The 137,519-nt window shown below is 47.6% G+C and overlaps 3 protein-coding genes and 1 pseudogene across 5 annotated transcripts; 2 read left to right on the top strand and 2 right to left on the bottom strand.

Annotated features, from left to right (window-relative positions):
• Window positions 1-15,829: 15,829 nt before the first annotated feature.
• LOC147081828 (uncharacterized) lies at window positions 15,830-35,732 on the bottom strand. The gene is given in 6 exon segments (XM_085980650.1): window positions 15,830-16,597; window positions 16,600-17,019; window positions 17,878-17,980; window positions 18,930-20,069; window positions 34,540-34,637; window positions 35,628-35,732. Coding segments are annotated over 4 exon segments (1,770 nt in total). The 5' UTR covers window positions 19,968-20,069; window positions 34,540-34,637; window positions 35,628-35,732; the 3' UTR covers window positions 15,830-16,388.
• A 15,292-nt stretch (window positions 35,733-51,024) lies between these two features.
• Window positions 51,025-62,707, top strand: LOC147081827 (uncharacterized; annotated as a pseudogene). Its single transcript, XR_015076439.1, has 3 exons — window positions 51,025-51,299; window positions 58,441-58,820; window positions 58,890-62,707. The product of XR_015076439.1 is annotated as an uncharacterized LOC147081827 (transcript).
• Window positions 62,708-70,874: 8,167 nt separating this feature from the next.
• LOC147081826 (uncharacterized) lies at window positions 70,875-81,794 on the bottom strand. Of its 2 annotated transcripts, XM_085980651.1 has the most exons (3): window positions 81,715-81,794; window positions 80,698-80,860; window positions 70,875-72,232 (listed from the first exon to the last, which is right to left on the bottom strand). In XM_085980651.1, coding segments are annotated over exons 2-3 (1,119 nt in total). In that variant the 5' UTR covers window positions 80,700-80,860; window positions 81,715-81,794; the 3' UTR covers window positions 70,875-71,115. The 2 variants fall into 2 exon arrangements, with proteins under 2 accessions (XP_085836777.1, XP_085836778.1); XM_085980652.1 differs by lacking the exon at window positions 81,715-81,794 and having other exon boundaries at window positions 80,698-80,976.
• A 20,390-nt stretch (window positions 81,795-102,184) lies between these two features.
• LOC147081825 (uncharacterized) lies at window positions 102,185-103,072 on the top strand. Its single transcript, XM_085980653.1, has one exon. It carries the CDS (start codon window positions 102,185-102,187, stop codon window positions 103,070-103,072), a length of 888 nt encoding a protein of 295 aa, XP_085836779.1.
• Window positions 103,073-137,519: the final 34,447 nt, after the last annotated feature.

Genomic DNA, 137,519 nt, shown 5'->3' with positions numbered 1-137,519 from the left:
AGGGCAAATTATTATTTAAATGGCAATAGATTGGGAGAGGGGGAAGTACAGAGAGACCTGGGTGTTCTTGTACACCAGTCACTGAAGGCGAGCATGCAGGTGCAACAGGCGGTCAAGAAGGCAAACGGTATGCTGGCCTTCATAGCAAAAGGGTTAGAATACAGGAACAGGGATACCTTGCTGCAGCTGTACAGGGCACTGGTGAGACCACACCTCGAGTACTGTGTACAGTTTTGGTCGCCTCATCTGAGGAAGGATGTTCTTGCCATGGAGGGGGTGCAGCGGCGATTCACCAGGCTGATACCAGGAATGGCGGGAATGACCTATGAGGAGAGACTATGTAGTTTAGGGATGTACACACTGGAGTTTAGAAGATTGAGAGGGGACCTCATAGAAGTGTATAAAATTCTGACAGGTCTAGACAGACTGGATGCAGAAGGAATGTTTCCCTTGGCGGGTGAGAACAGAACTAGAGGACATAATTTAAGGATAAGGGCTAAACCATTTAGGACAGAGATGAGGGGGAATTTCTTCACTCAGAGAGTGGTGAACCTGTGGAACTCATTGCCACAGAGGGCAGTGTACGCCAGCTCATTAAATATATTTAAGAGGGAATTAGATATATTTCTACGGGCAAAAGGGGTTAAGGGTTACGGAGAGAAGGCGGGGACGGGATACTGAATTAAAGGATCAGCCATGATCTCATCGAATGGCGGAGCAGGCACGAAGGGCCGAATGGCCTACTCCTGCTCCTATCTTCTATGTATGTATCTATGTACAAGGATGTCGTCTAGGTAGCATTGAGTCCCCGGAATCCCTTGGAGGACTTGCTCCATAGCTCTTTGCCAGATAGCTGGAGCTGATGCTACTCCGAAAACCAGTCGATTGTACTGGTACAGGCCTTTGTGTGTATTTATCGTGAGATACTTTTTAGAGGCCTCTTCAACCTCCATCTGTAGATATGCCTGTGCCAAGTCAATTTTGGTGAAACGTTTCCCTCCGGATAGTGAGGCGAAAATATCTTCTATCCTCGGAAGAGGATACTGTACCGTGTGAAGGACCGGGTTTACAGTCACCTTGAAGTCCCCACAGATGCGAATTTTTCTCTGTTCTTCAGATTTATCATTATTCAATGTTTTCTTCATGACCGGGACGATGGGTGTTGCCCACTCGCTCCAATCTATCTTGGATAATATGCCTGCCTTTTCCAAATTCTCCAGCTCTGCCTCGACTGCTGGACGAATTGCGTATGGCACCGGCCTTGCCTTAAAAAACTTGGGAATTGCCGCATCTTCCACTTTTATTGAGGCGGTGACGCCTTTCAAGGTTCCTAGTTCCTGTTGAAACACTTCCTTGGCGTTGGCCAAGATGTCTTTTAATCGTTCAGGTATGACGTCATCATTTTTTTTCTTACTGGTCACCATCAGTGCCTGAATGGAGTGCCAGTCTAAACATATCTTCCTGATCCATTCACGTCCCAACAGCGGTGGACCACCATCTTGCAGAACGTATAAATACAATTCCTGTATTTCCTTGCCGTTATATACAACAGGCACCCTTATTTTCCCTTTGGGGTATACTTTCTGCCCCGTATATGTTTTCAAGATAATGGATGTGTCTTTCAAAGGTATTTGCGGAAATAGCCGCTCGTAATCCCGTCGACTTATGACGGTCAGAGCTGATCCTGTATCTAGCTCCATTTTAACTGGGGACCCCGCTATCATAAGGGTAACCCAAATGGTCTGGTAATCTTCTTTGGCAATTACATTATGTAATTTGAGACAGCTTAGTCTCTTGTTTCCGGAGTCGCTATCGCTCTTCTGGTCTTCGGAGCTACTGTCCGTCATCATTTGTACCTTTCTGTACTTTTCCTTATTGATTTTTGTCCTGTCCGTGGATTTTTTGTTTCCAGATCGGCATACACGTGCAATGTGTCCAATCTTTCCGCATTGCCTGCATGCTTTGTCCTTGAACCAGCAGTCCCTCTGGTCATGGGTGGATCTGTCGCAGCGATAACGTCTCTCAAAACCCTGTGTCATTTCATGGGTGCCGAAGTCCTGTGGCTTTTGCTGTATCTCTGCAGCTCCTCTTGCAGCTGCTTCGTATGATACAGCCACACTGAAAGCCTTGTCCAGTGTCAAATCTTTCTCAGAAAGTAGCCTTTTCTGTGTTCCTTCACTTAGGAGACCGCAGACGAATTTGTCTCGAAGAGAATCTGCCAGTCCTGCCCCGAATTGGCAGTGCTTTGACAGCTTCCTTAATTTGGTGAGGTAATCAGCATTACTTTCATTCTTGCGCTGATTCCTCCTGAAGAATTTGAATCATTCCGCTATCAGCAGCGGTGTTGGGTTTAAGTGCTCCTGTAGGGTATCAACAATTTCCTTAAAATTCTTGTCCTTCGGTTTGGCTGGAGTGATTAAGTTTCGTAACAGCCCGTACGTCCTTGCGCCCATTAGATTTAGAAGTACTGATGCCTTTTTATCATCCTCTATTTCATTTGCTGTGCAATATACCTCCACTCTTTCCACATATGTGGTCCAATCCTCTATATCGCTATCGAAAGCAGTAATATTGCCAGTCTTAGGCATCCTGGAAAAAAAATGGCGCCTCCTGCGCTTTCCTTTCTTCCCCGCAGAAAAAATGGCGCCTCCCGCGCTTTCCCGCCGCTGCCGCTGCTGACAACGCTGTTCTCTGCTGTTTTTATTTACATAGGTATTTCTAATAGGTGGAGACTCGTTCCCGCCGGACTCTCTGGGACTTTTCCCTCCCTCTGCTTGGTCCGAACACCGACCTGCTTTGCAGCGCCAGCCGTCTCCCGAGTGCTCCACCCTCTGTCTTTGTTTGCCTCCGCCTTCGCTGCTCGGCCCCGCTGCAGAGCCAGCTGATGGAGCCCCAGCCCGCTGCTCAGGAAGGATTATTGCAGTACCTGCCACCAGCTCGGCTAGCTGGTGAAACCACAGTTTTTTTTTTTTTCTTTCTTGTTTTTCTTCGACTTTCGTCTGAGGAATCGATCTCCTTGAGGTGCTGCCGAATTGCAGGTAAGTCCGTTTCCAATTCGTCGCCACTGTTGTATCCGTGTGTTAATGGAGACACGGAATGCAGGAGTTGGTTTCACAGGTGTTTACTGAACAAAGTCTGGAGGTGAACTAACAGATACAAGACACTATACAGGCTTATATAGCCTGAGTGGCCATTACCGGCATTACAGTACACAGGGGGCTCTTAAAGGCACATACACCACAGACCCAATTTCTCCTCATACGACAGTCCTGCCATCCCAGGAATCAGTCTGGTGAACCTTCGCTGCACTCCCTCTATGGCAAGTATATCCTTTCTTAGGTAAGGAGACCAAAATTGCACACAGTACTCCAGGTGTGGTCTCACCAAGGTCCTGTATAACTGTAGTAAGACATCCTTGCTCCTGTATTCAAATCCTCTTGCAATGAAGGCCAACATACCATTTGCCATCCTAACTGCTTGCTGCACCTGCATATTTGCTTTCAGTGACTGGTGTACAAGGACACCCAGGTCCCTTTGTACATCAATATTTCCCAATCTATCACCATTTAAATAATACACTGCCTTTCGGTTTTCCTACTGAAGTGGATAACTTCACATTTATCCACTTTATACTGTATCTGCCATGTATTTGCCCACTCACTCAACTTGTCTAAATCGCCTTGAAGCCTCTTTGCATCCTCCTCACAACTCACAAACCCACCTAGTTTCTTGTCATCAGCAAACTTGGAAATATTACATTTGATTCCCTCATTCAAATCATTGCTATATATTGTGAATAGCTGGGGCCCAAGCACTGATCCCTGCGGTGCCCCACTAGTCACCGCCTGCCACCCTGAAAAAGACCCATTTATTCCCACTCTCTGTTTCTGTCTGTCAACCAATTTTCAATCCATGCCAGTATATTACACCCAATCCCATTGCCTTAATTTTGCACACTAACCTCTTATGTGGGACTTTATCAAAGGCCTTTCTGAAAATCCAAATACACCACATCCACTGGTTCTCCCTTATCTATTCTGCCAGTTACATCCTCAAAAAACTCCAGTAGGTTTGTCAAACACGATTTCCCTTTCATAAATCCGTGTTGACTTTGTCTAATCCCGTTGATATTTTTCAAGTGTCCTGTTATCACATCCTTTATAATAGACTCTAGCATTTTCCCTACTACCGATGGTAGGCTAACCAACTTGTGCAGCAGCTGGGGCCTGAAAATCAGCTTCACTGCCCCTGGGCTGGGAAAGGGGGACATGAGGCAACATTCTCCCTCTTACCCCTTTCTACACTCCTTTTACAGGGTTTTAGAAGTGGAGCATTTAAAGACAGGAAGCTGAAACCAAACATCACGTCACGAACAGACAGAGTCGCTCGATTCATCAGGACCTGATTCAATCGCTCCTCCAATCTGCTGGCACACCAGAGAGTTCACACTGATGAGAGACATTTTAAATGTTCTGAGTGTGGGAAGAGCTTCAAGATCTACAAGTAAATAAAGAGATACCAGTGCCTACACACTGAGGAGAGACCCCGGCCCTGTGTGTGGGAAGGGATTCACTCAGTCATCTGCTCCGATGGCACACCAGCGAGTTCACACTAGGGAGAGACCTTTAACCCGCTCCGTGTGTGGGCAGGGATTAATTGCACCCTCCCTGCTGCTGAGACACCAGCTTGTCCACACCGATGAGAGACCATTGACCTGCTCCGTGTTTTTGAAGCGATTCGCTCATTCTGCCACCCTCCTGAGACACCAGCTTGTTCACATTAAATGTTCTGACTGTGGGAAGAGATTTAAAAGATCCCAGGATCTGAAGAGACACCAGCTGGAGAGAGCAGGAGAGATTCTGTTCACCTGCTCCGTGTGTGGGAAGGGATTCACTCGGTCCTCGAATCTGCTGGCACACCAACGAGTTCACACTGGGGAGAGGCCGGTGAAACATTCCGACTGTGGGAAAAGCTTTAGAAGGTCCCAGGAGCTGAAGGGTCACCAGCTGGAGACAGCAGGAAAGAGACCGTTCACCTGTTCTGTGTTTGGAAAGGGATTCACTCAGCCATCAAGCCTGGTGAGACACCAGCGATATCACACTGGGGAGAGACCATTTAAGTGTTCTGACTGTGGGAAGAGCTTTAAAAGGTTCAAGGATCTGAAGGAACACCAGCGAGTTCACACCGGCGAGAGACCATTCAACTGCTCTGTGTGTGGGAAGGGATTCACTCAGCTATCAAGCCTGGTGAGACACCAGCGATATCACACTGATGAGAGACCATTTAAATGTTCTGACTGTGGGAAGAGCTTTAAAACCTCTGGGGATCTGAAGGAACATCAGTTGGTTCACACCGATGAGAGACCATTTAAATGCTCTGACTGTGGGAAGAGCTTTAAAAGCTCCGGGCATCTGAATGGACACCAGCGAGTTCACACCGGGGAGAGACCGTTCACCTGCTCCGTGTGTGGGAAGGGATTCACTCAGTCATCCCACCTGCTGGCACACCAGCGAGTTCACACTGATGAGAGACCATTTAAATGCTCTGACTGTGGTAAGAGCTTTAAAAGCTCCGGGGAGCTGATGAGACACCAGCGAGTTCACATTGTTCTGTAGCACAGGGCCCTGAAGACAGCTGGGGTGACGTGAACGTGGAATGGTTGAATGTTTTATAAATTCTTGTACTGCTGTTTAATCTTTCAAACTGTTGTGCTGATGATTCCCTTTGATTGACTGTTGATGGTGTTACATAGAATGTACAGCACAGAAACAGGCCATTCGGCCCAACTGGTCCATGCCAGTGTTTATGACCCACACCCACCCTACTTTAATTAACCCGATCAACACATCCTCCCATTCTTTTCTCCCTCATGTGGTTTCCCCATAAATGCATCTGTGCTGTTCACCGCAACTACTCCCTGTGGTAGCGAGTTCCCCTTTCTACCACTCTCTAGGTAAAGACATTTCTCCTGAATTCCCTCCTGGATTTATTAGTGACTATTTTAAGTTTGTGGCCTCATAAATATGATGAGCTTCTGTTAAGCTGACCAGTATGTTGTTGTACTTTGTCTTTTTCTGATGAATTAAACATTACTGAGCCCTTGTACGTGTGTTATGGGATGATGTTTTGATGTGGACGTCGCTGGCAAGGCCAGCATTTATTGCCCATCCCTAATTGCCCTTGAGAAGGTGGTGGTGAGCTGCCTTCTTGAACCGCTGCAGTCCATGTGGTGAAGGTACTCCCAATGCTGTTAGGGAGGGAGTTCCATGATTTTGACCCAGTGACGATGAAGGAATGGCGATATAGTTCCAAGTCAGAATGGTGTTTGACTTGGAGGTGGTGGTGTTCTCATGTGCCTGCTGTCCTTGTCCTTCTAGGTGGAAGAGGTCGCGGGTTTGGGAAGTGCTGCTGAAGAAGCCTTGGCAAGTTGCTGCAGTGCATCTTGTTAATGGTACACACTGCAGCCACGGTACGCCGGTGGTGGAGGGAGTGAATGTTTAAGATGGTGGATAGGATGCCAATCAAGCGGGCTGCTTTGTCTTGGGTGGTGTCGAGCTACTTGAGTGTTGTTGAAGCTGCACTCATCCAGGCAAGTGGAGAGTCTTCCATCTGACTTGTGCCTTATAGATGGTGGAAAGGGTTTGGGGAGTGAAATAAAGAGTAGATTGCCTTTCAAAAGCTAGGCTTTATTAACCTTAAAAAAACCAGCAAGTACATGTTGAGCACCCAGTCTCAACCACTGTAGAAAACTGAATTTAAGATGGCCACCACAGGTCACATGGAATCAACTAACCAATAAGTTTACAGCATATATCTCAAGGCAGGAAAACAGGCAACCAATTACAATGCTTCTTATAAAACAAGAATAATCACCACATTCACCCCTCCTTTTAAAATATACTTCAACCTAGGTAGCCTTTACAGTTTACAATTAGTTATTTATGACTAGAGCAATACATGTATAATGCCTTCAACAATTTTAAAATTTTACTATTAATTTATTAATTATTTTAAAAGTCCATTTTTAATCAGTCGACCAGATATCTTGTTCGTGTCGACCTTCTTAGCCTTGATGGAGTTCCTTGCCCTCCCACACCAGGAGACACAGAAATATCTTCTGCAGGGAGGCTATCAATATCCCGATTATCAACGGTTTCTGGATTGGAAGTCCCATTAGAAGGTAGACTGGGAGGGTCATGAACATCCATCGGGGGCAGACTAAGAGAATTGTAAGTGTCTGCAATAGGATTGGAAATGTTCGTAGTATCTGTAACGACATCAACATTATCTGAATTATGGCTATTGTTAATGTCCTCAGGAGAGGGCTGGCCACCACAAGGAGCTAAGTCTTTAACTGAAACCGTACTTTCTTTCCCATCTTGGAATCGAATGTGAGCATATTGGGAATTTGCCTCCAATAGCTCCACCTCCTCCACTAAAGGATCATACTTTGACAGTCTAACATGGCGTCGGAGCAGCACAGGTCCTTGCATAGTAAGCCATGAAGGTACCGAATATCCCGTAGTGGATCTCCGCGGATAGTTGAAGAGCCTTTCATGGGGGGTCACATTAGTAGCCGTTGAAAGCAATGATCTAATGGAATGCAGGGCATCAGGCAGTACCATTTCCCACTGTGTATTCTTAAGGTTCCGGGATGTCAAAGCCAACATAACTGCCTTCCAGATCACCCCATTGTATCGTTCGCACTGTCCATTACCCTGGGGATTATACGGGGTAGTTCTGCTAGTAGAAATTCCCTGACTCTGGAGGTATTCCTTCAACTGGGAAGACATAAAAGAACTTCCCTGATCCGAATGGATATACGCAGGCATCCCAAAGATGACAAAAAGTTGAGTCAGACATTTAATAACTGTAGCAGCTGATACATCTGCACAAGGAAAAGCAAAAGGGAACCTTGAAAACTCATCCACAACAGTAAATATATATCGATTCTGAGTCGTTGAAGGAAGAGGCCCCTTAAAATCAACGCTCAGGTGTTCAAAGGGAGAAGTAGCCTTTAAAAGATGAGCTCGTTGAGGCTTAAAGAAATTCGGTTTACACCGGGCACAGACAGAGCATGACGAAGTCATCCGCTTGACGTCTTCAACTGAAAAGGGCAAATTCTTACTGCGTACGAAGTGTATCATCCTCGTAACACCAGGATGGCACAAAGCATTATGAAGATTAATAAGCGTATCTCCGTGAAGCACAGAACAATAAGCCCTCGACAGCGCATCAGCAGCAACATTATCCTTCCCCGGACGATAGACTATATCGAAATGATAGCATGCCAACTCAATCCTCCACCTCATTATTTTATCATTCTTAATCTTTCCGAAATGTTTGACATCAAACATGAAGGACACAGATTTTTGGTCAGTTACTAACATAAAATGTCGCCCAGATAAATAATGTCTCCATTTATGCAGTGCTTCTACTATTGCGTATGCCTCTTTCTCTATTGATGAATGTCTCTGCTCACTATTGCTCAGAGTATGTGAGAAAAAGGCCACAGGTCTTCCATTTTGGTTCAGGGTAGCCCTAATTGCAAAATCGGAAGCGTCCGTCTCAATCACAAAGGGAACCTGCTCATCAATAGAATGCACAACTGCTCCAAGGATATCCTTTTTAAGATTATCAAAACACATCCTGGCCTCCCATGATAGAGGATATGTCGTAACCCGAATAAGGGGCCGAATCTTCTGCGAGAAGTTTGCAATCCAATTAGAATAACAAGAAAACAGTCCAACAACTCGTTGCAAGGCCTTAGAATTAGTAGGGCAAGGTAACTCAATCAGTGGTCGCAGCCGTTCTGGATCTGGTTTAATCTTGTTTCCCGAGATAATATACCCCAGTAAATTTACCTCGGTGGTCGAAAAAATACACTTCTCTTTATTGAAAGTTAAGCCAACTTTTTCCGCAACTTGAAGGAATCTTTCTAGATTAAAATCGTGCTCCACCCTTGATTTGCCACACACCGTGATGTCATCTAAATATGAGAAGGTGTCAGAGAGAGAGTTATCACTTATAAAAGCATCCATTGCCCGTTGAAAACAGGCGACACCGTTAGTAACACCGAATGGTACTCGGCAAAACTGGTACAGCTTTCCGCCAGCTTCAAAGGCCGTATATGGCTTGTCCCTCTTAGCGATAGGAATCTGATGATAAGCACTCTTTAGGTCAATAGTGCTAAAAACCTTATATTGAGATACTTTATTGATAAGCTCATCAATCTTAGGCAGGGGGTACGCATCTAATTGAATATACCTGTTAATAGTTTGAGAGTAGTCTATCACCATTCGCTTCTTATGTCTCTCATTAGTGGTGACAACTACCTGCGCCCGCCAGGGCGAAAAACTAGGTTCAATGATTCCTTCCGATAAAAGACGTTGAACTTCAGAATTAATAAATTCTTTATCCTGACTGCTATACCTTCTTGACTTGATAGCAATTGGTTTACAGTCTGGCATCAAATTGGAAAAAAGTGATAATGGAGAAATGAATAAAGAAGTTAATCCACAAATAGACAAAGGTGGCTTGGTTCCTCCGAAAGAAAGACTGAGGGACTCATGTAATTGAAGCACATCATGACCAATCAAAATGTCCGCACAGAGATTAGGCAGAATGGATAGGCGTATATCAGTATACGTATTACCTAGGAGAATTAATTTCACAAGGCAACAACCAGCTACTTGTGAGGTGAGAGTCGTCTGAGCCATACACACCTGATAGGAAACAGGCGAAATTTTCAAACGCTTCTCCCTCACAAACTGAAGACTTATAAAGCTCTCAGTACTGCCCGTATCTATAAGGGCCTTCACTTCTAACCCATTAACTTGGGCCATAACTATAGCTTTGTTTAGGCCATGGGAAAAGGCGGCAGAAACTGATGCAATAAACGCCCTATCTAAAGGCTGAATGGTCGCAGAGGAGGCAACCGATTTGCAAACACGTGCATAATGACCTCCCTTGCCGCATTTACTACACACAGCCTCCCGGGCAGGGCACTTCAGACGGGGGTGCCGGGCGTTCCCGCAAAAATAACACTTCTGAATCCTAGAGGCAACAGCTGCCGAAGTAGAAACTGTTTTGGAATCTGGTAAACCACTCCTATTAAATCCACATAACTCCCTTTCATCCGGAACTGCCGAAACCACGGTCGCAGGCCGATCAAAAAGAGCATAAGAATCCGAACTTCTCTGAGCCAAATCCAATGTAGAGGCTTGCTCAAAAGCACTCTTAAGATCCAAAGTCTTATTTTCTAATAACCGCTGACGAATTGATCTCGACAGTAATCCATTAATAAATGCATCCCGTACCGACTCTTCCTTATGTTCTTCTGCAGACACGGCCTTATAATTACAGTTAGCACCTTGTAAATAAGCATCCAAGGATTCTCCCGCCTGCTGCCTACGGGCAGATAAAAGGTGACGTGCAAATACCTCATTTTTGGGTTTAACAAAAAAAAATTCCAACGTGGCAATAGCCAATTCATAAGTTTCACAGTCCAAAATATACTTATACACATCCGGAGCAATGTAGTTGATTAGTATATCCAACTTATTCAGAGATTGCTGATCCAACACACCCAAAAGGTTTTTAAATGTACGATACCAATGTTTCCATTGATCATCCACTCCTGCAGAATTAGGGTCAGCATTAAATCGTTCCGGTCGAAGATATCGTTCCATTATAGCAAAAGGTTAATAAATTGAAATAAAGAGTAGATTGCCTTTCAAAAGCTAGGCTTTATTAACCTTAAAAAACCAGCAAGTACATGTTGAGCACCCAGTCTCAACCACTGTAGAAAACTGAATTTAAGATGGCCACCACAGGTCACATGGAATCAACTAACCAATAAGTTTACAGCATATATCTCAAGGCAGGAAAACAGGCAACCAATTACAATGCTTCTTATAAAACAAGAATAATCACCACAGGGAGTCAGGAGGTGAGACACTTGCCACAGAATTCCCAGCCTCTGACCTGCTCTTGTTGCCACAGTATTTATGTGTCTGGTGCAGTTAAGTTTCTGGTCAATGGTGACCCCCAGGATGTTGATGGTGGGGGATTCGGTAATGGTAATGCCATTGAATGTCAAGGGACGGTGGTTAGACGCTCGCTTGTTGGAGATAGTCATTGCCTGGCACTTGTGTGGTGCGAATGTTACCTGCCACTTATCAGCCCAAGCCTGAATGTCGTCCAGGTCTTGTTGCATGCGGGCATGGACGGCTTCATTATCTGAGGAGTTGCAAATGGAACTGAATACTGTGCAGTCATCAGCGAACATTCCTACTTCTGACCTTATGATGGAGGGAAGGTCACTGATGAAGCAGTTGAAGATGGTTGGTCCGAGGACACTGCCCTGAGGAACTCCTGCAGCGATGTCCTGGGGCTGTGATGATTGACCTCCAACCACCACAACCATCTTCCTTTGTGCTCGGTCTGACTCCAGCCAGTGGAGAGTTTCCCCCCGATTCATTAGCATTGAAGTAATAGTGAGAGTAATAAGGGAAGTAAAACAGGACATGAGAAATAAATGAGACACAAGCAAAGACAAACTAAATATCAAAGTAAGAAAGAGACAAAGGCGATGAGAAGAAAAGAATTTGAGGAGAAAGTGAGTGATAATAAGAAACATTGAAATTTCAAAAATGAGACAGGAGAGGAGAAGATAAGTAAGAAGAAAGAAAGATCTTGACTATGTATAGCACCTTTCACAATTTCAGGACATCTCCAAGCGCTGTGCAGCAATTGCAAGACTTCTGACGTGTGGTCATGTAGGAATGTAATGTAGCAGCCAATTAGAGAGAGATGTGGAGAGGAAAGGCAAGTAGAGAAAGAGCAGGAAAGGAAAATATACGGACAAAATGAGGGAGGTAGCTTTTTTTTATTCGTTCATGGGATCTGGGTGTCGCTGGTAATGCCAGCATTTATTGCCCATCCCTAATTGCCCTGGAGAAAGTGGTGGGGAGCCGCCTTCTTGAACCGCTGCAGTCCATGTGGTGAAGGTACTCCCACAGTGCTGTTCGGCAGGGAATTCCAGGATTTTGACCCAGCGACGATGAAGGATCGGCCGATATACTTCCAAGTCAGGACGGTGTGTCACATGGAGGGGAACTTGGAGGTGGTGGTGTTCCCATGCACCTGCTGCCCTTGTCCTTCCTTCTAGGTTGGTAGAGAGTCATAGAGTCATAATGGCACAAAAAGGAGGCCATTCGGCCCATCGAGTCCGTGCCAGCTCTCTGTAGAGCAATCTGTGCTGTATGTGCCTTTAAGAGCAATTATGGTGTATGTGCCTTTAAGAGCCCCAGGTGTGCAAGCCCAAGTGGCAATTACCGGCATTACGCACACCTGGGGCTCTTAAAGGCACATACACCATAATTGCTCTAAAAGGCACATACACCACACAATCCAGTCAGTCCCAGTCGCCCGCTCTATCCCCGTAGCCCTGCAAATTTATTTCCCTCAAGTGCCTATCTAGTCTCCCCTTGAAAATATTGAGTGTCTCCGCTTCCACCACTTCCGTCGGCAGTGAGTTCCAGGTCCTCACCACTCGCTGCGTAAAAAAGTTTTTCCTCACATCCCTCCTGTATCTCTTGCCCAAAACCTTAAATCTGTGTCCCCTAGTCCTTGTACCATCAACTAGTGGGAATAGCCTTTCCCCGCCTAGCCTATCCAAACCCGTCATAATCTTGTACACCTCTATCAAATCACCCCTCAACCTCCTTTGCTTTAATGAAAACAAATCCAGCTTCTCCAACCTGTCCTTGTAGCTAAGATCCCCCATCCCCGGAACCATTCTGGTAAATCTACTCTGCACCCACTCAAGGGCCTTCACATCCTTCCTAAAGTGTGGTGACCAGAACTGGACGCAATACTCCAGTTGTGGCCTAACCAGCGCTTTATAAAGGTTCAGCATAACTTCTCTACTTTTGTACTCAATACCTCTATTTATGAAGCCCAAGATCCCAAATGCTTTGCTAACCACTCTCAATATGTCCTGCCACCTTCAGGGACCTACGCACAGTAACTCCCAGGTCCCTCTGTCCCGGCACACTCTTTAAAACTGTGCCATTAAGTGTATATTGCCTGTCCCTGTTCCTTCTGCCAAAATGCATCACCCACACGCTTCTCTGTATTAAATTCCATCTGCCAATTGTCTGCCCATTCTGCTAGCCTTTCTATGTCCTGTTGCAGTGGATTGGTATCATCCTCACTGTTTGCCACACCCCCAAGTTTGGTGTCATCGGCAAATTTAGAAATTCTACTCTGTATTCCAATATCCAGGTCATTTATATTTAAAAGCACTGACCCTTGGGGAACACCACTGTCTACAATCCTCCAGTTTGAAAAACAGCCATTTACCACAACTCACTGTTTTCTGTCCTTAAGCCAATTCCTTATCCAAGCTGCCGCTGACCCTCCTATTCCATGAGCCTCAATTTTGATAACCGGCCATCTATGTGGTACCATAGGAACTTTCAAAGGCAATTGGACATGTACTTGAAGAGGACGAGTTTGGAGGTTATGGGGATAAAGCCGGGGAGTGGGACTAAATTCAACAGCTCTTTCAAAGAGCCGACACATCACAATGGGCCCAAGAACCTTCTGTGCTGTAAGATTCTAGGAACAGTGTGAACTCGCTGGTGTCTCTTCAGGCTCTTAGAGCTTTCAAAGCTCTTCCCACAGTCAGAACATTTAAAGGGTTTCTCTCCAGTGTGAACTCGCTGGTGTCCCTTCATCTCCCCGGTGCTTTCAAAGCTCTTCCCACAGTCAGAACATTTAAACGGTCTCTCATCAGAGTGAGCTTGCTGGTGCCTCAGCAGGTGGGATGAATAAACAAATCCCTTCCCACACACGGAGCAGGTGAACGGACTGTCCACGGTGTGACTGCACTGATGAACATCCGACGGACGGGGAACTGAATCCCTTCCTGCTGTCCCCACCTTTACCCGGTTTCTCCCCGGTGTGATGGTGCACGTGTCTCGCCAGGTCAGGCGATCAGCTGAATCCGAGTCCACACGCGGAACACATGTGCGGTTTGTCCGCGCTGTGATCACTGCTCTCTCCTTCCATGTACAAAGGCCGATGATATTCAGGTCCCGATAAATCGAGCGACTCAGATCCTAACGTCAGTACTGCACCAGCCCTGGGAGTGTTTGATGGGACAGTGCAGAGGGAGCTTTACTCTGTATCTAACCCGTGCTGTACCTGCCCTGGGAATGATTGATGGGACAGTGTAGAGGGAGCTTTACTCTGTATCTAACCCGTGCTGTACCTGCGCTGGGAGTGTTTGATGGGACAGTGTAGAGGGAGCTTTACTCTGTATCTAACCCCTGCTGTCCTAGCCCTGGGAGCGTTTGATGGGACAGTGTTGAGGGAGCTTTACTCTGTAACTAACCCGTGCTGTACCTGCCCTGGGAGTGTTGGATGGGACAGTGTAGAGGGAGCTTTACTCTGTATCTAACCCGTGCTGTACCTGCCCTGGGAGTGTTTGATGGGACAGTGTAGAGGGAGCTTTACTCTGTATCTAACCCGTGCTGTACCTGCCCTGGGAGTGTTTGATGGGACAGTGTAGAGGGAGGTTTACTCTGTATCTAACCTGTGCTGTACCTGCCCTGGGAGTGTTTGATGGGACAGTGTAGAGGGAGGTTTACTCTGTATCTAACCTGTGCTGTACCTGCCCTGGGAGTGTTTGATGGGACAGTGCAGAGAGAGCTTTACTCTGTATCTAACGCGTGCTGTACCTGCCCTGGGAGTGTTTGATGGGACAGTGTAGAGGGAGCTTTACTCTGTATCTAACCCATTCTGTACCTGCCCTGGGAGTGTTTGATGGGACAGTGTAGAGGGAGCTTTACTCTGTATCTCACCCGTGCTGTACCTGCCCTGGGAGTGTTTGATGGGACAGTGTAGAGGGAGCTTTACTCTGTATCTAACCTGTGCTGTACCTGCCCTGGGAGTGTTTGACGGGACAGTGTAGAGGGAGGTTTACTCTGTATCTAACCCGTGCTGTACCTGCCCTGGGAGTGTTTGATGGGACAGTGCAGAGAGCGCTTTACTCTGTATCTAACCCGTGCTGTACCTGCCCTGGGAGTGTCTGATGGGACAGTGTAGAGGGCGCTTTACTCTGTATCTAACCCGTGCTGTACCTGTCCTGGGAATGTTTGATGGGACAGTGTAGAGGGAGGTTTACTCTGTATCTAACCCGTGCTGTACCTGCCCTGGGAGTGTTTGATGGGACAGTGTAGAGGGAGCTTTACTCTGTATCTAACCCGTGCTGTACCTGCCCTGGGAGTTTCTGATGGGACAGTGTAGAGGGCGCTTCACTCTGTATCTAACCCGTGCTGTACCTGCTCTGGGAGTGTTTGATGGGACAGTGCAGAGGGAGCTTTGCTCTGTTTCTACCCGTGCTGTACCTGCCCTGGGAGTGTTTCATGGGACAGTGTAGAGGGAGCTTTACTCTGTATCTAACCCGTGCTGTACCTGCCCTGGGAGTGTTTGATGGAACAGTGTAGAGGGAGCTTTACTTTGTATCTAACCCGTGCTGTACCTGCCCTGGGAGTGTTTGTTGGGACAGTGTAGAGTGAGCTTTACTCTGTATCTAACCCTGTTCTGTACCTGCCCTGGGAGTGTTTGATGGGACAGTGTAGAGGGAGCTTTTCTCTGTATCTAACCCGTGCTGTACCTGCCCTGGGAGTGTTTGATGGGACAGTGCAGAGAGAGCTTTACTCTGTATCTAACCTATGCTGTACCTGCCATGGAAGAATCACGCAATACTCTAGAATTGTTTTGAATAATTTTTATTGACATTCAGACCTGACAGTTTTACCAGATAACAAAGTCATACAACCTTATTCTGGGGAGCACCACTCGGAGCTGAGGGTGATCAGGACCGTGTTCTGGGAGAGTTGAGGATGTTCTTGTCCTTCTTGCTTCATTGTGACTCGTGGTTCTCCTGACAGTTGCTGTAATTCTGGATGTTTTGTAGCCTTAGCTTCCTGAGTCTGTTGCTGCGCAGAATACATTATGTAGACTTGTTTTTCCAATAGTTCAACATCCGCCTTATCTCTTCCTTTGTTACGTCGCACACTTTCGTAACTGTCACCAGATTGGATAAGCTTTGACAATGAACAGTCGAGCAGGCCGCAGTCAGTCTGTAATACTGTTCCATTCTGGGCACCGCACCTCAGGAAGGATATATTGGCACAGATTCACCAGAATGATACCAGGGCTAAAGGGGTTAAATGATGAGGACAGGTTGCACAGACTAGGCTTGTGTTCCCCATGAACCATCAGCTCCAGAGGCTGAAAGATTAAACAGCAGTACAAAATTTATAAAACAGTTTCCATGTTCACATTGCCCCAGCTGCCGGCAGGGCCCTGCCCTACAGAGCAGGGTGAACTTGTTGGTGTGTCCGCAGGTGGGATGACTGAGTGAATCCCTTCCCACACACACAGCAGGTGAACGGTCTCTCCCCGGTGTGAACTCGCTGGTGTGTCACCAGGTGGGATGAATCAATGAATCCCTTCCCACACACGGAGCAGGTGAATGGTCTCTCCCCGGTGTGAACTCGCTGGTGTGTCACCAGATGGGATGATCAATGAATCTCTTCCCACACACGGAGCAGGTGAACGGTGTCTCTCCGGTGCAGACCCACTGGTGTGTCAGCAGGTGGGATGACTGAGTGAATCCCTTCCCACACACGGAGCAGGTGAATGGTCTCTCCCCGGTGTGAACTCGCTGGTGTATCAGCAGGTGGGATGACTGAGTGAATCCCTTCCCACACACGGAGCAGGTGAACTGTCTCTCCCTGGTGTGAACTCGCTGGTGTCTCAGTAGGTGGGATGACTGAGTGAATCCCTTCCCACACACAGAGCAGGTGAACACCCTCTCCCCAGTGTGAACTCGCTGGTGTGTCAGCAGGTGGGATGACTGAGTGACTCCCTTCCCATACACGGAGCAGGTTGTTGTGGAGTATTTTAAACCTACACTCGACACAAGGTTTTCAGATCGTTATTCAAATGGTCTTTAATACACCAGTAGGGAGACAATCTCTAACTGGCGCACCAGTAAGGACTTCTCCAAAATTATACAGTAAGCGTTACATATTTATACGTTCAAATGTCGTGTTAACCTCGTGCATATTCCATTACACTGTTTTAATTGGCTTAAGGCCCACGTGCACAGTTGCTGTTTGGCTAATTCCCTATCTCGCGTCACACAATCTTTCGCCTATATGTTATTGTCACATGATCTTTATGATCTCACCTGTTATTGTATTTTGTGACCGTTAGTAAAACCACATGTCTGCATTTCTGTCTTGCTGTGCCCCGTGTGGTTTCACTTCCATAGTTTGTGGTTGGTGTTTCTGAGCTAATTTCATCTAACGTTCAAAAGCATCGAAACTTTGTGGTCAACATGTCTGATCTCTGCCGGTCACTGTCTCAACCGTTTCTAGTGTGTAAGCTGCATTGTTAACCCCTTAATTCCTGAAGGGCGCCGATGCCCCACTTCAGACCCCCCTTTTGGTCCTTGGCTAACTTACCCAAGATGACCAATTACTACTACTACTGCCTTAGGCATCCCGCCCCGCTTGCAGTGGCCAGCTGCTAGGTTGGGGACACCTAGTGTGTTTTAGAGCTCAGTAATTCCTTCATCTTGCACATGTTTGAGCAGCTTACTCTGTTCCTTAACTATCGTCTTTGCCCTGGTTTTGTTTCTACGCTTCGAGCAAGCAGCACAAGTCATTGTAAGCCAACCTAATGCTAATATTAATTGTAGCGCTACCAGTACATGAGAGATGATGTGGATCCAAGGATGGATATCTACATTTAAGCCCCAGTTTCAGGCTGTTTCACATCACGGTATCTTACGGAGTTCGGTTTCGATCTCCTTGTCTAGTTCCTGTAACTCTTGTTTTAGGAGATGGTACCGTTTCATGTTGAAAGGGTTAAAAGGGAGAAAGGGGCTCATTAGCTAAAAATAAGAGAATTAAGGAACCGAGTATACATCCAACCATATAAAGAGTTGTTTTGTATATGTCCCAGAGGGAAGTATGGTGTAATGTGGTCAAATGGTCAAACTGTCAGTTACAAATTGAGTAAGGTACACAAACCGTTAGTTACTAATTAAGGAATGAGGTGAAGATAACGTATGGGGTCACAAGACTAATGTAAACGGTCAGAATGTACACACGGGTCACAAGAATTTGCATCCGAAGCCAATTGTCTGATGTAAGCCACAACTTAGAGCAAAAACTGTATAAAAGGCAATGGATTGTAACAATCAGGGAACATCTGTCCATGGATAGGTGTTCCCCTGTTAACGTGTAATAAAATTGTGTTGAAGGTACTTTCCAGACTCTGAGTGAATTTTATGTTGCATGACACACGGGCACCCACGGCTCCCCGTAACAACCTGTTGCAGAGGTGAGTAAAGGGGATTTAGTCCATCTGTGACCAGACCATAATCACAAGCCCGTCTGGGTATCACAGCTATGCGGTCCGTGAGGTTATTATTAGATTCACAGCCAGACGTTGTGCCTTCACTTGTCGACCTATTCTATGTGATAACATGAACAGTCCACCGGCATGCTTGAGGCCTTCCATGACCGGTGGGTACCGGAGGGACTGACGTGCATCATCACCCCCGAAAATAGAATTTTAATTTTAATTTAAGTTTCCTTTAAACTTTTTTTTGTTATGTTACATGTTTCATTGGTTGTGCCCCTTTAATAAGGGGGCACATGGTTGACTTTTAACAGGCAATTGCCTATGATAAGGGAAAAAAATAACATGAACAGTCAAATCAAGGGAATCATCAGCACAACAGATTGAAAGATTAAACAATAGTACAGGAATTTATAAAACATTCATCCATTCCATGTTCATGTCACCCCAGTTCTCTACAGGGCCCTGTGCTACAGAACAGTGTGAACAAGCTGGTGTCTCAGCAGGGCATTGGAGCTTTTAAAGTTCTTCCCACAGTCAGAACATGTAAACGGTCTCTCATCGGTGTGAACAAGCTGGTGTCTCAGCAGGCTGGAGGACAGCAAGAATCCCTTTCCACACACGGAGCAGGTGAATGGCCTCTCCCCGGTGTGAACTCGCTGGTGTGTAGTCAGAGCCCAGGATCTTTTAAAGCTCTTCCCACAGTCAGAACATTTAAAGGGTCTCTCATCAGTGTGAACAAGCTGGTGCATCAGCAAGGTAGATGAATCGGTGAATTGCTTCCCACACACAGAGCAGGGAAATGGCCTCTCCCCAGTGTGAACTCGCTGGTGTCTGATCAGAACCTCGGAGCCTTTAAAGCTCTTCCCACAGTCGGAACATTTAAATGGCCTCTCATCAGTGTGAACTTGGTGGTGTGCCTGCAGGTTGGATAACTGTGTGAATCGCTTCCCACACACGGAGCAGGTGAATGGCCTCTCCCCAGTGTGAATTCGCTGGTGTATCTGCAAGCTGGATGACCCAGTGAAATCCTTCCCACACACAGAGCAGGTGAACGGCCTCTCCCCAGTGTGAACTCGCTGGTGTATCTGCAAGTGGGATGGCTGAGTGAAACCCTTCCCACACACAGAGCAGGTGAACGGTCTCTCTCCAGTGTGAGACCGCTGGTGTGTCATCAGATTCGTGGAGCTTTTAAACTTCTTCCCACAGTCGGAACATTTAAACGGTTTCTCACCAGTGTGGACAAGCTGGTGTCTCAGCAGGTGGGATGTGCAAGTGAATCCTTTCCCACACACGGAGCAGGTGAACGGACTGTCCCCAGGGTGACTGTGCGGATTAAATTTCAACACAGACGGGGAACTGAATCCATTCCCACCATCCCCACCTTTACCCGGTCTCTCCCCGGTGTGACGGTGCATGTGTCTCGCCAAGGCAGGCAGTCGGCTGAAGGTGAGTCCACACATGGAGCACATGTGCAGTTTGTCCGTGCTGTGATCACTGCTCTCTCCTTCCATGTGCAAAGGCCAATGATATAAATCGAGTGACTCTGTCAGATCTTGATGTGATGTTGGTTTGAGCTTCCTCTCTGTAAATGCTCCGCTTCTAAAAAAAAAACCCTGCGAAAGGAGTGTAGAAAGCGGTAAGAGGGAGAATGTTGTCTCATGTTGCTCTTTCGCAGCCCAGGGGCAGTGAAGCTGATTTTCAGGCCCCAGCTGTTGCACAACTTGGTTGAAAGAATCAATAGTAATGGTGGCTGCAATTCCCACAAGCCCCCGCGCTCCAGAAAGCACTCCGGCCACTGCGCTGAGTTGTGGCTGACACCGCGCATGCGCCCCATGGCCCCGCCCTCTCCTGCTCCACAGGCGCCCAGCCCGCACCGCGCATGCTCAGCACACACCCTGCTCCCCTGTCAATCATCCTCCTGCGCGCTGGGCCCCTGAGCTCCAGGCTGCCGCGCGGGGCTTTCTTTGTAAAGTCGGTGTTGGTTATGAGCCACAATCAGTGAGGGAAAGTGAGTTTTCCCCCAGATCCAATTGAGATCAGCAGAGGGGAGAGAATAAAGGGGAATCCAAACCTGAGAGTCCGCGGACCCAGGCCCCGAGCGGAGCTTCTTCAGTTTGCCGGTGCGCGCTCCAGGGACACGTGACCCAGGCCTGATTGACGGGAGCTTCCGACCAATAGGGAGCGAGCGGGGCGGGGCTAGAGGAGCAAGCCGGCGGCGGGTCCTCCAACCAATCGGGGAGCCTGAGGGGCTGGACTTGCGCCGGCTGATTGTCTGATCCACAGGGCAGCGAGTTTCTCCAGTCCCTTGTTCAGGGCCTGGGGCCAGGGGACGCTGTGGGCCTTTATTCCCCTCACTGGACACAAGGCTCTTTGGCTCACAACCCACGGGCTCAGATTGTAATAGAGTCTTTTTAAATTCAGGAATCAAAGGGACAGGATCTCTAATTGTGTTTTGCGACAGTTCCTGGGACAGACTTAGATTTTCGGAAGGCATTTGACAAAGTACCACATAGAAGGCTGGTTAACAAAATTGAGGCTCATGGAATAGGTGGGTCAGTGGCAGCTTGGATAAGGAATTGGCTTAAGGACAGAAAACAGCGAGTTGTGGTAAATGGGTGTTTTTCAGACTGGAGGATGGTAGCGGTGTTCCCCCAGGGTCAGTGCTGGGTCCACTGCTTTTTTTGGATAGAGACACACAGAACAGAAAGAGGCCCTTCGGCCCATCGTGTCTGCGCCAGCCATCAAGCCCTGTCTATGCTAATCCCATTTTCCAGCACTTGGTCCGTAGCCTTGTATGCTATGGCGTTTCAAGTGCTCGTCTAAATGCTTCTTGAATGTTGTGAGGGTTCCTGCCTCTACCACCCTTTCAGGTAGTGAGTTCCAGATTCCAACCACCCTCTGGGTGAAAAAGTTTTTCCTCAAATCCCCTCTAAACCTCCTGCCCCTTACCTTGAAACTATGCCCCCTGGTTATTGACCCCTTTACTAAGGGGAAAAGTTCCTTTCTATCTACCCTATTTATGCCCCTCATAATTTTGTACACCTCAATCAGGTCCCCCCTCAGCCTTCTCTGCTCCAAGGAAAACAACCCCAGCCTGTCCAGTCTCTCCTCATAGCTGAAGCGCTCCAGCCCAGGTAACATCCTGGTGAATCTCCTCTGCACCCTCTCCAATGCAATCAAATCCATCCTATAGTGTGGCGACCAGAACTGCACACAGTATTCCAGCTGTGGCCTAACTAGCGTTTTGTACAGCTCCATCATAACATCCCTGCTCTTATATTCTATGCCTCAGCTAATGAAGGCAAGTATCCCATATGCCTTTTTAACCACCTTCTCTACCTGTCCTGCTGCCTTCAGGGATCTATGTACATGCACACCAAGGTCCCTCTGATCCTCTGTCCTTCCTAGGGTCCTACCATTCATTGTGTATTCCCTTGCCTTGGTAGTCCTCCCAAAATGCATCACCTCACACTTTTCAGGGTTAAATTCCATTTGCCACTGTTCTGCCCATCTAACTAACCCATCTATATCGTCCTGTAGCTTGAGGCTTCCCTCCTCGCTATTTACCACTCCACCAATTTTTGTGTCATCTGCGAACTTACTGATCATACCTCCTACATTCATATCTAAATCATGAATGTACACTACAAACAGCAAGGGGACCAGCACCGATCCCTGCGGTACACCACTGGACACAGGCTTCCAGTCACAAAAACAACCTTCGACCATCACCCTCTGCCTCCTGCCACTAAGCCAATTTTGGATCCAATGTGCCAATTTGCCCTGGATCCCATGGGTTCTTACCTTCTTGACCAGTCTCCCATGTGGGACTTTGTCAAAAGCCTTACTGAAGTCCATGTAGACTACATCAACTGCACTACCCTGATCCACACACCTAATCACCCCCTCGAAAAATTCAATAAAATTGGTTAGACTTGATCTCCCCTTGACAAAGCCATGCTGACTATCCTTGATTAATCCTTGCCTCTCCAAGTGGAGACTAATTCTGTCCCTCAGAAGTTTTTCCAATAATTTCCCTGCCACTGATGTTAGGCTCACTGGCCTGTAATTCCCTGGTTTATCTCTGCTACCCTTCTTGAATAATGGTACTACGTTAGCTGTTCTCCAGTCCTCTCACCAGAGGTTCTGAAAATTTGTGTCAGAGCCCCTGCAATCTCCTCCCTTGCCTCACAAAGCAGCCTGGGATACATCTCGTCTGGGCCTGGGGATTTATCCACTTTTAGAGAGTCATAGAGTAATACAGCACGGATAGAGGCCCTTCGGCCCATCGTGTCTGCGCCGGCCATCAAGCCCTGTCTAATCTAATCCCATATTCCAGCATTTGGCCCGTAGCCTTGTATGCTATGGCATTTCAAGTGCACATCCAAATGCTTCTTAAATGTTGTGAGGGTTTCTGCCTCCACAACCCTTTCAGGCAGTGAGTTCCAGACTCCAACCACCCTCTGGGTGAAAAAGTTCTTTCTCAAATCCCCTCTAAACCTCCCGCCCTTTACCTTGAATCTATGCCCCCTAGTTATTGACCCCTCTACTAAGGGAAAAAGCTCCTCAGCATCCATCCTATCTATGCCCCTCATAATTTTGTACACCTCAATCATGTCCCCCCTCAGCCTCCTCTGCTCCAAGGAAAACAAACCCAATCTGCCCAGTCTCTCTTCATAGCTGAAGCGCTCCAGCCCTGGTAACATCCTGGTGAACCTCCTCTGCACCCTCTCTAACGCGATCACATCCTTCCTGTAGTGTGGCGACCAGAACTGCACACAGTATTCCAGCTGTGGCCTAACCAGTGTTTTATACAGCTCCATCATAACCTCCTTGCTCTTATATTCAATGCCTCGGCTAATGAAGGCAAGTATCCCATATGCCTTTTTTACCACCTTATCCACCTGTTCCGCCGCCTTCAGGGATCTGTGTACTTGCACACCCAGATCCCTCTGACCCTCCGTCTTGCCTAGGGTCTTTCCATTCATTGTGTATTCCTTTGCCTTGTTAGTCCCCCCCAAAGTGCATCACCTCGCACTTTTCCGGGTTAAATTCCATTTGCCACTGTTCCGCCCATCTGACCAACCCATCTATATCGTCCTGCAGACTGAGGCTACCCTCCTCGCTATTTACCACCCTACCAATTTTTGTATCACCCGCGAACTTACTGATCATACCTTTTACATTCATATCCAAGTCATTAATGTAGACCACAAACAGCAAGGGACCCAGCACCGATCCCTGTGGTACCCCACTGGCCACAGGCTTCCAGTCACAAAAACAACCTTCGACCATCACCCTCTGCCTTCTGCCACTAAGCCAGTTTTGTATCCAATATGCCAAGGCACCCTGGATTCCATGGGCTCTTACCTTCTTGACCAGTCTCCTGTGCGGGACTTTATCGAAGGCCTTACTGAAATCCATGTATACCACATCCACTGCGTTACCCTCATCCACACACCTAGTCACCCCCTCAAAAAATTCAATCAAATTAGTCAGACATGATCTTCCCTTGACAAAGCCATGTTGACTATCCCTGATTAATCCTTGCCTCTCCAAGTGGAGACAAATTTTTTCCCTCAGGATTTTTTCCAATAATTTTCCTACCACTGATGTTAGGCTCACTGGCCTGTAGTTCCCCGGTTTTTCCCTACTACCCTTCTTGAATAATGGTACTACATTAGCGGTTCTCCAGTCCTCTAGCACATTCCCTGTGGCCAGAGAGGTCCTGAATATATGTGTTAGAGCCCCCGCAATCTCCTCCTTTGCCTCACACAGCAGCCTGGGATACATTTCATCCGGGCCTGGGGATTTATCCATTTTTAGGCCAGCTAAAACTGCCAATACCTCCTCCCTCTCGATGTTAATATGTTCGAGCATATCACAGTCCCCCCACCCTATTTCTATGTCTACATCGTCCTTCTCCATAGTGAAAACAGATGCAAAAAATTCATTTAGAACCCCTCCTACATCTTCCGGCTCCACACACAGATTGCCACTTTTGTCCCTAATGGGCCCTATTTTTTCCCTAGTTATCCTCTTACCCTTAATATACTTATAAAACATCTTCGGATTTTCCTTTATTTTGCTCGCCAGTGTTATTTCATGGCCTCTCCTTGATCTCCTAATTTCTTTTTTAAGTATCCCCCTGCACTTTTTGTACTCCTCTAGGGCTTCCTCCGTCTTTAGCCTTTTGTATCTACCAAAAGCCCTCCTTTTTTTCCTAATCCATTCTCGTATATCCCCTGACATCCACGGTTCCCTGTGGTTTTTGGAACCACTCTTGACCTTTACGGGAACATGTTGCCATTGTATGATCTCAATCTCCCTTCTGAAAGCCTCCCATTGCTCCGATGCGGATTTTCCTACAAGTAGCTGATCCCAGTCCATTTTGGCCAGATCCTGCCTTATCCTATTAAAATCGGCCTTCCCCCAATTTAGAACCTTTATTTCCGGCCCATCCCTGTCCTTTTCCATGACCACCTTAAATCTCACCATATTATGGTCACTGTCACCAAAGTGCTCACCTACTAGCACTTTTTCCACTTGGCCGGCCACATTCCCTAGAATTAGGTCCAGTACCGCCCCCTCTCTTGTAGGACTTTCTACATGCTGGCTCAAAAAGCTCTCCTGGATGCACTTTAAGAATTCTACACCCTCTGAGCCTTTCACACTCTGACTATCCCAGTTAATATTGGGGAAGTTGAAATCCCCCATTATTATTACCCTATTATTTGCACATTTCTCTGAGATTTGCCTACATATCTGTTCCTCTATCTCCCCCTGACTGTTTGGAGGCCTATAGTACACTCCCAGCAAAGTGCTTGCCCCCTTTTTGTTTTTAAGCTCCACCCATATGGCCTCATTAGAGGACCCTGCTAATATATCATCCCTCCTTACTGCAGTAATTGACTCCTTAATTAATATTGCGACACCCCCTCCTCTTATACCTCCCCCTCTGTCTCGCCTGAAGATTCTGTACCCCGGAATATTGAGCTGCCAGTCTTGCCCCTCCCTCAACCATGTCTCCGTGATAGCAACAATATCATACTCCCATGTGTTTATCAACACCTTCAGTTCATCCACCTTATTTGCAAGACTCCTTGCATTAAAATAGATGCCATCCAGCCTTGCCCTTATATATTTGCCCTGTCTACCAAGCTGACTTGTTTTTTTCTCTATAATTGGCAGCACATCCCCCCCTATTTCAGCTCCCCTCTGTATCCCATCCCCCTGCCAAGTTAGTTTAAACCCCCCCCAACAGTGCTAGCAAACCTCCCCGCAAGGATATTTGTCCCGCTCTGGTTCAGGTGCAACCCGTCCGACTTGTACAAGTCCCACCTTTCCCAGAAGCAGGCCCAGTGATCCAGGAAAGTAAAACCCTCCCCCCTACACCAACTCTTTAGCCACGCTAAAACCGCTAGTACCTCCTCCCTCTCAATACTAATATGTTCAAGTATGTCACAGTCCCCCTGCCTGATTTCTATGTCTACATCGTCCTTCTCCATAGTGAACACAGATGCAAAATATTCATTTAAAACCTCACCTACATCTTCCGGCTCTATGCACAGATTGCCACTTTGGTCCCTAATGGGCCTTACTCTTTCCCTGGTTATCCTCTTGCCCTTAATATACTTATAAAACACCTTGGGATTTTCCTTTATTTTGCCTGCCAGTGTTTTTTCATGCCCCCTCTTCGCTCTCCTAATTTATTTTTTTAAGTACCCCCCTGCACTTTCTATACTCCTCTAGGGTTTCCACTGTTTTTAGTCCTTCGTATCTTCCTTAAAGCCTCCCTTTTTTTCCTAATCCATTCTTGTATATCCCTTGACATCCAAGGTTCCCTGGGCTTGTTGGTCCCACCCTTGACTTCTATGGGAACATGATGGCGTTGTACTCTCTCTATTTCCTTTCTGAAAGACTCCCACTGCTCTGATGTGGATTTTCCTACAAGTAGCTGATCCCAGTCCACTTTGGCCAGATCCTGCCTTATCATATTAAAATCAGCCTTCCCCCAATTTAGAACCTTTATTTCCGGTCCAACTTTGTCCTTTTCCATGACTACCTTAAATCTCAGTGAATTATGGTCACTGTCACCAAAATGCTCTCCTACTGACACTTCTACCACTTGCCCGGCTACATTCCCTAGAATTAGGTCCAGTACCGCCCCCTCTCTTGTAGGACTTTCTACATGCTGGCTCAAAAAGCTCTCCTGGATGCACTTTAAGAATTCCGCACCCTCTAAGCCTTTCACACTCTGGCTAGCCCAGTTAATATTGGGGAAGTTGAAATCCCCTACTTTTATTACCCTATTATTTCTACACTTCTCTGAGATTTGCCGACATATCTGTTCCTCTATCTCCCCATGACTGTTTGGAGGCCTATAGTACACACCCAGCAAAGTGCATGCCCCCTTTTTGTTTTTAAGTTCTACCCATATGGACTCATTAGAGGAACCTACTAAGATATCATCCCTCCTTACTGCAGTAATTGACTCCTTGATTAATATTGCAACACCCCCTCCTCTTTTACACCCCCCTGTCTCGCCCAGAATATTGAGCTGCCAGTCCTGCCCCTCCCTCAACCATGTCTCTGTGATAGCAACAATATCATACTCCCATGTGTTCATCAACACCTTCAATTCATCTGCCTTACTCGCAAGACTCCTTGCATTAAAATAAATGCCATCCAGCCTTGCCATACTCCCTTGTGCCATTACATATTTATTCTGCCTTCCAGACTGACTTGTTTTTTCCTCTATATTTAGCGGTGCATCACCCTCTACTATAGCTCCACTCCGCATCCCATCTCACTACCAAGTTAGTTTAAACCCCCCCCAACAATACTAGCAAGAGCGGCAGACCTGCGGGAGACTCGGCGGTGATATAAAGTAGCGACGAGGACCAGGTAGGCTTACCAATCTCCAAGCTCAGAGGGAGGGAGAGAAGTAAAAAGTAATCAAAGTGTGACATCACCAGAAAGCAGGTAAGTGATTGGTTGGTGAGTATTTCTCACTTTTTAAACTTTAACTCTGTGGTTTATAGTATCTAAGCTCTCTGTGGTGTAGCGGGGACTGTTGGTAAACCAGGGCCCTTAAATATATCATTTAACTGTAGTGTAATTGGTGGGATTGATTTGATTTAATTTAATTTCAATTAATTAAAGGGTAAGTCATGGCAGGACAGCCCGGTCACGTGGTATGCTCCTCCTGCGCTATGTGGGAACTCAGGGACACTTCCTCCAAACAGTAATGCGGAGGTTGGGGATGGCATTAAAAAGGAAATTAGAGAAGCATGCAATAAGGGCACAGCAGCCATCATGTGTGACTTTAATCTACATATAGATTGGACTAACCAAATTAGTAACAATACTGTGGAGGAGGAATTCCTGGAGTGTTTACGGGATGGTTTCCTGGACCAATATGTCGAGGAACCAACCAGAGATCAGGCCATCTTAGACTGGGTATTATGTAATGAGAAAGGATTAATTAGCAATCTTGTTGTACGAGGCCCCTTGGGTCGGAGCGATCATAATATGATCGAATTCTTCATTAAGATGGAGAATGAAGTAGTTGACTCAGAGACTAGGGTCCTGAATTTAAATAAAGGAAACTACGATGGTCTGAAGTGCGAGTTGGGTAGGATTGATTGGGGAATGTCACTCAAAGGGTTGATGGTGGATAGGCAATGGCAAACATTCAAAGACCATATGGATGAACTACAGAATTTGTTCATCCCAGTTTAGCATAAAAATAAAACAAAAAAGTTGACTCAACCATGACTAACAAGGGAAATTAGGGATAGCATAAGATCCAAGGAGAGGACATATAAATTGGCCAGAAAAAGCAGTAAACCTGAGGATTGGGAGCAGTTTAGGATTCAACAAAAGAGGACAAAGGGATTAATTAAGAAGGGGAAAATAGAATATAAGAGTAAGCTTGCAGGGAACATAAAAACTGACTGTAAAAGCTTTTATAGATATGTGAAGAGAAAAAGGTTGGTGAAGTCAAGTGTAGGTCCATTGCAGTCAGAATTAGGGGAATTTATAATGGGGAACAAAGAAATGACAGACCAATTAAATACATATTTTGGTTCTGTCTTCACAAAGGAGGACACAAATAACCTCCCAGAGATGTCAGGGAACATAGGGTCTGATATAAGGGAGGAACTGAAAGAAATCAGTAATTGTAGGGAAATGGTGTTAGGGAAATTGATGGGATTGAAGGCCGATAAATCCCCAGGGCCTGATAATCTACATCCTAGGGTACTTAAGGAAGTGGCCCGAGAAATAGTAGATGCATCGCTGATCATCCTCCAACATTCGATGGAATCTGGAACAGTACCCATGGATTGGAGGGTAGCTAATGTTACCCCACTATTCAAAAAAGGCGGTAGAGAGAAAACGGGGAATTACAGACCGGTAAGCCTGACATCGGTAGTGGGGAAAATGCTAGAGTCCATTATAAAAGATGTAACAGCAGAGCACTTGGAAAACAGTGACAGGATCGGACAAAGTCAACATGGATTTATAAAAGGTAAATCGTGCTTGACTAATCTACTGGAATTTTTTGAGGATGTAACTGGTAAAATAGATAAGGGAGAACCAGTGGATGTGGTGTATTTGGACTTTCAGATGGCTTTCAATAAGGTCCCGCATAAGAGATTAGCGCATAAAGTTAAGGCACATGGGATTAGAAACATAGAAGATAGGAGCAGGAGTAGGCCATTCGGCCCCTCGAGCCTGTTCCACCATTTAATGAGATCATGGCTGATCATCCAAACTCAGTACCCTGTCCCTGCCTTCTCCCCATATCCCTTGATACTTTTAGCTCTAAGAAATATATCTAACTCCTTCTTGAATATATTTAAAGACTTGGCCTCAACCGCCTTCTGTGGTAGAGAATTCCACAGGTTCACCACTCTCTGGGTGAAGAAATTCTTCCTCATCTCTGTCCTAAATGGCTTACCCCTTATCCTTAGACTGTGACCCCTGGTTCTGGACTCTCCGACCATCGGGAACATTCTACCTGCATCTAGTTTGTCCAGACCTGTCAGAATTTTATAGGTTTCGATGAGATCCCCTCTCATTCTTCTAAACTCCAGCGAGTATAAGGCCAATCGACCCAATCTCTCCTCATACATCATTCCTGCCATCCCAGGCATCAGCCTGGTGAATCTTCGCTGCACTCCTTCCATGGCAAGAACATCCTTCCTCAGATAAGGCGACCAAAACTGCACACAATACTCAAGGTGTGGTCTCACCAAGGCCCTGTACAACTGCAGCAAGACATCCTTGCTCCTGTACTCAACCCTTTTGCTATGAAGGCCAACATACCATTTGCCTTCTTCACTGCCGGCTGCACCTGCATGCTTACCTTCAGCGACTGGTGCACAAGGACACCCAAGTCTCGTTGCACTTCCCCTTCTCCCAATTTATTGCCATTCAGATAATAGTCTGCCTTTCTGTTTTTGACACCAAAGTGGATAACCTTGAATTTATCCACGTTATATTGCATCTGCCACGCTTCTGCCCTATCACCCAACCTGTCCAAATCATCCTGGAGTTTCTCGGTATCCTCCTCGCAGCACACACGCCCACCCAGCTTTGTGTCGTCTGCAAACTTGGAGATATTACATCTAGTTCCCTTATCTAGATCATTAATGTATATTGTGAATAGCTGGGGTCCAAGGACCGATCCCTGCAGTACCCCACTAGTCACTGCCTGCCACTCGGAAAAAGACCCGTTAATTCCTACTCTCTGCTTTCTGTCCGCCAACCAGTTCTTTATCCAAGTCAATACCTTGCCCCCAATCCCATGTGCCTTAACTTTACACGCCAATCTCTTATGCGGGACCTTATCGAAAGCCTTTTGAAAGTCCAAATACACATCTACTGGATCTCCCTTATCTATTTTCCCAGTTACATCCTCAAAAAATTCCAGTAGATTAGTCAAGCATGATTTACCTTTTGTAAATCCATGTTGACTTTGTCTGATCCTGTCACTGTTTTCCAAGTGCTCAGCAATTACATCCTTTATAATGGACTTGAGCATTTTCCCCACTACCGATGTCAGGCTTACCGGTCTGTAATTCCCCGCTTTCTCTCTACCACCCTTTTTGAATAGTGGGGTAAAATTAGCTACCCTCCAATCCATGGGTACAGTTCCAGATTCCAGCGTATTTTGGAAGATGATCAGCAATGCATCTACTATTTCTAGGGCCACCTCCTTAAGTACCCTAGGATGTAGGTTATCAGGCCCTGGGGATATATCGGCCTTCAATGCCGTCAATTTCCCAAACACCATTTCCCTACAAGGTATTGACTTGGATAGAGAACTGGTTGGCTGACAGAAAGCAGAGAGTTGGAATAAACGGGTCTTTTTCCGAGTGGCAGGCAGTGACTAGTGGGGTACCGCAAGGATCGGTCCTTGGACCCCAGCTATTCACATAGAAACATAGAAGATAGGAGAAGTAGGTTATTCGGCCCTTCGAGCCTGCTCCGCCATTCAATGAGATCATGTCTGATCATCGAAATTCAGTACCCTGTCCCTGCCTTCTCCCCATATCCTTTGATCCCTTTAGCCTTAAGAAATATATCCAACTCTTTCTTGAATATATTTAATGAACTGGCCTCCACCGCCCTCTGTGGCAGAGAATTCCACAGGTTCACCACTCTCTGGGTGAAGAAATTCCTCCTCATTTCAGTCATAAATGGCTTACCCCTTATCCTTAGACTATGACCCCTGGTTCTGGACTCCCCGGCCATCAGAAACATCCTTCCTGCATCTAATCTGTCCAGGCCTGACAGAATTTTATAGGTTTCGATGAGGTTCCATCTCAATCTTCTAAACTCCAGTGAGTATAAGCCCAATCGACACAATCTCTCCTCATAAGTCATTCCTGCCATCCCAGGTATCAGCCTGGTGAATCTTCGCTACACTCCTTCCATGGCAAGAACGTCCTTCCTCAGGTAAGGCGACCAAAACTGCACACAATACTCAAGATGTGGTCTCACCAAGGCCCTGTACAACTGTAGCAAGACATCCTTGTTCCTGTACTCAAACCCTCTCGCTACGAAGGTCAACATACCATTTGCCTTCTTAACCGCCTGCTGCACCTGCATGCTTACCTTCAGCGACTGGTGCACAAGGACACCCAGGTCTCGTTGCACTTCCCCTTCTCCCAATCTATTGCCATTCAGATAATAATCTGCCTTCCTGTTTTTGACACCAAAGTGGATAACCCTGCATTTATCCACGTTATATTGCATCTGCCATGCTTCTGCCCAATCACCCAACCTGTCCAAATCATACTGGAGTTTCTCGGCATCCTCCTCACAGCACACATGCCCACCTAGCTTTGTGTCGTCTACAATCTTGGAGATATTACATCTAGTTCCCTCGTCCAGATCATTAATATACATTGTGAATAGCTGGGGTCCAAGGACTGATCCCTGCGGTAACCCACTAGTCCCTGCCTGCCACTCGGAAAAAGACCCGTTTATTCCAACTCTTTGCTTTCTGTCTGCCAACCAGTTCTCTATCCAAGTCAATACCTTGCCCCCAATCCCATGTGCCTTAACTTTACACGCTAATCTCTTATGCGGGACCTTATCGAAAGCCTTTTGAAAGTCCAAATACACCACATCCACTGGTTCTCCCTTATCTATTTTACCAGTTACATCTGCCGGCTCAGATGGGATTCCAGCAGAAATCCTTAAAAAAGGTGGCCCTGAGCTCCTGACACAAATACATGCCTTCCTCCTAAAAATATGGCAGCAGGAAGAAATTCCACAAGAGCTCAGAGACGCTTTGATTGTTACTATCTTTAAAAAGGGGGAAAAGTCGGTGTGTGGTAACTACCGAGGTATCTCCCTTCTTTCTTCCACAGGAAAAGTGCTTGCCCGTGTCCTTGCTAACAGACTTTTGCCGTTATCTGAGGAGGTGCTTCCGGAGTCGCAGTGTGGTTTCTGACCATCCAGAGGAACAGCTGATATGATCTTCACAGCACGTCAATTACAGGAGAAATGCCGTGAACAAAAGCAACCACTGTTCATAGCTTTCATAGACTTAACTAAAGCTTTTGACACCGTCCACCGCCAGACTTTATGGCATATCTTGGCTAAGCTTGGTTGCCCCGACAAATTCATCTTAGTCCTGAGGCTGCTACATGACAACATGTCCGCAGCAGTTCTCAGCAGCAGCGGTTCTATTTCAGAGCCCTTTACAGTTGACACTGGAGTAAAACAGGGCTGCATCATTGCTCCAACGCTTTTTGCAGTGTTAATCTCAGTTATCCTCCATCTCATCGGCAATGATCTGCCCACCGGAATTCAAATCCTTTACTGTACTGATGGCCGAATTTTCAATCTCAACAGGCTTAAGGCCAAGAGCAAAGTCTCCATCACTACCATTATGGAGTTACAGTATGCAGATGATAACACCATCGCAGCTCTTTCTGAGCATGATCTACAAAACACCTTGAATGCTTTTTCCAGAGCCTACAAACTTCTGGGCCTCACCAGGAACATAAAGAAAACCCAGGTGCTCCACCAGCCATCACCTAATCAGCCTGCAACTCCTCCCTCTATAAAGATTGATAATAACACCCTTGAAAATGTCAACACCTTTCCATATCTTGGTAGCCATTTATCCTCCAAAGCTGACATTGATTCTGAAATCCATCACCGCCTGAGTTGTGCAAGTGCAGCCTTTTCTAAACTGAGGAGAGTCTTTGAAAATCATGACCTCAAGTCCAAACTAAAATTCTTGTATACAAAGCCATCATCCTTCCCACCCTTTTATATGGAGCTGAAACCTGGACGATGTACAGTAGACATCTCAAAGCCTTAGAGCAATACCACCAACACTCTCTACGCAAAATCTTGAGGGTCAGCTGGGAAGGACAAGCGTACCAACTGGAGTATACTTGAAGAGGCCAATATCTACAGCATCACTACGCTCATCATGCAGCAGCAACTCCGTTGGATTGGACATGTCATTCGCATGTCAGACTCACGTCTCCCAGTTGAAGGAAGGGCAGAGGTCTCCTGGTGGTCAAAAGAAGCGTTACAAAGATAACATCAAAGTAATCCTTAAAAAGTTTCATATCGATATTAATAACTGGGAGGAAATCGCACTGGATAGAGACAATTGGAGAAAATGCATCCACAACGGTGCCGCACTACATGAAAAGAATCTCCAGCGTGCCGCTGAGGATAAACGCCAGCGCCGTAAGGAGAGACAACAACTTAAGAAGACCCATACTCCAGTCACTACCAATAGTCTTACATGCCCACACTGTAGTAGTCTGTGGATCTCGGATTGGCCTCCACAGCCACCTGAAGACCCACAAGTAGATGACTGATGAAGGACATACCATACTCGAATTCGAGTGGTCGCCGATGATGATGATGATTTTACCAGTTACATCCTCAAAAAATTCCAGTAGATTAGTCAAGCACGATTTACCTTTTGTAAATCCATGTTGACTTTTTCCGATCCTGGTCACTGTTTTCCAAGTGCTCTGCTATTACATCTTTTATAATGGACTCTAGCATTTTCCCCACTACCGATGTCTGTAATTCCCCGTTTTCTCTCTACCACCTTTTTTGAACAGTGGGGTAACATTAGCTACCCACCAATCCATGGGTTCTGTTCCAGAGTCTATCGAATTTTGGAAGATGACCAAAATGCATCTACTATTTCTAGGGCCACTTCCTTAAGTACCCTAGGATGTAGATTATCTTCTATGTTTCTATGTATTCAATCTTTCCTTGTAGCTGAAATTCTCTAGTCCTGGCAACATCCTCGTAAATCTCCTGTGTCGAGCAGTCACATCTTTCCTGGAATGGGGCGACCAGAACTGCACGCAGCACTCTAGCCGGTGGCTTAACTGGTGTTCTGTACAGTTCAAGCAGAACCTCCCTGCTCTTACAGGATACAGAGAGAGGCAATGCCCCTTTAAATACCTGGGGGGGCACCCATTCCCCTTTAAATGGCCATGCAATTTTTTTTTTGTTGAAAAGGGGCCGCAGTCTCCTTTGACTCACCCCCCAACCCTCTCACCCACCACAAATACTCACAACAGAGAGAGAGAGTGTGAGTGGAGGAAGAATGCTGGTCTTTGTCCCTTTAAAAGTGGCTGCCCACCAAAATGTTCACAGCACCAGGGCTCTTTGTTCTGGATAAAAGTCAAAAAGAGAAAAGGTTCACTTATTTTTAAATGAATGCAGTTGATGAATAGCCTTGCAATAAAGGTAATGCAAAGGAATAAACACTCACAAGCTGGGTTTTTTCCACCCCCTCCTCCCCTTCCCTTTAACAGCTCCTGCAGACAATGAAAGCAGGAAAGCGGCCTGCAGCCCACCGAGGTCCCGCCCCCGCCGCCATTGGTTGGAGGACCGTCAGCCCGTCCGGTCCGCCCAGCGTTTTCCGCGCTCCTGATTGACGCGAGGCGCCCACCAATCAACACCCCCTCCGCTTACGCGCTGACGCCAGCAGGCAACGCCCAGTGGTCGCCACCGCAAGGTTAAAAAAAAGACACCCTACACAAATGAGGAAAAACAAAAATAATCGCACTTCAGAGGGGAGCTTGTATTGTGAAGCTTGTGCCCCTTTGCCAGGCCCGCTGCCTGCGGCCCCTCTCCCAGATTCCAGCCCCAGCTCTGTGCTGACTGAGCTGCTCTCACCTGGGGACAGCGCGTCACAATCAGCCCCAACGCACCTGAGCTGGAGGAGGCCCCGCCCCTTTGCCGCGCCGCCATTGGTTGGCGGGCCCGGCCCGCCCTCGTCCTATTGGTTAGAGATCCCGTCAGTCACAGGCCAGGCTGGCCTCCATCCCTCAATGGCCTCTTCCTGTGATGACGTCACAAACGGGCACCAGCCTCAGAGCCGGGAGGAAGGTCCCGCCCCCTAGCCGCGCCGCCATTGGTTGGAGGACCAGGCCGCCCAGTTCAGTCCTCCGAGCTCAGCCCTCTTCCTATTGGTCAGCGCTCCCGTCAGTCAGAATGACATTGCTCCAGCTCACTCCGCCACCCCGCGCGGGTCAACCGCTCCGTTCGGTGTCCGCGGAGATCGATCCCGCCCGAATCTCAGGTTTGGTTTTTCTCGTATTTTACTTTATAATCTCGCTCTCTCCCCCTCGATTTAAATCGCTTCCCAAACACTTTACTTTGCCCCGGCCGCTGATTACGCCTCTTCCCCGGGCCTGGCCTTCCGCCTTCTTCCCGGAAGTCCCGCGCAGGCGCACTGGCAGCCTCGTTTTGTGGTGAGCGGGCCGAATGAGCATGCGCGGCCCCACCTCTCCACATTTAAAATGACACCCACCACCTCCACATTTAAAGGGCCAGACACCCCTCCACATTTAAAGGGACACCCACACCCTCCACATTTAAAGGGATACCCACCCGCTCCACATTTAAAAGGACACCCACCACCTCCACATTTAATGGGACATCCACCCCCTCCACATTTAAAGGGACTCACTCCCCCCCTCTCATGTCCTCTACTGTGGAGGAGGAATTCCTGGAGTGTTTACGGGATGGTTTCCTGGACCAATATGTCGAGGAACCAACCAGAGATCAGGCCATCTTAGACTGGGTATTATGTAACGAGAAAGGATTAATTAACAATCTTGTTGTACGAGGCCCCTTGGGTCAGTGATAATAATATGATCGAATTCTTCATTAAGATGGAGAATGAAGTTGTTGACTCAGAGACTAGGGTCCTAAATTTAATTAAAGGAAACTACGATGGTCTGAGGAGCGAGTTGGGTAGGATTGATTGAGGAATGTCACTCAAAGGGTTGATGGTGGATAGGCAATGGCAAACATTCAAAGACCGCATGGATGAACTACAGAATTTGTTCATCCCAGTTTGGCATAAAAATAAAACAAAAAGGTGACTCAACCGTGGCTAACAAGGGAAATTAGGGATAGCATAAGATCCAAGGAGAGGACATATAAATTGGCCAGAAAAAGCAGTAAAACTGAGGATTGGGAGCAATTTAGGATTCAACAAAGGAGGACAAAGGGATTAATTAAGAAGGGGAAAATAGAATATGAGAGTAAGTTTTCGGGGAACATAAAAACTGACTGTAAAAGCTTTTATAGATATGTGAAGAGAAAAAGGTTGGTGAAGTCAAGTGTAGGTCCATTGCAGTCAGAATTAGGGGAATTTATAATGAGAATAAGAACATAAGAAGTAGGAGCATAAGTAGGCCGTACGACCCCTCGGGCCTGCTCCGCCATTCAATAGGATCATGGCTGATCTGAACCTAGACTCACGTCCACTTCCCTGCCAGCTCCCCGTAACCCCTAATTCCCTTATCAGTTAGGAAACTGTCTATCTCCGTTTTAAATGTATTTAATGTCGCAGCTTCCACAGCTATCTGAGGTAGCAAATTCCATAGATTTACCACCCTCTGAGTGAAGAAGTTTCTCATCTCAGTTTTGAAACGGCAGCCCCTTATTCCAAGATTATGCCCCCTAGTTCTAGTCTCACCCATCAGTGGAAACATCCTCCCCACATCCACCCGATCAAGCCCCCTCACAATCTTATATGTTTCAATAAGATCTCCTCTCATTCTTCTGAATTCCAATGAGTAGAGGCCCAACCTACTCAACCTTTCCTCATAAGTCAACCCCCTCATCTCCGGAATCAACTGAGTGAACCTTCTCTGAACTGCCTCAAGAGCAAGTATATATTTTCTTAAATATGGAAACCAAAACTGTACGCAATATTCCAGGCGTGGCCTCACCAGTACCCTGTATAACTGAAGCAAGACTTCCCTGCTTTTATACTCCATCCCCCTTGCAATAAAAGCCAAGATTCCATTGGCCTTCCTGATCACCTGCTGTACCTGCATACTAACCTTCTGTGTTTCATGCACCAGGACCCCCAGATCCCTTTGTACTGTAGCACTTTGCAGTTTCTCTCCATTTAGATAATAACTTGCACTTTGATTTTTTCTGCCAAGGTGCATAACCTCACACTTGCCAACATTATATTCCATCTGCCAAATTTCTGCCCACTGACTTAGCCTGTCTATGTCCTTTTGCAGGTTTTTTATGTCCTCCTCACTCACTGCTTTCCCTCCCATCTTTGTATCATCGGCAAACTTGGATATGTTGCACTCGGTCCCCTCCTCCAAATCGTTAATATAGATTGTGAAGAGTTGGGGTACCAGCACTGACCCCTGCGGAACACCACTAGTCACTGATTGCCAACCCGAGAATGAACCATTTATCCCAACTCTCTGTTTTCTGTTAGATAGCCAATCTTCCACCCATGCCAGTATATTACCCCCAATCCTGTGATTTTTTTATCTTTTGCAGTAATCTTTTGTGTGGCACCTTGTCAAATGCCTTATGGAAGTCTAAATACACCACATCCACTGGTTCCCCTTTATCCACCCTGTTACATCCTCAAAGAATTCGAGCAAATTTGTCAAACATGACTTCCCCTTTATAAAACCATGCTGACTCTGTCCGATTAAATTATGCTGATCCAAATGTCCTGTTACTGCTTCCTTAATAATGGACTCCAACATTTTACCAACCACAGATGTTAGGCTAACTGGTCAATAGTTTCCAGCCTTTTGTCTACCTCCCTTTTTAAATAAGGGCGTTACATTAGCAGTTTTCCAATCTGCTGGGACCTTCTCTGAATCCAGGGAGTTTTCGAAAATTACCACCAATGCATCTGCAATCCCCACCGCTACCTCTCTCAAGACCCTAGGATGTAAGCCATCAGGTCCAGGGGATTTATCCGCCTTAAGTCCCAGTATCTTACTGAGTACCATCTCCTTAGTGATTTTAATCGTGTTTAGCTCCTCCCCCCCCCCCCCCCCTGTTTGTCCAGTGTTGGGATATTTTTAGTGTCCTCTACTGTAAAGACTGATACAAAATATTTGTTCAGCGTTTTTGCCATCTCCATGTTCCCCACTACTAATTTCCCGGTCTTGTCCTCTAAGAGACCAACATTCACTTTAGCCACCCTTTTTCTTTTTATAAAACTGTAGAAACTCTTGCTATCTGTTTTTATATTTTTTGCTAGTTTACTTTCATAATCTATCTTCCCTTTCTTAATTAATCTTTTAGTTATTCTTTGCTGGCTTTTAAATGCTTCCCAATCTTCTATCCTCCCACTAGATTTGGCTACTTTATATGCCCTTGTTTTCAGTCGGATACTATCCTTTATTACTTTACTTAGCCACGGATGGCTGTCTTTTCCTTTACGCCCCTTTTTCCTCATTTACCGTCTTACACCTTAATCTATTTTCCCAGTCCACTTTAGTCAACTCTGCTCTCATACCTTCATAGTCTCCTTTATTTAAGCTCAGTACGCTGGTTTGAGATCCAACTCTCTCACCCTCCAACTGAATTTGGAATTCAACCATATTATGGTCACTCATTCCAAGGGGATCCTTTACTAGGACATATTTTATTAATCCTGTCTCATTACGCAGGACCAGATCTAAGATTGCCTGCCCCCTGGTTGGTTCAGTAACATACTGCTCAAGGAACCCGTCCCTATTGCACTCTATGAACTCTTCCTCAAGGCTGCCCTGCCCAATTTGATTTGTCCAGTCAATATGAAAGTTAAAATCTCCCATGATTATTAGCTGTTCCCTTATTACAAGCCCCAACTATTTCCTGATTTATACTCCGACCAATAGAGTTGCAACTGTTAGGAGGCCTATAGACTACGCCCACTAGTGACTTTTTCCTCTTATTCCTTATTTCCACCCAAACCGTTTCACTATCCTGATCCTTTGACCCAATATCATTTCTCACTATTGCAGTGATTCCATCCTTTATTAACACAGCCACCCCACCTCCTTTTCCTTCCTGTCTGTCCTTCCTAATAGTCAAATACCCCTGGATGTTTAGTTCCCAGTCATGGTCACCCTGCAGCCATGTCTCCGTAATGGCCACCAGATCATACCCATGTGTAGTTATTTGTACCGTCAACTCGTCTATTTTGTTACGAATGCTGTGTGCATTCAGATAAAGAACTTTTAAATATGTTTTGTGACAATTTATTCCTGCTTTTACCCCCTTTACTACTTTACCTTTATTGTTATATCTTCTGTCCCTGACACGCTCTGGTTTTTAATTCCCCCACTGCTACCTTGCTCTATTGCCTTCTCCGCTGACATTTCTATTTTTCGCTCTCTTGCAACCTCCCCCCCACGAATTAGTTTAAAGCCCTCTCAACAGCCCTAGTTATTCGATTCGCCAGGATTCTAGTCCCAGCACTGGCCAAGTGAAGTCCGTCCCAACGGAACAGCTCTCCCCTGTCCCAGTACTGGTGCCAGTGTCCCAAGAAGCAAAACCCATTTCTCCCACACCAGTCTTTGAGCCACGCCTTTAACTCTCTAATTTTATTTATCCTAGCCAAATTTGCTCGTGAGGGCAGGTACAGCACGGGTTAGAAACAGAGTAAAGCTCCCTGTAGACTGTCCCATCAAACACTCCCAGGGCAGGTACAGCACGGGTTAGATACAGAGTAAAGATCCCTCTACACTGTCCCATCAAACACTCCCAGGGCAGGTACAGCACGGGTTAGGTACAGAGTAAAGCTCCCACTACACTGTCCCATCAAACACTCCCAGGGTAGATACAGCATGGGTTAGATACAGAGTAAAGCTCCCTCTACACTGTCCCATTAAACACTCCCAGGGAAGGTACAGCACGGGTTAGATACAGAGTAAAGCTCCCTCTACACTGTCCCATCAAACACTCACAGGGCAGGTACAGCATGGGTTAGATACAGAGTAAAGCTCCCTCTACACTGTCCCATCAAACACTCCCAGGGCAGGTACAGGAAGGGTTAGATACAAAGTAAAGCTCCCTCTACACTGCCCCATCAAACACTCCCAGGGCAGGTACAGCACGGGTTAGATACAAAGTAAAGCTCCCTCTACACTGCCCCATCAAACACTCCGAGGGCAGGTACAGCACGGGTTAGATACAGAGTAAAGCTCCCTCTACACTGTCCCATCAAACACTCCCAGGGCAGGTACAGCACGGGTTAGATACAGAGTAAAGCTCCCTCTACACTGTCCCATCAAACACTCCCAGGGCAGGTACAGCACGGGTTAGATACAGAGTGTCAGCCGTGGCTCAGGCGGCAGCACTCTCTCCTCTGAGTCAAAAGGTTGTGGGTTGAAGTCCCACTCCAGAGACTCGAGTCTAAAACTCTGTGCTGCCCCTCCAGTGCCGTGCTGAGGGAGTAAAGCCCAGTGCAGAGTAAAGTTCCCTCTGCACTGCTCCACTAACAGGCCTGAGCCCCAAACTCAGAAGAGCGCCCTCTGCTGCATTCCACTTGTCTCAGCAGCGGGAGAAGCAGGCGGTGGAAATCCCGCCCCCTCGGACACCCCGATTGGTTGGCGGACCCGCCGCCACCTCAGTCCTCCAAGCTCCGCCCTCTCTCCCCCTATTGGTTGGAGCTCCCGTCAGTCACCGCCGTGGAGTTGATGACGTGCCCCAGTCCGGCTCCCTGCAGAAGACAGGGGGCTGCGGCCGCTCAATCCGCTGTGCTCGGTGCCGGGAGGGCGCTGGGACGGTGCGGTTTGTATTTTCTTTTTATTTATCTCCCCGCCCGCGCTTCTCTCCACTATATATAAAAAGGCCTGATAAAACTCACTTTCCGCTGGTGATCCGGACTCTGGTGGTTGCCCGGGCCGACCCAGAATGCGGGGTCTGTGCGCAGGCGCGGTGCCGGCTGATCCTCGGGAGCCGGTGTCCTGCCGAGCATGCACAGTGTGGCGGCGGGCAGCGCATGCGGAGTAGGGGGAGTGGGCGGGGTCACAGCACGGGCAGTTTTGGATGAGCTCAAGGTGATGTGGGCTGGAATGTGGGAGGCCAGCCAGGAGTGTGTTGAAATAGTCAAGTCTAAAGGTGACAAAGGGCCGGGGGAGGGTTTCAGCAGCGGATGAGCTGAGGCAGGGGGCCGAGACGGGCCATGTTACCCAGGTGGAAGGAGGCGCTCTTAGTGATGCTGCGGATATGGGGTCGGAACCTCATTTCAGGGTCAGATGTGACACCGAGGTTGCGAACGGTCTGGTTCAGCTTCAGACAGATGTTAGGGAGAGGGATGGAGCCAGTCGGTCTGCCTGATATTTAATTGGAGAACATCTCTGCTCACCCAGAACTGGATGTCGGACAAGCAGTCTGACAGTTTAGACACTGTGGAGGGGTCGAGAGAAGTGGTGGGGAGGTCGACCTGGGTGTCATCAGCGTACATGTGGAAACTGACGCTGTGTTTTCAGATGATGTCGCCAAGGGGCAGCATTTAGATGAGAAATAGGAGGGGCCCAAGGATAGATCCTTGGGGGACACCAGAGGTAACGATGCGGGAGCAGGAAGAGAAGCCGTTGCAGGTGATCTTGTGGCTATGATTAGATAGATAAGAATGGAACCAGGCGAGTGCAGTCCCACCCAGCTGGACGACGGTGGAGAGGTGTTGGGAGAAGGATGGAGTGGTCAACCGTGTCAAAGGCTGCAGACAAGTCAGGAAGGACGAGGAGAGATAGTTTACCTTTGTCACAGTCACAAAGGATGTCATTTGATCAGACTTTGATGAGACTTGATTTGACTTCAGGGCCAAGTCACTGAGGTGGATTGGGCTGTTTCTGGCCCGCTGGTTATTGTGGGCACGGCTGGACACCAGTGGGACCGGCTCTACCCTGTTTGTTCTTTGAGGCAAAATTAGCCAAAAAAAACGCGGTTAAGAAGGCAAATGGTATGTTGGCCTTCATGGCGAGAGGGTTTGCGTACAGGAACAAGGATGTCTTGCTGCAGTTGTACAGGGCTTGTACTCGCTGGAATTTAGAAGAATGAGAGGGGATCGTATTGAAACTTATCAAATTCAGACAGGACAGGACAGACTAGATGCAGGAAGGATGTTCCCGATGGTCGAGGAGTCCAGAACCAGGGGTCACAGTCTAAGAATAAGGGGTAGGCCATTTAGGACAGAAATTAGGAGGAATTTCTTCACCCAGAGAGTGGTGAACCTGTGGAATTCTCTACAGTAGAGGCCAATTCATTAAATGTATTCAAGAAGGAGCTGGATATATTTCTTAAGGCTAAAGGGATCAAGGGATATAGAGAGAAGGCAGGAATAGGGTACTGAATTTGGATGATCAGCCATGAGCTCATTGAATGGCGGAGCAGGCTCGAGGGGCCGAATGGCCTACTCCTGTTCCTATCTTCTATGTTTCTATGAATCCCAGGACCAGGCCCCTATAGGGATAAGGTATGCAGATCTAGCTGCCAAACTAGCTGTGGAAGAAATGCAACCAGAGGACGTGTTCAAAAACGAAATAAATATGGTCATGATAGTCAGTGGGGTACAGGAAGTGAATATAATGGAGCTACAAGAAAATACTAGTAAAGAGCAAAAGGAGAAATGGAGACAAGCTGGCGCGCAATTACAAGATGGAATTTGGAAATGGGGCCCACGTAACCAGGTGGTGGCACCGGAATGTTGTAGACAACAACTGATGGCGCTATACCCTTTCTACACTCCTTTTACAGGGTTTTAGAAGTGGAGCATTTACAGACAGGAAGCTGAAACCAAACATCACGTCAAGATCTAACAGAGTTACGTGATTCCTCAGGACCTGATTCAGTCGCTCCTCCAATCTGCTGGCACACCCGTGAGTTCACACTGATGAGAGACCTTTTAAATGTTCTGAAAGAGCTTCTAGATCTACAAATACCTGAAGCAACACCAGTGGCCACACACTGGGGGAAACCCGGGCCCCGTGTGTGGGAAGGGACTCACTCAGCCATCCGCTCCAATGATACACCAGCAATTTTACACGAGGGAGGGACCTTTAACCCGCTCAGTGTGTGGGCAGCGATTAATTGCACCCTCCATGCTGAAGAGACACCAGCTTGTCCACACCGATGAGAGACCGTTGACCTGCTCCGTGTTTTTGAAGCGATTCTCTGATTCGGCCACCCTCCTGAGACACCAGCTTGTTCACAGTGATGAGAGACTGATTAAATGTTCTGACTGTGGGAAGAGATTTAAAAGGTCCCAGGAGCTGAAGGGACACCAGCTGGAGAGAGCAGGAAAGAGGCCGTTCACCTCATCCATGTGTGGGAAGGGATTCACTCAGTCATCCACTCCAATGATACACCAGCAAGTTCACACGAGGGAGGGACCTTTTATCCGCTCTGTGTGGGGGAAGGGATTCATTGCACCATCCATGCTGAAGAGACACCAGCTTGTCCACACCGATGAGAGACCGTTGACCTGCTCCGTGTTTTTGAAGCGATTCTCTGATTCGACCACCCTCCTGAGACACCAGCTTGTTCACAGTGATGAGAGACCGATTAAATGTTCTGACTGTGGGAAGAGATTTAAAAGGTCCCAGGATCTGAAGAGACACCAGCTGGAGAGAGCAGGAGAGATTCTGTTCACCTGCTCCGTGTGTGGGAAGAGATTCACTCGGCCCTCGAATCTGCTGGCACACCAGCGAGTTCACACTGGGGAGAGGCCGGTGAAACATTCCGACTGTGGGATAAGCTTTCAAATGTCCCAGGAGCTGAAGGGACACCAGCTGGAGAGAGCAGGAAAGAGACCGTTCACCTGCTCCGTGTGTGGGAAGGGATTCACTCGGCCATCCCACCTGGTGAGACACCAGCGAGTTCACACTGGGGAGAGACCATTCACCTGCTCCGTATGTGGGATGGGATTCACTCTGTCATCCCACCTGGTGAGACACCAGCGAGTTCACACTGATGAGAGACCATTTAAATGTTCTGTCTGTGGGAAGAGCTTTAAAAGCACTGGGGATCTGAAGGTACACCAGCGAGTTCACACTGATAAGAGACCATTTAAATGTTCGGACTGTGGGAAGAGCTTTAAAACCTCTGGGGATCTGAAGGTACACCAGCGAGTTCACACTGATGAGAGACCATTTACATGTTCTGTCTGTGGGAAGAGCTTTAAAAGCTCCGGGGAGCTGAAGAGACACCAGCGATTTCACACTGGGAAGAAACCGTTCACCTGTTCCGTGTGTGGGAAGGGATTCACACAGTCGTCGACTCTGATCGAACACCAGCGAGTTCACACTGATGAGAGACCATTTACATGTTCTGTCTGTGGGAAGAGCTTTAAAAGCTCCGCGAACCTGAAGAGACACCATCGAGCTCACACTGGGGAGAGGCCGTTCACCTGCTCCATGTGTGGGAAGGGATTCGCTCTGTCCTCGACTCTGCTCGATCACCAGCGAGTTCACACCGATGAGAGACCTTTTCACTGTTCTGACTGTGGGAAGAGCTTTAAAAGCTCCGGGAACCTGAAAAGACACCAGCGAGTTCACACTGTTCTGTAGAGCAGGGCCCTCGAGACAGCTGGGGTGACATGAACATGGAATGGATGAATGTTTTAGAAATTCTTGTGCTGCTGTTTAATCTTTAAGACTGTTGTGCTGACGGTTCCCTTCGATTGACAGAGGTGTACAAGATTATGCTGGGTTTGAATAGGCTAGACGGGGAAAGGCTGTTCCCACTAGTTGATGGTACAAGGACTAGGGGACACAGATTTAGGGTTTTGGGCAAGCGATACAGGGGGGATGTGAAGAAAAACGCTTTTACGCAGCGAGTGGTGAGGACCTGGAACTTGCTGCCGACGGAAGTGGTGGAAGCGGAGACACTCAATGTTTTCAAGGGGAGACTGGATAGGCACTTGAGGGAAATAAACTTGCAGGGCTACGGGGATAGAGCGGGGGAGTGGGACTGACTGGATTGTTCTACAGAGAGCCGGCACGGACTCGATGGGCCGAATGGCCTCCTACTGTGCCATTATGACTCTAGGAGACCGTATCATGAGCAGAGAACACAGTTTACTAAATTGCAAGAAGTACAAGTAAATCACTGTTTCACCTGGAAGGAGTGTTTGGGGCCCTGAACAGTGGGAAGGGAGGAGATAAAAGGGCAGGTGTTGCATCTCCTGCGCTTGCACGTGAAGGTGCCGGGTGAAGGGGAAGGGGTGTTGGGGGTGATAGAGGAGTGGACCAGGGTGTCGCGGAGGGAGCGGTCCCTTCGGAATACTGAAAGGTGAGGTGAGGGGAAGATGTGTTTGGTGGTGGGATCACGCTGGAGGTGGCGGAAATGGCGGAGGATGATCCGTTAAATGTGGAGGCTGGTGGGGTGAAAGGTGAGCACAAGGGGAACCCTATCGTGGTTCTGGGAGGGAGGGGAAGGGGTGAGAGCAGAAGTGAGGGAAATAGAACGGACTAAACTACATCTACTGGTTCCCCTTTATCCACCCTGCTCGTTACATCCTCAAAGAACTCTAATAAATTTGTCAAACACTATTTCCCTTTCATAAAACCATGTTGACTCTGCTTGATTGTATTATGATTTTCTAAATGTCCTGCTACTACTTCCTGAATCATGGATTCCAGCATCTGCCCAATGACAGATGTTAGGCTAACTGGCCTATGCTTTCCTGCTATCTGTCTCCCTCCTTTCTTGAATATGGGCGTTACATTTGCAGTTTTCCAATCTGCTGGAACCTTTCCAGGGTCTAGGGAATTTTGGAAGATTACAACCAATGTATCCACTATCTCTGCAGCCACTTCTTTTAAGACCCCAGGATGCAGGCCATCAGGTCCAGGGGACTTGTCAGCCTGTAGTCCCATTAGTTTGCCTAGTACTTTTTCTCTAGTGATAGTGATTGTTTTAAGTTGCTCCCTCCCTTTTGCCCCTTGATTTTCCACTATTATTGGGATGCTTTTAGTGTCTTCTCCCGTGAAGACAGATACAAAATATTTGTTCAAAGTCTCTGCCATTTCCTTGTTTCCCATTATTAATTCCCCAGTCTCATCCTCTAAGGGACCAACGTTTATTTTAGCTACTCTCTTCCTTTTTGTATACTTGTAGAAGCTCTTACTGTCTCTTTTTATATTTCTTGCCAGTTTACTCTCATAATTCATCTTCTCTCTATTATTTTTTTTGTCATCCTTTACAAGTTTCTAAAAATTTCCCAATCTTCTGGCCTACCACTAATCTTCACAACATTGTATGACTTTTCGTTCAATTTGATACCCTCCTTAACTTCCTTAGTTCATCCTTCTCAGAGTCTTTCTCACTGGAATATATCTTTGCTGAGAGTTATGAAATATCTCCTTAAAAGTCTGCCACTGCTTATCTACAGTCTTAACTTTTAATCTATTTTCCCAGTCCACTTTACCCAACTCTGTCTTCATACCCTTGTAATTGCCTTTATTTAAGTTTAAGACACTAGTTTCAGACCTAAGTTTCTCACCCTCAAACTGAATGTGAAATTCTATCATGTAATGAGCAGGTTCCCTAGAGGATCCTTTACTATGAGATCATTAATTAATCCTGTCTTATTACACATCACCAGATCTAAAATAGCCTGTTCCCTGGTGGGTTCCACAACATATTGTTCCAAGAATCTGTCCTGAATACACTCTATGAACTCGTCCTCAAGGCTACCTTTGCCAATTTGATTTGAAGATTAAAATTGCTCACGATTATTGCAGTACCTTTCTTACAAGCCCCCATTATTTTTTGATTTATACTCTGTCCTACAGTGTAGCTACTGTTAGGGGGCCTACAGACCACTCCCACCAGTGACTTCTTTCCCTTATTATTTCTTATCTCCACCCAAACTGATTCTACATCTTGATCTTCCGAGCCAAGATCATTTCTCATTATTGAACTGATCTCATCCCTTATTAACAGAGCTACCCCACCTCCTTTTCCTTTCTGCCTATCCTTCCGAAATGTCAAATACTCCTGAATATTCAGTTCTCAGCCTTGGTCACCTTGTAACCACGTCTTTGTAATGGCGATCAGATTATAACCATTTATTTCTATTTGTGCCGTCAACTCATCGATCTTGTTACGAATGCTGCGTGCATTCAGATAAAGAGCCTTTAATTTTGTCTTTTTACCATTTTTCCCTACTCTGACCTTATTTGCTGGTACACTCTTATGCTTGTACGCTCTGTCCCTTCCTGTCACACTCTGGTTATCATTACCCCGATCGCTACCCTGCACTATTGCCTTGTCCTTTCTCTTTAAATTACTAAGTTTCCCCTCACCTGAACCCTCCTCCCCAATATTTAGTTTAAAGCCCTATCTACAGCCCTAGTTATTCGGTTCGCCAGGACACTGGTCCCTGCACGCTTCAAGTGAAGCCCGTCCCAACAGAACAGCTCCCTCTTTCCCCAGGACTAGTGCCAGTGCCCCATGAATGAAACCCATTTCTGCCACACCAATCCCTGAGCCACGCATTCAACTCTCTGATCTTATTGATCCTGTGCCAATTTGCTCGTGGCTCACTTTGTAATCCAGAGATTACTTGGTGGTTCTGCTTTTTAATTTAGCCCCGAGCTGCTCGTACTCCCTCAGTAGAACCTCTTTCTTAGCCCTACCTATGTCATTGGTACCTTTGTGGACCACGACAACTGGATCCTTCCCCTCCCACTCCAATTCCTCTCCAGCCCAGAGGAGATGTCCTTAACCCTGGCACCGGGCAGGCAACATAGCCTTTGGGACTCACGCTCTCAGCTACAGAGAACAGTATCTATCCCCCTAACTATACTGTCCCCTACCACTACTACATTCCTTTTTACTCCCGCAACTTGAATGGCCCCCTGTACCACGGTGCTGTGGTAAGTTTGCTCCTCCTCCCTGCAGTCCCTGCTCTCGTCCACACAGGCTGCAAGAACCTCGTACCTGTTAGACAAGTGCAAGGGCTGAGGCTCCTCCAATGCTACCTTCTGGATCCCCATACCTGCCTCACTCATAGTCACACCCTCCTGTCCCTGACCACGGACCAAATCTGAAGGATTTAACCGAAGGGGTGTGACTGCCTCCTGGAACAAAGTGTCCAGGTAACTTTCTCCCTCCCTGATGTATCGCAGCGTCCGAAGCTCGGACTCCAGCTCATCAACTCTGAGCCAAAGTTCCTCGAGCTGCAGACCCTTCTGGTCACCACACTTTAGGAAGGGTGTGAAGGCCCTTGAGAGGGTGCAGAGGAGATTTACCAGAATGGTTCCGGGGATGGGCGATCTTAGCTACAAGGACAGGTTGGAGAAGCTGGATTTGTTTTCATTAGAGCAAAGGAGGTTGAGGTGTGATTTGACAAGAGATGTACAGGATTATGAGCAGTTTGGATAGGCTAGACGGGGAAAGGCTGTTCCCACTAGTTGATGGTACAAGGACTAGGGGACACAGATTTAAGGTTTTGGGCAAGAAATACAGGGGGGATGTGAGGAAAAACTTTTTTATGCAGCGAGTGGTGAGGACCTGGAACTCGCTGCCGACGGAAGTGGTGGAAGTGGAGACACTCGATGTTTTCAAGGGGAGACTGGATAGGCACTTGGGGGAAATAAACTTGCAGGGCTACAGGGATAGAGTGGGGGAATGGGACTGACTGGATTGTATACAGAGAGCCGGCACGGACTCGATGGGCTGAATGGTCTCCTGTGCCTCTATGACTCTATGTGGTTGCTGTGGATCACACTGGGGTCCACCAGCTCCCACATGCTACAGCTGCAACACATCACTTGCCCTGCCATCTCTATTGTATTTTATTTAACTAATTAGGTTTTCAAGCTATGAAATACCCAACTGTCTATTAATAGTTTTTAAACTAGGTAATAACCTTCTTTAATTTACTACATTTAGTTATATGCTTTAGATCTTTACTGTAACTTAGCCCACAGTCCTAATTAAATTCTCGTTGTTTATTTTTTTTACGTATCAAGCAGCACCTGTTACCCCTACCTCATCGAAATCGCTCACTCACCCAATCTCCGAGTTAAGTACTCTGTAGAAGCAGTACTCCATAGAACTGGACTCCGTGCCACTCAGTACTGCTCATCCGACAGTGCGGCGCTCCCTCAGCACTGCCCCTCCGACAGTGCGGTGCTCCCTCAGTACAGTACTGCCCCGCCGACAGTGCGGTGCTCCCTCAGTACTGCTCGTCCGACAGTGCGGCGCTCCCTCAGTACTGCCCCTCCGACAGTGCAGCGCTCCCTCAGTACTGGCCCTCCGACAGTGCGGCGCTCCCTCAGTACTGCCCCTCCGACAGTCCGGCGCTCCCTCAGTATTCCCCCTCCGACAGTGCGGCGCTCCCTCAGTACTGCCCCTCCGACAGTGCGGTGCTCCCTCAGTACTGCCCCTCCGACAGTGCGGAGCTCCCTCAGTACTGCCCCTCCAACAGTGCGGCGCTCCCTCAGTACTGCCGCTCCGACAGTGCGGCGCTCCCTCAGCACCGCACTGGAGTGTCAGCCTCGTTTTATGTGCTCAAGTCCCTGGAGCGGGATTTGAACCCACAACGTTGTGACTCTGCTATCCACTGAGCCACAGCTGACTCCAGTCTTTTACACAGTTTCATCATAACTTCCTTGCTTTTTGCACTCTACCCCTCTCCTAAAGCAGGGGAGTTATGATGAATTATTAAAGAGTGTTTTTTGCAGTGACCAAGGCTGTCTGTAGGAAACAATTGTGCATTTGAAAGCAGCTTGTATTGTGAAGCTTGTGCCCCTTTGCCAGGCCCGCTGCCTGCGGCCCCTCTCCCAGATTCCAGCCCCAGCTCTGTGCTGACTGAGCTGCTCTCACCTGGGGACAGCGCGTCACAATCGGCCCCAGCGCCCCTGAGCTGGAGAGGAGGCCCCGCCCCCTAGCCGCGCCGCCATTGGTTGGAGGACCAGGCCGCCCAGTTCAGTCCTCCCACCTCCGCCCTCGTCCTATTGGTCCGCGCTCCCGTCAGTCAGAATCACATTGCTCCAGCTCACTCCGCCCCTCCACGCGGATCAATCCGCTCCGTTCGGTGTCCGCGGATGTCCCGTCCGAATCTCAGGTTTGGTTTTTCTCGTATTTTACTTTATAATCTCGCGCTCCGCTCCCCCCTCACCTCGACTTAAATCGATTCCCCAACACTCTTCCCCGGGCCCGGCCTTACGGTTGCTCCCCGGAGGCCCCGCGCAGGCGCACTGGCAGCCTCGTGCCTTCCGTCTGCTGCTGGGAGGCTCTGGTCCCGCCCCTTCCTGCACCTGATTGGCTGACACCGCTGTCAATCGACACCACGAGGGGGAAGGGAGGGTGATTGACAGGTGACGGGTAATAGAAGCGTCTGCCCGCGCTGTGATTGGTGCAGAGGAAGGCAAGTGGGCGTGTCCGGCCCCCGGGTCCACGTGGGGGAGTCAAAGGTTGGCTGGAGCGCATGCGCAGCCAGCCTCGCACCGTTGGGAAGCTTTTCAAATTTTTTTTATTTCCGAAACAAATTGAAAACACTCATTAATTCCCCCAACCTCCTCCCTTCTAAAGTGCGATCATTATTATTCTTGATTTTCCTCATTTGTGTGGGGTGTCTTTTTTTTACCTTGCGGTGGCGTGCGCCGATCCAACCGACCCCTGGGCGTTGCGTGCTGGCGTCAGCGCGTAATCGGAGGGTGTGATTGACGCGAGGCGCCGGCCAATCAGGAGCGCGGAAAACGCTGGGAGGATCGGGCGGGCTGAGGGTCCTCCAACCAATGGCGGCGCGGGAGGGAGGGGGGCGGGACCTCGGTGGGCTGCAGGCCGCTTTCCTGCTTTCATTGTCTGCAGGAGCTGTTAAAGGGAAGGGGAGGAGGAGGAGGTGGAAAAAAACCCAGCTTGTGAGTGTTTATTCCTTTGCATTACCTTTATTGCAAGGCTATTCATCAACTGCATTCATTTAAAAATAAGTGAACCTTTTCTCTTTTTGACTTATATCCAGAACAAAGAGCCCTGGTGCTGTGAACATTTTGGTGGGCAGCCACTTCTAAAGGGACAAAGACCAGCATTCTTCCTCCTCTCTTGTGAGTATTTGTGGTGGGTGAGAGGGTGGGGGGGGTGAGTCAAAGGGGACTGCGGCCCCTTTTCCAAAAAAATTATTGCTTGGCCATTTAACGGGGAATGGGTGCCCCCCCCCCCCAGGTATTTAAAGGGGCAGTGCCTCTCTCTCTCTCTATCATGTAACAGCAGGGAGGTTCAGCTTGAACTTTACAAAACACCACTTAGGCCACCGGCTAGAGTGCTGCGTGCAGTTCTGCTCGCCCCATTGCAGGAAAGATGTGACTGTGCTCGAGACGGGAGATTTACGAGGATGTTGCCAGGACTAGAGAATTTCAGCTACAAGGAAAGATTGAATACATAGAAGATAATCTACATCCTAGAGTACTTAAGGAAGTGGCCCTAGAAATAGTAGATGCATTGCTGGTCATCTTCCACAATTCGATAGACTCTGCAACAGTACCCATGGATTGGCGGGTAGCTAATGTTACCCCACTGTTCAAAAAAGGTGGTAGAGAGAAAGCGGGGAATTACAGACTGGTAAGCCTGACATCGGTAGTGGGGAAAATGCTGGAGTCCATTATAAAAGATTAATAGCAGAGCACTTGGAAAACGGTGACTGGATCGGACAAAGTCAACATGGATTTACAAAAGGTAAATTGTGCTTGACTAATCTACTGGAATTTTTTGAGGATGTAACTGGTAAAATAGATAAGGGAGAACCAGTGGATGTGGTGTATTTGGAATTTCAAAAGGCTTTCGATAAGGTCCCGCATAAGAGATAGAAACATAGAAGATAGGAGCAGGAGTAGGCCATTCGGCCCCTCGAGCCTGCTCCGCCATTCAATGCGATCATGGCTGATCATCCAAGTTCAGTACCCGGTCCGTGCTTTCTCCCCATACCCCTTGATCCCTCTAGCCTTAAGAAATATATCCAACTCCTTGAATATATTTAATGAATTGGCCTCTACTGCCTTCTGTGGTAGAGAATTCCACAGGTTCACCACTCTCTGGGTGAAGAAATTCTTCCTCATTTCTGTCCTAAAAGGCCTACCCCTTATCCTTAGACTGTGACCCCTGGTTCTGGATTCCCCGACCATCGGGAACATCCTCCCTGCATCTAGTGTGTCCAGTCCTGCCAGAATTTTATAAGTTTCAATGAGATCCCCTCTCATTCTTCTAAACTCCAGTGAGTACAAGTCAAATCGACCCAATCTCTCCTCATAGGTCATTTCTGCCATCCCAGGTATCAGCCTGGTGAATCTTCGCTGGACACCTTCCATGGCAAGAATATCCTTCCTCAGATAAGGCGACCAAAACTGCACACAATACTCAAGATGTGGTCTCACCAAGGCCCTGTATAACTGCAGCAAGACATCCTTGTTCCTTTACTGAAACCCTCTCACTACGAAGGCCAACATACCATTTGCCTTCTTAACCGCCTGCTGCACCTGCATGCTTACCTTCAGCGACTGGTGCACAAGGACACCCAGGTCTCGTTGCACTTCCCCTTCTCCCAATCTATTGCCATTCAGATAATAATCTGCCTTCCTGTTTTTGACACCAAAGTGAATAACCTCACATTTATCCACATTATATTGCATCTGCCATGCTTCTGGCCAGTCACCCAACCTGTCCAAATCATCCTGTAGTTTCTCGGCATCCTCCTCACAGCACACACAGCTTTGTGTCGTCTGCAAATTTGGAGATATTACATCTAGTTCCCTTGTCTAGATCATTAATATATATTGTGAATAGCTGGGGTCCAAGGACCGATCCCTGCGGTACCCCACTTGTCACTGCCTGCCACCCGGAAAAAGACCCGTTTATTCCAAATCTTTGCTTTTTATCTGCCAACCAGTTCTCTATCCAAGTCAATACCTTGCCCCCCAATCCCATGTTCCTTAACTTTACACGCTAATCTCTTATGTGGGACCTTATCAAAAGCCTTCTGAAAGTCCAAATACACCACATCCACTGGTTCGCCCTTATCTATTTTACTAGTTACATCCTCAAAAAATTCCAGTAGATTAGTCAAGCATGATTTACCTTTTGTAAATCCATGTTGACTTTGTCCGATCCTGTCACTGTTTTCCAAGTGCTCTGCTATTACATCTTTTATAATGGACTCTAGCATTTTCCCCACTACCGATGTCAGGCTTACCGGTCTGTAATTCCCCGTTTTCTCTCTACCACCTTTTTTGAATAGTGGGGTAACATTAGCTACCCTCCAATCCATGGGTACTGTTCCAGATTCCATTGAAAACCCAGCAGCTTCTCCTCCATCTCCCCTTCAGCTCAAACTGCTGCAAGAAAAAGACTGACACAGGCGGCCAGGGACCGACTTCCGTCACCTGCAATTAAACTCTTCCCGACAGCCGCTGACTAATGGCGGCCGCAGCACCCACAATTCCCCGCGCCCCAGAAACCGGTCTATCCAACGCGCTGATTTCCCCGCTGAAAGTGTGCATGCTCCCCGGGGCCACGGGCCATTCTGGGAACCTGGCTCCTGTCCTTTGTCCCGAGTCGGACTCGGTGGAGCCGGCTGAAGAAACCGGGAAGCGGCGGCTCGGATGGGGGAGGCGCTGCACCCTGGGTTTCCTGGTGCCAGGACCCTGGCCGCACGTCCGCTGGGCCTGGCTGCTCTGATTCTGATTGAGCTTTTTGATGAGGTAACAGAGAGGGTTGATGAGGGCAATGCGGTTAACGTGGTGTACATGGATTTCCAAAAGGCTTTCGACAGCGTGTAAAGTTAAGGCACATGGGATTGGGGGCAAGGTATTGACTTGGATAGAGAACTGGTTGGCAGACAGAAAGCCAAGAGTTGGAAGAAACGGGTCTTTTTCCGAGTGGCAGGCAGTGACTAGTGGAGTACCGCAGGGATCAGTCCTTGGACCCCAGCTATTCACAATATATATTAATGATCTAGACGAGGGAACTAGATGTAATATCTCCAAATTTGCAGACGACACAAAGCTGGGTGGGCCTGTGTGCTGTGAGGAGGATGCTGAGAAACTCCAGTATGATTTGGACAGGTTGGGTGATTGGGCAGAAGCATGGCAGATGCAATATAATGTGGATAAATGCGAGGTTATCCACTTTGGTGTCAAAAACAGGAAGGCAGATTATTATCTGAACGTAGGAAAACGTCCCACGGCGCTGCACAGGAGTTTTGTAAGACATTGAAAAATGTGACCCCGAGCCACAGAAGGAGAAATTCGGGCAGATGGCCAAAAGCTTGGTCAGAGAGGTGGGTTTTGATCAGCCATGATCTCATTGAATGGCGGAGCAGGCTCGAGGGGCCGAATGGCCGACTCCTGCTCCTATTTTCTATGAAAGAGAGGCGGAGAGGTTCAGAGAGGGAATTCCAGAGCTTAGGGCCGAGGCAACAGAAGACACGGCCACTGATGGTGCAGCGATTATAATCAGGGATGCTCAAGAGGGCAGAATTGGAGGAACGCAGGTGTCTCTGGGGGGGAGGAGGTTGTTTTCTTTGGAACCGGGGAGGCTGAGGGGAGACCTGATTGAGGTGTATAAAATTCTGAGGGGCCGAGATAGGAAGGACCTATTTCCCTTGGCAGAGGGGTCCACAACCAGGGGGCGTAGATTTAAAGTAATTGGTCGGAGGTTTAGAGGGGAGTTGAGGAGAAATGTTTTCACCCAGTGGGTGGTGGGGGTCTGGAACTCACTGCCTGACAGGGTGGTAGAGGCAGAAACTCTCATCACATTTAAAAAGTACTTGGATGTGCACTTGGAAGTGCTGTAACCTACAAGGCCACGGACCAAGTGCTGGAAAGTGGGATTAGTGTGGATAGCACTTATCGGCCGGCACGGACAAGATGGGCCGAATGGCCTCCTGTGTCGTAATTTTTCTATGATTCTATCGTGGGCGGCGGGTGGTTGTGAGGCTGAAGGGAATAACTAAGATAGGGAGGGGCGAGGCCATGGAGGGATTTGAAATCAAGGATGAGAATTTTGAAATCGAAGCATTGCTTAACCGGGAGCCAATGTAGGTCAGCGAGCACAGGGGTGATGGGTGAACAGGACTTGGCGTTGAGTTACGACACAGGTAGTTTTGGATCACCTCAAGTTCACGTGGGCTGGAATGTGGGAGGCCAGCCAGGAGTGCATTGGAATAGTCGAATCTTGAGGTAACAAAGGCCCAGGTGAGGGTTTCAGCAGCGGATGAGCTGAGGCAGGGGTGGAGACGGGCGATGTAACCGAGGTGGAAATAGGCGGTCTTTGTTATGCTGCGGATATGCGTTCGGAAGCTCATTTCAGGGTCAAATATGACACCAAGGTTGTGAACAGTGTGGTTCACCCTCAGAGAGATGTTAGGGAGAGGGATGGAGCCAATCGGTCTTCCCGATATTTAATTGGAGAAAACTTCTGCTCATCCAGAACTGGATGTCGGACAAGCAGTCTGAGAATTTAGACACTGTGGAGGGGTCGAGAGAAGTGGTAGTGAGGTAGAGCTGGGTGTTGTCAGCGTACATGTGGAAACTGACGCTGTGTTTTCAGATGATGTCACCAAGGGGCAGCATTTAGATGAGAAATAGGAAGGGGCCCAAGGATAGATCCTTGGGGGACACCAGAGGTAACGATGCGGGAGTGGGAAGAGAAGCCATTGCAGGTGATTCTGTGGCTACGATTAGATAGATAAGAATGGAACCAGGCGAGTGCAGTCCCACCCAGCTGGACGACAGTGGACAGGCGTTGGGAGAAGGATGGAGTGGTCAACCGTGTCAAAGGCTGCAGACAAGTCAGGAAGGACGAGGAGGGATAGTTTACCTTTGTCACAGTTACAAAGGATGTCATTTGATGAGACTTGATTTGACTTCAGGGCCAAGTCAGTGAGGTGGATTGGGCTGTTTCTGGCCCGCTGGTTATTGTGGGCATGGCTGGACACCAGTGGGACCGGCTCTGCCCTGTTTGTTCTTTGAGGCAAAATAAGCCAAAAAAAAATCCTGCTTCCCCCCCTTATCCTTTCTACACTCCTTTTACAGGGTTTTAGAAGTGGAGCATTTACAGACAGGAAGCTCAAACCAAACATCACGTCAACATAAGAACATAAGAAATAGGAGCAGGAGTAGGCCAATCGGCCCCTCGAGCCTGCTCCACCATTCAATAACATCATGGCTGATCTGATCCTAACCGCCAATCCACTATCACAGAACCATCTCCTGAATCTAACAGAATTAGATACACGAAATAGGAGCAGGATCAGGCTACACGGCCCCTGGGCCCGCTCCACTACCCACAGGGCCATGTCCGATCCGAACCTAGACTCATGTCCAAATTCCTGCCCGCTCCCCGTAACCCTTAATTCCCTTTACTTCTAGGAAACTGTCTATTTCTGTTTTAAATTTATGTAATGATGTAGCTTCTACAGCTTTTTGGGGCAGCATATTCCATGGACCTACCACCCTCTGAGTGAAGTAGTTCCTCCTCATCTCAGTTGTGAAAGAGCAGCCCCTTATTCTAAGACTATGCCCCCTAGTTCTAGTTTCACCCATCATCGGGAACATCTTCCCCACATCCACCCGATCCAACCTCTTCACAATCTTATATGTTTCAATAAGATCGCCTCTCATTCTTCTGAACTCCAATGAGTAGAGTCCCAATCTACTCAACCTCTCCTCATATGTCCATCCCCTCATCCCTGGGATTAACCGAGTGAACCTTCTTTGTACTGACTCGAGAGCAAGTATGTCCTTTCTTAAGTATGGACACCAAAACTGTACGCAGTATTCCAGGTGCGGTCTCACCAATACCTTGTACAACTGAAACAATACCTCCCTATTTTTATATTCTATCCCCCTAGCAATGAAAGCCAACATTCCATTGGCCTTCTTAATCACTTGCTGCACCTGCATACTAACCTTTTGAGTTTCGTGCACCAGGACCCCCAGATCCCTTTGTACTTCAGTACTTTCCAGTTTCTTGCCATTAAGATAATAACTTGCTCTACGATTTTTCCTGCCAAAGTGCATAACCTCACACTTTCCAGTATTGTATTCCATCTGCCAAATCTCTGCCCACTTACTTAGCCTGTCGATGTCCCCTTGCAGGTTTTTTATGTCCTCCTCACTCACTACTTTCCCTCCCATCTTAGTATCATCTGCAAACTTTGATATGTTACACTCGGTCCCCTCCTCCAAATCGTTAATATAGATTGTAAAGAGTTGGGGACCCAGCACTGACCCCTGCGGAACACCACTAGTTACTGATTGCCAGTCTGAGAATGAACCATTTAACCCAACTCTCTGCCTTCTGTTAGATAGCCAATCCTCTATCCATGCCAGAATATTACCCCCAATCCCGTGATTTTTTATCTTAAGCAATAATCTTTTGTGTGGCACCTTGTCAAATGTCTTTTGGAAGTCTAAATACACTACGTCCACTGGTTCCCCTTTATCCACCCTATACGTTACTTCCTCAAAGAACTCCAGCAAATTTGTCAAACATGACTTCCCCTTCATAAAACCATGCTGACTTTGTCCTATTAAATTATGATTACCCAAATGTCCTGTTACTGTCTCCTTAATAATGGACTCCAAAATTTTACCTACCACAGATGTTAGGCTAACCGGTCTATAGTTTCCAGCCTTCTGTCTACTGCCCTTTTTAAATAAGTGTGTTACATTAGCAGTTTTCCAGTCTGTCGGGACCTTTGCCGAGTCCAGGGAGTTTTGGAAAATTATTACTAATGCATCCACAATCCCTACTGCCACTTCCCTCAAGACCCTAGGATGTAAGCCATCAGGTCCAGGTGATTTATCCGCCTTGAGTCCCATTATTTTACCGAGTACCACTTCCTTAGTGATTTTGATCGTGTTTAGCTCCTCCCCCCCCCTTTAGCCCCCTGTTTGTCCAGTGTTGGGATATTCTTAGTGTCTTCTACTGTAAAGACTGATACAAAATATTCATTCAGTGTTTTTGCCATCTCCATATTTCCCACCATTAATTTCCCGGTCTCATCCTCTAAGGGACCAACATTTACTTTAGCCACCCTTTTTCTTTTTATATAACTATAAAAACTCTTACTATCTGTTTTTATATTTTTTGCTAATTTACTTTCATAATCTATCTTCCCTTTCCTAATCAATCTTTTTGTTATTTTTTGCTGTCTTTTAAAGTTTTCCCAATCCTCTATCCTCCCACTAGATTTGACAGAGTCGCTCGATTCATCAGGACCTGATTCAGTCGCTCCTCCAATCTGCTGGCACACCCGTGAGTTCACACTGATGAGAGACCTTTTAAATGTTCTGAAAGAGCTTCAAAATCTACAAATACCTGAAGTGGGGAGAAACCCGTGTCTGGGAAGGGATTCACTCAGCCATCCGCTCCAATGATACACCAGCAAGTTCACACTAGGGAGGGACCTTTAACCTGCTCCGTGTGTGGGACGGGATTAATTGCACCCTCCGTGCTGCTGAGACACCAGCTTGTCCACACCGATGAGAGACCGTTGACCTGCTCCGTGTTTTTGAAGCGATTCTCTCATTCTGCCACCCTCCTGAGACACCAGCTTGTTCACATTAAATGTTCTGACTGTGGGAAGAGATTTAAAAGGTCCCAGGATCTGAAGAGACACCACCTGGAGAGAGCAGGAGAGATTCTGTTCACCTGCTCCATGTGTGGGAAGAGATTCACTTGGTCCTCGAATCTGCTGGCACACCAGCGAGTTCACACCGGGGAGAGGCCGGTGAAACATTCCAACTGTGGGAAAAGCTTTAAAAGGTCCCAGGAGCTGAAGGGACACCAGCTGGAGAGAGCAGGAAAGAGGCCATTCACCTGCTCCGTGTGTGGGAAGGGATTCACTCATTTATCCCACCTACTGAGACACCAGCGAGTTCACACTGATGAGAGACCATTTAAATGTTCTGACTGTGGGAAGAGCTTTAAAACCTCTGGGGATCTGAAGGTACACCAGCGAGTTCATACTGATGAGAGACTATTTACATGTTCTGTCTGTGGGAAGAGCTTTAAAAGGTCCGGGGTGCTGAAGATACACCAGCGAGTTCACACTGGGGAGAGGGCATTCACCTGCTCCGTGTGTGGGAAGGGATTCACTCAGTCCTCGCATCTGCTCGAACACCAGCGAGTTCACACTGGGGAGAGACCATTTAAATGTTCTGACTGTGGGAAGAGCTTTAAAAGCTCTGGGAATCTGCTGATACACCAGCGAGTTCACACTGGGGAGAGGCCGTTCACCTGCTCCGTGTGTGGGAAGGGATTCACTCAGTTCTCCAACCTGCTGAGACACCAGCGAGTTCACACTGTTCTAGTCATAGTCATAATGGCAGAGAAGGAGGCCATTCGGCCCATCGAGCCCGTGCCAGCTCTCTGTAGAGCAATCCAGTCAGTCCCACTCCCCCGCTCTATCCCCGTAGCCCTGCAAATCTATTTCCCTCAAGTGCCTATCCAGTCTCCCCTTGAAAACATTGAGTATGTCCGCTTCCACCACTTCCGTCGGCAGTGAGTTCCAGGTCCTCATCACTCACTGCGTAAAAAAGTTTTTCTTCACATCCCCCTTGTATCTGTTGCCCAAAACCTTAAATCTGTGTCTCCTAGTCCTTGTGCCATCAACTAGTGGGAACAGCCTTTCCCCGTCTAGCCTTTCCAAACCCGTCATAATCTTGTAAACCTCTATCAAATCACCCCGCAACCTCCTTTGCTCTAATGAAAACAAATCCAGCTTCTCCAACCTGTCCTTGTAGCTAAGATCCCCCATCCCCGGAACCATTCTGGTAAATCTTCTCTGCACCCTCTCAAGGGCCTTCACATCCTTCCTAAAGTGTGGTGGACCAGAACTGGATGCAATACTCCAGTTGTGGCCTAACCAGCGCTTTATAAAGGTTCAGCATAACTTCTCTACTTTTGTACTCAATACCTTTATTTATGAAGCCCAAGATCCCATATGCTTTGCTAATCACTCAATATGTCCCGCCACCTTCAGGGATCTTAACTCCCAGGTCCCTCTGTCCCTGCACACTATTTAAAACTGTGCCATTAAGTGTATATTGCCTCTCCCTGTTCCTTCTGCCAAAATGCATCACCTCACACTTCTCTGTATTAAATTCCATCTGCCACTTGTCTGCCCATTCTGCTAGCCTTTCTATGTCCTGTTGCAGCCGATTGGTATCATCCTCACTGTTTGCCACACCCCCAAGTTTGGTGTCATTGGCAAATTTAGAAATTCTACTCTGTATTCCAATATCCAGGTCATTTATATATATCAAAAAAAGCAGTGGCCCCAGCACTGACCCTTGGGGAACACCACTGTCTACCATCCTCCAGTCTGAAAAACAGCCATTTACCACAACTCGCTGTTTTCTGCCCTTAAGCCAATATCTTATCCAAGCTGCCACTGACCCACCTATTCCATGAGCCTCAATTTTGTTAACCAGCCTTCTATGTGGTACTTTGTCAAACGCCTTCCGAAAATCCATGTAGACAACATCCCTTCATCAATCCTCTCTGTTACTTCATCAAAAAATTCAATTAGATTAGTCAAACACGATCTGCCTTTTACAAATCCGTGTTGGCTCTCCTTAATTAGCTTAAACCTCTCCAAGTGCCCGTTAATTTTTTGCTTGATTATTGTTTCTAAAACTTTACCCACCACTGATGTTAAACTGTCCGGCCTGTAGTTACTAGGATTGTCCTTACACCCTTTCTTGTACAATGGTGTCACATTTGCCACTTTCCAATCCACAGGCACCTCCTCCGCATCTAGGGAAGATTGAAAAATTATGGTAAGCCCTTCCGCTATCTTCTCCCCCAATTCCCTTAGCAACCTGGGATGCAAGCCATCTGGACCAGGCGACTTATCCACTCTAAGCATACCCAGCCTATCTAGTACACCCTGTCTATCAATTTTCACCCCTTCCATTGCTTCTACCTTTTCCACTTCTACTGATCTTTTGTCAGCATCCACCTCCTTAATAAACACCGATACAAAGTACTCATTGAGTATTCTAGCCTTGCCCTGCGCCTCTAAGCATATATCACCTTCTTTGTCCCTAATAGGCCCCACCCCACCTCTTACTACCCGCTTACTGTTTACATGCCGGTAGAAGGTTTTTGGTTTCCCTTTTATGTTAACCACCATTCTACTCTCATTCGCTCTTTGCCAATCTTATTTTCATCTTCACTTCCCCTCTCAACTTATTGTATTTGGTCTGGTTCTCCCTTGAAGAATTCGCCTGACATTCATCATTTTTTGTTTCATCTTCTCAATCTCCCTCATCATCCAAGGAGCCCTTGCTTTGGTTCCCTTACCCTTCCCTCTTGTTGGAATGTACCTGGCCTGTACTTGGAACATCTCCTCCTTAAAGATCACCCATTGTTCCGTTACAGACTTTCCTGTCAGTCTTTGGTTCCATTTTACCCTGGCTAGGTCCTTTCGCATCCCACTGAAGTTAGCCCTATTCCAGTTTAGAAGTTCCACTCTAGATTGTTCCTTGCTCCTCTCCATTGCTAATCTAAATCTTACGATACGATGATCACTCATACCCAAGTGTTCTCCCACAGACACTTGGTCGACCTGGCCCACCTCATTCCCCAGCACCAGATCCAGCAATGCCTCCTTCCTCGTTGGGCCAAGAACATACTGGTCAAGGAAATTCTCCTGAACACATTTCAGACATTCCTCCCCCTCCTTTCCCTTTACCCTAGCATCATCCCAATCGATATTTGGGTAATTAAAGTCCCCCAATATCACCACTCTATAGCTCTTGCCTGTCTCTGCGATTTCCCTGCAGATTTGCTCCTCTACCTCCCTCTCACTATATGGAGGCCTGTAGAATACCCCCAATAGCGTGATCAAACCCTTTTTGCTTCTCAACTCTGACCAAATGGATTCTGTCCTTGTCCCCTCAAGAACATCCTCCCTTTCCAACACTACAATGTCATCCTTAATCAGCACTGCCACCCCACCTCCCTTTTTTCCTTCCCTATCTTTTCTGAACACCTTGTACCCTTGAATATTAAGTGCCCAGTCCTCACCGTTTTTAACCTCGTTTCTGTTATTGCCACAACACCATATTGCCACAATGGTGTTGAGCTTCTGGAGTGTTGTTGGAGCTGCACTCATCCAGGCAAGCGGAGAGAATTCCATCACACTCCTGACTTGTGTCTTGTAGATGGTGGAAAGGCTTTGGGGAGTCAGGAGGTGAGACACTCGCCGCAGATTACCCAGCCTCTGATGCGCTCTTGTTGCCACAGTATATATGTGGGTGGTCCAGTTAATTTTCTGGTCATTGGTGGGGGATTCAGTGATGCTAATACTGTTGAATGTCGAGGGGAGGTAATTAGACTCTCCCAGAACATGGTCCTGATCACACACGGTTCTGAGTGGTGCTCCACAGAATAAGGTTGTATGACTTTGTTATTGGGTGAAATAGTCATGTCTGAATGTCAATAAAGATCATTTATATCAGTTCCAGAGTCTCGTGTGTTTCTTCCATGGCAGGTACAAGCAGGGATTAGATACAGAGTAAAGCTCCCTCTACACTGTCCCATCAAACACTCCCAGGGCAGGTACAGCACAGGTTAGATACAGAGTAAAGCTCCCTCTACACTGTCCCATCAAACACTCCCAGGGCAGGTACAGCATGGGTTAGATACAGAGTAAAGCTCCCTCTACACTGTCCCATCAAACACTCCCAGGGCAGGTACAGCATGGGTTAGATACAGAGTGTCAGCCGTGGCTCAGGCGGCAGCACTCTCTCCTCTGAGTCAGAAGGTTGTGGGTTGAAGTCCCACTCCAGAGACTCGAGTCTGAAACTCTGTGCTGCCCCTCCAGTGCAGTGCTGAGGGAGTAAAGCCCAGTGCAGAGTAAAGTTCCCTCTGCACTGCTCCACTAACAGGCCTGAGCCCCAAACTCAGAAGAGCGCCCTCTGCTGCATTCCACTTGTCTCAGCAGCGGGAGAAGCAGGTGGTGGAAGTCCAGCCCCTCGGGCACCCTGATTGGTTGAGGAGAGATAGTTTACCTTTGTCACAGTCACAAAGGATGTCATTTGATGAGACTTGATTTGACTTCAGGGCCAAGTCAGTGAGGTGGATTGGGCTCAATCCGCTCCGCTCGGTGCCGGGTGGGTGCTGGGGTGGTGCGGTTTGTATTTTCTTTTTATTTATCTCCCCGCCCGTGCTTCTCTCCGCTATATATAAAAAAAAACAAATAAAACTCACTTTCCGCCGGTGATCCGGACTCTCAGGCGGGGTGTGTGCTGAGCATATATTTATACAGCACAGAAAGAGGCCCTTCGGCCCATCATGTCCACGCCGGCCATCAAGCCCTGAGTATTCCAATCCCATTTTCCAGCACTTGGTCCGTAGCCTTGTATGCTATGGCGTTTCAAGTGCTCATCTAAATGCTTCTTGAATGTTGTGAGGGTTCCTGCCTCTACCACCCTTTCAGGCAGTGAGTTCCAGATTCCAACCGCTCTCTGGGTGAAAAAGTTTTTCCTCAAATCCCCTCTAAACCTCCTGCCCCTTACCTTGAAACTATGCCCCCTGGTTATTGACCCCTCTACTAAGGGGAAAAGTTCCTTTCTATCTACCCTATCTATGCCCCTCATAATTTTGTACACCTCAAGCAGGTCCCCCTCAGCCTTCTCTGCTCTAAGGAAAACAACCCCAGCCTGTCCAGTCTCTCTTCATAGCTGAAGCGCTCCATTCCAGGTAACTTCCTGGGATCATGACATTATATGGTTAGATAACATCAAGTGAAAACGAGGAGTTATTAGAGTGCCAATAGGACTGGCATAGAACTGGTATTTACTTCTTTTGTTGAAGAAGTTTCGGGTTCTGGTTAAAAGTAGTTTACTTGAAGTTTTAATTGATTTCTGATATGGTTATGGGACTTTGTATATTGTGGTGTTATTTAGTGTTAAAGCCTTCCTTAATGTACGAACGATCAAATGCTCAAGTTAACGCACGCATGCGGACACAAATAATACGCACGCACACACGCATACACAATGGAACTTTAAAAAACCTTCCTGGTGCATCTCCTCTGCACCCTCTCCCATGCAATCACATCCTTCCTATATTGTGGCGACCAGAACTGCACACAGTATTCCAGCTGTGGCCTAACTAGCATTTTGTACAGCTCCATCATAACCTCCCTGCTCTTATATTCTATGCCTCGGCTATTGAAACCAAGTGTCCCATATGCCTTTTTAACCACCTCATCCACCTGTCCTGCTGCCTTCAGGGATCTATGTACATGCACACCAAGATCCCTCTGATCCTCTGTCCTTCCTATGGTCCTACCATTCATTGTGTATTCCCTTGCCTTGTTAGTCCTCCGAAAGTGGATCACCTCACACTTTTCAGGGTTAAATTCCATTTGCCACTGTTCTGCCCATCTGACCAACCCGCTATATCGTCCTGTAGCCTGAAGCTTCCCTCCTCGCTATTTACCACTCCACCAATGTTTGTGTCATCTGCGAACTTACTGATCATACCTCCTACATTCATATCTAAATCATTAATGTAGACCACAAACAGCAAAGGACCCAGCACCGATCCCTGCGGTACACCACTGGACACAGGCTTCCAGTAACAAAAACAACCTTCGACCATCACCCCCTGCCTCTAAGCCAATTTTGGATCCAATGTGCCAAGTTGCCCTGGATCCCATGGCCTCTTACCTTCTTGACCAGTCTCCCATGTGGGACTTTGTCAAAAGCCTTACTGAAGTCCATGTAGACTACATCAACTGCACTACCCTCAAACACACACCTAGTCACCCCTTCGAAAAATTCAATCTGGAGCTTTCTGGAGCGCGGGGGCTTGTGGGTATTGCAGGAGGTGGGGTAGCATTGCTGGTTAAAGAGGAGATTAACACATAAGGAAGGATATTAGCTCTGATAATGTGGAATCTGTATGGGCAGAGCTGAGAAATACCATGGGGCAGAAAACGTTAGTGGGAGTTGTAACAGTAAAGCTGAGGTTGGGGATGGTATTAAACAGGAAATTAGAGATGCGCGTAATAAGGGCACAGCAGTTATCATGGGTGACTTTAATCTACATATAGATTGGGCTAACCAAATTAATAACAATACTGTGGAGGAGGAATTCCTAGAGTGTATACGGGATGGTTTCCTGGACCAATATGTCAAGGAACCAACTAGAGATCAGGCCATCTTAGACTGGGTATTATGTAATGCGAAAGGATTAATTAGCAATCTTGTTGTGTGAGGCCCCTTTGGGGAAGAGCGATCATAATATGATAGAATTCTTCATTAAAATGGAAAGTGAAGTAGTTGACTCAGAGACTAGGGTCATGAATTTAAATAAAGGAAACTATGATGGTCTGAGGCGCGAGTTGGCTTGGATGGATTGGGGAATGTTACTTAAAGGGTTGAAGGTGGATAGGCAATGGCAAACATTTAAAGATCGCATGGATGAACTACAGAATTTGTTCATCCCTGTTTGGCATAAAAATAAAACAAAAAGGTGACTCAACAGTGGCTAACAAGGGAAATTAGTGATAGGATTGGGAGCAGTTTAGGATTCAGCGAAGGACAAAGGGATTAATTAAGAGGGGGAAAATAGATCATGAGAGTAAGCTTGCAAGGAACATAAAAACTGACTGTAAAAGCTTCTATAGATATGTGAAGAAAAAGATTGGTGAAGTCAAGCGTAGGTCCCTTGCAGTCAGAATCAGGGGAATTTATAATGGGGAACAAAGAAAAGGCAGACTAATTAAATACATACTTTTGTTCTGTCTTCACAAAGGAGGACACAAATAACCTCCCAGAGATGTCGGTGTACATAGGGTCTAATGAGAGGGAGGAATTGAATGAAGTCAGTATTTGTAGAGAAATGGTGTTGGGGAAATTGACGGGATTGAAGGCCGATAAATCCCCAGGGTCTGATAACTTACATCCTAGGGTACTTAAGGAAGTGGCCCTAGAAATAGTAGATGCATTGCTGGTCATCTTCCAACATTCGATAGACTCTGGAACAGGACCCATGGATTGGAGAATAGCTAATGTTACCCCACTATTCAAAAAGGTGGTAGAGAGAAAACAGGGAATTATAGACCGGCAAGCCTGACGTCGGTAGTGGGGAAAATGCTAGAGTCCATTATAAAAGATGTAATAGCAGAGCACTTGGAAAACAGTGACTGGATCGGACAAAGTCAACATGGATTTACAAAAGGTAAATAATACCAAGTGGTGTTGATGTCATGACATCACGACGTCCCTACGCACGTCACCCACCCACAGCTCCCGCGATCTCTCTCCCTATTGGTCAGTGGACACGTCAATCCCGCCCGCTGCCCGCGGTCAGGTGCCCCTGCTCTCCTTCAATGTAGTGCCATGGGATCATTTACATCCACCTGAAAGAGCAGACGGGGGCCTCGGTTTAACATCTCATCCGAAAGATGGCACCTCTGACAGAGCAGCACTCTCTCAGTACTGGAGTGTCAGCCTAGATTTTTATGCTCAAGTCTCTGGACTGGGACTTGAACCCACGACCTTCTGACTCCGAGGTGAGAGTGCTGCCCACTGAGCTAAAGTGCCTGGAGCTAAGCCAGCTGGGATACTTGACATAGGATTACGTCGGATATACGGCACAGAAACAGGCCATTCGGCCCAACCAGTCCATGCCGGTGTTTATGCTCCACTCGAGCCTCCTCCCGTCTTTCCTCATCTAAATCTATCAGCATAACCCTCGATTCCCTTCTCCCCCATATGCTTGTCTAGCCTCCCCTTAAATGCATCGATACTATTCGCTTCAACCACTCCCTGTGGCAGCGAGTTCCACATTCTCACCACTCTCTGGGTAAAGAAGTTTCTGCTGAATTCCCTATTGGATTTCTTGGTGACTATCTTATATTGAGGCCTCATTCTCTCTGTATCCACTCTATCAACATTTTTTCATAATTTTAAAGACCTCTATTAGGTCACCCCTCAGCCTTCTGTTTTCAAGAGAAAAGAGACCCAGCCTGTTCATCCTTTCCTGATATGTATACCCTCGCATTTCTGGTATCATCCTTGTAAATCTTCTCTGCACCCTCTCCAGTGCCTCTATATCCTTTTAAAATATGGCGACCAGAACTGTGCGCAGTACTCTAAGTGTGGTCTAACCAAGGTTCGATACAGGTTTAGCATAACTTCACCACTTTTCAATTCTATCCCTCTAGAAATAAACCCTAGTGCTTGGTTTGCTTTTTTTTATGGCCTTGCTAACCTGTGTCGCAACTTTTAGTAATTTGTGTATTTGTACTCCGAGATCCATTTGTTCCTCTACCCCACCTAGACTCGCACCCTCCAAGTGATAAGTGACCTCCCCATTCTTCCTACCAAAATGTAATACCTCACATTTATCTGTTCAGCCTTGGTCACTCTGCAAATGCTCTGAAATGTTTCATAATGAAATCAGGGAGTCAAAAAGCTCAGGTGAGGCAGTTTAAAAAGACAGTCCCTGACCAGAGATTGCTGGATGCTGACACTCGGTGCTCACGAGGACAGAATGTCCCATTCCCCAGGCACGGACATCCAGCACCTCGATCACAGCAACAATTCACAAAACAACGGCAATATAACTTGGAGCAGAGACGGTTAAGTGGAGCTGTGATCGAGGTGCTCAAAATTATGAGGGGTTTTGATCGAGCAAACAAGGAGAAGCTGTTGTCACTGGCAGGAGGGTCGGTAACGAGAGGACACAGATTTCAGATCATTGGCAAAAGAATCGGGAGAGGAAATGAGGAGACTTTTTTTAGCCAGTGAATTGTGATGATCTGGAATGCACTGCCTGAATGGGAGGTGGAAGCAGATCCAAAAGTAACTTTCAAAAGGGAATTGGATATATAGTAAAAGCAGAAATTTGCAGGGCTGTGGGGAAAGAGCAGGGCAGTGGGACTAATTACATCGCTCTTTCAGAGAGCTGGCACCAGCATGATGGGCCGAAAGGCATCCTACTGTGCTCTATGATTCTATAACATCAGCTTCTCTCTGCTCACTAGTACTGAGAGAACAGAGAATAATCTTTAAATCCAGCCCAGTTATTGGGGGCTCTTAACATTAACAAGCCCCAGTTGCCTGAATTAACATGGTTCAGTCCTGGATGTGATTAAAGGCATCGGAAACAGTGGAATCGACCCACCGCAGTCACACTGTGGACACTCTGGTGTGTCAGCGGGTGGGATACACCAGGGAATCCCTTTCCACACACTGAGGTTGATGCCAATGATTGGGAGTCCCAGGGTTTCGGATACCAGATAATCAAGCTCACAAGAACACAAATTATCTCTCCATAGATACATAGAAGATAGGAGCAGGAGTCGGCCATTTGGCCCTTCGAGCCTGCTCCGCCATTCAATGAGATCATGGCTGATCATCCAAATTCAGTACCCTGTCCCTGCCTTCTCCCCATATCCCTTGAGCCTTAAGAAATATATCCAACTCTTTCTTGAATATATTTAATGAACTGGCCTCCACCGCCCTCTGTGGCAGAGAATTCCACAGGTTCACCACTCTCTGGGTGAAGAAATTCCTCCTCATTTCAGTCCTAAATGGCTTATCCTTAGACTATGACCCCTGGTTCTGGACTCCCCGACCATCAGAAACGTCCTTCTTGCATCTAGTCTGTCCAGGCCTGACAGAATTTTATAGGTTTCGATGAGATCCCCTCTCAATCTTCTAAACTCCAGTGAGTATAAGCCCAATCGGCACAATCTCTCCCCATATGTCATTCCTGCCATCCCAGGTATCAGCCTGGTGAATTTTCGCTGCACTCCTTCCATGGCAAGAATGTCCTTCCTCAGATAAGGCGACCAAAACTGCACACAATACTCAAGGTGCGGTCTCACCAAGGCCCTGTACAACTGCAGCAAGACATCCTTGTTCCTGTATTCGAACCCTTTCGCTACGAAGGCCAACATTCCATTTGCCTTCTTAACCGCCTGCTGCACCTGCACGCTTACCTTCAGCGACTGGTGCACAAGAACACCCAGGTCTCTTTGCACTTCCCCTTCTCCCAATCTATTGCCATTCAAATTGTAATCTGCCTTCCTGTTTTTGCCACCAAAGTGGATAACCTCACATTTATCCACATTATAGTGCATTTGCCATGTTTCTGCCCAATCACCTAACCTGTCCAAATCATACTGGAGATTCATGACATCCTCCTCACAGCATACCTTCCCACCCAGCTTTGTGTCATCTGCAAATTTGGAGATATTACATCGAATTCCCTCGTCCAGATCATTAATATAATATTGTGAACAGCTGGGGTCCTAGGACCGATCCTTGCGGTACCCCACTAGTCACTGCCTGCCACTCGGAAAACGACACGTTTATTCCAACTCTTTGCTTTCTGTCCACCAACCAGTTCTCTATCCAAGTCAATACCTTGCCCCCAATCCCATGTGCCTTAATTTTGCACACTAATCTCTTATGCGGGACCTTATCGAAAGCCTTCTGAAAGTCCAAATACACCACATCCACTGGTTCTCCCTTATCTATTTTACCAGTTACATCCTCAAAAATTCCAGATTAGTCAAGCATGATTTACCTTTTGTAAATCCATGTTGACTTTGTCCGATCCTGTCACTGCTTTCCAAGTGCTCTGCTATTACATCTTTTATAATGGACTCTAGCATTTTCCCCACTACCGATGTCAGGCTTACTGGTCTGTAATTCCCCGCTTTTTCACTGCCACCTTTTTTGAATAGTGGGGTAACATTAGCTACCCTCCAATCCATGGGTACTGTTCCAGAGTCTATCGAGTTCTGGAAGATGACCAGCAATACATCTACTATTTCCAGGCTTTATTAAGAGCGCTGCATAACACAGATCGGGTGATAATTCCCTCAATCTGGAGAATAGAAGTACAGTGGATTCGCGCGCGACCTTCTCGAGTCTGTTCCAACTGACAATGCCTTAAGTGGCCTGTTCTTATACACAAGCTTGGTTACCGCTCAGGAAATGAGATTGTTTGGACCAGTCTGTTGACTGCCTCCTGAACTCCTGCTAATTCAGGGAATTTAGTCCATCTGTGACCAGACTATAACCACAAGCCCGTCTGGTTATCACACCTATACGGTCCGTGAGGTTATTATCAGATTCACACCCAGACGTTGTGCCTTCACTTGTCTGGCACTTCATCCCATAACACGGGTACAGGGGCTCAGTAATGTTTCATTCATCGGAAAAAGACAAAATACAACAACATACTGGGCAGCTTAACAGAATCTCATCATATTTATGGGGCCATAAATATAAGTCATTAATAAATCCAGGAGGGAATTCAGGAGAAACTTCTTTACCCAGAGAGTGATGAGAATGTGGAACTCACTCCCACAAGGAGTAGTTGAGGTGAATGGTATAGATGTATTTAAGGAGAAGCCAGATAAACATAGGAGGATATGTCGGAGGAGGCTCGTGTGGAGCATAAACCCCGGCATGGACCAGTTGGGCCGAATGGCCTGTTTCTGTGCTGTACATTCAATGTAATAACATGAACAGTCCACCGGCGCGCTCGAGGCCTTCCGTGACCAGTGGGTACCGGAGGGACTGGCGTGTATCATCACCACCGAAAATAGAATTTTTATTTCATTTAAGTTTCCTTTAAACTTTTTTTGTTATGTTACAGGTTTTATTGGTTGTGATGGTTGACTTTTAATAGGCAATTGCCTGTGATAAGGAGAAAAACAAAATAACATTAACAGTCGAATCAAGGGAATCATCAGCACCACAGATTGAAAGATTACACAGCAGTACAAGAATTTATAAAACATTCATCCATTCCACGTTCATGTCACCCCAGCTGTCTACAGGGCCCTGCATTACAGAACAGTGTGAACTCGCTGGTGTCTCAGCAGGTCATTGGAGCTTTTAGAGCTCTTCCCACAGTCAGAACAAACACTCTCTCATCAGTGTGAACAAGCTGGTGTCTCAGCAAGTTGGATGAATTAGAGAATCGCTTCCCACACACAGAGCAGGGAAATGGCCTCTCCCCGGTGTGAACTCGCTGGTGTCTGGTCAGAACCCCGGGGCTTTTAAAGCTCTCCCCACAGTCAGAACATTTAAATGGTTTCACATCAGTGTGAACAAGCTGGTGTCTGGTCAGAGCCCCGGAGCATTTAAAGCTCTTCCCACAGTCAGAACATTTAAATGGTTTCACATCATTGTGAACAAGATGGTGTCGCTTCAGGGCACTGGAGCTTTTAAAACTCTTTTGACACACAGAACATTTAAACACTCTCTCATCAGTGTGAACAAGCTGGTGTGTCAGCAGGGTAGATGAATCAGAGAATCCCTTCCCACACACAGAGCAGGGAAATGGCCTCTCCCCAGTGTGAACTCGCTGGTGTCTGGTCAGAACCCCGGAGCTTTTAAAACTCTTCCCACAGTCGGAACATGTAAACGGTTTCTCATCGGTGTGAACAAGCTGGTGTTCCTTCAGATGCCCAGTATATTTGAAGCTCTTCCCGCAGTCAGAACATGTAAACGGTCTCTCATCGGTGTGAACAAGCTGGTGTTGCTTCAGGACCCTGGAGTATTTAAAGCTCTTCCCACAGTCAGAACATTTAAATGGTTTCTCATCAGAGTGAACAAGCTGGTGTGTCAGCAGGTGGGATGAATAAACAAATCCCTTCCCACACATGGAGCAGGTGAACGGACTGTCCCCAGTGTGACTGCGCCGATGAACTTCTGATGTAGACGGGGAACTGAATCTCTTCCCGCCGTCCCCACCTTTACCCGGTTTCTCCCCGGTGTGACGGTGCATGTGTCTCGCCAGGTCAGGCGATCGGCTGAATCCGAGTCCACACACGGAACACGTGTGCGGTTTGTCCGCGCTGCGATCGCTGCTCTCTCCTTCCATGTGCAAAGGCCGATGATATTCAGGTCCAGATGAATTGAGCGACTCTGTCAGATCTTGTGATGTTTGGTTTGAGCTTCCTGTCTGTAAATGCTCCACTTCTAAAACCCTGTAAAAGGAGTGTAGAAAGGGGGTAAGAGGGAGAATGTTGTCTCATGTCCCCCTTTCCCAGCCCAGGGGCAGTGAAGCTGATTTTCAGGCCCCAGCTGCTGCACAGGTTGGTTGAAAGGATCAACAATAATGGCGGCTTCAATCCCCACAAGCCCCCGCGCTCCAGAAAGCGCTCCGGCCGCCGCGCTGAGTTGTGGCTGACCCCGCGCATGTGCCCCATGGCCCCGCCCCCTCCTGCTCCACAGGCGCCCGGCCCGCACCGCGCATGCTCAGCACACACCCTGGGCCCCTGTCAATCATCCTCCCCCGCGCCTGCGCGCTGGGCCCGAGCTCCAGGCTGCCGTGCGGGGCTTTCTTTGTAAAGTCGGTGTTGGTGAAGAGCCGCAATCAGTGAGGGAAGCAGAGAAACATAGAAGATAGGAGCAGGAGTAGGCCATTCGGCCCCTCGATCCTGTTCCGCCATTCATTGAGATCATGGCTGATCATCCAAATTCAGTACCCGGTCCCTGCCTTCTCCCCATATCCCTTGATCCCTTTAGCCTTAAGAAATATATCCAACTCCTTCTTGAATATATTTAATGAATTGGCCTCCACTGCCTTCTTTGGTAGAGAATTCCACAGATTCACCACTCTCTGGGTGAAGAAATTCCTCCTCATCTCTGTCCTAAATGGCTTACCCCTTATCCTTAGACTGTGACCCCTGGTTCTGGACACCCCGACCATCGGGAACATCCTTCCTGCATCTAGTCTGTCTAGTCATGTTAGAATTTTATAAGTTTCAATGAGCTCCCCTCTCATTCTTCTAAACTCCAGCGAGTATAAGCCCAATCGACCCAACCTCTCCTCATATGTCATTCCTGCCATCCCAGGTATCAGTCTGGTGAATCTTCGCTGCACTCCCTCCATGGCAAGAACATCCTTCCTCAGATAAGGTGACCAAAACTGCACACAATACTCATGATGTGGTCTCACCAAGGCCCTGTACAACTGCAGCAAGACATCCTTGTTCCTGTACTCGAACCCTCTCGTTACGAAGGCCAACATACCATTTGCCTTCTTAACCGCCTGCTGCACCTGCATGCTTACCTTCAGCAACTGATGCACAAGGACACCCAGGTCTCGTTGCACTTCCCCTTCTCCCAATCTATTGCCATTCAGATAATAATCTGCCTTCCTGTTTTTGACACCAAAGTGGATGATCTCGCATTTATCCACATTATACTGCATCTGCCATGCTTCTGCCCAATCACCCAACTTGTCCAAATCATACTGGAGTTTCTCGGCACCCTCCTCACAGCACACATGCCCACCCAGCTTTGTGTCATCTGCAAACTTGGAGATATTACATCGAGTTCCCTCGTCTAGATCATTAATATATATTGTGAATAGCTGGGGTCCAAGGACCGATCCCTGCGGTACCCCACTAGTCACTGCCTGCCACTCGGAAAAAGAGCCATTTATTCCAACTCTGCTTTCTGTCTGCCAACCAGTTCTCTATCCAATTCAATACCTTGCCCCCAATCCCATGTGCCTTAATTTAGCACGCTAATCTCTTATGCGGGACCTTATCGAAAGCCTTCTGAAAGTCCAAATACACCACATCCACTGGTTCTCCCTGATCTATTTTAGCAGTTACGTCCTCAAAAAATTCCAGTAGATTAGTCAAGCACGATTTACCTTTTGTAAATCTATGTTGACTTTGTCCAATCCTGTCACTGTTTTCCAAGTGCTCTGCTATTACATCTTTTATAATGGACTCGAGCATTTTCCCCACTACCGATGTCAGGCTTACCGGTCTGTAATTCCCCGTTTTCTCTCTACCACCTTTTTTGAATAGTGGGGTAACATTAGCTACCCTCCAATCCATGGCACTGTTCCAGAGTCTATCGAATGTTGGAAGATGATCAGCAATGCATCTAGTATTTCTAGGGTCACTTCCCTGGTGATTGTAATTTTCTTGAGTTCCTCCCTCCCTTCCATTTCCTGATTTACAGCTAGTTCTGGGATGTTACTTGAATCCTCTATAGTGAAGACCGATGCAAAATACCTGTTCAATTCAACTGCCATCTCCTTATTTTCCATTATTAATTCCCCAGACTCACTTTCTATAGGACCAACGCTCACTTTGTTAACTCTTTTCTTTTTTAAATATCTATAGAAACTCTTACTATCTGTGTTTATATTTCTAGCTAGCTTTCTCTGGTACTCTCATTTTTGTCTCCTTATTAATCTTTTAGTCATTCTTTGCTGTTTTTTATATTCTGTCCAATCTTCTGACCTGCCACCCATCTTTCCACAATTATATGCTTTTTCTTTAAGTTTGATACTATCTTTAACATTTTTAGTTAACCACGGATGGTGGGTCCTCCCCTTGGAATTTTTCTTTCTCGTTGGAATGTATCTATTCTGTGTATTCTGAAATATCCCCTTAAATGTCTGCCACTGCAACTCTATTGACCTCTCCCTTAACCTAATTTGCCTGTTCACTTTAGCTCGCTCTGCTTTCATGCCCTCATAATTGCCCTTATTTAAGTTTAAAATACTAGTTTTGGACCCACTCGTCTCTCCCTCAAACTGAATGTAAAATTCAATCATATTATGATCGCTGCTACCTAGGGGCGCCTTCACTATGAAGTCATTAATTAATCCTATCTCATTGCACAATACCAGGTCTAGTATAGCCTGCTCTCTGGTTGGCTCCAGAACGTGCTGTTCTAAGAAACTATCCCAAAAAGATTCTATGAACTCCTCATCTAGGCTACCTTTGCCCATCTGATTTTTCCAGTCTATATGTAGATTAAAATCCCCCATGATTATTGCCATACCTTTCTGACAAGCTCCCATTATTTCTTCCTTTATACTCCATCCTACCGTGTGGTTACTGTCAGGGGGCCTGTACACCACTCCCACAAGTGACTTCTTGCCTTTATCATTTCTCATCTTAACACACAGGTGCAGCAAGCAATTAGGAAAGCAAATGGTATGTTAGTCTTTATTACAAAAGGATTGGAGTATAAGAGTAAAGTCTTACTGCAATTATATAGGGCTTTGGTGAGACCACACCTGGAGTATCGTGTACAGTTTTGGTCTCCTTACCTAAGGAAGGATATACTTGCCTCAGAGGGAGTGCAACAAAGGTTCACCAGACTGATTCCTGGGATGGGGGGATTGTCCTATGAGGGGAGATTGAGGAGACTGGGCCTATATTCCCATGAATTTTGAAGAATGAGAGGGGATGTCATTGAAACATCTACAATTCTTACAGGGCTTGACAGGGTAGATGCTGGGTGACTGTTTCCCCTGGCTGGGGAGTCTAGAACCAGGGGTCACAGTCTCAGAATAAGGGGTCAGCCATTTAGGACTGAGATGAGGAGAAATTTCTTCACTCAGAGGGTGGTGAATCTTTGGAATTCTCTGCCCCAGAGGGCTGTGGAGGCTCAGTCATTGAGTATAATCAAGGCTGAGATCGATAGATTTTTGGACTCATGGGGAATCAAGGGATATGGGGATCGGGCGGGAAGGTGGAGATGAGGTAGAAGATCAGCCATGATCTTATTGAATGGCGGAGCAGGCTCAAAGGGCCGAATGGCCTGCTCCTGCTCCTATTTCTTATGTTCTTAAGAAAGCTGTTTGCTATAGCCTGCTGCACCATGACAAATACACAGAGGATTTCAGTTATGTGGAGAGACTGGAGAAGCTGGCATTGTTCTCCTTGGAGCAGAGAAGGTGCAGCGGAGATTTAATAGAGGTGTTCAAAACAGGAAGGGGGAGAAATTTGGTTGTTAGCGCCACCAATTAACGCCTAAAGTGGCCGAGAAGTGGGGTGCTAGCCAAATTCCGGGCGGGCGCAGGGAGCCTAGCCCCATATTGAGCATGCATTTAGCGCCGGCACAAAATCTTAGCGCCCGGTCACGGGCGCAGGCAGATTATGACATCATTTGTGTGTGCAACGCCTTTTGGGCGCCACGGACCGGAAATTCAGTGGTGTCCCCCTCCGTAGCACCTGGCGCTAATAGTGACAGCTTACCTGCAACCTTACCCAGTCGCTCTCGGCCTGGGGGGGCGTTATTTAAAGGGGACTGGTGTGGTTTAAAAGCAGCAGCCATTTCTGGAGCACAACTTCTTCGAGACTTACAAAGAGTTGCTGAGCTGCACACAGAGAGCCATTTGACTACTGAGCCCGCGCAGGCAGAGGAACTTCAGCCTTCTGACCATCGCCTTGCTGTTGGTGAGCATTTCCAATGGGAAAACTTCCTGTGCGCACTTATTATGGGGGCTGCATTGGAGGGGAATGTCCTGCTGCTGAATCATCTGGAAAGGGCACTGAGACACTGGGAGAGGGGGGCGGGCATGGCCAGATGGAGGAGGGCCAACAGACGTCGCCACAGCAGACCTTACGCTGGCATAGTTTTCCGACAGCAGTTTTCCTACATGAACATGTCGGACGAGCAATGTGTCAGAAGGCTGCGATTTAGAAAGGAGGTGGTGACTGAGCTGTGCCAGCTGCTTCAGCCAGATCTGCAGCCTCAGATAAGGTGCAGGCCTTCTCTGTCGGTGGCTGAGAAGATGCCTGCTGCCCTGAACTTCTACGCGAGCAGCTCTTCTCAGGCTGCGCATCAGAGGCTGATCAGAAGTCACTTCTAGGCCCCTCTCACGGAATGCTTGCTGCCATTCCAAGAACAGGAATGGAACCGGTCTGATACCCCCAAGCCTGTGAAGGGCAAGATGCATGTAAATAGCAGACATGGCCATTGTATAGCAGACATGGCCATTGTAAATGAAGAAAGTGTTTCATTACACAAAATGTGGTTCCTTCAAACATGAGAAAGCAATGGCAGCAGAAAGCAAAACCAATACACTGACACATAACTGCCTCTCACACCCGGGAGACTGTCCAAAACATAAATCACATTCCGACCATCTTCCTTGGCCTTGATTCCACTGCGCCAACCAAAGCATCCAATGCCCCATCAGTGAGTCGTTCCGCCCTCTGCCTCACCCTTTCCATGTCTTGCTAGGCTGGTGCACCACAGGTAGGCTCCCACCGATTTGAAGGCCTACAAGGCAGTGAGTGTGTCTGGTGATGCCAATTGACCTGCCCCTTTAAGAGCTGGTCGGTGCGTGTGTGTCAGGGAAAGTGATTATTAACAGCACCTGCGCTGCGCCCCGCCGCCGTGAAATTGGGTTGCGCCACCGGGTTAGCGCCTTAGGAGTCTTGTGCAGCGCCTGATTTAGCGCCGCAATCACCTTCAGGGGCGCTGCAACCAATATCACGCTAGGTGGCGCTAAATTGCACCTGGCGCAAAACTTTGCGCTTCGCCAGGACTAGCGCCCCAAACGGGGCGATACCGAATTTCTAGCCCGAAGGGTTTTGATAGAGTAAATAGGAGCATGGGAACAGGAGGAGGCCATTCAGCCCCTCCAGCCTGTTCCACCATTCAATGAGATCATGGCCGATCTGTGTCTTAACTCCACCCACCTGCCTTGGCTCCATATCCCTTTGCTCCCTTGTCTAGCAAAATCTATCGCTCTGGGATTTTAAATGATTAATTGAGCTGGCATCGACTGCTTTCTGTGGGAGAGGGTTCCACACTTCTACCACCCTTTGTGTGAAGAAGTGTTTCCCAACTTCTCTCCTGAATGGCCTGGCTCGGATTTTAAGGTGATGTCCCCTTGTCCTCGACTCCCCTACCGGCAGAAAAGGTTTCTCTCTATCTACTCTACCAATTCCTTTCAAAATCCTAAAATCCTCAATCACTCCTTAACCTTCTAGATTCCAGGGAACACAAGCCTAGTTTATGTAATCTCTCCTCATAATCTAACCCTTGGAGCCCGGGTAACATTCTGGTCAATCTGTGCTGCACTCCCTCCAAGGCCAATATATCCTTTCTGAGGTGCGGTGCCCAGAACTGTACAGTGCTCCAGGGAGTTCCTGGGAGTTAATGTGCATAGGTCCCTGAAGGTGGCGGGACATATTGAGAGAGTGGTTAGCAAAGCATATGGGATCTTGGGCTTCATAAATAGAGGTATTGAGTACAAAAGTAGAGAAGTTATGCTGAACCTTTATAAAGCGCTGGTTAGGCCACAACTGGAGTATTGCATCCAGTTCTGGTCACCACACTTTAGGAAGGATGTGAAGGCTCGAGAGGGTGCAGAGGAGATTTACCAGAATGGATTGCTCTACAGAGAGCCGGCACGGACTCGATGGGCCGAATGGCCTCCTTCTGTGCCGTTATGACTCTCTGGGGTCTAACCAGGGCTTTGTATAGCTGTAGGTTATAAGGAGAAACTGTTTCCAGTGGCAGGAGGGTCGGTAACCAGAGGACACAGATTTAAGGTCATTGACAAAAGAACCAGAGGCGAGGTGAGGAGAATTTTATTGACGCAGCGAGTTGTTGTGATCTGGAATGCGCTGCCTGAAAGGGCGGTGGAAGCAGAGTCAATAATAACGTTCACTGGGGAATTGGATAAACACTTGAAGGGGAAAAATTTGCAGGGCTATGGGGAAAGAGCAGGGGAGTGGGACTAAATGGAGAGCTCTTTCAAAGAGCCGGCACAGGCACGATGGGCTGAATGGCCTCCTTCTGTGCTGTATGATTCTAGGAGCCACTCCTAGAGTGGAGTGGTGCCCGCAGGGATCGCTTGGCAGGAAATTGGGAGGAGGTGGTTCACACGCAGACAGCACCTGATTTCGAGACGCTGTCCTTTTAAAATTGGTCCTCCACAGGCAAGGAGGGACTCGGTCCCTTTAATGAAAATCACATTGAAAAGGAGAGTCCCTGTCCCTTTAAGAGCCCTCCGCCCACCACTCACACCGTTTTCTTAAAGTCTTTGAAATTAATAATAAAAGTTCATGCAGGGAAAATGTGAGGGTGTGACTGTAGTGAGTATCTGTGTCTGTGTGTCTGTCTGACGATGTGTGTGTGTCTGTGTAGAATAGCATCATAGAATGATACCGCACAGAAGGAGGCCATTCGGCCCATCGTGCCTGTGCCGGCTCTTTGAAAGAGCGATCCAATTAATCCCACTCCCCCTGCTCTTTCCCCAAAGCCCTGTAAATGTTTTCCCTTCAAGTATTTAGCTCAATCTCTTTTGAATTATAATATCGAATCTGCTTCCACCGCCCTTTCAGGCAGCGCATTCCAGATCACAACAACTTGGTGTAACAATCTGTTTCCTCATGTCACCTCTGGTTCTTTTGCCAATCGCCTTAAATCTGGTTTCTGTCCCTTCAGCCATTGGAAACGGTTTCTCCTTATTTACTCTCTCAAAATCCATCCTGATTTTGAACAACTCTATCAAATCTCCTCTTAATCTTCTTTGCTTAAGGAGAACAACCCCAGCTTCTCCCGTCTCTCCACGTAACTCAAGTTCCTCATCCCTGGTCCCATTCTCATAAATTTCTTCTGCACCCTCTCTAAGGCCTTGACATCCTTCCTAAAGTGTGGTGCCCAGCGGAAGCCTAGCCAGTGTTTTATAAAGGCTTAGCATAACCTGCTTGCTTTTGTACTCTATTCCTCTATTAACAAAGTCAAGGATCCTGTATACTTTTTTAACAGCCTTCTCAACTTGTCCTGCCACCTTCTAAGATTTGTGTACATACACCCCGAGGCCTCTCTGTTCCTGCACCCTCTTTAAAACTGGACCATTTGGTTTATATTGCCTCTCCTCATTCTTCCTACCAAAATGAATCACTTCACACTTCTCTACATTAAATTTAATCTGCCACGTTTCTGCCCATTTCACCAGTCTGGCTACATCCTCCTGAAGTCTGTTACTATCCTCATTGTTTGCTACATTTCCGAGTTTCGTGTCATCTGTAAATTTTAAAATTTTGCCCTGGATCCCCAAGTCCAGGTCATTGATATATATCAAAAAAAGCAGTGGTCTGAATCAATGTTCACGTTAAGTTGCGCGGCCACGCAGCGGTCTGGAGGTCCCGCGCAGCCGGCTCACCGCCCTATAAATGGAATAAACGCGCATGCACGGAAATTTGAATGGGCCGTGCAGCCCGTTAAAGGGGCCACGCACCTCAAAAAAAAAAGAGGGAACATTGATCCTAATACCGACCCCTGGGGAACATCACTGTTTACCACCCTCCAGTCTGAAAAGCAACCGCTCACCACTACTCTCTGCTTTCTGTCCCTTGGCAGAAAATTGGGAGGGGGCGAGTGCAAACAGCACCTGATTTCTCGCCAAGCACTCAGGGGAGCAGGGGATTAGCCCCACTTTAAATGTCAGTCTCTTACATATACATTATAAAAAGGGAGACGCTGTCCCTTTAAAACCGGTCATCCATGGGGACGCGGTCCCTTTAATGAAAATCTCATAGAAGAGAGCGCCTGTCCCTTTAAGAGAACCCCCACCACTCCCATATTTCTAAGTGCTTGAAATTAATAATTAAAAACGCAGAAAATTAATATTAAAAAAATTAATTCAGGAAGAAAAAATATTTTGACTCACATTTGCTCCCCAGGGTTTCTTGTTTCTGTTTCATCAATTTAAAAACGAAGTGCTTTTTTTATGATCAGCCATGATCGCATTGAATGGCGGAGCATGCTCGAGGGGCCGAATGGCCTACTCCTGCTCCTATCTTCTATGCTTCTATGTTTAAAACAAGTATCTTCTGTAAAAGAAAATTAGTTTGAGCTGTAAAATGTGAAAGGAACATTAAAAATAAACTTTCCCAGGATCAGATTCTGACCAGGCCGCTTTACAAAATGGCGGCGGGCCGATCCCAGGTCCCGCCTCCTCCTTCGCCGCGATTGGTTGGAGGACCAAAGCCCCTCGGTCGGTCCTCCAGGCTCCGCCTCCCCTCGCTCATTGGTGGAGAGCTCAGTGTCAGTCAGTGCACGCCGGCGACGTCGTGACGTTGCAGGGTGGGCGGTTGGAGCAGGCGGGAAATTAAATTCATTTAAATTAAATCTCCCGTCAGCCTCCTCTGTCCCAATCAGCTGGCGCAAGTCCAGCCCCGCCCCGCTCGCTCCCTATTGGTCGGACGCTCCCGTCAATCAGGCCCTGGGCCAAGGTCCTATCTTCTATGTACTTTCAGTGATGACTTTTAGAAACTGGTTTTACAGGAAATTAGAAGAGGAGGGGAGAGATTTGAAGACACTCGGTCCCTTTGTGACTCTAAAGTTGCAGCTGACCCCGCGCATGCGCCCCATGGCCCCGCCCTCTCCTGCTCCACAGGCGCCTGGCCCGCACCGCGCATGCTCAACACACCCCCTGGGCCCCTGTCAATCATCCTCCGCCTCGGAACAGGCCCCGCCCCTCCCATTACTCCGCATGCGCCGCCGGGCCCCGCTCCCGAAGTTGAGCCGCTACCGCGCCTGCGCAGGGCCTCGGATTCTGGGGAAGGCCCGGGCAACCGCGAGAGTCCGGATCACCGGCGGAAAGTGAGTTTTATCAGGGTTTTTTTTAATATAGCGGAGAGAAGCGCGGGCGGGGAGATAAATAAAAAGAAATTGCAAACCGCACCGTCCCGGCACCGAGCGGAGCGAATTGAGCGGCCGCAGCCTCTTGTCTTCTGCAGGGAGCCGGACTGGGACACGCCATCAACGCCACGGCGGTGACTGACGGGAGCTCCGACCAATAGGGAGAGAGCGGGCGCAGCTCGGATGACTGAGGTGGCGGCGGGTCCTCCAACCAATCAGGGTGCCCGAGGGGCGGGACTTCCGCCGCCTGCTTCTCCCGCTGATTGAGACAAGTGGAATGCAGCAGAGGGCGCTCTTCTGAGTTTGGGGCTCAGGCCTGTTAGTGGAGCAGTGCAGAGGGAACTTTACTCTGCACTGGGCTTTACTCCCTCCGCACTGCACTGGAGGGGCAGCACAGAGTTTTAGACTCGAGTCTCTGGAGTGGGACTTCAACCCACAACCTTCTGACTCAGAGGAGAGAGTGCTGCCGCCTGAGCCACGGCTGCCACTCTGTATCTAACCTGTGCTGTACCTGCCCTGGGAGTGTTTGATGGGACAGTGTAGAGGGAGCTTTACTCTGTATCTAACCCGTGCTGTACCTGCCCTGGGAGTGTTTGATGAGACAGTGTAGAGGGAGCTTTACTCTGTATCTAACCCGTGCTGTACCAGCCCTGGGAGTGTTTGATGGGACAGTGTAGAGTGAGCTTTACTCTGTATCTAACCCGTGCTGTACCTGCCCTGGGAGTGTTTGATGAGACAGTGTAGAGGGAGCTTTACTCTGTATCTAACCCGTGCTGTACCTGCCCTGGGAGTGTTTGATGGGACAGTGTAGAGGGAGCTTTACTTTGTATCTAACCCATGCTGTACCTGCCCTGGGAGTGTTTGATGGGACAGTGTAGAGTCAGTTTTACTCTGTATCTAACCCGTGCTGTACCTGCCCTGGGAGTGTTTGATGGGACAGTGTAGAGGGAGCTTTACTTTGTATCAAACCTGTGCTGTACCTGCCCTGGGAGTGTTTGTTGGGACAGTGTAGAGGGAGCTTTACTCTGTATCTAATCCATGCTGTACCTGCCCTGGGAGTGTTTGATGGGACAGTGTAGAGGGAGCTTTACTCTGTATCTAACCCGTGCTGTACCTGCCCTGGGAGCGTTTGATGGGATAGTGTAGAGGGAGCTTTACTCTGCATCTAACCCATGCTGTACCTGCCCTGGGAGTGTTTGATGGGACAGTGTAGAGGGAGCTTTACTTTGTATCAAACCTGTGCTGTACCTGCCCTGGGAGTGTTTGTTGGGACAGTGTAGAGGGAGCTTTACTCTGTATCTAATCCATGCTGTACCTGCCCTGGGAGTGTTTGATGGGACAGTGTAGAGGGAGCTTTACTCTGTATCTAACCCGTGCTGTACCTGCCCTGGGAGCGTTTGATGGGATAGTGTAGAGGGAGCTTTACTCTGCATCTAACCCATGCTGTACCTGCCCTGGGAGTGTTTGATGGGACAGTGTAGAGGGAGCTTTACTCTGTATCTAACCCGTGCTGTACCTGCCCTGGGAGTGTTTGATGGGGCAGTGTAGAGGGAGTTTTACTCTGTATCTAACCCGTGCTGTATAGGGGGCAATGGGGGGGGAGGAGCTAAAGACAATTAAAATCATTAAGGAGATGGTACTCAGTAAAATAATGGGACTTAAGGCGGATAAATCCCCCGGACCTGATGGCCTACATCCTAGGGTCTTGAGAGATGTGGCGGTAGGGATTGTGGATGCATTGGTGATTATTTTCCAGAACTCCCTGGACTCAGGAAAGGTCCCGGCAGATTGGAAAACCGCTAATGTAACACCCTTATTTAAGAAGGGAAGTAGACAAAAAGCTGGAAACTACAGAGCAGTTAGCCTAACATCTGTGGTTGGCAAAATGTTGGAGTCCATTATTAAGGAAACCGTAACAGAGCATTTGGATAAACATAATTTAATAGGACAGAGTCAGCATGGTTTTATGAAGGGGAAGTCATGTTTGACAAATTTGCTCGAATTCTTTGAGGATGTAACATACAGGGTGGATAAAGGGGAACCAGTGGATGTAGTGTATTTGGACTTCCAAAAGGCATTTGACAAGGTTCCACACAAAAGATTACTGATCAAGATAAGAAATCACGGGATTGGGGGTAATATACTGGCATGGGTGGAAGATTGCCTATCTAACAGAAAACAAAGAGTTGGGATAAATGGTTCATTCTCGGGCTGGCAATCAGTAACTAGTGGTGTTCCGCAGGGGTCAGTGCTGGGACCCCAACTCTTTACAATCTATATTAACGATTTGGAGGAAGGGACCGAGTGCAACATATCCAAGTTTGCCGACGATACAAAGATGGGAGGGAAAGCAGTGAGTGAGGAGGACATAAAAAACCTGCAAAAGGACATAGACAGGCTAAGTGAGTGGGCAGATGCAATATAATGTTGGAAAGTGTGAGGTTATGCACTTTGGCAGAAAAAATCAAAGAGCAAGTTATTATCTAAATGGAGAGAAACTACAAAGTGCTACAGTACAAAGGGATCTGGGGGTCCTGGTGCATGAAACACAAAAAGTTAGTATGCAGGTGCAGCAGGTGATCAGGAAGGCCAATGGAATCTTGGCTTTTATTGCGAGGGGGATGGAGTATAAAAACAGGGAAGTCTTGCTGCAGTTATACAGGGTATTGGTGAGGCCACACCTGGAATATTGCGTACAGTTTTGGTTTCCATATTTAAGAAAAGATATACTTGCTCTCGAGGCAGTTCAGAGAAGGTTCACTCGGTTGATTCCGGAGATGAGGGGGTTGACGTATGAGGAAAGGTTGAGTAGTTTGGGACTCTACTCATTGGAGTTCAGAAGAATGAGAGGCGATCTTATCGAAACATATAAGATTGTGAGGGGGCTCGATCGGGTGGATGCGGGGAGAATGTTTCCACTGATGGGTGAGACTAGAACTAGGGGGCATAATCTTAGAATAAGCGGCTGCCCTTTCAAAACTGAGATGAGGAGAAACTTCTTCACTCAGAGGGTAGTAAACCTATGGAATTTGCTACCCCAGAGAGCTGCGGAAGCTGCAACAATAAATAAATTTAAAATGGAGATAGACATTTTCCTAGCAGATAAGGGAATTAGGGGTTACGGGGAGCGGGCAGGGAAGTGGACGTGAGTCTAGATTCAGATCAGCCATGATCCTATTGAATGGCGGAGCAGGCCCGAGGGGCCGTATAGCCTACTCCTGCTCCTACTTCTTATGTTCTTATGTACCTGCCCTCGGGAGCAAATTTGGCTAGGGTAAATAAAATCAGAGAGTTAAATGCGTGGCTCAAAGACTGGTGTGTGAGAAATGGGTTTTGCTTCTTGGGACACTGGCACCAGTACTGGGACAGGAGAGAGCTGTTCCATTGGGACGGACTTCACTTGGCCAGTGCTGGGACTAGAATCCTGGCGAATTGAATAACTAGGGCTGTGGAGAGGGCTTTAAACTAATTAGTGGAGGGGGAGGTTTCAAGAGAGCAAAAAATAAAAATGTCAGCGGAGAAGCCAATAGAGCAAGGTTGCAGTGGGGGAATTAAAAACCAGGGCATATCAGGAAGGGACAGAATATATTAAGATAAAGGTAAAGTAGTAAAGGGGGTAAAAGCAGGAATAAATTGTCACAAAACACATATTTAAAAGTTCTTTATCTGAATGCACGCAGCTTTCGTAACAAAATAGACGAGTTGACGGTACAAATAACTACACATGGGTATGATCTGGTGGCCATTGCGGAGACATGGCTGCAGGGTGACCATGACTGGGAACTAAACATCCAGGGGTATTTGACTATTAGGAAGGACAGACAGGAAGGAAAAGGAGGTGGGGTGGCTGTGTTAATAAAGGATGGAATCACTGCAATAGTGAGAAATGATATTGGGTCAAAGGATCAGGATAGTGAAACGGTTTGGGTGGAAATAAGGAATAATAAGGGGAAAAAGTCACTAGTGGGCGTAGTCTATAGTCCTCCTAACAGTTGCAACTCTATTGGTTGGAGTATAAATCAGGAAATAGTTGGGGCTTGTTGTTAAGTCTGTGTGTTCTAGTTATTGTTAATAAGAATCACTGCACACAGACCACAAGAGTAAGTTCAACAGGTCTTTACTAGTCGGAGGTCAGGCTGAACTGCCCAATAAATCATTACACAGCACTTATATACCGGTGTGGCCACCGCCGGTATTACAGTATACAGCAGCCAAGATAAAGTAGTGCATCTCTTAAAATAGTTCTCTTAAAGGTGGAACGGTTACATACACCACAATCCTCCCTTTTTAGCTTAACAGTATATATTCCCCATTAACATAACATAATAACATATATACACAACTTCATGTAAAAACAGTTCACAGATTCAGTCTCTGAGGAGGCCTCCTGATCCGAGACGGATAACGCCTTTCAGGGGTCTCTGGTTCTCGTTGCTGGGGTGACTCATCTAGTTGATCCCCTATGGATAGGACATCATCATCAGGTATATTCACTTCTGAGGTAGATGCTTCAGGTTCACTAACTTCCTCCACGGTTGTCTCTGTCGTAACCATGGGCTCGACCCTTGTTCTCGATCCCACCAGTTGGTCAGCATGACGTCGCATTACATTTTCACCAACATCTACCGTGTACATCAGGGGTCCTTGTCTGGCCTGAATTGTTCCAGATTGCCATTTCTCGTTTTTATAGTCCCTGGCTAACACCGGTTGTCCTATTTCAAAACTCCGAGTGGGCTTGTTATTGATATGCTGGAACTGTTTGTTTTCGACTTCCCTCCGCACATTTGGTTTTAACAAGTCCAACCTGGACCGCAACCTCCTGTTATAGAACATCATGGCAGGACTTTGGTTTGTTGTTGCATGGGTGGCGTTTCGATATGCCAGTAGGAAATTGTCCACCTTGTGTTGCAGTGGAATCTGATCTTCGCTCATGGCCTTTATTGCCTTTTTGAACGTCTGTACAAACCTCTCGGCCAGCCCATTCGTAGCTGGATGATATGGGGCAGAGGTATAATGTTTCACCCCATTCTTCTTCAGGAATTTCTGGAATTCCTCTGACACGAACTGTGGTCCGTTGTCAGAACATATTTGCTCTGGCAATCCATTTCTTGCAAATATCATTCTTAGCACCACGATCGTCTTCTCCGAGGTAGTGGTAGTCATTTTAATCACTTCTGGCCATTTAGAATGTGCGTCCACCGCAATTAAAAACATGGAATCCATGAATGGACCAGCAAAGTCAATATGTACACGTTGCCATGGGGTTGAAGGCCATTCCCATGGATGCAGCGGTGCAATTGGAGGTGCATTTTGGACTTTTTGGCACCCTGAGCAGCTTTTCATCAGATCCTCTATCTGTTGGTCGATACCCGGCCACCACACATAAGCCCTAGTAAGGCTTTTCATCTTGACTCCCCCCAGATGACCTTCATGTAGTTCTTCTCTCTTAACTTAGGAGGGATAATCACACTTGTTCCATACATCAGTGTTCCCTGACAGATGGACAGCTGTTCTCGTCTTGCTGAGAATGCCGGTAACAGTGGATCACCATGGGCTGGCCATCCCTTTACTGTCAATTCGTAGACCCGGGACAGTGTCGGGTCGTTCCTAGTCTCCCTTTCAATATTTGCATTGGTGACAGGTAAACATTCGATGATGGTCAAGTGAAATAACTCCACCGGGTCAACCGTCGGTGCCTCCTCCTCAGTAGGTAGTGGCAGGCGCGACAGCCCATCAGCATTACCATGCTGCTTTGTACCTTTGAATTCTATCTGATATTGATGTGCTCCTAGGAAAAGGGACCATCTCTGGAGCCTCTGTGCTGTCATCACCGAAACACCCTTCTTAGGGTTAAAAATGGATACCAACAGCTGGTGGTCTGTCAGCAGTGTAAACTTCTGGCCCTGCAGGTAATGATTAAACTTCTTTACTCCCCACACAAGGCTGAGAGCCTCCCTATCTATCTGAGCATAGTTGCGCTCAGCGGAGGTCAATGATCTGGATGCAAATGCGACTGGCCTTTCCAAACCATTTGGCAACTTGTGTGAGAGTACTGCACCAATACCATAAGGAGAAGCATCACAAGCTAAACGAATAGGTAGCGTTGGGTTGAAGTGAGCCAACACTTCCTCTGAGGTGATCAATGCCTTGCTTTTGCGAAAGGCCTTCTTACAGTCCTCGCTCCACTTCCATGGTACTTCTTTCTGCAAAAGAGCGTTCAGCGGGTGCAGCACTGTGGATAGATTTGGCAGAAACTTATGGTAATAGTTAATCAACCCTAGGAACGACCTCAACTGGGATACATTTTCCGGAGCGGGAGCCTTCACAACAGCTTCGATCTTGTCAGGTAACTTGTGCAGCCCCTCCTGGTCAATGACATGACCACAGTACGAGATCCGTTTCTGAAAGAACTCACATTTCTGGCGATTAACTCGAAGTCCATATTCCTTCAATCTGGTGAGCACCAGTTTCAAATTTGCAAGGTGTTCCTCATCGTCATCTCCTGTAATCAGGATATCGTCCAAGTAACATTGAGTGCTTGGAATTCCCTGTAATACCTGCTCCATGGCCCTCTGCCAAATTGCTGGAGCCGAAGCCACTCCAAAAACCAGTCTATTATATCGATACAAGCCTCTGTGCGTGTTGATTGTGAGATACTGGCACGACTCTTCCTCAACTTCCATCTGTAAGTACGCTTGCGCCAGGTCTATCTTGGTGAAGTGTTTCCCGCCAGACAATGAAGCAAAGATATCCTCAATCCGCGGAAGCGGATATTGCACCGTGTGAAGCACCGGATTAACCGTGATCTTGAAGTCTCCACAGATGCGGACCTTCCCCGGTTCCCCTGGCTTGTTACTCGATGAACGCTTCATGACGGGAACAATGGGCGTGGCCCACTCACTCCAGTCTACCTTAGACAGTACTCCTGAACGTTCTAGCCCTTCCAGCTCAGCTTCCACAGCAGGTCGTATCGCATAAGGTACCGGTCTGGCTTTGAAAAATTTTGGGTTTGCATGTTCTGCAATCTTGATTTTTGCCGTAATTCCTCTCAGTGTTCCCAGTCCCTGTTGGAACACCTCTTTAGCCTCATCCAATATTCTGGACAATCGTTCAGGTTTGACATCTTTTTTTCCGGAATCTACCGTTATTGCTTTTAGGGAGTGCCAGTCCATATTTATTTTCCTGATCCACTCCCGTCCCAGAAGTGGTGGACCTCCCTCAGGTAGTACATATAAGTCCATTCCTTGGTGTTCTTTGCCCTTGTGTACCACCTTGACTTTTATCTTTCCGATGGGGTATACGCTTTGCCCCGTGTATGTCTGCAATACTATCTCCGTATCCCGTAGGGGAATATGTGTGAATAACCTTTTGTAATCTTGCTTATTCATGACCGTCAACGCCAGTCCGGTGTCCAATTCCATCTTCACTTGGACTCCTGCTATCTGAAGTGTGACCCAGATAGTTTGTAGGTCAGCTTCCTTACTCACATTGTGAATTCTCAGACTACCCAGTTCCTTGCTGTTGGAGTCTGAATCCGAATTCTGTTCATCCGAACTCTTCTCAGCCACCTTATGCACCTTTCTGCACTTTTCCTGCGGTGACTTTTTGTTGCTGGTCTTCTTTCCTGACCGGCATACTTTAGCTATGTGACCAAGCTTGCCACATTTTCTACATTCCTGATTTTTAAACCAGCATTGGTTCTGATCGTGTGTTGTCTTTCCACAACGATAACATTTCGCTGTACCCAAAGCCATTTGATCTACGCTGAGTACCGCTGCCTTCAGCTGCATTTCCGCAGTGCCTCTCGCTGCGGCTTCGTGCGATGCTGCAATAGTGACAGCCTTATCAAGTGTAAGATCATTCTCTTCAAGCAGCCGCTTTTGTGTTCCTTCTTTCGACAATCCACACACGAATTTGTCTCTCAGTGCCTCTGTCAGTCTTTCCCCAAACTGACAGTATTTCGCTAGCTTACGCAGTTCAATTAAATACTCCGCGTTGCTTTCCTCTTTCAGTTGCGTTCTCGCATAAAATTTAAATCGTTCTGCTAACATCAGCGGTGTGGGGTTCAAATGATTTCTCAGGACAGCAACAATATTAGCGAAAGCTTGATCCGCCGGTTTAGCTGGTGATAGAAGATGCTTCAATAGCCCGTATGTCTTCGCACCCATTGAGTTTAGTAAGGTTAGTGCTTTATCTTCATCTGATATTTTATTTGCCTTACAATAAATCTCTATGCGTTCAACATCGGGATCGAAATCGTTGATGTTACCACGCTTAGGCATCCTCGCAATCTTCACCGTGATAGAAGGGGTGATCACTGCCTGTTGCTGATGGAAGGCTTCATGTCAGGATTCTTCCTTGCTCTTCAGACCCGAGTCTTTTCTCAGCAGGATGATGAGGGCGGATGCCTCTTCTCGACGCCCGTTAAACTGCCTTGGATATATCTCTGCCGCAGGGTAAGATCGTCATCGTCGCCACTGTTAAGTCTGTGTGTTCTAGTTATTGTTAATAAGAATCACTGCACACAGACCACAAGAGTAAATTCAACAGGTTTTACTAGTCGGAGGTCAGGCTGAACTGCCCAATAAATCATTACACAGCACTTATATACCGGTGTGGTCACCACCGGTATTACAGTATACAGCAGCCAAGATAAAGTAGTGCATCTCTTAAAATAGTTCTCTTAAAGGTGGAACGGTTACATACACCACACTTGTAATAAGGGAACAGCTATAATCATGGGAGATTTTAACTTTCATATTGACTGGACAAATCAAATTGAGCAGGGTAGCCTTGAGGAAGAGTTCATAGAGTGCATTAGGGATGGGTTCCTTGAGCAGTATGTTACTGAACCAACCAGGGGGCAGGCAATCTTAGATCTGGTCCTGTGTAATGAGACAGGATTAATAAAAAAATGTCCTAGTAAAGGATTGTAAGAAGTCACACAACACCAGGTTATAGTCCAACAGTTTTATTTGAAATCTCAAGCTTTCGGAGCGCTGCTCCTTCATCAGGTGAAGTGGAGAGATGCATAAAGTCACAGCTTATATAGTCAGAGAATAATGCCAGATGATTACTGGAAATCTTTCTAACTGCCAGTTATTTCTGGTGGGCTGGGGCCCGATTGTGACGGCATCAGAGGAAGAGGCCCAATCAGGTGGATGGAGGCCGGCCCGGCCTGTGACTGACGGGAGCTCTGACCAATAGGATGAGGGCTGAGGTGGGAGGACTGAACTGGGCCGCCTGGTCCTCCAACCAATGGCGGCGCGGCAAGGGGGTGGGGCGGGGCCTCCTCTCCAGCTCAGGTGCGCTGGGGCCGATTGTGACGCGCTGTCCCCAGGTGAGAGCAGCTCAGTCAGCACAGAGCTGGGGCTGGAATCTGGGAGAGGGGCCGCAGGCAGCGGGCCTGGCAAAGGGGCACAAGCTTCACAATACAAGCTGCTTTCAAATGCACAATTGTTTGCTACAGACAGCCTTGGTCACTGCAAAAAAAACTGTTTAACAATTCATCATAACTCCCCTGCTTTAGGAGAGGCGTAGAGTGCAAAAGCAAGGAAGTTATGATGAAACTGTGTAAAAGACTGGAGTCAGCTGTGGCTCAGTGGATAGCAGAGTCAGAAGGTTGTGGGTTCAAGTCGCGCTCCGCACTGTCGGAGGGGCAGTACTGAGGGAGCGCCGCACTGTCGGAGGGGCAGTACTGAGGGAGCGCTGCACTGTCGGAGGGGCAGTGCTGAGGGAGCGCTGCTCCATCGGAGGGGCAGTACTGAGGGAGTGCTGCACTGTCGGAGGGGCAGTGCTGCGGGAGCGCTGCAGTGTCGGAGGTGCCGTCCTACGGATGAGACGTTAAACCGAGGCTTCCGTCTGCCCCCTCAGGTGGATGTAAAAGATCCCGTGGTGCTATTTCGAAGAAGTTATCCCCGGTGTTTTCAGCCCAATATTTATCCCTCAATCAACATGATGAAAAAACAGATTATCTGGTCATTGTCATATTGCTGTTTGTGGGAGCTTGCTGTGCGCAAATTGGCTGCCACGTTTCCCACATTACAACAGTGACTACACTTCAAAAGTACTTCATTGGCTGTAAAGCACTTTGGGACGTCCGGTGGTCGTGAAAGGCGGTTAAGAAGACAAATGGTATGCTGGCCTTCATTACAAGAGGATTTGAGTAAAGAAGTCTTACTCCAATTATATCTTCTTCTTTCTTCTTAGGCAGTCCCTCGGAACCGAGGATGACTTGCTTCCACATTAAAAATGAATTCTCGGGTGTAAGGGTAAACCGGGAGAGCTTCTTCTCCCCGAGACGGACCCTCTGATATAAAGGGTCGACTGGATCCATGTTTATCTGTAATTTAAACAGAGGTCTGGTCGTCTTCCGAGCTCTTTCCCCTAGAGGAGAGGGTAGAATGGGGGTCTTTAGTGTTAAATGGTTTCACCTGGGTCCATTGCTTCCATCACATACCCATCGGTTCCTGTAGACAAACACACGTATCACTTGTCATTAATACAGTACATGGCCCCATCCAACGGGCCCCATTCCCTTTCTTCCGATAACTTGCGTCATTACTTGTTGACCTATTCTGGGCAACTTGTCTGGTTTAAGTCCAGCATTCTGCCTTTCTAGATCTTTAATCTGTTGTTGGTTCCTTACTTCTTTCTTTAGTGCTTGTACCTCCTGATTTAGTTGTACTAAGTATCGCCTTAATCTATCTTGCACTGGTCCTGGTTCTCCCACCCCTCCAGCCAAATCCTCTGGTAGTCTCATAGCTCGTCCTGTCATTAGTTGATGGGGGGTCCGGTCGTTCATCCTGGGGTGGCTCACAGCCTCATTAGTATGCTGGGTAATAATTCCGACCATCCCTTCCCTGTTTCTTGGATGGCTTTTGTCAGCGCGTTTTTCAGTGTCCTATTTATTCCTTCTACCATCCCCAAGCTCTGGGGGTGATATGGTTTGTGATATTTTTGTGTCACATGTAGCAGCTTACAGATTTATTTCATTATTTTGCTGGTGAAATGAGTGCCGTTGTCTGAGTCAATTTGCAGAGGCACTCCCCAACGGGGTATAACCTCGGTAGCCAATATTAGTGCACCTGTTTTTGCAGAGCAGTCTCGGGTGGCAAAGGCTTCCACCCACCTGGTAAATTGGTCAATTATTACCAGGCAATATTTCTTCCCCCAGTCCTGCGCTAAGGGGCCGGTAAAGTCAATTTGTAAGTTTTCCCAGGGTCCTTGGGGCCTGGGTTGGTTTGCTACTCTAACTCTACATCTCTGTCCTACATTATTCTTGCGCATATTATACAGTGGTGGCAATATTTCGCTACTTCCCGACCCATCTTTGGCCACCACCAGTACTGTGTCAGTAGGTGCAACATGTTACTTCTGCCAGTATGTGTTACACCATGGTATAGCGCCATCAGTTGTTGTCTACAACATTCCGGTGCCACCACCTGGTTACGTGGGCCCCATTTCCAAATTCCATCTTGTAATTGCGCGCCAGCTTGTCTCCATTTCTCCTTTTGCTCCTTACTAGTATTTTCTTGTAGCTCCATTATATTCACTTCCTGTACCCCACTGACTATCATGACCATATTTATTTCGTTTTTGAACGCGTCCTCTGGTTGCATGTCTTCCGCAGCTAGTTTCGCGTCTAGATCTGCATACCTATTCCCCACAGGGGCCTGGTCCTGGGGTTCATAGAAACATAGAAGATAGGAGCAGGAGTAGGCCATTCGGCCCCTCGAGCCTGCTCCGCCATTCAATGAGACCATGGCTGTTCATCCAAATTCAGTACCCTGTTCCTGCCTTCTCCCCATATCCCTTGATCCCTTTAGCCTTAAGAAATATATCCAACTCCTTCTTGAATATATTTAATGAATTGGCCTCCACTGCCTTCTGTGGTAGAGAATTCCACAGGTTCACCACTCTCTGGGTGAAGAAATTCCTCCTCATCTCTGTCCGAAATGGCTTACCCCTTATCCTTAGACTGTGATCCCTGGTTCTGGACTCCCCGACCATCGTGAACATCCTTCCTGCATCTAGTCTGTCTAGTCCTGTTAGAATTTTATAAGCTTCAATGAGATCCCCTCTCATTCTTCTAAACTCCAGCGAGTACAAGCCCAATCGACGCAATCTCTCCTCATACGTCATTCCTGCCATCCCAGGTATCAGCCTGGTGAATCTTCGCTGCACTCCCTCCATGGCAAGAACATCCTTCCTCAGATAAGGTGACCAAAACTGCACACAATACTCAAAGTGTGGTCTCACCGAGGCCCTGTACAACTGCAGCAAGACATCCTTGTTCCTGTACTCAAACCCTCTCACTGCGAAGGCCATCATACCATTTTCCTTCTTACATCTAGTTCCCTTGTCCAGATCATTTATATATATTGTGAATAGCTGGGGTCCAAGGACCGATCCTCGCGGTATCCCACTAGTCATTGCCTGCCACTCGGAAAAAGACCCGTTTATTCCAACTCTTTGCTTCCTGCCTGCCAACCAGTTCTCTATCCAAGTCAATATCTTGCCCCTAATCCCATGTGCCTTAACTTTACACGCTAATCTCTTATGCGGGACCTTATCGAAAGCCTTCTGAAAGTCCAAATACACCACATCCACTGGTTCTCCCTTATTTATTTTACCAGTTACATCCTCAAAAAATTCCAGTAGATTAGTCAAGCATGATTCACCTTTTGTAAATCCATGTTGACTTTGTCTGATCCGGTCACTGTTTTCCAAGTGTTCTGCTATTACATCTTTTATAATGGACTCTTGCATTTTCCCCACTACCGATGTCAGGCTTGCCGGTCTGTAATTCCCCGTTTTCTCTCCACCACCTTTTTTGAACAGTGGGGTAACATTAGCTACCCTCCAATCCATGGGTACTGTTCCAGAGTCTATTGAATTTTAGAAGATGACCAGCAATGCATCTACTATTTCTAGGGCCACTTCCTCGAGTACCCTCGGATGTAGATTATCAGGCCCTGGGGATTTATCGGCCTTCTATCCCATCAATTTCTCTAACACCATTTCCCTACAAATACTGATTTCTATCAGGGTTTAATGAAAGGGAGGAACTATGTTCCCCGACATCGCTGGGCGGTTATTTGTGTCCTCCTTTGTGAAGACAGAACCAAAGTATGTATTTAATTGGTCGGCCACTTCTTTGTTCCCCATTATAAATTCCCCTGATTCTGACTGCAAGGGACCTATGCTTGACTTCACCAATCTTTTTCTCTTCACATATCTATAAAAGCTTTTACAGTCAGTTTTTATGTTCCCTGAAAGCTTACTCTCATTCTCTCTTTCCCCCCTCTTAATTAATCCCTTTGTCCTCCTTTGTTGAATCCTGAACTGCTCCCAATCCTCAGGTTTACTGCATTTTCTGGCCAATTTATATGTCCGCTCCTTGGATCTTATGCTATCTCTAATTTCCCTTGTTAGCCATGGTTGAGTCACCTTTTTTGTTTTAATTTTATGCCAAACTGGGATGAACAAATTCTGTAGTTCATCCATGCGATCTTTGAATGTTTGCCATTGCCTATCCACCGTCAACCCTTTGAGTGACATTCCCAACTCGTGAAGAAGGATCAAGAAGGAGTTAGATATATTTCTTAAGGCTAACGGGATCAAGGAATATGGGGAGAAGGCAGGGACAGAGTACTGAGTTTGGAAGATCAGCCATGATGTCATTGAATGGTGGAGCAGGCTCGAGGGGCCGAATGGCCTACTCCTGCTCCTATCTTCTATGTTTCTATGCTTCTAAAATTGTGCTAGTTGCCCATGCGCTGAGTGTATCCGAGTATTGCTCCAGTGGACGCCGCACGGCTCAATCCGGTGTCTGAAATCACAGGAATCAACTTTCATTGATTTTCTCATCCTCCTCCTATTGCTTGCTCTAAATATACCTCTGCGCTCCTCAGCCGGCTGAGACAATGGCGGTGGCTGTTACCCAGAACGCTCCGCGGGGTAGAATAGGCCCTATCAATGCTGCAGGGGCCTGGTTTGCAGGCGCGGTGTGGGGGCAGGGCGGGTCCCGCGCGTGCGCAGTCAGTGCCGCCAGTCGGGTGATGGCGGCAGAAGGCGGAGAGAAGATTCCGGAGCGGGGAGGTGCAGGGGAGCAATGGAACCAGCGGGGAGGCTTTATAAACACCCGGTGTAGGCCTCAAGCTCCTGAATAAGAACTTACGGGTCCCGCGTTTGCCCCGAGCGGGGCGGCGGCTGTGGGACTTTCTCCCAGTGACAGGCCCGGCTCAACGGCCGCCATCATGAGAGGCCGAGTGTGCAGCGGGGCACATGCGCGGCCCCCTTGGGCCAGGGAGCAGGAGGAGAGAATGTTGTCAATTTCTGTCCTGGACTCTCACTGATGGCTTTTGGAAACTCCTTCCACAGGCTGTGAGAAGGGCAGGATTGACACAGGGAAACTGAAACCAAACTTCACATCAAGAGCTCAGAGAGTCACTCCATTCATCAGGACCTGAAATTCATCGGCCTTTTGAGTGCGGAAGGAGAAATGTTTGGGAGGTAAGTAGCAGGGAGTCCAGTTCTACGGAGTACGGCTTCTACAGAGTACTTAACTCGGGAATTGGGTGAGTGAGTGAATTCGATGAGGTGGGGGTAAGAGGAGCTGCTTGATACATTAAATAAATATATAAACAATTGAGTTTAATTAGGACTGTGGGCTAAGTTACAGTAAAGATCTAAAGCGTATAACTAAATGTAATAAATTAAACAAGGTTATTACCTAGATTAAAAACTATTAATAGACAATTGGGTATTTCAAAACTTGAAAACCTAATTAGTTAAATAAAATACAATAGAGATGGCCGGGCAGGTGATGTGTTGCAGCTGTAGCATGTGGGAGCTGGTGGACCCCAGTGTGATCCACAGCAACCACATAGAGTCATAGAGGCACAGAAGGAGGTCATTCGGCCCATCGAGTCCGTGCCAGCTCTCTGTAGAGCAATCCAGTCAGTCCCATTCCCCGCTCTATCCCCGTAGTCCTGCAAGTTTATTTCCCTCAAGTGCCTATCCAGTCTCCCCTTGAAAACATTGAGTGTCTCCGCTTCCACCACTTCCGTCGGCAGCGAGTTCCAGGTCATCACCACTCGCTGCATAAAAAAGTTTTCCCTCACATCCCCCCTGTATCTCTTGCCCAAAACCTTAAATCTGTGTCCCCTAGTCCTTGTACCATCAACTAGTGGGAACAGCCTTTCCCCGTCCAGCCTATCCAAACCCGTCATAATCTTGTACACCTCTGTCAAATCACCCCTCAACCTCCTTTGCCCTAATGAAAACAAATCCAGCTTCTCCAACCTGTCCTTGGAGCTAAGATCCCCCATCCCCGGAACCATTCTGGTAAACCTCCTCTGCACCCTCTCAAGGGCCTTCACATCCTTCCTAAAGTGTGGTGACCAGAAGTGTCTGCAACTCGAGGAACTTCGGCTCAGAGTTAGAGTCATAGAGTTATACAGCACAGAAAGAGGCCCTTCGGCCCATCATGTCTACACCGGCCATCAAGCCCTGTCTATTCTAATCCCATATTCCAGCACTGGGTCCGTAGCCTTGTATGCTATGGCGTTTCAAGTGCTCATCTAAATGCTTCTTGAATGTTGTGAGGGTTCCTGCCTCTACTACCCTTTCAGGCAGTGAGTTCCAGATTCCAACCACCCTCTGGGTGAAAAAGTTTTTCCTCAAATCCCCTCTAAACCTCCTGCCCCTTACCTTGAAACTATGTCCCCTGGTTATTGACCCCTCTACTAAGGGGAAAAGTTCCTTTCTATCTACCCTATCTATGCCCCTCATAATTTTGTACACCTCAATCAGGTTCCCCCTCAGCCTTCTCTGCTCTAAGGAAAACAACCCCAGCCTGTCCAGTCTCTCTTCATAGCTGAAGCGATCCAGCCCAGGTAACATCCTGGTGAATCTCCTCTGCACCCTCTCCAATGCAATCGCATCCTTCCTATATTGTGGCGACCAGAACTGCACACAGTACTCCAGCTGTGGCCTAACTAGCGTTTTGTACAGCTCCATCATAACCTCCCTGCTCTTATATTCTATGCCTCGGCTAATGAAGGCAAGTATCCCATATGCCTTTTTAACCACCTTATCTACCTGTCCTGCTGCCTTCAGGGATCTATGTACATGCATACCAAGGTCCCGCTGATCCTCTGTCCTTCCTAGGGTCTTACCATTCATTGTGTATTCCCTTGTTAGTCCTTCCAAAATGCATCACCTCACACTTTTCAGGGTTAAATTCCATTTGCCACTGTTCTGCCCATCTAACCAACCCGTCTATATCGTCCTGTAGCCTGAGGCTTCCCTCCTCGCTATTTACCACTCCACCAATTTTCCTGTCATCTGCGAACTTACTGATCATACCTCCTACATTAATATCTAAATCATTAATGTACACGACGAACAGCAAAGGACCCAGCACCGATCCCTGCGGTACACCACTGGACACAGGCTTCCAGTCACAAAAACAACCTTCGACCATCACCCTCTGCCTCCTGCCACTAAGCCAATTTTGGATCCAATGTGCCAAATTGCCCTGGATCCCATGGGTTCTTACCTTCTTGACCAATGAGTCTAGGTCCGGATCAGTCATGGCCCTGTGGGTAGCGGAGCGGGCCCAGGGGCCGTGTAGCCTGATCCTGCTCCTATTTCATGTGTCTAATTCTGTTAGATTCAGGAGATGGTTCTGTGATAGTGGATTGGCGGTTAGGGTCAGATCAGCCATGATCTTATTGAATGGCGGAGCAGGCTCGAGGGGCCGATTGGCCTACTCCTGCTCCTATTTCTTATGTTCTTATGTAATCTCCCATGTGGGACTTTGTCAAAAGCCTTACTGAAGTTGATGTAGACTACATCAACTGCACTACCCTCATCCACACACCTAGTCACCCCCTCTCAAAATTCAATCGAATTGGTTAGACATGATCTCTCCCTGACAAAGCCATGCTGACTATCCTTGATTAATCCTTGCCTCTCCAAGTGGAGACTAATTCTGTCCCTCAGAACTTTTTCCAATAATTTCCCGACCACTGATGTTCGGCTCACTGGCCTGTAATTCCCTGGTTTATCCCTACTGCTACCCTTCTTGAATAATGGTACTACGTTAGCTGTTCTCCAGTCCACTGGCACCTCCCCTGTGGCCAGAGAGGTTCTGAAAATTTGTGTCAGAGCCCCTGCAATCTCCTCCCTTGCCTCACCCAGCAGGCTGGGATACATCTCGTCTGGGCCTGGGGGTTTATCCACTTTTAAGCCTGCTAAAACCGCTAGTACCTCCTCCCTCTCGATGCTAATATGTTCAAGTATATCACAGTTCCCCTGCCTGATTTCTATGCCTACATCGTCCTTCTCTATAGTGAACACAGATGCAAATATTCATTTAAAACCTCACCCACATCTTCCGGCTCTACGCACAGATTGCCACTTTGGTCCCTAATGGGCTCTACTCTTTCCCTGGTTATCCTCTTGCCCTTAATATACTTATAAAACACCTTGGGATTTTCCTTTATTTTGCCTGCCAGTGTTTTTTCATGCCCTCTCTTCGCTCTCCTAATTTCTTTTTTAAGTACCCCCTGCACTTTCTATACTCCTCTCGGGCTTCCACTGTTTTTAGTCCTTTGTATCTGCCAAATGCCTCCCTTTTTTCCTAAACCATTCTTGTATATCCCTTGACATGCAGGGTTCCCTGGGTCTGTTGGTCCCACCCTTGACTTTTACGGGAACATGTTTGTGTTGTACTCTCACTATTTCCTTTCTGAAAGATTCCCACTGCTCCGATGTGGATTTTCCTACAAGTAGCTGATCCCAGTCCACTTTGGCCAGATCCTGCCTTATCATATTAAAATCGGCCTTCCTCCAATTTAGAACCTTTATTTCCAGTCCATCTCTGTCCTTTTCCATGACTACCTTAAATCTCACTGAATTATGGTCACTGCCACCAAAATGCTCTCCTACTAACACTTCCACCACTTGCCCGGCTACATTCCCTAGAATTAGGTCCAGTACCGCCCCCTCTCTTGTAAGACTTTCTACATGCTGCCTCAAAGAGCTCTCCTGGATGCAGTTGATGAGCTGGAGTCTGAGCTTCGGACACTGCGATACATCAGGGAGGGAGAAAGTTTCCTGGACACTTTGTTCCAGGAGGCAGTCACACCCCTTAGGTTAAATCCTTCAGATTTGGTCCGTGGTCAGGGACAGGAGGGTGTGACTACGAGTGAGGCAGGAATGGGGATCCAGAAGGTAGCATTGGAGGAGCCTCAGCCCTTGCACTTGTCCAACAGGTACGAGGTTCTTGCAGCCTGGGTGGGCGAGAGCAGGGACTGCAGGGAGGATGAGCAAACTGACCACAGCACCGTGGTACAGGGGGCCATTCAAGTTGGAGGAGTAAAAAGGAATGTAGTAGTGGTAGGGGACAGTATAGTTCGGGGGATAGATACTGTTCTCTGTAGCCGAGAGCGTGAGTCCCGAAGTCTGTGTTGCCTGCCCGGTGCCCGGGTTAAGGACATCTCCTCTGGGCTGGAGAGGAACTTGGAGTGGGAGGGGAAGGATCCAGTTGTCGTGGTCCACACAGGTACCAAGGACATAGGTAGGACTAAGAAAGAGGTTCTACTGAGGGAGTACGAGCAGCTAGGGGCTAAATTAAAAAGCAGAACCACAAAGTAATCTCTGGATTACTACGTGAGCCACGAGCAAATTGGCATAGGGTCAATAAGATCAAAGAGTGGCTCACAGATTGGTGTGGGAGAAATGGGTTTCGATTCATGGGGCACTGGCAGCAGTACTGGATTTGCTGATGACACAAAGATAGGTCGGAAAGTAAATTATGAAGAGGACATAAGGGGGCTACAAATGGATATAGATAGTTTATGTGAATGGGTAAAGATCTGGCAAATGGAGTATAATGTGGGAAAATGTGAAATTGTCCATTTTGACAGGAAGAATAAAAAAGAATCATATTATCTAAATGGTGAGAGATTGCAGAGCTCTGAGATGCAGAGGGATCTGGGTGTCCTAATGCATGAATCGCAAAAGGTTAGTATTCAGGTACAACAAGTAATCAGGAAAGCTAATAGAATGTTATTGTTTATTGCGAGGGAAACTGAATACAAAGGTAGGGAGGTTATGCTTCAGTTATACAGGGCATTGGTGAGACCACATCTGAAGTACTGTGTACAGTATTGGTCTCCTTATTTAAGGAAGGATGTAAATGCGTTGGAAGCAGTTCAGAGAAGGTTTACTAGACTAATACCTGGAATGGGCGGGTTGTCTTATGAGGAAAGGTTGGACAGGCTAGGCTTGTATCCGCTGGAGTTTAGAAGAGTAAGAGGTGACTTGATTGAAACATATAAGATCCTGAGGGGTCTGGACAGGGTGGATGTGGAGAGGATGTTTCCTCTTGTGGGAGAATCTAGAACTCGGGGTCACTGTTTAAAAATAAGGGGTCGCCCATTTAAGACAGAGATGAGGAGAAATTTTTTCTTACAGACGGTCGTGAGTATTTCGAACTCTCTTCCTCAGAGGGCGGTGGAAGCAGAGTCTTTGAATATTTTTAAGGCAGAGGTAGATAGATTCTTGATAAGCAAGGGGGTGAAAGGTTATCGGGGGTAGGTGGGAATGTGGAGTAATCAGATCAGCCATGATCTTATTGAATGGTGGAGCAGGCTCGAGGGGCCGAGTGGCCGACTCCTGCTCCTAATTCATATGTTCGTATGTAACCTGTGCAGCAGCTGGGGCCTGAAAATCAGCTTCATTGCCCCTGGGCTGGGAAAGGGGGACAGGAGGCAACATTCTCCCTCTTGCCCCTTTCTACACTCCTTTTACAGGGTTTTAGAAGTTGAGCATTTACAGCCAGGAAGCTCAGACCGAACATCACGTCAAGAACAGACAGAGTCGCTCGATTCATCAGGACCTGATTCAGTTGGTCTTCCAATCTGCTGGCACACCAGCGAGTTCACACTGATGAGAGACCTTTTAAATGTTCTGAGTGTGGGAAGAGCTTCAAAATCTACAAGTACCTGAAGCAACACCAGTGGCTACACACTGGGGAGAGCCCATTCACCGGCCCCGTGTGTAGGAAGGGATTCACTCAGCCATCCGCTCCGATGGCACATCAGCAAGATCACACTAGGGAGAGACCTTTAACCCGCTCCGTGTGTGGGCAGGGATTAATTGCACCCTCCGTGCTGCTGAGACACCAGCTTGGCCACACCGATGAGAGACCGTTGACCTGCTCCGTGTTTTTGAAGCGATTCTGTCATTCTGACACCCTCCTGAGACACCAGCTTGTTCACAGTGATGAGAGACCGATTAAATGTTCTGACTGTGGGAAGAGATTTAAAAGGTCCCAGGATCTGAAGAGACACCAGCTGGAGAGAGCAGGAGAGATTCTGTTCACCTGCTCTGTGTGTGGGAAGAGATTCACTCGGTCCTCGAATCTGCTGGCACACCAGCGAGTTCACACTGGGGAGAGGCCGGTGAAACATTCCGACTGTGGGAAAAGCTTTCAAATGTCCCAGGAGCTGAAGGGACACCAGCTGGAGAGAGCAGGAAAGACACCGTTCACCTGCTCCGTGTGTGGGAAGGGATTCACTCAGTCATTCATCCTGTTGAGACACCAGCGAGTTCACACTGGGGCGAGGCCGTTCACCTGCTCTGTGTGTGGGAAGGGATTCACTCAGTCATCCAACCTGTTGAGACACCAGCGAGTTCACACTGATGAGAGACTATTTAAATGTTCTGCCTGTGGGAAGAGCTTTAAAACCTCTGGGGATCTGAAGCAACACCAGCGAGTTCACTCCGATCAGAGACCATTTACATGTTCTGTCTGTGGGAAGAGCTTTAAAAGCTCCAGGAATCTGAACGGACACCAGCGAGTTCACACTGGGAAGAGGGCATTCACCTGCTCCGTGTGTGGGAAGGGATTCACTCATTCATCCAACTTGTTGAAACACCAGCAAGTTCACACTGATGAGAGACCATTCACCTGCTCCGTGTGTGGGAAGGGATTCACTCAGTCATCAAGCCTGGTGACACACCAGCGAGTTCACACTGATGAGAGACCATTTAAATGTTCTGTCTGTGGGATGAGCTTTAAAAGCTCTGGGAATCTGAAGGTACACCAGCGAGTTCACACTGGGGAGAGACCATTCACCTGCTCCGTGTGTGGGAAGGGATTCACTCAGTCATCAAGCCTGGTGACACACCAGCGAGTTCACACTGATGAGAGACCATTTAAATGTTCTGTCTGTGGGATGAGCTTTAAAAGCTCCGGGAATCTGAAGGGACACCAGCGAGTTCACACTGGGGAGAGGCCGTTCATCTGCTCTGTGTGTGGGAAGGGATTCTCTCAGTCCTCGACTCTGCTGAAACACCAGCAAGTTCACACTGTTCTGTAGTGCAGGGCCCTGTAGAAAGCTGGGGTGACATGAACATGGAATGGATGAATGTTTTATAAATTCTTGGACTGCTGTTTAATCTTTAAGACTGTTGTGCTGATGATTCCCTTCTTTTGACTGTTCATGGTGTTACATAGAATGTACAGCACAGAAACAGTCCATTCGGCCCAACTGGTCCATGCCACTGTTTATGCCCCACACCCACCCTACTTCAATTAACCCAATCAACATCTCCTCCCATTCCTTTCTCCCTCGTATGGCTTCCTCATAAATGCATCTGTGCTGTTCACCTCAACCACTCCTTGTGGTAATGAGTTCCCCATTCTACCACTCTCTGGGTAAAGATATTTCTCCTGAATTCACTACTGGATTTATTGGTGCCTTTTATATTTATAGCCCCCTAAATATGATGAGATTCTGTTAAGCTGACCAGTATGTTGTTGTACTTTGTCTTTTTCTGATGAATGAAACATTACTGAGCCCCTGTACCCGTGTTATGGGATGAAGTGCCAGACAAGTGAAGGCACAACGTCTGGGTGTGAATCTGATAACCACACGGACCGTGTAGGTGTGATAACCAGACGGGCTTGTGGTTATAGTCTAGTCACAGATGGACTAAATTCCCTGAATTAGCAGGAGTTCAGGAGGCGGTCAACAGACGGGTCCAAACAATCCCATTTCCTGAGCGGTAACCAAGCTTGTGTCTAAGAACAGGCCACTTAAGCCATTGTCAGTTGGAACAGACTCGAGAAGGTCGCGCACAAATCCACTGTACTTCTATTCTCCAGATTGAGGGAATTATCACCCGATCTGTGTTATGCAGCGCTCTTAATAAAGCCTGGAGAGACAATTTGTGTTCTTGTGAGCTTGATTATCTGGTATCCGAAACCCTGGGACTCCTGATCATTAGAGTCAACCTCAGTGTGTGGAAAGGGATTCCCTGGTGTATCCCACCCGCTGACACACCAGAGTGTCCACATTGTGACTGCGGTGGGTCAATTCCACTGTTTCCTGTAAACCTGTTTTTAAAATCTGAGCCCATGTGTTCTGAGCCAAAGAGGCTGGTGTCCAATGAGGGGAATAAAGGCCCACAGCCTCCCCTGGCCCCGGGCCCTGAACAAGGGACTGGAGAAACTCGCTGCCCTGTGGATCAGACAATCAGCCGGCGCAAGTCCCGCTCCTCAGGCTCCCCGATTAGTTGGAGGATCCTTTCAACCAACCTGTGCAGCAGCTGGGGCCTGAAAATCAGCTTCACTGACCCTGGGCTGGGAAAAGGGGGACATGAGTATGGGTACCGTACCATAGTGGTTATGCTACTGGACTAGTTATCCAGAGGCCTGGACTAGTGATCTGGAGAAGTGAGTTCAAGTGAGAAATATATCTAACTCCTTGAATATATTTACCAATTAATTAAATATATTCAAGAAAGAGTTGGATATATTTCTTAAGGCTAAAGGGATCAAGAGATATGGGGAGAAGGCAGGGACAGGGTACTGAATTTGGATGATCAGCCATGATCTCATTGAATGGCAGAGCAGGCTCGAGGGGCCGAATGGCCTACTCCTGCTCCTATCTTCTATGTTTCTATGTTGTTGATTACATTGCTGAGTTCTGTGGCATATCCTCCCACTCCTTTCTCCCTCATGTGGCTTCCCCATAAATGCATCTGTGCTATTTACTCCTTGTGGTAGCAAGATCCACATTCTCACCATTCTCTGGGTAAAGAAATTTCTACTGAATTCCCTTCTAGATTTATTAGAGACTATTTTAAGTTTGTGGCCTCATAAACATTGAGATTCTGTTAAGCTGACCAGTATGTTGTTGTACTTTGTCTTTTTCTGATGAATTAAACATTACTGAGCCCCTGTACTGGTGATATGGGATGATATTTTTTATTCGTTCATGGGATGTGAGCTTGGAGGTGGTGTCCACATGTGCCTGCTGCCCTTGTGCTTCGAGGTGGTAGAGGTCACAGGTTTGGGAGGTGCTGCCGAAGAAGCCTTGGTGAGTTGCTGCAGTGCACCTTGTAGATGGTACACACTGCAGCCGTGGTGCACCGGTGGTGGAGGGAGTGAGTGTTTAAGGTGGTGGATGGGCTGCCAATCAAGCTGCATTGTCTTGGATGGTCATAGAGTCATAGAGTTATACAGCACAGAAAGAGGCCCTTCGGCCCATCATGTCCGCACCGGCCATCAAGCCCTGTCCAGTCTAATCCCATTTTCCAGCACTTGGTCCATAGCCTTGTATGCTATGGCGTTTCAAGTGCTCATCTAAATGCTTCTTGAATGTTGTGAGGGTTCCTGCCTCTACCACCCTTTCAGGCAGTGAGTTCCAGATTCCAACCACCCTCTGGGTGAAAAAGTTTTTCCTCAAATCCCCTCTAAACCTCCTGCCCCTTACCTTGAAACTATGCCCCTTGGTTATTGACCCCTCTACTAAGGGGAAAAGTTCCTTTCTATCTACCCTATCTATGCCCCTCATTATTTTGTACACCTCAATCAGGTCCCCCCCTCAGCCTTCTCTGCTCTAAGGAAAACAACCCCAGCCTGTCCAGTCTCTCTTTATAGCTGAAGCGCTCCAGCCCAGGTAACATCCTGGTGAATCTCCTCTGCACCCTCTCCAATGCAATCACATCCCTCCTATAGTGTGGTGACCAGAACTGCACACAGTATTCCAGCTGTGGCCTAACCAGCGTTTTGTACAGCTCCCTCATAACCTCCCTGCTCTTATATTCTATGCCTCAGCTAATGAAGGCAAGTATCCCATATGCCTTTTTAACCACCTTATCTACCTGTCCTGCTGCCGTCAGGGATCTATGTACATGCACACCAAGGTCCCTCTGATCCTCTGTCCTTCCTAGGATCCTACCATTCATTGTGTATTCCCTTGCCTTGTTTGTCCTCCCAAAATGCATCACCTCACACTTTTCAGGGTTAAATTCCATTTGCCACTGTTCTGCCCATCTGACCAATCTGTCTATATCGTCCTGTAGCCTGAGGCTTCCCTCCTCGCTATTTACCACCCCACCAATTTTTGTGTCATCTGCGAACTTACTGATCATACCTCCTACATTCATATCTAAATCATGAATGTACACTAGAAACAGCAAAGGACCCAGCACCAATCCCTGCGGTACACCACTGGACACAGGCTTCCTGTCACAAAAACAACCTTCGACCATCACCCTCTGCCTCCTGCCATTAAGCCAATTTTGGATCCAATGTGCCAAATTGCCCTGGATCCCATGGGCTCTTACCTTCTTGACCAGTGTCCCATGTGGGACTTTGTCAAAAGCCTTTATCCACATTATAATGCATTTGCCATGCATCTGCCCAATCACCCAACCTGTTCAAATCATACTGGAGTTTTTGGGCATCCTCACAGCACACACGCCCACCCAGCTTTGTGTCGTCTGCCAACTTGGAAATATTACATCTAGTTCCCTCATCTAGATCATTTATATATATTGTGAAAAGCTGGGGTCCTAGCACGGATCCCTGCGGTACCCCACTAGTCACTGCCTGCCACTCGGAAAAAGACCTGTTTATTCCAACTCTTTGCTTCCTGTCTGCCAACCAGTTCTCTATCCAAGTCAGTACCTTGCCCCCAATCCCATGTGCTTCAACTTTACACACTAATCTCTTATGCAGGACCTTATCGAAAGCCTTCTGAAAGTCCAAATACACCACATCCACTGGTTCTCCCTTATCTATTCTATCAGTTACATCCTCAAAAAATTCCAGATTAGTCAAGCACAATTTACCTTTTGTAAATCCATGTTGACTTTGTCCGATCCGGTCACTGTTTTCCAAGTGCTCTGCTATTACATCTTTTATAATGGACTCTAGCATTTTCCCCTCTACTGATAGGCTTACCGGTCTATAATTCCCCGTTTTCTCTCTACCACCTTTTTTATATAGTGGGGTTACATTAGCTACCCTCCAATCCATGGGCACTGTTCCAGAGTTGATCGAATTTTGGAAGATGACCAGCAATGCTGATCCTTGGATCATATGCTATCCCTAATTTCCCTTGTTAGCCATGTTTAAGTCACCTCTTTTGTTTTATTTTTATGCCAAAGTGGGATGAACAAATTCTGTAGTTCATTTCTAGGGCCACTTCCTTAAATACCCTCGGATGGTTTCGAGCTGCTTGAGTGTTGTTGGAGCTGCACTCATCCAGGTAAGTGGAGAGCATTCCATCACACTCCTGCCTTGTGCCTTGTAGATGGTGGAAAGGCTTGGGGGAGTCTGGAGCTGAGACACTCGCTGCAGAATTCCCAGCCTCTGACCTGCCCTTGCTGCCACAGTATTTGTGTGGGTGGTCCAGTTAAGGTTCTGGTCAATGGTGACCCCCCCCAGGATTGTAGAGATTAGGCCATTTAGTAGCTGGTCTCCAGTCTTTCAAATAATCAGGACCAACTGCAAACCAGTATGGTGGGCATATTGGCCTAGAAATTGGGTTTTGGCTTAGCCAGGGCTTTAGCACCGGAAATTCGTGCCGGCGCTAAGTCCCCTGCGCGTGCCAAAAATTCAGTGGCGCCGCGCCCAAACGGCTGCCGGCGCTACTGAAGGGTCTTAGCGCCTGGAAAAGGGCGCTAACTGCCGTTTCGCGCCGCAATTCCGGCGCTGCGGCACCCGATGCGGTGCGGCAGGCTGGGGAAGTGCAGGCCTCCTCCTTCCGTTAAGGAGGAGCTGCCTGCACCCGGCCGCGGCCCACGCAAATCTGCTTAAAAATGAGCCCGGCACCTCGGACAAGTGCCGGGCTTGCATCTGTTCCGGGGGCGGGGGGGAGAGAAGTCCGGGGAGGGAGCTGCGGGCAGGCGGCCGGCGGGAAAGCGGCCGGCCGCCACGGGGCCTTTAATGCGCCGGCGCTAACTGCAGTAAGGCACCTCTGACAAAACGCTGGTTGCGGCTGCCACGGGCGAGGCGGCCGCAACTCAATTTCGGAGTTCGGGCGGGTTACCACGGCAACCGGGACGCTGCGCACACCGATGACGTCATCGGTGCCGGCGCAGCGCTACCGGAGCAACGCCGATTTAGGGCCCCAGGGAATTTCACTACTGGCCATAACTCCGGCGCAAGGCCCTCTAGCGCCTCAAATGAGGCACTAAGGCTACTGAATTTTCAGCCGTTTGTGTTTAATCAGAGTTTAAGACGGAATATAACGTGCTGGTTATACAGCAAAAACATACGACCGTGACAAGCAGCTGGTACTGGTCCCCATTGGACAGACGGCTGGTGTGCGTGAACAGTTCTCTGGTTTACGGCCTCTCTCTCTCTCTCGAACCTCTGATGGTGAGTGTGGGATCACTCTCAAAAGAACGCTTGACCAGCCCAACTTCTGCTCAGCTCTCCCCTCCACCGTCCATGTGGGCAAGCACTCGGGGGGTCACTTTTATTCACTTTTTAGGGGTGGGCCTGAGGCCAAGTTATTGACAAGACCATTTAACCTATCGAGGTTCCTCCAAAACCTCATCACCCAATGACAGCTCAAGTTCTTTGTCTCGATTCTTGGATGAAAGCCCTCCCCAAAAGGGTCTCATTGATTCACCCAATTTGTCTTGTTGTTTAATCTTTCTGAAGGTTATTCCTTTGGAACTTGTGTCTTATCTCTCTTGTCTCTGTCCTCCTTGACCCAGCAAGTACAAGGCCGGACCCAGTCCCTCTTAATCATGGCCCCAGCCAGAGCTGTCACACATTAGCCAGTCGCTATCTCACTTCCATTTAGCAAATGGCCCATTCTAAGGTGGATACCTTAGCATCCTCAAATTCCTTTCATTCTATCTCTTTTCCTAATTAACTTTTAATTATCTTCGCAAGCAGTTCTGCTAAACAAATTTCAAATTCTATCTGTGGAGATTATAATATGGTTATTAGTAACAATGGAAGAAACATAAGTTGGGCCTTCACTGGCCAAATTAAAAATACATTAACAAAGTCCAGACCCTAACTTACAAACAACAGATATAACAGGCAATGCCATCCGATGGGCCCCCGTGTGGAATGTTTGTGCTTCACCTAATCTAACAGATTAAAAAGACTGTCTCAAATTCTAATGCAAGTCATAGAGTCAGAGTCTAATGGCACAGAAGGAGGCCAATCAGCCCTTAGACTCCGTCCCAGCTCTCTGCAGAGTAATCCAGTCAGTCCCATTCCCCGCTCTATCCCTGTAGCCCTGCAAGTTTATTTCCCTCAAGTGCCTATCCAGTCTCCCCTTGAAAACATTGAGTGTCTCCGCTTCCTCCACTTCCATCGGCAGCAAGGTCCAGGTCCTCACCAGTCGCTGCGTAAAAAGTTTTTCCTCACCTGTATCTCTTGCCCAATACCTTAAATCTGTGTCCCCTAGTCCTTCTCCCATCAGCTAGTGGGAACAGCCATTCCCTGTCTAGCCTATTCAAACCCATCATAATCTTGTACACCTATCAAATCACCCCTCAACCTCCTTTGCTCTAATGAAAACAAATCCAGCTTCTTCAACCTGTCCTTGAGGATGAGTTCATTGAGTGTATTAGGGATGGGTTTCTTGAGCAGTATGTAACTGAACTGGCCAGGGGGCAAGCAACCTTAGATTTGGTCCTGTGTAATAGACAGCATTAATTAAAAATGTCCTAGCAAAGGATCCCCTTGGAATGAGTGACCATAATATGGTTGAATTCCATATTCAATTAGAGGGTGAGAAGGTTGGATCTCAAACAAGCATGCTGAGCTTGAATAAAGGAGACGATGAAGGTATGAGAGCGGAATTGAGTAGAGTGGACTGGGAAAATAGATTAAAGGGTAAGACGGTACATGATCAGTGGTGTACATTTATGGAGTTATTTTACAACTTCCAAAAAAAATATACTCCACTGAGGAAAAAAGGGTGTAAAAGAAAAGATAGCCATCCGTGGCTAAGTAAAGTAATTAAGGATAGTATCTGACTAAAAACAAGGGCATATAAGGTAGCCAAATCTAGTGGGAGGATAGAAGATTGGGAAGTCTTTAATAGACAGCAAAAAATAACTAAAAGATTAATTAAGAAAGGGAAGATAGATTATGAAAGTAAATTAGCAAAAAATATAAAAACAGATAGCAAAAGTTCTATAGTTATATAAAAAGAAAAAGGGTGGCTAAAGTAAATGTTGGTCCCTTAGAGGATGAGACCGGGAAATTAATGGAGGGAAACATGGAGATGGCAAAAATGCTGAACAATTATTTTGTATCAGTCTTTACGGTAGAGGACACTAAGAATATCCCAACACTGGACAAACAGGGGGCTCTAGGGGGGGAGGAGCTAAATACGATTAAAATCACTAAGGAAGTGGTACTTGGTAAAATAATGGGACTCGAGGCGGATAAATCCCCTGGACCTGATGGCTTGCATGCTAGGGTCTTGAGGGAAGTGGCGGTAGGGATTGTGGATGCATTGGTAATAATTTTCCTAAACACCCTGGACTCAGCAAAGGTCCCGGCAGATTGGAAAACTGCTAATGTAACACCCTTATTTAAAAAGGGTAGTAGTCAGAAGGCTGGAAACTATAGACCTGTTAGCCTAACATCTGTGGTTGGTAAAATGTTAGAGTGCATTATTAAGGAGACAGTAAGGGGACATTTGGATAAACATAATTTAATAGGACAAACTCAGCATGGTTTCATGAAGGGGAAGTCATGTTTGACAAATTTGCTTGAGTTCTTTGAGGAAGTAACATACAGGGTGGATAAAGGGGAACCAGTAGATGTAGTGTATTTAGACTTCCAAAAGGCATTTGACAAGGTGCCACACAAAAGATTATTGCTCAAGATAAAAAATCACGGGATTGGGGGTAATATTCTGGCGTGGGTGGAGGATTGGCTCTCTAACAGAAAGCAGAGAGTTGGGATGAATGGTTCGTTCTCAGACTGGCAACCAGTAACTAGTGGTGTTCCGCAGGGGTCAGTGCTGGGTCCCCAACGCTTTACAATCTATATTAACGATTTGGAGGAGGGGACCGAGTGTAACATATCAAAGTTTGCAGATGATACAAAGGTGGGATGGAAAGTAGTGAGTGAGGAGGACATAAAAAACCTGCAAAGGGACATAGACAGGCTAAGTAAGTGGGCAGAGATTTGGCAGATGGAATACAATACTGGAAAGTGTGAGGTTATGCACTTTGGCAGGAAAAATCATAGAGCAAGTTATTATCTTAATGGCAAGAAACTGGAAAGTACTGTAGTACAAAGGGATCTGGGGGTCCTGGTGCACGAAACTCAAAAAGTTAGTATGCAGGTGCAGCAAGTGATCAAGAAGGCCAATGGAATGTTGGCTTTTATTGCTAGGGGGATAGAATATAAAAACAGGGAGGTATTGCTGCAGTTGTACAAGGTATTGGTGAGACCGCACCTGGATTACTGCATACAGTTTTGGTGTCCATACTTAAGAAAAGACATACTTGCTCTCGAGTCAGTACAAAGAAGGTTCACTTGGTTAATCCCGGGGATGAGGGGGTGGTCATATGAGGAGAGGTTGAGTAGATTGGGACTCTACTCATTGGAGTTCAGAAGAATGAGAGTCGATCTTATTGAAACATATTAGATTGTGAAGGGGCTTGATTGGGTGGATGCGGTGAGGATGTTCCCAATGATGGGTGAAACTAGAACTAGGGGGCATAATCTTAGAATAAGGGGCTGCTCTTTCAAAACTGAGATGAGGAGAAACTTCTTCACTCAGAGGGTGGTAGGTTTGTGGAATTTGTTGCCCCAGAAAGCTGTGGAAGCTACATCTTTAAATAAATTTAAAACAGAAATAGATAGTTTCCTAGAAGTAAAGGGAATTAAGGGTTACGGGGAGCGGGCAGGAAATTGGACATGAGTCAAGGTTCGGAATGGTCATGGCCCTGTGGGTAGTGGAGCGGGCCCAGGGGCCGTGTAGCCTGGTTCTGCTCCTACTTCTTGTGTTCTAATTCTGTGTTAGATTTCAGGAGATGGTTTTATTCCTGTTCCTGGCTGGGGTGGAGATCGCCTTTACAGAAGGTAAGTACTGTAGAAAATATAGGGACAGAGTGACCTCCTGGATGAGTTTCAATCGCCTAGATGGGTCGGCGAGGATTTTCCCAGATTGGCCATTGGGTTTTTTAGCTGGTTTTTTGCCTCTCCCAGGAGATCACATGGGTTCGGGTGGATGGAGAGTGATAGAAGATTTGAGGTTAGGATCAGATCAGCCGTGATCTTGTTGGGTGGTGGAGCAGGCTCGAGGGGCTGATTGGCCTACTCCTGCTCCTATTTCTTATGTTGTTCCTTGTAGCTAAGATCCCCCAACCCCGGAACCATTCTGGTAAATCTCCTCTGCACCCTCTCAAGGGCCTTCACATCCTTCCTAAAGTGTGGTGACAAGAACTGGACGCAATACTCCAGTTGTGGCCTAACCAGCGCTTTATAAAGGTTCAGCATAACTTCTCTACTTTTGTACTCAATACCCCTATTTATGAAGCCCAAGATCCCATATGCTTTGTGAAGTGGGGAAAGAGTTAAAGTTAAAAATTTGCTGACAGCTTGCAAAACAGTATGGCCTAGAAATTCAGTATAGCCACTTTTGGGGCGGTAAAGTCGGGCGGCCGCTAAAGTTTGCGCCCGACGCAAAGTCGTGCCCCCTTCGCCGATATTCAGTCGCATCGCCCCAAGAGGTTGCTGCTGCGCTAAAACAGGCGATGCACGACTATCTTTAGGCGCTAAGCCGGCGGTGCTGAGCGATACCCCCGAGGCCGGGCGCAGCGCAGGTGCGGTGAGTTCTTGATTGACGGCAGACACTCTGGCGCCGGTCATCTCTTAAAGGGGGAGGGTGGATTTGTTTGCCTGCCACGCCCTGCACACTGAAGGCCTCAACCCAGGCCTGACCACTTCAGCTTCACCTGTACAACGCCCAGGACTATGGAGAAGGCGAGGGAGAGAGTGCAGCGCTTCAGCGACGGTGACCTGAGGGTGCTGGTTGGCGGAGTGGAGCGCAGGCGCCATGTTTTGTTCCCAGAAGGTGGCAAGAGGCCGCTGCCCAGCGCCTACCGGAAAGCCTGGAGGGAGGTGTCCAACAGGGTGTCTTCCAACAGCGTGGTTGCCAGGACTCCTGTGCAATGCCGGAAGAAGTTCAACGACCTCACTCGGGTTGTCAGGGTGAGTACCCTTTCCAGTGTCCTCCTCATCCTTGCATGTGCACCTCACATTATGGGCAAAGGGACCTGAAAGCCCTAATGGCCAGCCCTCATCCAGCAGCTATGGGACTGGCATGAAAATCAATTGCACATTCAGCACTTTACACACTGTCCAAGCTATTCGACCATGGGAGGCATTGCAGACAAGATCAGGGCTACACACTGTACAAGCTATTCGACCATGGGAGGCAGTGCAGACAAGATCAGGGCTACACACTGTACTTAGAGGCCGTCCTTTCTCTTGCAGGCCAAGGTTGCGCACAACCAGCGCAACCAAACTGAGACCGGGGGAGGCTGTCCTGACCTCAAAGGGCTCTCCGACCTTGACCAGCATGTGGAGCGCATTATGGGAGGCCGGCTGATTGGCCCCGTTGCCAGTGGAGATGCCGACCCTGTTCTGGGCACCAATGGTAAGGGCATCACCTTTTGGACCTCTCTCGTTCCACTTGCGCATCAGATCAGCATCCTTTGCCACTGTCCGACCAATGCGGTGAATGGCACCACTCATGCCTCCCTCGCTGCCGCCCTGTCCTCACTCTAAAGCTACTCTTGTGCCTTCTTGCTTTCAGATGGTGAATCACCAGGTGAGGAGGCGGGCCCTCAAGCTGCCACTGTCAGCCCTTCGGAAGACGAGGAGGAGGAAGAGGAAGCCGGCCCATCAGTGCCACCCTCAGCCGCGCCAGCCCATGGCGATGTAGGGGACACGTCTTCCCTGGAGGGGAGCCGGGGGGAAGGGTCGGAGGAGAGTGAAGCTCCGGGGCCCAGCGGCCTGCAGCAATGCGGGAGGGGTAGGGCAGCTCGGCGGACTTCTCCCCAGAGGGTGAGTGCGGCCTCCAGTCCTGCGACGGTCAGCGCAGAGGAGGTGCGCCTCCTAGAGGAAATGGCCATCCAGGCTGAGCGCAGGCACACTGAGCTCATGGCTGCAGTGGCAAGGATGCCTGACTCCATAGAGTGTCTGTCAAGGAGTGTGCAGCAATTCGGAGCAGCACAGGCCAGGAGTCTGCAACAATTCAGTGCAGCACAGGCCAGGAGTCTGGAACAATTCAGTGCAGCACAGGCCAGGAATCTGGAACTATTCAGTGCAGCACAGGCCAGGAGTCTGCAGGACTTCGCGGCAGCACAGTCGGCTTCTAGCCAAGTGCTCAGTCGTGCCGTCCATTCACTGGCTGGTGTCATGCGGACACAGACCAGGGCCACACGGGCACTAACTGCTGCCACCCTCGCTGGATCAGCCAGGCATCGCAAGGGCACTCGCCGCGCAGCAGCAGCCCAGCAGTCTGTCCTTCAGCTGTTTGCTGCGCCTGCTGCAGTGCTGGCCCGTGCGAGTGCCAATGTCTCAGGCGACCAGCGAGCACCTGCGATCTGCCAGGTTGCCACCATTCCTGCAGCCGACACTGCCACTCCGCCATTGCAGCTGCCACGAGCTGCTGGACAGACTGCTGCCGCCCAGCCAGAGTTGGAGCAGTCAGCAGCCGGACACTCCAAGGCCAGAGCTGGTGCAGGCCAACCCCCAAGGGCATCTGCCGTCTCGCCATCTGCCCCTCAGCAGCCTTCCCCCAGCCTTGCTGCAGCCACTGGGCTCCCATTGAGGAGGAGCAGCAGGGTGGGCAGGGGCCAGGCAAGGATGCGCAAGGCATCGCCCTCGCAGGCCAAAAAGTAGAGGTATGCACAAATGCCTGGTGCTTGTTGTAAGGCCGACACTGGTGCAGTTGTTTTTGTGTAAGGCCGAGACTGGTGTCTTTCTTTCTTTGTGTAAGGTCGAGACTGGTGTGTTTCTTTCTTTTTGTAAGGCCGAGACTGGTAGTTTTGTGTTTTTGGAGGGGGCTTCTCCACATGAGCATGTAATGTGGGAAGGGCAGAGGTTTTCAATAAATTATTGCTGTTAAATTGCAGTGTGCATGGTTTTTTGGTTAAGTCCTGGTTGCCCTGCTCGGCTGAGGGCTTGTGGAGCGGCTACATTCATCTGCTGACATTGGCACAAGCCAGTCCCTGAGAGGGGGCCTAGAACCGACGTTCAATAAGCCGGCGACGGGCGGCCCTTGCACTTTCTGCCTCCCTCCTGTGCTGGTCCTCCTCCTCCTCCTCCTCCTCAGGTGGTCCTCCAATCTGTGGTGGCAGTGGCTGTGTCCTACGGATAGCCAGGTTGTGCAGCATGCAGCAAACGACCACGAAATGGGAGACTCGCTCCGGCGAATACTGTAGGGCTCCACCGGAACGATCCAGACAGCGGAACCGTTGCTTCAGGACGCCGATTGTTTGTTCGATGATGTTCCTGGTCGCTTGATGGCTCTCGTTGTATCCCTCTTCAGCAGGGGTGCTGGGCGCACGGAGCGGGGTCATCAGCCAGGTACACAAAGGATAGCCTTTGTCCCCGATAAGCCATCCTCGTGGGTGAGGCTGGGCCTGGAACATGTCTGCCACAGAAGTCTGTCGCAGGATGAAGGCATCATGGCTGCTGCCTGGAAAGCGGGCATTGACAGCTAGGATGAGCTGCCTGTGGTCACACACTAGCTGGACGTTCAGCGAATGGTAGCCCTTCCGGTTGCGGTAATCCTCGGCATTCTCCAGAGGTGCCCGCAAAGCCACATGCGTGCAGTCAATGGCGCCCTGCACCATGGGGAAGCCCGCGAATGCTGCAAAGCCCATTGCACACTGTTGCTGCTTGGCAAGGGCCATGGAGAAGGAGATGAACTGACGTCTCCTTTTGAAAAGGGCATTGGTCACCTGACGGATGCAGCAATGCACGGCGAACTGGGAGATGTTGGCAATGTCCCCAGTAGCGGATTGGAAGGAGCCGGTGGCATAGAAGTTGAGAGCCACCGTCACCTTCACTGCCACCGACAGAGACGTCCTGCTCCTCAGCTGTGGCTGCAGATCACCGCCAAGCAGCTGGCAGATCTCTGTGACCACGTCCCTTCTGAATCGCAGCCTCCGAACACACTGCTCCTCAGACATGTTGAGATAGGAGAACTGCTGGCGGTATACCCTGGGTGGGTAAGGCCTCCTTTCCCGACGCCTGTTGCCCCCTCTCCATCTAGCCAGGGCTGCCACTCTCTCACGGCGTCTGTGAGCCCTTTGGATGTAATTGAGAAAGCCAGCGTTGACACCCATTGCAGCCCCCATAATATGCTGGCAAACAATGAGATGTCAATGAAGGCAAAGACTAGTGGAAAGCTGTGGCCTGAAGCCAGAAGTACCTGTCCGAGTGTTGGGCCAAAGCAGAAAGCTATCTTCCTTGGTCTCTCTCCAAAGATCCGTTTCTCAAGAGGGAGTGCTGCGAAATGGCAGCCTTTTATAGTGCAGTAGGAGTGCCCTTTAATTTGCGCCCCCCGCGCCCCGCATCGGCTGAGCACCGTTCCACTCTAACAGTCGCTAGGGGCGCCAGGCGCACAATGGGGCGTTGCCACTGAAGTTCCGGTTGGGGGTGCACAAAGGGCGTTGCACGAGGAAATGACATCATGGTCTGCGCACGCAGCTGAGTGCGCGCAAAGACTTTGCGCCGCCGCTAAATCTCTAGTGAAGTTGGGGCGAGGCGCAGTTCGCGCTGCGCCCGGGCACTACCCGCCTAGTGCCCGACATCTACTCCTCCTAAGGCGCTAATGGCTGGTGCAACCAACTGAATTTCTAGGCCTATGTGTGTGCAGAAACTCATGGCGGCTTATCAAAACAGAAAACATCTTGACGAGGTTTTGTAATGTGATGGAAACTGACCTTTGAACCAGCAGCTATACCCAGAGTTAATGAAATCATCCAAAAGCTGCATTGCATCATCCGTAAGTCAATTGGCCGGTTTGAATCATGCAGCTTATAATCCAATTATGTAACGGCAGAAGTCCAATAAGATTGTAACAAGTCACAAGGTCGCCACAAGGTACTTGAAAGTATAAAAATGCTGTATACATAGAAACATAGATGATAGGAGCAGGAGTAGGCCATTCGGCCCCTCGAGCCTGCTCCTCCATTCAATGAGATCATGGCTGATCATCCAATTTCAGTACCCTGTTCCTGCCTTCTCCCCATATCCCTTGATCCCTTTAGCCTTAAGAAATATATCTAACTCCTTCTTGAATATATTTAATGAACTGGCCTCAACTGCCTTCTGTGGTAGAGAATTCCACAGGTTCACCATTCTCTGGGTGAAGAAATTCCTCCTCATCTCTGTCCTAAATGGCTTACCCCTTATCCTTAGACTGTGACCCCTGTTTCTGGACTCCCCGACCATCGGTAACATCCTTCCTGCATCTAGTCTGTCTAGTCCTGTTAGAAATTTATAAGTTTCAATGAGATCCCCTCTCATTCTTCTAAACTCCAGCGAGTATAAGCCCAATCGACCCAATCTCTCCTCATATGTCATTCCTGCCTCCCTCCATGGCAAGAACATCCTTCCTCAGATAAGGCGACCAAAACTGCATACAATACTCAAGGTGCGGTCTCACCAAGGCCCTGTACAACTGCAGCAAGACATCCTTGTTCCTGTACTCGAACCCTCTCGCTACGAAGGCCAACATACCATTTGCCTTCTTAACCGCCTGCTGCACCTGCATGCTTACCTTCAGCGACTGGTGCACAAGGACACCCAGGTCTCGTTGCACTTCCCCTTCTCCCAATCTATTGCCATTCAGATAATAATCTGCCTTCCTGTTTGTGCCACCAAAGTGGATAACCTTGCATTTATCTGCCCTGGGAGTGTTTGATGGGACAGTGTGGAGGGAGCTTTACTCTGTATCTAACCTGTGCTGTACCTGCCCTGGGAGTGTTTGATGGGACAGTGTAGAGGGAGCTTTACTCTGTATCTAACCTGTGCTGTACCTGCCCTGGGAGTGTTTGATGGGACAGTGTAGAGGGAGCTTTACTCTGTATCTAACCCGTGCTGTACCTGCCCTGGGAGTGTTTGATGGGACAGTGTGGAGGGAGCTTTACTCTGTATCAAACCTGTGCTGTACCTGCCCTGGGAGTGTTTGATGGGACAGTGTAGAGGGAGCTTTACTCTGTATCTAACCCGTGCTGTACCTGCCCTGGGAGTGTTTGATGGGACAGTGTAGAGGGAGCTTTACTCTGTATCAAACCTGTGCTGTACCTGCCCTGGGAATGTTTGATGGGACAGTGTAGAGGGAGCTTTACTCTGTATCTAACCCGTGCTGTACCTGCCCTGGGAGTGTTTGATGGGACAGTGTAGAGGGAGCTTTACTATGTATCTAACCCATGCTGTACCTGCCCTGGGAGTGTTTGATGGGACAGTGTAGAGGGAGATTCACTCTGTACCTAACCCATGCTGTACCTGCCCTGGGAGTGCTTGATGGGACAGTGTGGAGGGTGCTTTACTCTGTATCTATCCATGTTGTACCTGCTCTGGGAGTGTTGATGGGACAGTGTAGAGGGAGCTTTACTCTGTATCTAACCTGTGCTGTACCTGCCCTGGGAGTGTTTGATGGGACAGTGTAGAGGGAGCTTGAAGGGGTTAAAATGAACCCTCTCAGAATTCAGACAGCCGCAGTGACCACTAATTAAGTGATGCCAGCAAAATTTAAATCAGAACAAAGGAGTGGGGTCATGTGAAAGTGAACAAAAGCTAAAAGAAACCAGGTGGCGATAAAAAGTTTCACAATTATCTGAATGACGTAGACAGAGTAGCGCAAGCAAGTTACATAACTACTTTCTTATGTGAAAAAGGCGAAACTAAACAATGGACAGCGTGTAGGAAAGCTTCGCAAAGCAAAGATAAGACGCAGCCGTGGGACGACAGAATATGTGTGTTTTGAGAAACTTTGATAAGAAATTTGCTGCTTTAGCTAAAAATTGTAGACACAGCAGAATATAGGGGTCATGGGAATTTGACCTGTGATCAAAGGCATAGTAAGCTGTAACTAACCTTTACTAATACTGAAAAGAATAAATAAGCCATATGTGATCAGGTGATTATTGTAATACAATGTGATTGGATGAAAATAGAATAAAAAGCTGTACCAACCAAGTTAATAAACTGTGTACTTTTACTTTAAGACAGACTCTAGTGAATGTATTTTTCACCACAAATTGGCGTAGTCGGCAGGATGCTACGGAACTGAAAGATTGCCCGTACCAGTGAACACGGACGAAAAGTCAAATTCTGACCGTCCAGAAATTGAGTCATTTGGGAAGGCGGAGGGACAGTGCCGTAGCATCATGAATCAAGTGAAAGTCTGTAAGAGGTGAGAGAACACAGTTGTGTGAGTGTGGATCACATGAACTAAGGGAACACTGTGTAGCGATAGAGGTCGCGAAGGAATGAGTGATTGATGGATCAACAAGGACATCGACCCTAGCCTGAGCCGGAATTAAGAGGGCGATTGGGCCCCACGTGATGGCCAGGATCAAGTAGGCAGAGAGACTCCAAAGTACCCTGGGATCGTGAAGTCAATGAATGTATGTGTGCTTAATTGTGATTAATTAACTGCTTAAAAAGTCTTTTATGACCACTGGGGGTGTTACTGGAGGTAAGACGGAGGGGAGAAATCCCAGGTCACAGACGTACCACGAATAAAGACAGGATCACGGCAAACCCACACAGAGAAATGCAGCAGAGTAGGTAAGACTGACGTAGGATTGGCTATGGCGTCGGGGAAAGAGATGGAATGGGGAACCCTTGGGTCCCTTACCAGGCTCTATGCAGATGACCGGAAGGGTTTGATAGACAAGATGAAAAAGGATGGATGGGATCCGTCTAAGGTACCAGTGTACCAATGAGAATGGTGGGAGACACAAAAGGGAAGTAAGACAAAGAAAGCGGGAGTTATATTGGTACACCAATTAGTAACGGTCATTCACAAGACCGAGGAAATTAAAATGAAAATGGAGAGAAAGGATGAGGAGATTGGCGATCTACAGGAGCAAGTAACAAAATTAGAGAAAAAATTGGCAAAGCTAAAGGATAAACAAGGGTCCTTAGAGGGGGTCGCGACATTCCCATTGCCATCATTAAGTTTTAAGAATGTGCGAATAAGATTGTGCCCCAAGAATTGAAAAAAAAACCTTTGAAATAATTTAAGTTAAGCTGGTGTGTAAAAACCGAGAAGAGCAACGAAAAGTTTGTTTAACAAAAGATTAAGTTTCAGTCTAAGATTTAACCTTGGAGTTGCGGTTGCTGTGGTGAAATCTTCTAAAGCAGCTTGATTTGATAAGAAAATATGACGTAATTTACTGTTTTCTGCAAGAATGTGCCAGTTTGTTTTGTTTGTTCATAGTTTTAAAAAAGATAAGCTACTGCCTTAAAGTTATAGTTGCCAATGTGCTTGGAAGAAAATTAACTTGAATGTTTACAAGATCTGGATTAAATTGGAGTTATGAGGTTAATTAACTTATTAAAACCAGACTTTCATTGTGGCCACGGTGAAATTTTGGTTGGTGTAAATTTGTGTAGACCGCATTGAATAAGATAACTCCGCTCTGCAAGAACATCCAATAGTTGCAGAGTTCCTTACAAAAACTTACTTAGCTTGTGAACTTTGCTCAATCCCGTCTTTTTTCACTGTCCATATTACCTCAGTGTTCGTGTTTAGTTAAAGTGTGAAAACACAACTGTCTTTCGATCAGGAAAGTTCTTTTTTTTTTATTTACATGAATTGACGCAGTTGCGTGCATTTGATAATGTTTTGCTCCACCTTAAAAACCTGCAAAGGAGTTAACCCTTCCACTGACAGCTGTTTAAGTTCACCAAGCAACAACTTTAGTATGAAATCTAAAGATATTGGACATTATTAAATTTAAGTTTCTTAATTTTAAGTTATTATTTCACCACAGTGGCAGAGGGAAAATTAAGATTTGATAAATTAACCCCTTGGGCTCTAAGCAGAGTCACAATGGATTCCCTTCTTTCTTTTGTTATATGGAAGTTACCTTGTAAACTAATTGCAGCACTTCTGTCTCTAATGTTAAAAACACTGTGTAAGCTACCTAGCCTGAGAATCACTTGTTTCTGAAATTGGAAATGGAAGATAAATTGATAGAGATGAAATTGAACATTGACAAAACCTGTCAGTCAGTTCAACTGTACTGCTATTTGGATTTTGGGATAATTTTGAAATGACAAAATGGACTCAGGCACTATATATTTGGTTACTTTTGGGAAAATAAAAGATCCTCTAAAAATAATGATAATAAAATGTGTTAATAACTTGGATCAAGTGAGAACGTTTGATCTATGTTTTCTATCTTAAATATTGTACTGGACAGTAAAGTTTTTCCAGGACTCATGAATGAGATATGAATGGTAATTAAAGGAAAGTGATTGAGAGTGTAAGATTGAAACAGGAGAATTACACTACTGAACGGGAATTTTCTAAATTTTCTAGTGAAAGTCAGGAAAATGTAGTTAAGAATAGTAAATTGATAGCTTTCTCTTGGAGACATTTGTGTCCCTGCCTTTAATGAACTTTTAAGAAAACTGAATTTGATAGTCTGGCCACTACCCAAGACATCGGGACCATGCAGAGGAAGATGAGCAAAGATCTCCAGGCGACTACAATCTTTTGATAAGATACCTGAAAGCCCGAGAAAGGCTTGTATCGGATGGCACATGTGGCATGATATTGAGACACTGATATGAGTGTGCAAATGTGATTCAATACGTATGAGGTAATTACCATCCAGGAATGTATGGTGAGTTTGCACTGAAGAATGGGTCTCAGACATGCTCAGTTACTTGACAACAGCAAGACATGAAATGGTTAATGTGGCTCAGGAGAGCGAGACAACTTTTAAAGCATTGACACATACTCCATCGAGAAACTAATTAATGAAACAATCAGAATAGAGTTAAACACACGGGTACCTGTTAGAGGGATTGAAGTTGAAGTGGAGAGTTACATGGGATCTGGATTGGTACAATCGAGGGCTAAGGAGAAATCATGATTCGCAAGAATTATCCACAAGATGGATACGAGCAAAAGAGAGATCTGGAGAACCTTTTAAATCCATGATTTGTTGATTAGATGTTGAACTGTAATGTATTTGATATGATTGTAAGACTGAATTTAACTGTGACTGTAATAATTGTGTTTTGTAGGTAACAGAGCGTGGGAAAAACCAGTACGAATCCAGTATGAGGTGATTTTGGTGGTGCCTCCTGTGTCACTACTACTGCAATTACCATGCTTTACGGGTCTAACAAGACCTGTCCCATCAACCAACACGTTTTTAAGTATGAGCTACACAATTATGTGGCACAATTCGGATACTCGGATGTGACATTCCCCTGTTGTTTGTGGGTTTCAGTGAGCTCATGATGCGACTGAACTCCTCCCTAAAGCATTTTTATGTTTTGGAGCAAGACAACTCGAGAATAGATAATGAAATTGACAGCATAGGGGACAACTCACTGATACGCTTATCAATTACTCCATAAAAGGCGATGAATTAGGAAAGTAATGAAAAGGCTTTTATTAACTAAAGAACAGAGCATGCCTCTCGTGGCCAACTGGTTCCAAGAAGGAAGTGGGTTGCCGAAACACCCACCTTTATACCTGGTCATGTGGGCGGAGCCAGCTGAGGCATGCATTGGTACACAGCGCCAACCAGAGGTAACAATATGCAATAACGATAACAGTAGGATACAATAACAGTGGTTTACCACATTCACCCCTTGTTTAAAATTTAGTCCGGCGGGGTGAAGTGTACTACAAGTTCGTGTAGGTAAGTCTATCAGGAGGCCTTGTATGACGTCCTGATCATCGTGGTGGCGGCGGCGGTGGTGCAGTATCCAATGTCGAATCTGGTGTCTGGGTGGTCAACGAAGGGTCCTGGGGCTCCGGCATGCCGTCTACAGGGGTTGGGTTGGGAGAAGTGGTGGGGGATAATGGTGGTAATTCAGGGGCACCCGAGGGTGCGAGGTCTCGTATGGAGACCGTGTCCTCCCGCCCGTCTAGGTATGCCACGTAGGCATACTGGGGGTTGGCGTGTAGGAGGTTCACCCTCTCAACCGGGGGTCCATTTTATGGGTCCTCACGTGCCTCCACAGTAGGACGGGCCCAGGAGAAGTCAGCCATGTCGGTAGCGAGGTTCCCGATGTGGACTTCCTGGGGAAAATGAACATTTGCTCATGAGGGGTGGCATTAGTGGCAGTACAAAGCAGTGACCGGATGGAGTGGAGCGCCGCAGGGAGGGCCTCCTGCCAGCGAGAGGTCGGAAAGCCCTTAGATTTTAAGGCTAAGAGGACGGCCTTCTAAACCGTCGTGTTCTCTCTTTCCACCTGGCCGTTCCCCCGGGGGTTGTAGCTGGTGGTCCTGCTTGTAGCAATACCTCTCGCGAGCAGGTACTGACGAAGTTCGTCGCTCATGAAAGATGAGCCCCTGTCGCTATGTATATAGCTAGGGAACCCGAACAGGGCGAAGAGGTCATTCAGACATTTGATGACCGTGGTACTGGTCATGTCTGGGCAAGGGATGGCGAACGGGAAACGGGAGTACTCATCAATTATGTTGAGGAAGTACACGTTGCGGTCAGAGGTGGGGAGGGGCCCTTTAAAATCGACGCTCAGGCGCTCGAAGGGGTGAGTGGCCTTGATCAGGCTTGCTCTGTCTGGCCTATAAAAATGCGGTTTGCACTCGGCACAGATTTGGCAGTTCCTGGTCATGGTCCTGACCTCCTCGATGGAGTAGGGCAGGTTACGGGATTTGATGAAATGGAAGAACCTGGTGACCCCCGGGTGGCAGAGGTCATTGTGGAGGGACTGCAGTCTATTAACCTGCGCGTTGGCGCATGTACCACGTGATAGGGCATCTGGGGGCTCATTGAGTTTCCCGGGCCGGTACAAGATATCGTAATTGTAGGTGGAGAGTTCAATTCTCCACCTCAAGATCTTGTTTTTCTTGATTTTGCCCCTCTGCTTATTATTGAACATAAAAGCAACTGAACGCTGGTCAGTGAGAAGGGTAAACCGTTTTCCGGCCAGGTAATGCCTCCAGTGACGCACCGCTTCCACAATAGCCTGGGCCTCCTTTTCGACAGAGGAGTGTCGAATCTCGGGGCCCTGGAGGGTCCTTGAGAAAAAGGCCATGGGTCTCCCCGCCTGGTTAAGGGTCGCAGCTAGGGCGAAGTCGGATGCATCGCTCTCCACTTGGAAAGGGATGGACTCATCCACTGCGTGCATTGTGGCCTTCGCAATATCGCTCTTGATAAGAGTGAAGGCTGCACATGCCTCTGGTGTCAGGGGGAAGGAGGTGGATTTGATGAGCGGTCTGGCTTTGTCCGCATAGTGGGGCACCCACTGAGCATAGTAAGAGAAAAACCCCAGGCATCTCTTCAGTGCTTTTTGGCAGTGGGGGAGTGGGAGCTCCATAAGGGGGCGCATTCTGTCGGGGTCGGGCCCAATGACTCCGTTCTCCACTACGCAGCCGAGAATGGCAAGGCGTTTGGTGCGAAACATACATTTCTCCTTATTGTACGTTAGGTTCAGCCGCTGGGCCGTACGGAGGAATTTTTCTAGATTAACGTCATGATCCTGCTGGTCGTGGCCGCAGATGGTGACGTTATCCAGGTAGGGAAAGGTGGCCTGCAGCGCGTTCTGGTCAACCATCCGGTCCATCTCCCTTTGGAAGACCGAAACCCCGTTGGTGACGCCGAAGGGAACCCTAAGGAAGTGGTAGAGGTGGCTGTTCGCCTCGAAGACAGTATACTGGCGGTCCTCATGGCGGATGGGGAGTTGGTGGTATGCTGACTTAAGGTCAATGGTGGAGAATACTCTGTATTGTGCAATCTGATTGACCATATCAGATATGCGAGGAAGGGGGTATGCGTCCAGCTGAGTGTACCGGTTTATGGTTTGGCTGTAGTCAATGACCAGGCGGCGTTTATCGGTGGTTTTAACGACTACAACCTGGGCTCGCCAGGGGCTGGTGCTCCCTTCGATAATGCCCTCCTTCAGGAGCCGCTCCACCTCAGAGCTAATAAAAGCTCTGTCCCCGGCGCTGTACCACCTGCTCTTGGTAGCGATGGGTTTACAGTCACGGGTGAGGTTAGCGAACAAGGGAGGGGGGGGACTTTGAGTGTGGAAAGGCTGCAAGTGGTGTGCGGCGGGCGATTTAAAAGGTGTTGGTTGCAGACTGTGAGTGGGGGGAGGGGTCCACCGTATGCTAATGTGACACTTTTAAGGTGGCACTGAAAATCCAACCCTAGCAGCACGGCAGCGCAAAGACGGGGCAGGACAAGAAGTTTAAAATTTTTATATTCTGTGCCCTTAACCGAAAGGGTCACCACACAGTAGCCACCGACGTCCATTGAATGGGACTTAGACGCCATAGAAATCCGATGGCGCGTTGGCAGGACCATGAGGGAGTGGCTACGTACCGTGTCGGGGTGAATAAAACTCTCTGTGCTCCCGCTGTCAAATAGGCAAGTGGTGGCGCGGCCGTTTACCGTGATGTCCATCATGGACCTGGACAGATGATGAGGCAGGGCTTGATCCAGCGTAACGGAGGCCATTGTATGGCTTAGTGAGTCGATATGGTCGTCCGACGAGACGGTGGTCGAGTCTGGAGACAAGATGGCGGTTGAGTGCGGCGGACAAAATGGCGGCGGCCATGATTCAGGTCCCCACGCGGCCGGAGGTGCACAAAATGGCGGATAAGATGGCTGCCCCCATGGTTTGCACGCGGCGCTGCTGGCGTTCGCGGGTTTCCCCCTGCAGGCATTGGCGTAATGGCCTTTCTTCCCGCAGCCCGAGCAGGTAGCGGTCTTAGCCGGGCAGCGCGTTCTAGGGTGTTTTAACTGGCCACAGAAATAGCATTTTTGGGTCTGGTTACGGGGCATCGCTGCAGTTGGTACCGGGGGTGGCGGTCCCAGTTGATTTCGGGACATCACTGCAGCAGTTGGTACCGGGGGCGGCGGTCCCATGTCCCAAGGTCGCGATGGCCATGGCATGGTGCCGTTACGTGAGTATGCTTCGAGGTTTCGGTGGGCTGCATCTAACGAGAGCGCAAGGGCTACGGCCGTCTTCAGTTCGAGCTCCTTGTTTTCGAGCAGTCTCTGCCGGGAGTAGTCGGACTGGAGGCCCCTAACAAAGGCATCACAGATAAGTCCCTCCGTGTGCCCCGCAGCCGTTACCTCCTTACAGTCGCAGTCCCTGCAGAGTGTCTGTAATGCCCGTAAAAATGCCTCTACCGATTCCCCCGGTTGCTGCCTGCAGGATCCCAAGAGGTGTCTGGCGTAAATCATGTTCACTGGGCGCGTGTATTGCCCTTTTAGTAGTTCGAGGGCCGCCGTGTACGTAGTAGCATCCCGGATGAGTGTATATACTTGAGGGCTCACCTGGGCAGTCAAAACTTTTAGTTTGTTCTCCTCCGATGTCACGGCGGAGGCTTCTAGGAAGGATGCAAAGCAGCTCAGCCAGTGTTCGAAATTGGTCAATGAACCCGCTGCTTGAGGGTCGAGGTCCAGGCATGCTGGTCTGAGGGCTCGCAGCAACGCCTGCTGTTGTTGCTGTTCAGGTGTCGACATTTTACTTTTAGTTAATAAAATTGATACGCTTATCAATTACTCCATAAAAGGCGATGAATTAGGAAAGTAATGAAAAGGTTTTTATTAACTAAAGAACAGAGCATGCCTCTCGTGGCCAACTGGTTCCAAGAAGGAAGTGGGTTGCCGAAACACCCACCTTTATACCTGGTCATGTGGGCGGAGCCAGCTGAGGCATGCATTGGTACACAGCGCCAACCAGAGGTAACAATATGCAATAACGATAACAGTAGGATACAATAACAGTGGTTTACCACACTCACATTGATGGAATATTGGGCTTAATACATCAGCACACCCTTAGATTTGTATTATTTCACATGCTCTGGTAGTTATCCAACTTGTAATGATAGTGTATTTGATATATGTAACGTGTGTAGTAAGACTTTGATACATAAGCCAATTGGGTACTCATGCCCATGACTGACGCGCACTAACAAATTAATTGAGCACACCGAAAGAGAAGATCCGAAGCGATGTAGAGGAGACCCCAGGCGGGGTAACATCAGGAAAGATAGAAGAAACAGAGGATATCCCAGGCGGGGCAGAATTGGAACACTGGAACAGAGGTTGCTCCTTCTCCTCAAAGGAATGGACTGTAAGGAAGGGAGAAATCTTCAAGACTCCCTACTATCTAACGCCCAAGTTGAGAGAGCAATAGGAGCTGGCTAGATTAGTCAAGAGCCGGTTGTGAGAAGTCAATAAGGATATTTCCTTCTCAAAAAAGGGAATTGTAAGAAATAGCTGTTAGATTCAAAGATGGGTTTTATCAAGCATCAAAAGATGGTAAAATGCAAGAAACAGGGAGGATAGCACCTGCTAGATAACAAGGAGCCACAAAACCCCAGGGAAAGGTTGGTGGAGTTGGCTATTTGGAGGATCTTGGAGTTCATATCTGACGCATGGACTTATAATTGTTATTATAGTTGTAGTATTATTTTGTGTTATAATGACTGTTCTGAAAGCATGTTGTAGGGCAGCTGTGTACCGAATAGTGCCGGTTGCTATAGATATAATTGATATTGAGCCAGAAACCGAAAAGTTAATGAGGGATAATGAACTGATAGAGATAGGAACATACATGTAAAGTTCTTTGGTCATTTGCACAGACTACCACGCCTAGCACAAAAAGATAGACAGATGGGAAAGACGATCTTAGGTACAAAGTTTAAGCCATCAGTATAGGAGTAATCCCGGGGATGGTAAAAGTGGAAGAGAAGTTGGTATCCCTAGCCAAAATCTAAATTTGGTGTGGGACCAACAGGAGGGACTGAAGGAGTTAAAATTAATCCTCTCAGAATAACAACTTTCTTTTATGAAAACGACTTTCTCATGTGAAAAAGACTTTCGTGCTACTTTCGCTAGTTTTGCACAAAAGACAGTGTGCACAGAAACTTTGCAAAACAGAGATAAGACGCAGCTGTGGGACAAGACAGAATGTGTGTTACGTGATAAGAAATGTGCTGCTTTAGCTAAAAATTGTAGACACAGCAGAATATAGGGGTCATGGGAATTTGACCTGTGACCAAAGGCATAGTAAGATGTAACTAACCTTTACTAATGCTGAAAGGAATCCATATGTGATCAGGTGATTATTGTAATACAATGTGATCAGGTGATTATTGTAATACAATGTGATTGGATGAAAATAGAATAAAAAGCTGTACCAACCAAGAGAGAACGAGAAGGTGCTCGCACAGACCGCGGGGTCTAAGACTCTTCTCCCAGAGCTCTGATAATAAACTGCATCTTTTTACTTTTACATGGTTTAGATGTGAATCTATTTTCACCACAACATTAATGATCTAGACGAGGGAACTAGATGTAATATCTCCAAGTTTGCAGATGACACAAAGCTGGGTGAGCGTGTGTGCTGTGAGGAGGATGCTGAGAAACTCCAGTATGATTTGGACAGGTTGGGTGATTGGGCAGAAGCATGGCAGATGCAGTATAATGTGGATAAATGTGAGGTTATCCACTTTGGTGGCAAAAACAGGAAGGCAGATTATTATCTGAATGGCAATAGATTGGGAGAAGGGGAAGTGCAACGAGACCTGGGCGTCCTTGTGCACCAGTCACTGAAGGTAAGCATGCAGGTGCAGCAGGTGGTTAAGAAGGCAAATGGTATGTTGGCCTTCGCAGTGAGAGGTTTCGAGTACAGGAGCGGGGATGTCTTGCTGCAGTTGTACAGGGCCTTGGTGAGACCACACCTTGAGTATTGTGTGCAGTTTTGGTCACCTTATCTGAGGAAGGATGTTCTTGCCATGGAGGGAGTGCAGCGAAGATTCACCAGGCTGATACCTGGGATGGCAGGAATGACGTATGGGGAGAGATTGGGTCGATTGGGCTTATACTTGCTGGAGTTTAGATGAATGAGAGAGGATTTCATTGAAACTTATAAAATTCTAACAGGACTAGACAGACTAGATGCAGGAAGGATGTTCCCGATGGCCGGGGAGTCCAGAATCAGTGGTCACAGTCTAAGGATTAGGGGTAAGCCATTTAGGACGGAGATGAGGAGGAATTTCTTCACCCAGAGAGTGGTGAATCTGTGGAATTCTCTACTATAGAAGGTAGTGGAGGCCAATTCATTAAATATAGCGGGGAATTATAGACCGGTACGCCTGACATCGGTAGTGGGGAAAATGCTAGAATCTATTATAAAAGATGTAATAGCAGAGCACTTGGTAAGTGGTGACAGGATCGGACAAAGTCAACATGGATTTACAAAGGGTAAATCATGCTTGACTAATCTACTGGAATCTTTTGAGGATGTAACTGTTAAAATAGATAAGGGAGAACCAGTGGATGTAGTGTATTTGGACTTTCAGAAGGCTTTCGATAAGGTCCCACATAAGAGATTAGCGTGCAAAATTAAGGCACATGGGATTGGGGGCAAGGTATTGACTTGGATAGAGAACTGCTTGGCGGACAGAAGGCAAAGAGTTGGAATAAACGGGTCGTTTTCCGAGTGGCAGGCAGTGACGAGTGGGGTACCGCAAGGATCGGTCCTAGGACCCCAGCTGTTCACAATATATATTAATGATCTGGACGAGGGAATTGGATGTAATATCTCCAAATTTGCAGACGACACAAAGCTGGGTGGGAGGGTAAGCTGTGAGGAGGATGTGGAGAAACTCCAGTACGATTTGGACAGATTGGGTGATTGGGCAGAAACATGGCAAATGCACTATAATGTGGATAAATGTCAGGTTATCCACTTTGGTGGCAAAAACAGGAAGGCAGATTATTATTTGAATGGCAATAGATTGGGAGAAGGGGAAGTGCAAAGAGACCTGGGTGTTCTTGTGCACCAGTCGCTGAAGGTAAGCATGCAGGTGCAGCAGGCGGTTAAGAAGGCAAATGGTATGTTGGCCTTTGTAGCAAGAGGGTTCGAGTACAGGAACAAGGATGTCTTGCTACAGTTGTACAGGGCCTTGGTGAGACCGCACGTTGAGTATTGTGTACAGTTTTGGTCGCCTTACCTGAGGCAGGACGTTCTTGCCATGGAAGGAGTACAGCAAAGATTCACCAGGCTGATACCTGGGGTGGCAGGAATGACGTATGAGGAAAGATTGTGTCGATTGGGCTTATACTCACTGGAGTTTAGAAGATTGAGAGGGGATCTCATCGAAACCTATAAAATTCTGTCAGGCATGGACAGACTAGATGCAGGAAGGATGTTTCTGATGGCTGGGGAGTCCAGAAGCAGGGGTCATAGTCTAAGGATAAGGGGTAAGCCATTTAGGACTGAAATGAGGAGGAATTTCTTCACCCGGAGAGTGGTGAACCTGTGGAATTCTTTGCCACAGAGGGCGGTGGAGGCCAGTTCATTAAATATATTCAAAAAGGAGTTGGATATATTTCTTAAGCCTAAAGGGATCAAGGGATATGGGGAGAAGGCAGGGACAGGGTACTGAATTTGGATGATCAGCCATGATCTCATTAAATGGCAGAGCAGGCTCGAGGGGCCGAATGACCTACTCCTGTTCCTATCTTCTATGTTTCTATTACTCTCACTATTACCTCAATGCTAATGAATTGGGGGGAAACTCTCCACTGGCTGGAATCAGACCGAACACAAAGGAAGATGGTTGTGGTGGTTGGAGGTCAATCATCACAGCCCCAGGACATCGCTGCAGGAGTTCCCCAGGGCAGTGTCCTCGGCCCAACCATCTTCAACTGCTTCATCAATGACCTTCCCTCCAACATAAGGTCAGAAGTGGGGATGTTCGCTGATGATTGCACAGTATTCAGTTCCATTTGCAACTCCTCAGATAATGAAACCATCCATGCCCGCATGTAACAAGACCTGGATGACATTCAGGCTTGGGCTGATGAGTGGCAGGTAACATTCGCACCACACAAGTGCCAGGCAATGACTATCTCCGACAAGCAAGCATCTAATCACCGCCCCTTGACATTCAATGACCTTACCATCACTGGATCCCCCACCAGCAACATCCCGGGGGGGTCACCATTGACCAGAAACTTAACTGGACCAGCCACATAAATACTGTGGTTACAAAAGCAGGTCAGAGGCTAGGTAATCTGCAGCGAGTGTCTCACCTCCTGACTCCCCAAAGCCTTTCCACCATCTACAAGGCACAAGTCAGGAGTGTGATGGAATACTCTCCACTTGCCTGGATGAGTGCAGCTCCAACTACACTCAAGAAGCTCGACACCACCCAAGACAAAGCAGCCCGCTTGATTGGCATCCCATCCACCACCTTAAACATTCACTCCCTCCACCACTGGTGTACCGTGGCTGCAGTGTGTACCATCTACAAGATGTACAGCAGCAACTCGCCAAGGCTTCTTCGGCAGCACCTCCCAAACCGACGACCTCTTCTACCTGGAAGGACAAGGACAGCAGGCACATGGGAACACCTGATAGAATACATATATCCCTGAAGGCAGCAGGACAGGCAGAAAAGGTGGTTAAAAAGGCTTACGGGATACTTATATTCTATGCCTCGGCTAATGAAGGCAAGAGCAGGGAGGTGATGATGGAGCTGTACAAAACGCTAGTTAGGCCACAGCTGGAATACTGTGCAGTTCTGCTCGCCACACTATAGGAAGTATGTGATTGCATTGGAGAGGGTGCAGAGGAGATTCACCAGGATGTTACCTGGGCTGGAGCGCTTCAGCTATGAAGAGAGACTGGACAGGCTGGGGTTGTTTTCCTTAGAGCAGAGAAGGCTGAGGGGGAACCTGATTGAGGTGTACAAAATTTTGAGGGGCATAGATAGGGTAGATAGAAAGGAACTTTTCCCCTTAGTAGAGGGGTCAATAACCATTAGTTTCAAGGTAAGGGGCAGGAGGTTTAGAGGGGATTTGAGGAAAAACTTTTTCACCCAGAGGGTGGTTGGAATCTGGAACTCACTGCCTGAAAGGGTGGTAGAGGCAGGAACCCTCACAACATTCAAGAAGCATTTAGATGAGCACTTGAACCGCCATAGCATACAAGGCTACGGACCCAGTGCTGGAAAATGGGATTAGAATAGACAGGGCTTGATGGCCAGTGCAGATACGATGGGCCGAAGGGCCTCTTTCTGTGCTGTATAACTCTATGACTCTATGACCACCAACTCCAAGTCAAACACCATTCTAACTTGGAAGTATATTGCCATTCCTTCATCGGCGCTGGGTCAAAGTCCTGGAAATCCCTCCCCGACAGCACTGTGGGAGTACCTTCACTACATGGACTGCAGCGGTTCAAGAAGGCGGCTCACCACCACCTTCTCAAGGGCAATGAGGGATGGACAATAAATGCTGGCCTTGCCAGCGACGCTCACATCCCATGAACGAATTTTAAACAAAACGTCATCACATAACACGCGTACAAGGGCTCAGTAATGTTTAATTCATCAGAAAAAGACAAAGTACAACAACATACTGGTCAGCTTAACAGAATCTCATCATATTTATGAGGCCACAAACTTAAAATAGTCACTAATAAATCCAGTAATGAATTCAGGAGAAATGTCTTTACCCAGAGAATGGTGAGAATGGGGAACTCGCTACCACAGGGAGTAGTTGAGGTGAACAGCACAGATGGATTTATGGGGAAGCCACACAAGGGAGAAAGGAATGGGAGGAGATGTTGATATCTCCTCCCATGTTGAAATGGTGTACATTTAAGGAGTTATTTTACAACTTCCAAAAAATATATATTCCACTGAGAAGAAAAGGGTGTAAAAGAAAAGACAGCCATCCGTGGCTAAGTAAAGAAATTAAGGATAGTATTCGACTAAAAACAAGGGCATATAAGGTAGCCAAATCTAGTGGGAGGATAGAGGATTGGGAAAACTTTAAAAGACAGCAAAAAATAACAAAAAGATTGATTAAGAAAGGGAAGATAGATTATGAAAGTAAATTAGCAAAAAATATAAAAACAGATAGTAAGAGTTTTTATAGTTATATAAAAAGAAAAAGGGTGGCTAAAGTAAATGTTGGTCCCTTAGAGGATGAGACTGGGAAATTAATGGTGGGAAATATGGAGATGGCAAAAACACTGAATGAATATTTTACATCAGTCTTTACAATAGAAGACACTAAGAATATCCCAACACTGGACAAACAGGGGGCTAAAGGGGGGGAGGAGCTAAACACGATCAAAATCACTAAGGAAGTGGTACTCGGTAAAATAATGGGGCTCAAGGCGGATAAATCACCTGGACCTGATGGCTTACATCCTCGGGTCTTGAGGGAAGTGACGGTAGGGATTGTGGATGCATTGGTAATAATTTTCCAAAACTCCCTGGACTCGGCAATGGTCCCGGCAGACTGGAAAACTGCTAATGTAACACCCTTATTTAAAAAGGGCAGTAGACAGAAGGCTGGAAACTATAGACCGGTTAGCCTAACACCTGTGGTAGGTAAAATTTTGGAGTCCATTATTAAGGAGACAGTAACAGGACATTTGGATAAGCATAATTTAATAGGACAAAGTCAGCATGGTTTTATGAAGGGGAAGTCATGTTTGACAAATTTGCTGGAGTTCTTTGAGGAAGTAACAGATAGGGTGGATAAAGGGGAACCAGTGGACGTAGTGTATTTAGACTTCCAAAAGGCATTTGACAAGGTGCCACACAAAAGATTATTGCTTAAGATAAAAAATCACGGGTTTGGGGGTAATATTCTGGCATGGATAGAGGATTGGCTATCTAACAGAAGGCAGAGAGTTGGGATAAATGGTTCATTCTCAGACTGGCAATCAGTAACTAGTGGTGTTCCGCAGGGGTCAGTGCTGGGTCCCCAACTCTTTACAATCTATATTAACGATTTGGAGGAGGGGACCGAGTGTAACATATCAAAGTTTGCAGATGATACTAAGATGGGGGGGAAAGTAGTGAGTGAGGAGGACATAAAAAACCTTCAAGGGGACATAGACAGGCTAAGTAAGTGGGCAGAGATTTGGCAGATGGAATACAATACTGGAAAGTGTGAGGTTATGCACTTTGGCAGGAAAAATCGTAGAGCAAGTTATTATCTTAATGGCAAGAAACTGCAAAGTACTGAAGTACAAAGGGATCTGGGGGTCCTGGTGCACGAAACTCAAAAGGTTAGTATGCAGGTGCAGCAAGTGATTAAGAAGGCCAATGGAATGTTGGCTTTCATTGCTAGGGGGATAGAATATAAAAATAGGGAGGTATTGCTTCAGTTGTACAAGGTATTGGTGAGACCGCACCAGGAATACTGCGTACAGTTTTGGTGTCCATACTTAAGAAAGGACATACTTGCTCTCGAGTCAGTACAAAGAAGGTTCACTCGGTTAATCCCAGGGATGAGGGGATGGACATATGAGGAGAGGTTGAGTAGATTGGGACTCTACTCATTGGAGTTCAGAAGAATGAGAGGCGATCTTATTGAAACATATAAGATTGTGAAGGGGTTGGATCGGGTGGATGCAGGGAAGATGTTCCCGATGATGGGTGAAACTAGAACTAGGGGGCATAGTCTTAGAATAAGGGGCTGCTCTTTCAAAACTGAGATGAGGAGGAGCTACTTCACTCAGAGGGTGGTAGGTCCATGGAATATGCTGCCCCAAAAAGCTGTAGAAGCTACATCATTACATAAATTTAAAACCGAAATAGACAGTTTCCTAGAAGTAAAGGGAATTAAGGGTTACGGGGAGCGGGCAGGAATTTGGACATGAGTCTGGGTTCGGATCGGTCATGGCGCTGTGGGTAGCGGAGCGGGCCCAGGGGCCGTGTAGCCTGATCCTGCTCCTATTTCGTGTGTCTAATTCTGTTAGGTGCAGGAGATGGTTCTGTGATAGTGGATTGGCAGTTAGGATCAGATCAGCCATGAACTTATTGAATGGCGGAGCAGGCTCGAGGGGCCGATTGGCCGACTCCTGCTCCTATTTCTTATGTTCTTATGATAGGGTTAATTGAAGTAGGGTGGGTGTGGGGCATAAACACCAGCATGAACCAGTTGGGCCGAATGGCCTGTTTCTGTGCTGTACATTCTATGTAACACCATCAACGGTCAATCGAAGGGAATCATCAGCACAACAGATTGAAAGATTAAACAGCAGTACAGGAATTTATAAAACATTCATCAATTCCACGTTCATGTCACCCCAGCTGTCTACAGGGCCCTGTGCTACAGAACAGTGTGAACTCGCTGGTGTCTCTTCAGCTCCCCGGATCTTTTAAAGCTCTTACCACAGTCAGAGCATTTAAATGGTCTCTCCTCAGTGTGAACCAACTGGTGTACCTTCAGATCCCCAGAGGTTTTAAAGCTCTTCCCACAGTCAGAACATTTAAATGGTCTCTCATCAGTGTGAACTCGCTGGTGTGTCAGCTGGTTAGATGACTGAGTGAATCCCTTCCCACACACGGAGCAGGTGAATGGCCTCTCACCAGTGTGAACTCGCTGGTGTATCTTCAGCTCCCCGGAGCTTTTAAAGCTCTTCCCACAGTCAGAGCATTTAAATGGTCTCTCCTCAGTGTGAACCAACTGGTGTACCTTCAGATCCCCAGAGGTTTTAAACCTCTTCCCACAGTCAGAACATTTAAATGGTCTCTCATCAGTGTGAACTCGCTGGTGTTCCAGCAGGTTGGATGACCGAGTGAATCCCTTCCCACACACGGAGCAGGTGAATGGCCTCTCACCAGTGTGAACTCGCTGGTGTATCTTCAGCTCCCCGGAGCTTATAAAGCTCTTCCCACAGTCAGAGCATTTAAATGGTCTCTCATCAGTGTGAACTCGCTGGTGTTCCAGCAGGTTGGATGACCGAGTGAATCCCTTCCCACACACGGAGCAGGTGAATGGCCTCTCCCCGGTGTGAGTACGCTGGTGTCCCTTCAGATTCCTGGAGCTTTTGAAGCTCATTCCACAGACAGAACATGTAAATGGTCTCTCATCGGTGTGAATCAACTGGTGTTTCTTCAGATCCCCAGAGGTTTTAAAGCTCTTACCACAGTCAGAACATTTAAATGGTCTCTCATCAGTGTGATATTGCTGGTGTCTCAACAGGTTTGATGGCTGAGTGAATCCCTTCCCACACACGGAGCAGGTGAATCGTCTCTTTCCTGTTGTCTCCAGGTGGTGTCTCTTTAGCTCCTGGGACATTTGAAAGCTTTTCCTACAGTCAGAATGTTTCACCGGCCTCTCCCCAGTGTGAACTTGCTGGTGTGCCAGCAGATTTGAGGACTGAGTGAATCTCTTCCCACACACGGAGCAGGTGAACAGAATCTCTCCTGCTCTCTCCAGCTGGTGTCTCTTCAGATCCTGGGACCTTTTAAATCTCTTCCGACAGTCAGAACATTTAATCGGTCTCTCATCACTGTGAACAAGCTGGTGTCTCAGGAGGGTGGCAGAATGAGAGAATCGCTTCAAAAACACAGAGCAGGTCAATAGTCTCACATCGGTGTGGACAAGCTGGTGTCTCAGCAGCACGGATGGTGCAATTAATCCCGGCCCACACACGGAGCGGGTTAAAGGTCTCTCCCCAGTGTGATCTTGCTGGTGTATCATCGGAGCGGATGACTGAGTGAGTCCCTTCTGGAACATGGGGCCGGTGAACGGGCTCTCCCCAGTGTGTAGCCACTGGTGTTGCTTCAGGTACTTGTAGATTTTGAAGCTGTTCCCACACACAGAACATTTAAAAGGTCTTGCATTAGTGTGAACTCGCTGGTGTGCCAGCAGATTGGAGGAGCAACTGAATCAGGTCCTGATGAATTGAGCGACTCTGTCTGTTCTTGACGTGATGTTCAGTCTGAGCTTCCTGTCTGTAAATGCTCCACTTCGAAAACCCTGCAAAAGGAGTGTAGAAAGGGGTAAGAGGGAGAATGCTGCCTCATGTCCCCCTTTCCCAGCCCAGGGGCAGTGAAGCTGATTTTCAGGCCCCAGCTGCTGCACAGGTTACATACGAACATACAAATTAGGAGCAGGAGTAGGCCACTCGGCCCCTCGAGCCTGCTCCGCCATTCAATAAGATCATGGCTGATCTGATTACTCCACATTCCCGCCTACCCCCGATAACCTTTCACCCCCCTTGCTTATCAAGAATCTATCTACCTCTGCCTTAAAAATATTCAAAGACTCTGCTTCCACTGCCCTCTGAGGAAGAGAGTTCCAAAGACTCAGGACCTGTGTGAGAAAAAAATTCTCCTCATCTCTATCTTAAATGGGCGACCCCTTATTTTTAAACAGTGACCCCTAGTTCTAGATTCTCCCACAAGAGGAAACATCCTCTCCACATCCACCCTGTCCAGACCCCTCAGGATCTTATATGTTTCAATCAAGTCACCTCTTACTCTTCTAAACTCCAGCAGATACAAGCCTAGC

Source organism: Somniosus microcephalus, unplaced genomic scaffold (genome assembly GCF_052327205.1).
Source record: "Somniosus microcephalus isolate GS21.2 unplaced genomic scaffold, FLI_Smic_1.0 scaffold335, whole genome shotgun sequence".
NCBI classification, from domain to species: domain Eukaryota; kingdom Metazoa; phylum Chordata; class Chondrichthyes; order Squaliformes; family Somniosidae; genus Somniosus; species Somniosus microcephalus.
Note: the sequence above shows the minus strand (reverse complement) of the source record. Positions and strands in the feature narration are given on the sequence as shown.

What these genes read in the sequence shown, in the direction of transcription:
- LOC147081825 (XM_085980653.1), top strand. Translation starts at nt 102,185, where the DNA reads ATGTCCCAGGAGCTGAAGGGACACCAGCTGGAGAGAGCAGGAAAGACA.